The sequence below is a fragment of the Drosophila guanche genome, unplaced genomic scaffold (assembly GCF_900245975.1).
Source record: "Drosophila guanche unplaced genomic scaffold, DGUA_6, whole genome shotgun sequence".
NCBI classification, from domain to species: domain Eukaryota; kingdom Metazoa; phylum Arthropoda; class Insecta; order Diptera; family Drosophilidae; genus Drosophila; species Drosophila guanche.
In genome coordinates, this window is record NW_022995756.1 from 972,377 (window position 1) to 1,115,675 (window position 143,299).

The 143,299-nt window shown below is 37.7% G+C and overlaps 12 protein-coding genes across 16 annotated transcripts; 6 read left to right on the forward strand and 6 right to left on the reverse strand.

Annotated features, from left to right (window-relative positions):
- Positions 1-2,725: 2,725 nt before the first annotated feature.
- LOC117590139 (piezo-type mechanosensitive ion channel component) lies at positions 2,726-18,663 on the forward strand. Its single transcript, XM_034282511.1, has 23 exons — positions 2,726-2,836; positions 2,890-3,151; positions 3,204-3,427; positions 3,495-3,621; positions 3,676-3,795; positions 3,847-4,213; positions 6,430-6,627; positions 8,023-8,570; positions 8,627-9,182; positions 9,237-9,720; positions 9,778-10,588; positions 10,750-10,880; positions 13,574-13,884; positions 13,945-14,237; positions 14,296-14,807; positions 14,860-14,920; positions 14,965-15,120; positions 15,171-15,318; positions 16,505-16,881; positions 16,939-17,492; positions 17,544-17,780; positions 17,979-18,180; positions 18,238-18,663. The coding sequence occupies exons 1-23, from the start codon at positions 2,776-2,778 to the stop codon at positions 18,596-18,598; spliced, it is 7,101 nt and encodes a 2,366-aa protein (XP_034138402.1). The 5' UTR covers positions 2,726-2,775; the 3' UTR covers positions 18,599-18,663.
- Positions 18,664-19,242: 579 nt separating this feature from the next.
- LOC117590157 (mitochondrial import inner membrane translocase subunit Tim17-A) lies at positions 19,243-21,438 on the reverse strand. Its single transcript, XM_034282543.1, has 3 exons — positions 21,246-21,438; positions 19,647-19,824; positions 19,243-19,492 (listed from the first exon to the last, which is right to left on the reverse strand). The coding sequence occupies exons 1-3, from the start codon at positions 21,387-21,389 to the stop codon at positions 19,293-19,295; spliced, it is 522 nt and encodes a 173-aa protein (XP_034138434.1). The 5' UTR covers positions 21,390-21,438; the 3' UTR covers positions 19,243-19,292.
- Positions 21,439-22,663: 1,225 nt separating this feature from the next.
- LOC117590145 (double-strand-break repair protein rad21-like protein 1) lies at positions 22,664-30,989 on the forward strand. The gene is made up of 8 exons (XM_034282520.1): positions 22,664-22,999; positions 23,069-23,359; positions 27,875-27,998; positions 28,345-28,509; positions 28,571-28,826; positions 28,883-29,630; positions 29,696-29,857; positions 30,742-30,989. The coding sequence occupies exons 1-8, from the start codon at positions 22,742-22,744 to the stop codon at positions 30,865-30,867; spliced, it is 2,130 nt and encodes a 709-aa protein (XP_034138411.1). The 5' UTR covers positions 22,664-22,741; the 3' UTR covers positions 30,868-30,989.
- A 3,177-nt stretch (positions 30,990-34,166) lies between these two features.
- LOC117590026 (cholesterol 7-desaturase) lies at positions 34,167-41,593 on the reverse strand. The gene is made up of 6 exons (XM_034282322.1): positions 41,406-41,593; positions 36,137-36,530; positions 35,777-36,080; positions 34,824-34,935; positions 34,597-34,770; positions 34,167-34,545 (listed from the first exon to the last, which is right to left on the reverse strand). Exons 1-6 carry the CDS (start codon positions 41,559-41,561, stop codon positions 34,387-34,389), a joined length of 1,299 nt encoding a protein of 432 aa, XP_034138213.1. The 5' UTR covers positions 41,562-41,593; the 3' UTR covers positions 34,167-34,386.
- Positions 41,594-45,085: 3,492 nt separating this feature from the next.
- Positions 45,086-45,623, forward strand: LOC117590028 (NADH dehydrogenase [ubiquinone] 1 beta subcomplex subunit 2, mitochondrial-like). Its single transcript, XM_034282324.1, has 3 exons — positions 45,086-45,246; positions 45,308-45,431; positions 45,487-45,623. The coding sequence occupies exons 1-3, from the start codon at positions 45,152-45,154 to the stop codon at positions 45,556-45,558; spliced, it is 291 nt and encodes a 96-aa protein (XP_034138215.1). The 5' UTR covers positions 45,086-45,151; the 3' UTR covers positions 45,559-45,623.
- Positions 45,624-50,120: 4,497 nt separating this feature from the next.
- Positions 50,121-51,487, reverse strand: LOC117590027 (60S ribosomal protein L15). The gene is made up of 3 exons (XM_034282323.1): positions 51,396-51,487; positions 50,683-51,009; positions 50,121-50,492 (listed from the first exon to the last, which is right to left on the reverse strand). The coding sequence occupies exons 2-3, from the start codon at positions 50,989-50,991 to the stop codon at positions 50,187-50,189; spliced, it is 615 nt and encodes a 204-aa protein (XP_034138214.1). The 5' UTR covers positions 50,992-51,009; positions 51,396-51,487; the 3' UTR covers positions 50,121-50,186.
- A 523-nt stretch (positions 51,488-52,010) lies between these two features.
- Positions 52,011-61,683, forward strand: LOC117590025 (DEAD-box helicase Dbp80). Its single transcript, XM_034282321.1, has 11 exons — positions 52,011-52,153; positions 52,209-52,324; positions 52,717-52,848; positions 52,911-53,106; positions 53,237-53,351; positions 53,420-53,597; positions 54,676-54,777; positions 55,369-55,504; positions 55,892-56,054; positions 56,142-56,255; positions 61,453-61,683. Exons 1-11 carry the CDS (start codon positions 52,106-52,108, stop codon positions 61,590-61,592), a joined length of 1,440 nt encoding a protein of 479 aa, XP_034138212.1. The 5' UTR covers positions 52,011-52,105; the 3' UTR covers positions 61,593-61,683.
- A 1,822-nt stretch (positions 61,684-63,505) lies between these two features.
- Positions 63,506-64,133, reverse strand: LOC117590050 (MICOS complex subunit Mic10). Its single transcript, XM_034282369.1, has 2 exons — positions 63,974-64,133; positions 63,506-63,676 (listed from the first exon to the last, which is right to left on the reverse strand). The coding sequence occupies exons 1-2, from the start codon at positions 64,056-64,058 to the stop codon at positions 63,540-63,542; spliced, it is 222 nt and encodes a 73-aa protein (XP_034138260.1). The 5' UTR covers positions 64,059-64,133; the 3' UTR covers positions 63,506-63,539.
- Positions 64,134-65,460: 1,327 nt separating this feature from the next.
- LOC117590048 (transcription elongation factor 1 homolog) lies at positions 65,461-66,425 on the forward strand. Its single transcript, XM_034282366.1, has 2 exons — positions 65,461-65,616; positions 66,259-66,425. The coding sequence occupies exons 1-2, from the start codon at positions 65,501-65,503 to the stop codon at positions 66,389-66,391; spliced, it is 249 nt and encodes an 82-aa protein (XP_034138257.1). The 5' UTR covers positions 65,461-65,500; the 3' UTR covers positions 66,392-66,425.
- A 7,956-nt stretch (positions 66,426-74,381) lies between these two features.
- Positions 74,382-77,268, forward strand: LOC117590110 (cytochrome P450 307a1). The gene is made up of 2 exons (XM_034282459.1): positions 74,382-75,045; positions 75,917-77,268. Exons 1-2 carry the CDS (start codon positions 74,637-74,639, stop codon positions 77,221-77,223), a joined length of 1,716 nt encoding a protein of 571 aa, XP_034138350.1. The 5' UTR covers positions 74,382-74,636; the 3' UTR covers positions 77,224-77,268.
- Positions 77,269-80,321: 3,053 nt separating this feature from the next.
- On the reverse strand, positions 80,322-87,591 carry LOC117590068 (catenin alpha). The gene is made up of 12 exons (XM_034282398.1): positions 87,384-87,591; positions 85,558-85,934; positions 85,179-85,496; positions 84,274-84,477; positions 83,527-84,211; positions 82,861-83,012; positions 82,150-82,222; positions 82,021-82,088; positions 81,771-81,952; positions 81,002-81,242; positions 80,823-80,939; positions 80,322-80,757 (listed from the first exon to the last, which is right to left on the reverse strand). The coding sequence occupies exons 1-12, from the start codon at positions 87,535-87,537 to the stop codon at positions 80,593-80,595; spliced, it is 2,736 nt and encodes a 911-aa protein (XP_034138289.1). The 5' UTR covers positions 87,538-87,591; the 3' UTR covers positions 80,322-80,592.
- An 8,502-nt stretch (positions 87,592-96,093) lies between these two features.
- On the reverse strand, positions 96,094-142,142 carry LOC117590020 (unconventional myosin-VIIa). 5 transcript variants are annotated; one of them, XM_034282310.1, is made up of 22 exons: positions 141,922-142,137; positions 137,136-137,251; positions 136,655-136,717; positions 135,551-135,658; positions 133,672-133,816; positions 131,438-132,012; positions 129,015-129,257; positions 128,303-128,668; positions 125,522-125,658; positions 124,288-124,807; positions 122,045-122,157; positions 119,689-119,929; positions 117,979-118,635; positions 111,198-111,421; positions 107,592-107,730; positions 105,848-106,243; positions 104,486-105,458; positions 103,789-104,087; positions 102,360-102,692; positions 98,665-99,072; positions 98,274-98,477; positions 96,094-96,182 (listed from the first exon to the last, which is right to left on the reverse strand). In XM_034282310.1, exons 2-22 carry the CDS (start codon positions 137,247-137,249, stop codon positions 96,111-96,113), a joined length of 6,330 nt encoding a protein of 2,109 aa, XP_034138201.1. In that variant the 5' UTR covers positions 137,250-137,251; positions 141,922-142,137; the 3' UTR covers positions 96,094-96,110. The 5 variants fall into 5 exon arrangements, with proteins under 5 accessions (XP_034138201.1, XP_034138200.1, XP_034138202.1 ...); XM_034282309.1 differs by having other exon boundaries at positions 98,665-99,075; XM_034282311.1 differs by lacking the exons at positions 96,094-96,182; positions 98,274-98,477; positions 98,665-99,072; ... (5 more) ...; positions 111,198-111,421; positions 117,979-118,635 and adding an exon at positions 119,518-119,598 and having other exon boundaries at positions 141,922-142,141.
- Between the last annotated feature and the right edge of the window lie 1,157 nt (positions 142,143-143,299).

The window sequence follows — 143,299 nt, forward strand, 5'->3', positions numbered from 1 at the left end:
TAAAGAATTATTTTTTTTTATAACAGAACTTTTTTTAAAGAGTTTTTAAAGTGTGGAATTTTTTAAAGTTTTTTTACAGGTGGCGCTTCTTTATTTCATATAACTTAAGTATCTTATTGATCTTTAAAATAAAGCTAGAATTCTACAAATTTGCACAAAAATTAAATTGGATAATTTTCTTTTCATTTTGTTTAGTTTCACCTTCAGTTAGACAGTTTACGTCAATACTATCTAAAGTACAACATTTTATTGCGTCTGCTTTGCGACTGTTATTGCTCCGACCTCCAGCAGTGCTGCATTAGTGAACTTATAAGCATCTGAAAAATTTAATATTTTCCGAGAATGCCCAAAAACGGGCTAAAAGCATTAACACCACTTGATTCTATATTAATTGGTTAATACCACTACCCGACACGATTTTTCCTTTATGAAAGATATTGGGCTTAGAATTGGTCTGACGACTCTTTTTTCTCTATGGCAGAATTTTTAAAATTTTTTTAAATTTTTTTAAGGTTTTCTCAAAGGCTAAGTTAAATGTTACTTTTAGTTTTCTTCGAGGTAAATGTCAAAACATATTGTCTTATGTATTCTTATTTTGAGGTACTAAGTTGTTTTTAGAGACTATATGTTCTTATAGTAGAGTATTCCTAAGTTTTCAGCATTATCTTTATAATTTATTTTCTGTCTTTAAATTTCAAACTTGGAATAGTTTCTCGTGTTTATTAGTTTCCTCTTTATTTCAATACCTTTAGATTTATCTTGATTTTGTAATAAACCAGTAAGTTTTGCCGAGTTATTCCTATCTATCAAATCATCTGCGATTCCTAGAACTGAACCTTGAGGCACAATACGTTTAATGCTCATCATTGACGATATTATATATTTACTTACTAATGCTTGTCTTCTTTCAGTTAAATCTTAAACCTGGTGAACCGTGTCAAATGTTTAACTGCAGTCAAGTGGTACAAATACCGTCACTTTTCCATAATATTTTAATCTAATGTCTTCTGTAATATTTACTATTGATGTGGAATACCATATTTTCTTATGTAACCTGACTGTTTTGTCACTTAGCAGTGAATTATAATTATCGTTTAGGAAAGTGAGCATTTTCTGCCAATACTAATTTTGTCCTTTTGGGAAACGGAATTATTTTCGCAAGCTTCCAGTCAGTCCCATTGCATTTGATCTAATTTTAAGAACAGATTCAAGGACACCTAAAAAGCTAAAGTTATTATCACAGGAACTAGTTATCTTTATTACGATAAAGATCTGAATGTAAACTAATTTTTCTTTTCTTCTGTGCAAACTACACTGTCACTATTACTGACTGCATTACAGTTTGGTCTTTATCAGTCCGACAAGACTCAAAATCTGACCTTTATATCGACTAACAACTAGTTCGCTGGAAACGAGCTCTGATCAGACGAAATATATGAAAAAGGTCTGGTTGGATTAGTTTTTTGTTCGAAGTTGATATAAAGGAGATATCAATAAAAATTTTCTTATTTAATTTTTATGCTGGTACGTTATTATGCATTCATACATATGTACATGTATTCAATGAGCAATAGAATACAAATAACATATAAAAAAATAAATGTTATGTAAATGTATCGTTCCAGCAACGAAATTACCATTCACGAAATACCATTTACCCCAATGCCAGAGATGGTCCTCCAGGTTTAACATACATATATATTTATATATAATATACATACATAATCATAATCATACATAATCAGCATTATTTATTTTACAGTCAGAATGAATGGTTTTCAATATCATAAATTGTATATACATATATATGTACATATCCGATTTTAAGTGCACTCATCGCAATATGTGCTTACAAATTTTGGCACAATCACAACCGTCCTTCTAAATTAAAATTATATTTCTAAAACTTTAAAATCTGGGTAAACGAAATTTGAATAAATAATCTTATCTGGCAAATTGAGAGAACCAATTAAGCCCGCTTATTAATATTAGCGAGAGCAAAGAAAACAATTAATTTACCGTGACTAACTCCCCTAATTCACGCCAACTCTTAAAGTGTCATAGCGCTCGAAACTTCTAAAAACTTTTAAAGTTTTTCAAAAACACTGAATTGAGATTACCGATAAGAAAAATATAGTTAACGGAGTTGTCTGTCTGAAGCTTACCCAAAGTTTTCGGCATAATGATGTTAGTTAGTTTATCACTGATCTTTAAGCAAAGTTCACGCGAAATGAAAGCGGCATATATTTTGATACGATCGCAGGCAATTAATTGTAGACATTTGATATCTAATGAAATGTATCTAATGAAATTTAAATTATAGGTCTGTCCTATTCCTTTAAGTTATCTTTATATTAGGTTAGGAATGAGAGATGGTTATTATGTGAAATTTAACATGTATTACATTATTTTTATACTTTTTATATTATATTTATATTTATTCGTTAGCTACTAAGCAAACTTAGCTTAGTGATACAACCCTGAGGGTTCTAATTCACTTGTTTTTGGCGCTATGAAATATACCGCTATGATGATACCGTCATCACTACTGAGTATGACTTACATTTTTAATAACCATCATTATTAATAACCTCTCGAGCTTTCATTCACTCTTCAGTATGCACACTGAGCTTTGCACACTCACCAAGATTTGATATTCGATATTTGCCTTATTTAGTGTAAGCTTGGAATAATAAATTAAAGATGACTATTTAAAAACTGTCAGATTGATTTGTATTTATTACTGCTCTGAAATCTTTGTTGTTAGTCTAGGAAATGGCTGAGTTTCTATTACTTATATATGTACGTCTTTTGTTGCCGGTGATTTTAATCATTGGTAAGTTAAAAAAAGTATATAATGGAATTAAACTTTAAGCTTTTCACCAACAGTATCACTGGTTCGTCCAATTGGTTTGTCATTTATCTACCTATTTATGTTCTTTTTATCACCGTGGCTATTTCAAACTAAGAGTCTTAAGCAACGAACATTATTACATGCATACTTAGCCATTCTTTGCGTCTTGAGTATTATATTTATAATAGGGCATATTATAATTAATTTGGTCAACGTATTTCATTTGCACTTGGAATTTAATACAAAACAGGTTTATATTTTGCGACAAGTTGGCTTAGTTTATTTTAAAGGACTGCGGTAAGAATATTTAAGGGTTTTGTTCATTTTAGTGCTTATTGGTACCCTATAGACTTGGCACTGTTTTATACTGGATACTGCCAGATATTTTTATGTTTGTAAGTACTTTGGCTTTACTTATTTTTGCAATAATTTCTGCTAAGAAACAGAAAATGAGTTTTCGATATGAAGAAGATGAAATTATTCGGAAGAATAGGGAATCCAATGGTAATTTAAAAATGGCTGAAATGAATCGACTCTTAATCATTGTTTATATTCGATCCATACTTAAAACATGTAAGTATTCCACTAATATGAGTCTTAGCATATAAATAACAAAAAATATGTATATGTCCCTTGACAGCTCCAATTTTTTCTCTCATTGTACTTTACTTTGCTGCTACTTTAAGACCATCCCTACCCGGAACCCTATATTTTCTAATGTTCATTATAGCTGGGACCTATTGGGCGCTTTACCGTCACTTTCACCGGTACATTTATATCAAAATAATTTGTTTATTGTCTCTTGACTATTTACCCTATAGCGGAATGCATTTCCCTCTTATATTTTTGGTCGTTGCGCTATCACTTCATATTACATTTATTTTGGGATGTCAATTGCCTGTAGTACAAAAATCAATTAACATCGAAACAATTTGGCCCCGGTAAGCATTATAAGCGGAAAGACGAACGCTATTATCATTTTAAGCCATCAGCATTATGGGAATGGAGATTTTATTTCGCCTTTCCGAGCATAACAATAATGGAAAAATAATAGAGCTAAATCAGGAACTTAACCTAGATTCGTATATCAGCCCAATAGCTTTGATGCTAGCGTATTTTGTGACAACCCTCAGTCTTATTCACCGTGCACAATATGAGCTTACTTTTAACAGTATACGTATGAACCTAGGACCAAAGCCCAATAATATATTATCTCAAAACCGAATAAGTCATGGAAATAATGAATTAATATCGCCTAACTCGCAACCATCAATGCTGGAACAATTTTTTTACATGATTTTTGATATCACTTCGGTTATTTACAAGAATAGCTACATTTTGCTCAATACAATAATGATGGTGAGTACTTATTATACTCTGAATACTGTCTAAGACCGCAGCTAATTTCAGTACTACTTGCGTTGCATAAGGTTACAAAATGAGGTAGTTTAGGTAGTTTAGGACAAGGCGGTTTGATTGCAATGCTCCCTTGCCATATTTGCATATTTCTCAACATTTTTGTGAGTGGGAATCGGTACCAACTCGTCGGCAGCAAGTTTCCCACCGATGCCCTTTATAGCAGTCATTAATATTCGTTGAGTTCGACGAAATTGAGCATAGTGCTCTGATCGCTGATTCTTTAATTGCTACAACCTCCGCTTGGGACACAAGCGGAATAATGCAGCAGTGACTGAGCTTATGGCATAAAGACCTTTTGGATTTTCCTATTTCCATTGTGATTTGTTGAAAGATTGCTTTTGTATTGAATCCAGTTTTTTGTAATAATGCAGCAGTGACTGAGCTTATGGCATAAAGACCTTTTGGATTTTCCTATTTCCATTGTGATTTGTTGAAAGATTGCTTTTGTATTGAATCCAGTTTTTTGTATTGCTTTGGCTTAGTATTGTCATTTGATTGATCACTATCTGTCTTAAAAAGTCCGCAATCAGTTAATTTGCGTTAGTGCCTTCAGTCCCGTCTAATATAAGCTAGATACCAATATTAAATAAGAAAGTTTATCGTTTGACCTATTTGCACATATCTTCACATATTCTTAATCAGCATCCGATCCGTTTGACGCCTTTATCTGTGTCCAGACAGAATCCTGTCACCACCTTATCCCCAATATAAACATCCCGATATTTTTATAGCTGAATTGTGGATATACACAGCAATAACACTACCCGACCCGATTTTTCTAAAGGAACCAAACCCACTTTTTATGAAAGATATGTGGCTTTGAAATGTTCTGATAAGACATTTTTTTTTTTTTTTTATCTGAAAAGCTGATTGAAGCAGCTAAAAAGTAGACCAAACACTATTTGGTTTTAGCGTACCGTGTGAGACGCTTCTTACGCGTCACAACTTTTATACCCGGTACTCAGTGGTCCAACTGTACCTAAGTGGTTCTTTCCCATAGAGCCGTACACTGCAAGACGCATAGAGTGGAATGAGAGAATGTACAAAAAATTTAAAAAAAGGCTGCTGGACGGGGTGAGGTTAGCCACTGGAAATTAATTTCTTCATTCTGCCTATAATAATGATATGATAGATGTGGTCATTCCCTATGGAATTTAGTTTTCTTTTATCTTGAAGATTGTGGCTGTGGGAGCTTTTCGCCCTTTGTGGGGGCGGAATTGAAATCATTTTTGAAATACACTTGTATCATTGTGAGCATGCAGCAGTCTGGAGGCTTATTCCGTGGCTCTAGCTCTTATAGTTATGGTTATATCGACTTGGCTCTTGATACTGATAAAAAATATATATACTTTACGGGGTCGGTAACGTTTCCTTCTGTGCGTTACATTCGTCCACAAAACCACTAAGTATTTGGGTCCCTTTTTAGCTGCATCAATCAGCTTTTCATATAAAACGAGAAGGGACGTGTGAGACGCTTCTTACACCATCTGCACCTTAGCGGTTATTTGTCAAATTTTACATTTTTTCTTCATCTGTCATCTCCTTTAGGACGCCACCCTCCCCTAGAGCATCACACTGCAGAGTCAGGGCAGAGACGCGGCAGAGTGTGAATGAGAGAATGTGCAAAAACCAAATATAAGCTGCTGAACGGGGTGGGTCTCATTTTTTAAAACACACTTGTAACAGCGTAAGCATACAGAAGTCTGAATGAAAAAAATGGTGGCTCTAGCTTTTATGGTCTCTGAGATCCAGGCGCTCAACAAGACGGACAGACGGACGGACAGATGGACGGACGGACAGACATGGCTCAATCGACTCGGCTATTGATGCTGATCAAGAATATATATTCTTAATGGGGTCGGAAACGTTTCCTTCTGTGCGTTACATACTTTGTGCACAAATACAATATACTCTTTGAGTACCGGGTATAAAAAGCTCTTTGCCACCAGATCTAAGATACTTGTTTTGTGAAAAAAACAAACAATTACCTCTGAAAAAAACGTAGAAAAAATACCAGACTTTAAAAATTCTTTAAAAAAAGTTCTTAAAAAATGTAATGCCCGATATCTATCAGAAAAAGTCGGAATGGTTCATAAGGGGAAAAAAGTTCGATTTTGTCGAGTAGTATGAGTAAAATTTAAATATTTTCATTACAGATTTGGTCAATTGTATATCATAGTTGGATGACATTTGTATTACTCATTTGGGCAAACATTCTCTGGATGATACCAAATCAACGCCGTTCAATGATGCGCTCCAGCTTTTTTGTTGTTCTTTATGCAGAGTTCCTGGTAATAACTCAGTATGTATATGGCATGAATATTTATGAGGAGGAGTTGCCCACTACAGTGGCGGTATGTTTAATAAATATCACCACTCGACACGATTTTGCCGCTGCGATGCAGAACAACTTTTTATGAAAGATATGAGGCTTAGAAATGGTTTGAGACAAATTTTTTTTGTAAATACTTTTTAGGGTATTTTCGCATTTTTTCGTTAAATACCTACATAGTTTAGGTTTTTTTGTAAATTTTAGCCTGAAATACTTTGGCAGTTGGGCGCGTCACCCTCCAACAGGTAAATTTGTTGGATTTTTCCCGTTTTTAGGGTTGGTTGAACAATATTAGCTCAGCCGTCTCTCAATACATACTCTCCATACAGCAATACCTTAAACGAAGCCCAAATAATGTGTACCCAAATAATAATGTACCTATTATTAAACAATAGTCGACACTGATTTATCTATTTTTCGATTTTTCCCGAGTTTTTGAATTCAATATTTCGTAAAAAAAACTATAGTTCTTTAAAAAAATTAAAATAAAAATAGTTTGATTTTGTCGAGAAGTGTATCTTACGGGTATCAATAATTAACAAGAAGGGAGACGCTTTTTACGCGTCACAACTTTTTTACCCGCTACTCAGTCAGTGTACCTTTTTTCGAATTTTACATTTGACATTTTACATTTTTTCTACATCTGTCATCTTCATCTACATAACTTCTCACGCCAACACGCTTTTTTCGCTCACCCAAACAAAAAAGCTGCAGGACGGGATGGCTTTGGCCACTGGAAATTAATTTCTTCATTCTGACTATATTAATGATCCAATCAGAGCGCGGGGCTTTTTTTTGAAATACACTGGTTTCTGTGTGAACATACAGCAGTCTGGAGGCAAAATTTGGTGGCTCCAGCTCTATAGTCTCTGAGAACTAGCCGACAAACAAGACGGACAGACGCAGAGACAGACATGGCTCTATCGACTCGGCTATTGATGCTGAAGGCAACCTGGGTTGCTGGTTCGTCGTCGGTTGCTCAAGTCCTTAGATCGGATGATGCTTTGCATATATCCGTGTACTGATACGTTACCTTACCAAACAATTTGGAGAATTGCTGTGGATTGACTGAGTGTATCACAAAAGCCGTCAAACGGGACGAACGGATAGATTCTATGTAGTTTCTGGCTGATCAAAGATACACAAATTTTTTTTTTTTTTTTTTAAGTTTTAAGTTACCGCTCTACCCTTGGGTAGAGGGGAATTATTTGGCCGCCCGCCTTTACAAGGGGGAAATCGCCACGTCGAAATATGTAACTCGTTACAGTTTTTCTCCAATACTTACCTGGCGTAGAGTTTATGTTCCCCACGTGCTTGCAGTTTTTTTCAATTGTTAAATTTCACACACATATTTAAAAACATAAACACTAATTTGAAATGGGTATTGTATGATCGAAAGTATGATCTTTTTTTTTAGAGCTGTGGTTTTAATCTGGAGCAAATTGGCTTTGTTCATCCGCAAAATAAAGGCAGTCAACCATGGATTCCTTTAACAGTGAAGACTGGATTTCTATTTGTTTTTTGGATAACATCTCGTCAGTATTTTAAAGAAAAAGCTGAGGATAGGTCACAAAGTGATCTCCTTCAGCAAATCTTTGGACCTCATCACTCACGTTCTGAGCACTTGCTTTTTGAAAAATCCCAAGCACCTCGACTGATTGTATTCATTTTCAAAAGTGTTACAAATTTTATAACGCGGATATGGATGTGGCTGCTGATATTTCTAATATTCTTATGCGCTATGATTGATCATGTCATGACTGGGTTTCGTATTTGCTACATGTCACTCTTTCTTCTCTTTTTAATGGTCTTCCAGATGTCCCTACAACTTTGGATTAAATTTCTTTATGGATATTGGATGTTTCTTATTTTCTATGCGATGTCAATATTGACCGTTATTTATACATATCAATTCGATAATTTTGACTACTATTGGGAAAAGTTTTTAGGTGTGCAGCCAACATTGTAAGTCAAACACTTTGTTTCTTTTTAAATTTTTCTTTACTGTTGGTACAAAATAGGCAAAATGATATAGGCTTGCGCCGCTATCAAACGAAAGAGCTGTTTTTAAATCTCCTTATACCCACATTAACGGTTATATTTACTGTGGTTCAGCTACATTATTTTCACCGTCGTTTTATGGATTCAGTCCGACGCCCCAAACCAACTGATCAAAAAAACCGTGGTTCACTCTTGAAGTTAAACGTAGGAAGTAATACTCCACAAAAGGCACTTGATACGTACAAGCAGTCGTGGAAAGTATTTTTTTCCGCTGGCTATAGAAAGCTGCGTTCTAAAGGTCGAAAATGGTTTAGGCCGGGCAAACTGATTACTTGGGGATATTTGGAAATGCATATGATAAAAGCGGTGATACTGACGTCTTTCTATTGTGCTATTTCCGAAGTTTGCTTTTTTAATTTATTTTTAGTTTTATTATCATTAATGAGCGTATGTGTTAATCGTTTCCTAAGACGTGTAATTTTCAGAGTTGTGACCTTTTGGGTTTCGGTTTTGGTTCTCATGAAAATGATTTATCAAATAAAGTACCTGGATCAAAGCCACTACGATTTTAAATGTGTAATGATGTAAGTGTAAAGAATTTGAACTTTAACTCATTGAGCATATTTATAGAAAAACACTACTGTCAATTTTGCGGAATGGATGGGCTTAATCAAAATGGATCCAATATTTAGTTCGCTTTTGCGGTACATATCACCGTATCTCGTTTATATGATCGTTGCTTCAATGCATGCAGTTGTTAAGCTCAGGGATCATCTTATAAGATACTCAACCTTCGAGCGAAAAGAACGCAAAGTACTCTTTCCAAATATACGAAGACATGATGCAGAGCGTGATTTTTCAGGCTTAATTAAATATCTGTTTAATTACAGTTATTTTAAATTTGGACTAGAGATTACTCTCATTGGAATGGTATCTACCATTGCTCTTAGGCGCGACCTGCTTGCATTGACTTATACCATTTGGCTTATATTATTACTTAGCCTCAATCGAATGCAGTGTGCACGAATTTGGGAACTTTTTCAGCTGTATTTTGTGCTTTCTATTTTTGTGCAGTACTTATATCTTCTTAATTTTCCCCCAAATCTCTGTGCTGGTAAGAAAATTAATGATTTACTAGAATAAAATACAAAACTCAACCTTTGCTTCGCAGACTCGTCGAAAGATTCCCCGTATGTAAATTCTACAAATATCATTTGGAGAATGTTGGACGAATCATCAAAATTGTTCTACAAATCAAAACTTATGCTCGATTTTATTGTTCTTTTGCTAATTTCACGGCAGCGTAAATCGTTTAAAGCCGAAATGCATCACATTGATAACACTTACCATGGAGGTGACAACAAAAACGTAGTATATAATATAGCGAAGCTTGGACATGTTTATTTTGAAAATCCAACGCATGATTTTTGTTCATATGTACGAAACTATGCAGATGTTTTAAAAACAGCAGTATTTTGCGGGTTTTTTTGGATAACACTAGCTGTAGTTTTTATGGGAGGCGTATGCAGCATGGACATTCTTTCACTAGGATACATAATATTTGCTTTGGTGTTCCTACTGCAGGGATCGGAAGTGTACTTGCAAAATATTCATTATATTATCTGTCGTTGGAACTGCCTTATTGCGTTTAATATTTTTAATATAATTGTTAAAGTCAGCATTATTGTATTAGAAAGTAAAATCAAGGAAATTGACAAGCCATTTCTAAATGCCCTTTATACAGTATTGCACCATGATAAATCAATCGACCAGGAAGAGTCCGATAAAACGGAAGAATCTAATGAGATCGATCCAAGAGACGAAGACTTCCACTATGGTCCAAGAAACCTTATCTTCAGTAATACTTTGGTTTGGCATGCGATTATTTTCGCATTTGTTATATTTCAACATCGAATTTTCCGGTCATACTATTTTTGTCATATTATAATGGATACGCAAGCTAACACTATTCTTGCTTCAAGGTTAGTTCTCTCTCTAAAATTGTAAGCTTTGATGTTGAAATACATTCATAAATTAACAACAGTGATATGTTCTTCTGAAAGATAAGCTATTCGAACTTTAAAAAAAATTTCGCCTAGAACTATTCTTCAACCTAGAACCTTCAACTCTTCTGATTTCACAGGGGAGCTTCTATTATTGAAAACCTGCACTACAAGCAGATTTATGATCGTCGTGAATATGAGAAGAACGTGTTAGAAAGCGTTAAAGCTAAAATGGAACGAATCCGTGCGAGTAACCGAAAGAACTATACAAGTAAGTTTAACATTTCTCAATTTGTTTGTGATTGCTACCAGATAAATAGTATATAGGGAGTATTTCCTACTGATTAGAATTTGCATTTCTCACACTGTATTCTGAGCTAGACAAAACATATGATGATTGTCGGGTTTCCCAGCCGCTGATTACCCCTTCAAGTTCTACAAATATCGTTAAATTATATAGCATCAAATATCAGGTCTTTTAAAGTGGAGCAGCCTAACGTAAATCTAATGTATTTTTAATTTCCTTGCACTTCTCAGTCTACATACGCAATGTTACCCGCAAATGCTTACAAACGCAGCGGCCGTTCTTTTGTTTTTCAATCCGGACTTCTTCTTTTCGTTTATACTTCTCAGCGGAACCACCCGAAACAATACATTAAGCTCAATAGTCACCGTGTAAAGTGAGCAAAAGAGCTCGATGTAAAAATACAATGGTCTGATCCGAGACAAAAAATATATATTATGAATATGTTGTTAGACTTTATTTAAAAAAGTAGTTAAAATAGTAAATGTAAAGATAAAGACAAGAAGAACTATCATACGGTCTTTATCTGATAGCGAGGAAAAAAAGACCTGACCTGCGCTCTGAATTTGCATTTCCCTTTCCGACTTTCGTCTTCAGTCGAATGCAGGGAGGGAGGCTCATTTGAGTAGCAAAACACTCCGAAATCTATCGTCATCGCAAGCAAACTTCTCCTCGATTGTCAAAGTGACATAGCAGGTCTTTGCACTTAACTTAACTTTTGAAACCTCTTGCATCGCTTAAGCACGGGCCGACTGCTTTGTATTTCTCTCCTCATAACACTAGTTGACAGAATCCAACGTTTTTTTTCCGCTTCGAACCAAACCGAATTTTTATACCAGGTACTCGAAGAGTAAATAGGGTATATTGTATTTCTGCACAAAGTCAATGTATGTAACGCCCAGAAGGAAACGTTTCCGACCCCATAAAGTCCATTGAGCCATTTCTGTCTGTCCGTCCGTCTGTCCGTCCGTCCGTCCGTCTTGATCAGCAAATTTTGCATCCAGACTTCTGTATGCTCACACTCTTACGAGTGTATTTAAAAATGACCCCCGCCCCCGCACAATTGTGAAAACCTCCCAAACCTATAATTTTGAAGATAAAAGAAACCTAACGGGAAGGGACGTGTGAGACGCTTCTTGCACGTCACAACTTTTATACCCGGCTCTCAGTACTACATCTGTACTTTAGAGGTTATTTGTCAAATTTTACATTTTTTCTTCATCTCTCATCTACACCTACAACACTTCTCACGCCAACACGCTCCTTTAGCTCGCCCCCCTTCGCATCAGAGGCAGAGGCCGCACACTGCGCGAAGCAGAGTGTGAATGAGAGGATGTGAAGAAACAACAAAAACTGCGGGACGGGGTGGGTTTTGCATCCAGACTTCTGTATGCTCACACTGTTACAAGTGTATTTCAAAAACTCGAGAAAAGTCCAAAAAAAAATTAATTAAGTATCTACCATGAATGGGTGCGTTAATTAGGTGTTGTTTAAGGCATTGCTCATCAAAATCTGTGGAGAGGCGGCTGGAGAACTTAATATTTCCCAAATGGTAAGCTAAAACCACAAAGCGTTTGGGTACACTTTATAGATGCATTCATTAGCTTTAAATAAAGACTAAGTTTATTACAACCAGATGTGAGATAATTGAGTTGTGTGAAAAAACGAAGCCCTACCTCTAAAAAAGCGTTACAAAAATCCAGATTTTAAAAATTCTTTAAAAAAGGTCTGACATAGAAAACAAAATGAATATCAAACCATTTCTAATACCCATATCTTTCATAAAGAGTTGATCTGGATCGAAGCGGCAAAGTCGTGTCGAGTAGTGTAATCATTCAACACATTCAAAACACATTGATGCTCACATACATAATATATTCTAACAATCTGTATGTTTAAATTCCAAATATTTCACATGTGAAAGAAGTAACATTTTATCGTAACTTTCGCTGTGGCTCCTCTTTTTATACCCAAGAGGTTCGAAAAATGCACACAGAAGGAAACCCTAGAAGGGACTCTAGACGCTCATATCTCTATGATAAGAGATAACAGAAAAGAGCAATTAAGTTTTATTAAAGAATTCCGTAATATTCGCTGTAATATAAGAGTTGAGACGCGTTCGACGACTCTCACTCCGTTCCTCATCGTTCCGCACCTCAAGTGCGATATACTTGATTTCGAAGGGCTCCCTCTCCCCGCTTAACCCAACGAATGAATTCGTCCCTTTCTTCTTTCCCATTCTTATATGTATGCTGAATGTGTATGTATACAAGTAGCGTGCAAACATTAAAAGTAAAACGAGAAGGGACGTGTGAGACGCTTCTTACGCGTCACAACTTTTATACCCGGCACTCAGTACTACATCTACACCTTAGCGGTGTTTTGTCAAATTGTACAATTTTTCTTCATCTGTCAACTAGATCTACAACACTTCTCACACCAACACGCTCCTTTAGCTTTCCTTTCCCTTTCCTAGACCCACATAATGCAGACTCACGCCAGAATGTGAAAAAAAAACAATTATAAGCTGCGGGGCGGGGTGGGTTTAGCCACTGCATATTAATTTCTTCATTCTGGCTATAATAAGGTATAACAAGTAGGCTAAAGCGAAAATGTGTAAGAATTACAAGAATAAAATCCTTGGGTTTGATTCCCCACAGAAATGAGCGCATTAGATGACCAGCAGATTTCTGCGCGTCCGTCGCTGCATGTTCAATATGGTGCAGAAGTGAGAAGCCCATCAGAGGAGTATACTGCAAAGCCCGCCAAGCCTAAGTCCCATGTTACAGATATGTACTTCACGCGTTCTCTGCAGCCTAAGCGCAGGGACTTACGCCTTCATCCACATGCGGTTCGAACAGGTGACTACTATATGTTCGAAGAGCTTGATGATGATGATGATATGGATGAATATGAAGAATACGATTTTCTAGAGAAGGAAGATTTGCGTGCTCGACAGATGCGATTATCAGTAAGGTTAATCAAAAATGTACTAACATTTATTTTACTTAACATCAGATAAATATTTAAGTCTAAATTCAAAACAAGTTCTTTCCGGGAGGTTCGTGGGAGCAAAGAAAGTATCTATGAAGAAAGTTCCGATTCTGATAACGAAGACTTTGATACGCATCCTGTAATAAAGCTTACATCTGAACTAATTGTTTTATTGACATTCAGATTAAATCGTCTTTCAAGAAATTATCGTTTTGTGCACAAGGTTTTATCTGCTGAAAAAAAAACATTACAAGAGATAAGCACTATGAACCGACTGGGACTATCAAACACTGCCGCAATGTTTGATTTTTTAAATCAATCTTTGAATGAGTAAGTTTTTCAATAGATCTCTTGCACTTAATAATACTACAATTTTTAAAATTAAAAGCAAAATGAATGCACCCGGTGGGGATTCTGGAATAAATCTAGTCTCTAAAGGGGATGATTTTACCACTCTTGACCATAATGATTTTGTACGAATGCTAATTTCTATGTGGTATGCACTTATAGCTAACACCCAAGCTATTTGCTATTTGGCAGTATTTATTAACCAAGCAGCCAATTCTTCAATAATCTCCTTACCGATGCCATTCTTGGTTCTTTGCTGGGGTGCTCTTACATTGCCACGACCAACAAAAACTTTCTGGGTTACTCTTATTACTTATACACTGGCTATGATTTTTTTTAAGTGCATTATGCATCAAAAAATAGTGCTTGATCAACAATTTATAAATAGAAAGAAAAACACAGTAAATTTTGAACTTGTTATGAAACATGGGAATGCTGTTTATGATCTGCTTCTACTTGTGGTACTCTTCTGGCATCGATATATGCTGAAAAAGCAAGGCATTTGGACTATGCTACGAACAAATTCAGAAGTCTTATTGCTTGAAAGGAACCGTAAGTCTAATCAAGACTATTTCAATCGCATTTTAATATTTCACTGTTCCAGCCAGCAAAATAAGACGCACCTATAGCAAGGAAAGACCGGCAGACATATTGGAGCGTTTACGGTAAGAACAAAAATATTAAAATTAATCTAATTGTGTTATTTAAGGCAAGAAGCAGGGGGTGAACCAAAGGATCCTCACCACAGCAGCACAACTGAATTCGATCGTGACATCGATGATGTGCTTCGCCCGAATATGGAAAATAAATATGTTTATCAGAATATTGAATCAGAGTATTATCGCAAAACAATGCAGCGTTTAGCGTAAGTACATTTTAAAAGGATTTTGAAATTCAATACAAATTATCTTGAAGGCACAAAGGAGGATTCTTGTCCGGCTTTTATAAGTTCTTTTCGGCTTTACGTTATAAAGCACGTTTATCAACAGATGTATATACATTAATATTTATTTGCGATTTTGTAAATTTTTTCGTGTTGCTTTTTGGTTTTCCGAAGTTTGCGGTAAGTAATTTATACAATATTACATAATTTTCATCTTTTCATAGTTGTTTTGCATACACAAGTTAGCTATTAAAGAAGGAATCCTCGTTTTGAACTACTAACACATATGTACATACGAGTAAACTGAAAAATTATAGGTATTTTTATACCCGGCACAGGAAGAGTTAAGAGGTTTATTCGGTTTGTGGTCTAACCAACCATTGCAATGTGCCAATTGTGCAAAAAGAAACGTTTCCGACACTATTAAGTAAATATGTATACTCTAGACCAGCATCAACAGTACCTAGTACTCAGAGACTATAAGAGCTACATAATCCAAAATTCAGAATCCAAAGAATGGACCAACTTGAGCCTCACTTTGTTCCTCTTTGTTTTTATACCCGGTACTCGAAGAGTTAATAGGGTATTTTGTATTTGAGCTCGAAAGGGATGCGTGAGACGCTTCTTACGCGTCACAACTTTTATACCCGGCACTCAGCACTACGCATGTACATTATTTCTCAAATTTTAAATTTTTCCCTCATCAGAGGGACAGAGGGACGGCAGAGGCAAAGGCCGCATAATGCAGAAGCAGAGTGTGAATGAGAGAATGTGCAAAAAACAAATATAAGCTGCGGGACGAGGTGGGTTTAGCAACTGGAAATTTATTTCTTCATTGTGGCTATAATAATGATCCAATCGGATACCAATTTGATGATCTGATTCATATGGTCATTCCCTACGGAATGAATAGTTTTCTTTTATCTTCAAAATTGTAGATTTGGGAGGTTTTCGCCCTTTTGAGGGGGCGTGGCTTATTTGTGAAATACACTTGTAACAGTGTGAGCATACAGAAGTATGGATGCAAAGTTTGGTGGCTCTAGCTTTTATAGTCTCTGAGTCCTAGGCGCTCAGCAAGACGGACGGACAGACGGACAGACAGACATGGCTCAATCGACTCGGCTATTGATGCTGATCAAGAATATATATACTTTATGGGGTGGGAAACGCTTCCTGCTGTGCGTCACATATTTACTCTATCTATATTTACTCTCGTTACTATTTACTCTTCGAGTACCGGGTATAATATTTTATAGAAGAACTTAAGGTTAAATTATACAACTTTTACATATGTCGCATTGACATGCAATGACAATGAGTTATGACTTATTAAAATAAGGATTTTCTTTTCTATTATATATTCCAGTATCGACATAAATATACCACCAGTGTTTTGGAGACATATATTCAGGGAAACAAAGTTCCTTTCAGTTTTCTGCTTATGCTGGTCGTGCAGTTTCTTACAATTGTAACAGAACGTGCAATCTATTTACGAAAGGCCATTATATATAAAATTGTATTTCATTTTGTTACTGTCGTTGGTATACATATTTGGATGTTCTTTTTAGTTCCGTACGTAACGGGACACAGTTTTGGGCAGACAGCTCCTGTTATATTTTATCTGGTGAAGTGTCTGCATATGTTATTATCTGCCTACCAAATACGATGTGGATACCCGAAGCGAATATTGGGAAACGTGTTTACAAAGGGCTATTCTCTGGTTAACTACATAGCTTTTAAAATGTATGCTTAATAATTATGTTAGTTTAACGCACTATATTAATTTGATTAATAACATAGCTATATGGAGATACCATTTCTTTACATCCTACGAACTATGTTGGACTGGGTATGCATTGACACGACCCTCACAGTAATGGAATGGATAAAAATGGAGGATATCTTCCAGTCGGTTTTTATTGTTCGCTGCTACAGACAAATGGATACGGACTTTCCCGTATTACGAGGAGAGCCCAAAGCATTATATGTAAAACTTTTAGTAGGTGGAACAATTATATTAATACTTATAGCCCTCATATGGAGTCCCTTGTTTATTTTTGCAATTATTGGGACGGTGGGTAAGCCCAATATCCCGCGAAAGGCTGACATAACCGTTAAACTTGGACATTATGAACCAATATATGTATCTCAAAGCTATTCTGGCATACATCAATTTTCAGACGCAAATTATAAAGAGTTAACCAATAGTTTCTATATGGATAATTATGCCACTGATCATATAAAGGTGTATGATGCAGTGGATATAACAGCCATCAAGTTCGATGCCAACTCGTTAACTTTGTGGAATATGTCGCCCCCTGATAATCTTCGCCTGTTAAGTGATTTGCAAAATGGTAAGACAAATTATACTTGTTCTGAGCTAAGATTAAAGCAAACGATTACAGGTAAAAAACTGGAGATCCGCCTAAATCTCTCATTAAAGACTGCAAGCACGCCGGAACCTATCACTTACGAAACGATCTACACCGTAAAAAGGAGAAACAAAAATATAAGAGATGCTCTAATTAAAATGATGAACTTTAAAACTAGCAAGGAGAGAGTGATTATTCCAGATATACTACCAAAGTTCATTACTGTACAAAAACAGGACGTAAAAATAAAGTTTATAAAGGATTACAATGGTAAGAGTTTATTGCACTATATATAGCCGCTGTGTACATTTTTACATATTTGTATGTATATAAATACATGGAAAAACATAGGGAGAAATTGGCACCGACTATCCCAATATAAAAATGTCTGATTCTTTCTAATTGTTGTCTTTCAATTTACGAATTTATAAATAATATTTGAATATAATTATACTTCTTTTTTATTAGGAAAATATGCGCGTCCCATTATTTTACAAAAACAAGAAAGTGATGGAAAAGCCTGGTGGAATATGTTCGATTATTGCAACGATAAATTTTATCAGGAAATTTTGTATAGTTTACCACTAAGTAATTGTGAAGGTGGTGTCGTCCTTTACATTTTTAATGATAAATCGTTTCCGAGTGCCATGAGCTTTTTAGAAAAAACTGGGTATGCTCTATACTGACATTTTAAGAAAAATAAAAACATGTATTTCTTATTTGTTAGGATCATTGGACTCTATACAACATTTGTATATGTAGTATCCAGGGTTATACGCTCGCTAGTCGCCAACAATCACAGACGAATAATGTTTGAAGATTTGCCGTACGTTGACCGATTACTTAAGCTGTGTAACGATATATACTTAGTTCGTGAAACACAGGAATATCGGCTTGAAGAAGATTTGTATGGAAAATTACTATTTTTGTACCGCTCTCCAGAAACACTCATAAAATGGACACGATTTAAGGAAGATTTCCCAAATGATATATCGACGTCCCATCTAAGTACGAGAAAGAGTAAATCCTCCATATATGATGATAATGATTCGGATCTTTCTTCCACTTCTACTCAGAAACGTCCGTAAATGAAAGTTAAACACGTTTTAACGTTACCATATACCGATATTACACGATAACACACACCATAATCCTAACCAATTTTAATTGGAATGCAGCTTTTGTTTATAATAATATACTAAACTTTAGATTTTTTAATTTTTCAAGCGCAACCATTTAAAACAACAATAAAATCTGACCCTTCTCTCTGACTATGACTTCTCACTATAGCGTTGCTAGTGCCTCCCTAGAGGCTAGACAATAAGGGGGAACATTAGTTACAATCCACCTCCTAGCACCGTTTCGGCACTGCACGACTTGATAAATGGTTTTAAGGAAATCTTAGCTCTAGACCAGGAATTTTGGCAACCTTTTTTTACCTGCATTGATAGCGTCAATATCTACTCCAAACTGGATTCTTTCATTCAATAACTTGCAGTCAAGAACCTGTTACAACCAGAAATCAAAGCTTCATGGACTGATTAAGGATGCTACACTAAAGATAACTCAGTTTCTGGTATGTTTGGTCATGTTATGGTAAACTTATTCAAACTAAAATCGATGCTGGTGTGAAGAAAAAGCCTGTTCAGATTTGTGTAACTTTATCGAGTGCGATGTGCTCTATTTCATGCAGTCATAGAAAACCATTACACCCAAGGAAGGTACAATTTAATTGTATGGAATTTTTTGTTTTTTATTTATGAGCTATGAAATAAACCAATTCTATTGATATTGCTTTTGGTTTGTGGGGGTCCCAAAGGTGAAATTGCTAGATGGGTCGCCAAGAGCGGCTGGATCTTCCGTTGGTGGAGGTGGATTTCTGAATTGATCAGCAGATATTCTCGTGAATAAAATTCCAACGCCTTCTATTAGAGCCAACAGAACTCCACCTATTATAGCACTTCCGGCCATAGCAGGAACACCTGAAAATAATTCCAAATTATATTTCAACTAAAACTCTCATCTCTTAAGCCTACAATTTATGGATTTTTAAAACAGATTTTTAAAAATATATATCACTTCTGTGCGTTGCTAGTACATCAATATTTCTTCACATTCAAATCGGAAAAGTCGTACCATTTCTTGCAGCTAATATTCCTCCTGTTGCAGCTCCGCTTATTATCGAGTTCCATGGATCTTCCTTTTTTCGAAAGTGAACGAGTGTGCAATCAATAGTACTAAACATACCACCCCAAACGGCGAAATTTCCAGCTATAACGGGCGAGCGGGTTTTGATGGCAGTCATACTTCCGATCTGAAATACAAATTTTATGTAAATATCAAACAAACTTTTATTTTAAAGAAGAACTTAAAGATCTTTAATTACACTACTCGACAAAATCAAACTTTTTTTTCCTCAAGGAATCAAACCGACTCTTTCTAGTAGATATCGGGAATTACATTTTTTAATGAATCATGGTTGTTTTTCTATGGCATAACTTTTTTTTTAAGAATTTTTAAAGTCTGGTATTTTTTTAACGGTTTTTTTCAGAGTTGGTGGTTTGTTTTTTCACATAACTTAAGTATCTTACATCTAGTTGTAATGAATTTGTTTATCAGAAAAGCTGATTGATGCAGCTAAGTATGTCGGTTTATAACGGAAAAATACGTGTTTTTTTAAGTTTTTTGGATTGATTAGCATTTTTAGCTCAACCGTCTCTCCATAGATTTTGATGAGAAATACCTTAAAAAATACAGCACAAAAAATCTAAATTTTTGCATATCAAAGCTTAATACATATTTCCCAGACGGTAATCTAAAACCACAAAGTTGAATTTTTGGCTGCAACAATCAGCTTTTCAGATAAACAAAGTTCTTTACAACCAGATTTAGAATACTTAAGTTATGCGAAATAACAAACCACTACCTCTGAAAAAAGCTTTTAACAAACAAAATAACATATTTTAAAATTTCTTTAAAAAAAGGTCTACCAATTAAAAGGAAAAATTGTCACCAAAGATTTTTAAGCCCCATATCTTTTATCAAAAGTGGGTTTGGTTCCTTAAGGAAATATGGTGTTGGTTAGTGTAATCCGAAGAATTTCGTCATATGTACATGTATTTTAATAATGTACCGGTCACCGGGCCAGGCCGGTGCAGGTCTACAAACTGGTACTCGTGTTTGTTTATAATGCAATGTTTTGATTTCCAAACGTTTACTTATACATTTCTACATATGTATTACATCCTACATATGTACGACTAAACACATCCTTTATTCCATTGCAATCTTTGAGTACTGGGTTGATATATTTACTAAATAGATATTTGTAGTATATAATTATTTTTCCTCCATCACTATATCCATGCATATGTATATGCATGCATATGTTTAATCAGAAACAAGAACAAACACGTGGGCTGTTTAATTACGAATAATTATGTAATTGAGGAAAAAAGAATTACTTTACACAAAACATTAAATTGATCAAATATACATACTAACGGGCTTATCTGCATTTCTACCAATAATTGCATATGTTCAATTACATGTGCATGCGCCATACATATACATATGAGAGTTTAGGCACATGTACATGCATATGCACTTACGAATTTAAAGATAGAAATTATAAGAAAAATAATAGCTATCGGTATTACATAAATATGAATACCAATAAGGGAAGAATTTACGTCTTGCTTTACCCACATGCATACTACTCTATTTTCAACTTACCAATCTTCTACTCATACCAGAAGGGGCATTACGAAAGCCCTTAATAGCCTGAAAAACTCCACCTCCTATACATCCCATGGCGAAAGCACCTCCACAATCATCCACAATTCTATATGGACATGGTTCTCGAGCATATTCTTCCATTTCTTGATCAATATTTTTAGAATTTTTGGCTCTCAGGACACTATAAATTATACACTAAAAATATTCTGTCAAAAAATCGATAGCACTGGCTCAGGGAAATAATCGATAACGGCATCGGTAATATCGATGATTGACATATTGGATGACCAGCGATTGTTTGGGTTTGTGGTTCCCACAAAACAAATACGAAAGTGGTTTTCGCGGCGACCGATGGTAGATGCAATTTAATAATGCGAATTTCGGGCAAGTCTGGTCCCTGGAAACTCCATAAAGTTACTATAATTTAACAAAAATTCGACCCATGCACACTGGAATTTATTTTAATTAATATGTTATAAAAACTTTGTGGATTAGGTTTTCTCAAGAGATAACAGTGGTAGGAAAATAGAATAGATTTTGTTTTGACATCAAAGCTAATGAAATTATATACCAATATTGTTTTTAATTAAATTAAAATAAAATAATAATTAAAAAAACCAATATTGTAATTATTAAATTAATTTAGATTAAAATTTTGATACAGACTTATGTTTTTTGACATTTCAATTTTTAGACTTGGTTGATCTTGTCAGAGGAATGCCCATATATGTTATGCAATTCAATTTTAAAATTGTGATTAGCAACCGGTATTAAATCGTCGGTAGCTTGCGATTTGCAAAAGCCCGAGGACGCACATAAGCGACAGTCAATTTGACAAGTTCAGCGTTAAAATAGCGTTGATTTTGGATCGGTGGATAATGGAGTACGGAATGGATTTTGTACACCCTTAAACCAGACCAACTGTTCATAATGATATGTATCGGAAATATATCGGTAAAGACGCATCTAATCGTTAGTTTATGCACATCACAGGGTGCCCTTGGACCCTTGAGAACTTGAGAAACTTGTGGACTGGTGGCCTGTGGTAAGATAGCTGTTTAATTTGAAAGACTGAGATGTTGGTATGGACTTTACCGGTTGTTACATGACTCTGCTTTCAGATCTTTATTTAGCTAAGTGCAATGTCATCGGACCATAAGCATATGTGTCAGCTAGACCGCAGAAGAACCAGAAGATCGCATCTTCTGTAAACCAGTTTCAGGAACACCAAAAGTTCTAATATTAACAGCCTTTAATGCCATTTATGCATATATTAATGCCCTTATCGCAGGGATATATCTAGTAGAATTAAATAACGTACATATGTTTTTTTCTATCGTTCCAAATCTATGGTAATTTTGAACTACCTACAATATTATATTTTGTTATCACTATCGTATGTTTGCTGCAAATGCATCCCTGTGTTTAAGCAGAAAGAGCTCTTAATGTGAATGTTTCTTTATAAATAAAGCAGTAGCCATTTTAAGAGTAAAATGTTCTATGAACACATTATATTGGCCAAGAAAGGTCCGCTGGCCAAGATTTGGTTAGCAGCTCATTGGGACAAAAAAATTACAAAAGCCCATGTGTTTGAAACTAATATAGAAAAATCTGTAGAAGGCATTTTACAGCCAAAAGTAAAATTGGCGTTGAGGACATCAGGGCATTTGTTGCTGGGTGTTGTGCGCATTTATTCAAGAAAAGCAAAATACTTGTTGGCTGATTGCAATGAAGCATTTGTTAAAATTAAGGTAAAGTATTTGAAATATAATTTTACTTATTGAAATGTATTTATATATTTTCAATTTTGGTACGCCTAGATGGCATTTAGACCTGGTATGGTTGATTTACCAGAAGGCCACAGAGAAGCAAATGTTAACGCCATAACTTTGCCTGAAGTGTTTCACGATTTTGATACTGCCTTGCCCGAGTTGAATGACATAGACATTGAAGCTCAATTCTCCATAAATCAGTCTAGAGCTGACGAGATAACAATGAGGGAGGATTACGGCAGCCTGTCAATCTCACTGCACGACGATGGATTTGGTGATATAGGATTCGAAGCTGAAACGCCTGAAATTATGCGAGGATCATTGTCAACAAATATTAATGTAAGTGGAACATCCTTTCAGAGTTAGGTATTCCTTAAAAAATATTCTGTAGAAACTCTTAATTATACCCGGTACTTGAAGAGTAAATAGGGGTATAACCCCCTAAACCCACCCCGTCCAGCAGCTTTTGTTGTTTTTTTCACATTCTCTCATTCACACTATGATTCTGCAGTGTGCGGCCTCTGCCTCTGCCGTGACTCAACTTTAAATAATGTGCATTTTTGTTCTGCCATGGTTCGGAGAATATCGCAGGGACGTTTGTGAGATAGATAGTGTCCTATTTTGGCAAACATCAGCTGCGCAGCGTCTTGGCATGGAATCCACTGCGTCCAGGCATAGCTTTTAGGGAGCTTTGGACCAGGAATCTTAACTTTTTTCTCAAAGTGATCCTACAGTGGTTTTTCTTGGACGCAGACCTTTGCTTTCGTGCTTGGGATATGTACCGGTTGAAAGACCCATTCTAGTGGCATTTCATATTCTGCCAACGGTAGCATTACAGTCTTCATGATATCCACGCACACGTGCTGATCCTTGATGGTTTTTATTCAATATTTTGAACCTACTCCATAGTAAGAGAAGCAGGCCCATACCATTAAATTAAACCTTTTATTTTTAATGGTTTTCTTTGGTGCACTGGTGTTAATTGGACGTCTTAAGTATGATCGATATCCATTTTCAGTAAAAAAAACACTTTTTACTCATCTGAAATTAAAATTTGCCATCATTATAGGGATGCCCATTTGGCATGCTCCCTTGCAAACATCATGAGCTTAGTAATATGTCTGGCATTTAAAAGTTCGTTGTTTTTTAGCAGCAGGCGTTTGGCTATGTTGGCTAAGATGTATCAGAACTTTCTAGCCCGTTGCTTTTATTTTAAGCTCTTTTTTAATCTCGATAGCAGGCTTGAAAGGAACCTTCTTGCTTTCACGAATCAGTCTTTTGACCCTAGAAGCGGTCATAGATCGTTTTCATCAACGTGTTTCACACTTTTCTTCATAGTTTAAGGCGTTTTCAATCATTTTATTGAAACTTCCTACCAATTGACCAAATTCTCTGTAGGTTTTTACGTCAAGTATCAATTTTTTTTGCTAAGGTCGCGCTTCGCATTTCAGAGCTTTCCACGTCTTATTGTAATGATTATTATTAGCTTTTATGATAGAAACAATGAAATATTAGTCAAAACGAATAATACTAATAAATACGTAGTTTAAATAAAGTCAATTCCGCGAAATTACAGAGATTCACTTAAAATAGTGCTAATGGTGCTATTATTTTTTTCGCCATATTTGTGGTATATTTTCTTAAAGTTAAAAAATATATATAAAGACTGAAATTTGAAGAAAGGCAACACCTTTTTTGTTAATGAGGAATACTTAACTACATGAAAAAACTAAAAAAAAAAAATTAAAAGTCGCAACAGTAATTGATTTTTGTGTTGCCTAGAATAAAATGTGTTGTGGTGGTGCTATTATTTTTTTTTGCAACTGTATGTACCTATGTATTTATCCTCGTAATTTTTTCGAATTTTACATTTTACCCTTTTTCTGCATAAGTTATCTACACCTAAATCTGCATAAATATCACTTCTGACACCAGCAAAAAATAAGCTAAGCTGCCGGAAGGGGTGGCGGCTAGCCACTGCAAATAGATTTCGTCATCTGCCTATAATAAACCAATCTGATCCATATTCGGTAATTTTATAGATATGGATATCCTTTACGGAACTTTACTTTTCTCTTATCTTTAATATTGTGGCTGTGGTAGATTTTCGTCCTTTGTGGGGGTGAAAGGAGCAGGTCGATATTTTAAAATACACTTGTAAGAGTGTGATATCTCATAAGTCCTCGCCTTAGCCCTTAGATTGATGCTATTGATGCTGATCAAGAAAATATATAAAATGTGGGGTCGGAAACGTTTCCTTCTGTGCGTTACATACATCCACTTTCGTTTACTCTTTACTGTTTACTGTTTACTCACCGAGTCCCGGGTATAAAAACTCGATGTCGCTCTGATCAAAATACTTTTGTCTTCGCTTGTGATATCCGTTTCGGGTTTTTAGCGTCGCGTAGACACGATCGTGCCTCACAATATAAAGTTAACCAATGCGCATTTGATCAAGCACTCACAGAAAATGTGTATTTAGAATCTACATTGTAGATGAATAGAACCGAACAAGTGTCTGTTTTTAGTGTTTTTAGTTTTCCAGCTTACATAAATATGTACATACATATGTACGTATGCATGTTTTGCGAAACACATATTTTCATTGAATAGTATATTTCCTTCCCGATGAAATAAGATATCTGTGATAATAATACCGTTTATATCCGTTAAAATATAAACTGCATTGTACTACAATATATGTTAAAATTGCTTTTAAGTGTGTACATTTTTTTTATTAATCAGGGTTGAGCTTAACCACTACCAAGGGATTAGCGTGTGGAGAGAAACTTTTTTCATCTAAAATAGAATGGTCGGGAGAGGTAGACTAGTATTAGAGATTTAAGTGATAATATTCAGATTTTTAGGTTAATATTAAGTTCTGTATTTAAAATTAGTTTTGTTTTGCTTTGAGCAAGGATCATAGACATTTTATATATTTTGTTAACGAGAACAAACATTTTTATATACACGGGCAATTCTCTGACGTCGAACAGGGCATTCCGTATACATTGTAAGCGGTAGAACGGTCGCGGATTTACCAATTCAAAGTCGGATTTCAGCGAAAGTTGATGTACAGCTTTGTACGCGAGAGTTCAATGAAGCTAATAAAGAAGGAAGCTTGCGGTTCGGCCTAGTGTGGCTGTGAGAGCACCTAGGCTTTATCTAGGACTAACGACGATCAGCATCAACAGCCGAGTCGATATAGCCATGTCTGTCTGTCCGTGCGTCCGTCCGTTTTGTTGAGCGCCTGCATCTCAGAGACTATAAAAGCTAGAGCCGCCTAATTTTGCCTCCAGACTTCTGTGATGTCCCACTGATACAAGTGTAGCCCCGCCTCCTTCCGCCTCTACAAAAAGCGAAAATGCTGTATCCACAAATTTGTAGATAAAGATCAATCTAAAATGGCCATATCTATCAGATCACTGAATTCGGATTCAATTGGATAATTATTATAGCCAGAATGAAGAATTAATTTGCAGTAGCTATCCCCATCCTGACCAGCATTTTTTTTGTTTTGCACATTCTCTCATTTTACACTCTGATTCTTGCAGTGTGTGGCTCTAGGCTAGGGGTTTAGCTAAAAGAGTGTGTTGGCGTGAGAAGTGATGTAGATGACAGGTAGATGACAGATGTTACAAAAAATTTGAAAAAAACCGCGAAGGTACAGATGTACTACTAAGTACCGGTTGTATAAGTGACGCGTAAGAAGCGTCTAATTAAAGCGTTTGTCTGGACGTTGAAATGCAATGACTGCACCATCAACCGACCGAGGGGCGCTGCCGCATGACGCGCGGCGCGATTAACCGAACCGGTCGCGAGCATGCAGGAAATATATATGTTAGGCTAATATTCGAGGAAAATAAACTAGAGCAAGTGTAGCTAAGCAAGCAAAACTATCAAAGTCAGAAACAAGACAAAGCTAAAATGAAACTAACTACGGGAGAGGTAGGCTAGTATAAGAGATTTAAGAAGAGGAAGGGAGTTAGTTGAGGATATAATGCGATAGAGTGAATTATAATCCGAGCATAAGACCCTAAAGGGTTCGTTCAAGGCATAATTCGATCTGCACAGTGGAAGGAACAAAGGAATATAGTTTCTAGTGGGTCTAATGGGAATCGTAAAGTTTACGCGGCTCAACAAGTCAGGGCTGTATACATCCCCCTTGATCAAGTTGTGCATAAAAATTACACCAAGCATTTTTTTTACGACTAACTAAGGATGAAAGATTTATTAAAAGAAGTCTACTACGGTAGGATGGCAGTCTCACAGTTGCATCCCAGTTGAGGCCCCGTAGGGCAAATAATAAAAAGTTTTTCTGTACTGATTCAATACGGTCCCGATGTATGTTGTACTGAGGGCACCATACACATGAGCCGTATTCTAAAATCGGACGAACAAGCGAGATATAGAGAGCCTTCGTTATATAGGGGTCATCAAGTTCCTTTGACCACCTCTTTATAAATCCAAGCACACCCATGGCTTTATTTACCATGGTAGAAATGTGTTCAGAAAACTTTAACTTGGGATCGAGTTTAACACCTAGATCATAAACCAATGTAATTCTCTCAAAAGAGCTACCGCAGAGGGTGTAAGGAGCCAGGAAGGGGCTGGAGCGATAAAAAGTCATTAAATTGCACTTCGAGGCACTAAGTTGTAACATATTTGCACAGCACCATGACTGAAAGCTATTGTGAGTTTAAGAGAGAGTTTAATTGAGTTAAATCCCTAAACTTTGCGACAACAGAATTTTAAGAATAGCCTTGATTTACACAACTACCCTGAGATACACTACATATGTACATAATATACTATAATTAACATGGAATAATGATTAAAATGTCTCCTTTTTAGGATAAGCTTTTCGATAGTGATGTCTTAGCCGATATAGAGTCAGATGATCCTAATGCAAGAGGAGCCCATGCAGAAATATCCGGAGATCGACTTGATGGCGATGGCTTTGGGGACTCGTTTGGCCGTAAGTCCTTAAAAATCATACTATGATATGTATACCTATATAAATGAATGTTTTCACAATCACGCACGGGGTGTCTGTGAAATGCCTATGGAAGGAACGAAAAAAAAACCGCGAAATGTTTTTGCGTTATTCTCTCTCTCTCTCTTTGCATTTGAGAATTATCTGAACGCTCAGACAAGACATAAATTACACATCAAAGTAGCATAGCACAGGTTTGATATTTTGTTCTTTAAAATTCCCAATGGAAATGTTCGTCAAACTTAAGTCTGTAACAATTCAGCCGAAGAATGTTTAGTATGTTTTAGTTAATAGTCAGAACATACTCTCTTTACTTTATTTTATTTAGAACCAGAACTGTTTGAGGATGACCTATTTGGAGAGCCTACACAACCAGCTGAGCAAACCAAACCTGAAGACACTGCCGTAAACATGGCCGATGATTCAGATGATGATGGAATTGACAACTTCAACAATCTTCCTTCTCCGAGCTCAGTTGCTGACGACAATGGCGGTATGAATAATTACAACTATCATTGTTATTGAGCTTTCAAAAATTATTTTATCATTTGAAGATAATCACGTAAATGAAGAGGCTAACGTGTCTGAGAGTGCGGCATTAAATGACTTGACTCTTGTTCCAAATGAGGATGAAGGCTTTGCATTGGCACCCATTGATGCAACTGTTTATAAGGGCGTGACAAAGGCCAAGCGCAAGAGAAAACTTATTATAGACGAAATAAAAAATATTTCAGGAGAAGAGATGAAGGCTCAATTAGCCGATACATCTGATATATTGACCACCCTCGATCTTGCTCCACCAACAAAAAGGTATTAACTAAAATTGTACTCGTGTTGAAGGCTTAAAACTTATTATATTTTTTTAGACTTATGTATTGGAAAGAAACAGGCGGTGTTGAGAAGCTGTTCTCGTTGCCATCAAGATCTATACCTGCCCGTGCTCTGTTGAATAATTACAATCGGCAATTATTGTCACATTCAACGTCACTAGAAGACTTCACAAGTGTAGCTCCTATGGACATCCTTGCGTTGGAGTTCTATGCGCATGAAAACGACACATCGCTGATTATTATAAATAAAAAAGGGCGAAAGAGAAAGAATGAGTTTTCTTCACTTCAATCATCTGACCATATTGCAGATACACTTACCCAAAGCTTAGAAGCCCCCGAAGCTATGAGAGACCACCAAAAACAATTGGGAATATCTGCTGTGTCGCTAGACATAGCCACAAAAGAGCAAGAAAGCCATGCAGGTCAAAGTGAATCAGCCCTGTTTGACAATATGAGAAGTCCAGCATTGTTATCTCTGAACGACATGGAACCGTTCTCATCAATAAACGAGTTGCCATTAACCCCAAGAAACACAAGTCATGACATGGGGGATGATTTCAACCACGGGGACTCTACACCAGCTGGCTTGGATCATGGAGACATGACTCCACTGCACCCTAGTATGGAGGAAATTGACAATATTCCGAATCTTCCAACTGATAAAATAAGCTCGCTAATAAATGAAGCCGAAACAGGACCCCTTACTGATGAAACCTGCTTTCAAAAGCCAAGCGATATCTCATCAGATTGGAACAACTACGATTTTCCGCCTTCTGTGGATCAGGTACGTCGCACTTAAATATTTTTTTATATTTAAATCATCATATACACTTATATTTTTATTTACAGAACCATGGTGAAGAACAGATGGAGAATGAAACAGATGAACAATTTGAGGAACGTGTATTAAATAAGAGAGCAGCCCAACTTTTTATTGACGTTAGATCGCAGTTCAATAATAAAGATAATTTGGCGCTTTCTCATCTAACTGTAGGGAACTCAAGAAAGCAGGTAGTGTATATGCATATTTTAACTTCAAAATTATCTACATTTTTTGTGAAGGCCTTTTTATACCCGGTACTATACTGGGTAAAAGCAGATGCGTGGCAACAGTAATGGCTCACAACGTTCACCTAGTTTTTATACCCGGTACTCGAAGAGTAAATAGGGTATATTGTATTTGTGCACAAAGTGGATGTATGTAACGCAGAGAAGGAAACGTTTCCGACCAAACAAAGTATTTATATTCTTGATCAGCATCAATAGCCGAATCGATTGAGCCATGTCTGTCTGTCCGTCCGTCTGGATGAGCGCCTGGATCTCAGAGACTATAAAAGCTAGAGCCACCAAATTTTGCATCCAGACTCTTGTTTGCTCACACTGTTACAAGTGTATTTTAAAAATGAGCCCCGCCCCGCAAAAGGGCGAAAACCTCCCACAGCTACAATTTTGAAGAAAGCTAAAAACGCCATTCCGTAGGGAAGGACCATATCTATCAGATCACCAAATTATAGCCAGAATGAAGAAATTAATTTCCAGTGGCTAAACCCACCCCGTCCCGCAGCTTATATTTTTTTTTTCACAATCTCTCATTCACACTCTGCTTCTGCAGTGTGCGGCCTCTGCAGTGACTGTGCAGTGTGTGGCTCTAGGGGAGGGTGGCAAGCTAAAGGAGATGTTGGCGTGAAAAGTGTTGTAGATGTAGATGACAGATGAAGAAAAATGTAAAATTTGACAAAAAAACCCCTAAGGTGCAGATGTATAACTGAGTACCGGGTATAAAAGTTGTGACGCGTAAGATGCGTCTCACACGTCCCTTCTCGTTTTTAAATGATTATCGGTGCTTATATAACGGATTTAATTTTTAAGGAAATTTTATTTTATTTTTCTTCCAGGCCGCTCAAAAGTTTTATTCCCTGCTTGTATTGAAGAAATTTAGGGTTCTACATATTACCCAATCCGCTCCTTATGCAGATATCGCCATTACAAGAGGACCAACATTCGAAAATCCAAAAATGTAATAGAATTAATGTAAGAATAAAAATAGTATAAGTATATTTGTTACCGTATTTCTTGGTTCCACATATATTTTAATCACCTATAATTTATTTTGAATAGTAAATAAATCTGAATTAATAAACTCGTCTGTGCTGTTTTTGTTTTCTTCGTCTAATACCATTTCATTATTTTTACTGATTTTGCTATTTGTTATTTGCCACGCTAATTGTGATAGTCAATTAAAGTCAATGTGCATATCCTTGAGGCCTGCATTAAGAATGTGTTGTCTGGAAAATATATAATGTATTTTTTTGTTTACACTTTTTAAACAACTGATCTATATACATAATCCGAATATTTCCAAATATATCTGCCAAGGAATAGGCTTTATAATTTCGCTCGTTCAAGGACTTCGTCTTTTAGGCTCGTAGTCAAATTTTCTAATTTGAATTAAATAGGTCATTAGGGGGAAGGAAGTATGTTCTATCTCTATGACCCACCAATTTAACTACTCAACAACTTTTTTCGCTTCGAACCTAACAAAGTTGGTGGGCAATAAAAATGCTTAACGACATTTTTGTTCAATGGAAGAAAATCTTATAAATGTACACTGAAACCAGTGTATTTAAAAAATTATCCCCTACCCTTCCTACACCACAAAGGGCGAAAATCTCCCACAGCCACAATTTAGAAAATAAAATAAAACTTACGAGAAGGGACGTGTGAAACGCTTAAATATTTTCTTCATTTGTCATCTACATCTACAACACTTCTCACGCCAACACGCTCCTTTAGGTGGAGTAGGCGTCTCACACGTCCCTTCTTGTTTTTACACGTTGTTTTCAAAACTAGCTTTTGAGAACAAATTTCGAAAAAAAATTTCAACAGAAAAAAAACAATTCTCTAAATAATTCTGTCCATCAGAATGGTTGGTTTGTTTCAAAACGTAATAATCTATAGATATTTTTCTCATCTTTCGCCTTTTTTATGGCCTAAAGATCGTTGAAAAGGTCGGTGGTCTTTTCTTTTCACTTCGGCCGCTTTTTTGTCTGCATTTTATAGTTTATTTTCGTTCTGTTGAAGGATCGGGTCGAACAACCAGCGGCAGGTTGATAATTTGCAATGAATAAATTAGTTGTGGTAGTGGCTGCCCTTGATAGCAACGCCAATAAATATCCAAGCTGATAACTGACCCAGCTTGCTGGGTCGAGCAAGCATCTCCAATGAAGAAGATCCAGCAGCTAAACCTCAACCACACCTCAGGGTCTTCTGAGCAGGGCGGTAGCTTTTGCATTTCTCAGCGTGCCATTCAGACCTAGGGAGTCTGGCTTCATTCTGGATGCACACAAAACACCCATGCACTCAACCCACATAATCCTAGCGGTTTGAGTTTCGACTTTTCCTAAGGTTTTAAAGAGAAAATTGCGCACAAAAATCATAATTTTTGCGTTTCAGAGCTTAATATTTCCCATTATATTTAAGCTAAGACCAGAAAGTGTTTAAGTATTCTTTAAAGGTGCATTCATGAGCTTCGTAGAATGACAACCAGATGTAGGATACTTAAGTTATGTGAAAAAATAGAAGAGAGACCACTAATAAATACCAGATTTTAAAAACCATTTCTAAGCCCCATATCTTTCAGAAAAAGTTAGTCTGGAGCGACCAAATCGTGTCGAGGAGTGTCATACGAAATATATAATCTACAAATTACATTTATTTATAATTCTCCTGTGTGTATTCAAGAAATATTCGTTTTCTAATGGTATCATATAACGCGTTTGCCAAATCGTTGGCATACTTACCTAAGTTACGATAGTTTTAATATTGCACGGTTTTTTGTAAAATACTATTTCTTTTATGTAAATAACCGATGCTGACACACATATGGGCAATTGCCTTCAGGCGTTTCGTAAAAATACAAAAATGTTGAAACAAAATATTTTTTATTATACCTGGTACTCGAAGAGTAAATAGGGTATATTGTATTTGAGCATTTAAGTTGAAGGAAGCAGAAGGAAACGTTTCTGACCCCATAAAGTATATTTATTCTTAAATAGCACCAATAGCCGAGTCGATATAGCCATGTCTGCCTGTCCTTGGGATCAGATTAGATCATTATATATTATATATAGAATGACATTATAGCCAGAATGACATTCATATTAATTTGCAGGGGCCAGCCCCTACCCCATCGAGCTTTTTATACCCGGTATTCGAGGAGTAAATAGGGTATATTGTATTTGTGCACAAAGTCCCATAAAGTATATATATTTTTTATCAGCATCAATAGCCGAGTCGATTGCGCCAAGTCTGTCTGTCCGTCGTCTGTCCATCCTGATGAGTGCCTAGTACTCAGAGACTATAAGAGCTAGAGCCACCAAATTTTGCATCCATACTTCTGTATGCTCACACTGTTACAAGTGTATTTCAAAAATGAGCCCCGCCCCCTTCCGCCCCGCAAAAGGGCGAAAACCTCCCAAACCCATTTTAAGATAAAAGAAAACTAACGAGAAGGGACGTGTGAGACGCTTCTTACGCGTCCCAACTTTTATAACCGGCACTCAGTACAACATCTGCACCTTAGCGGTGTTTTGTCAAATTTAACATTTTTTCTTCATCTGTCATTTACATCTACAACATTTCTCACACCAACACGCTTCTTTTGCCGCGAGTCTGCAGTGTGTGGGTCTAGGGAAGGGCGGCGAGCTAAAGGAGCGTGTTGGTGTGAGAAGTGTTGTAGATGTAGATGACAGATCAAGAAAAAATGTAAAATTTGACAAATAACCGCTAAGTTGCAGATGTAGTCCTGAGTTCCGGGTATAAAAGTTGTGACGCGTAAGAAGCGTCTCACAGCGTCCCTTCTCGTTTTTTTCGAATTTTACATTTGACATTTTAAATTTGTTCTACACCTGTCATTTACATCTACATAGCTTCTCACGCCAACACGCTAGTTTCGCTCGCCCTCCTCCCCTAGTGCCGCACACTTCAGATCCACGTCAGAGGCAGAGGCAGCGTCCTGCGGCAACTGCAGAAGCAGAGTGTGAATGAGAGAATGTGAAAAAAACAACAAAAGCTGAGGGACAGGTTGGGTTTAGCCACTGGACAATTGAATTTTTAATTTCTTCAATGCTGATTTAAAAAAAATTTGGCAAGAAATCTCTTTCTTCTTAGAGAAAATGGTAAAAGAAAAAGTCTACATAAAGAACAACAAATAAAATAATTTTAAAAAAATTAAATAATACAATGATATATAAATATGTTTATCAAAGTATTCCGGTATTTTAACTAACGTTCAATAAATTTAGAAAATAATATCGGAACATAAATATTCGGAAACCTGTTTTTATTGACTTTTCATGATTTTCGACCTGGTGGAGTTGTTGGCGGAACTGAACATATGCTTTACTAGTAATTTATAATGACTGGCACAAGCAACACACATCAGTATTAACCATTTTCATTATTTTGTTCCTTAAAAGTATTGAATTTCTTCATTCTTCCATATACGGTTTCGAATTTTATATTCGCTTTTCGCGATTAGTTCACCAATCATCGTTGGTCACTTGTGAGAATTGTTTGCTACTGGATGTATAAAATTGTGAATACCACATTCGAAATTGTTTTATAGAAGAGTCTTCCTTAGCCAGTATCGGATTTCGGCGAAAAACTTTATGATTCCACATATTGATATCTCGTTCAAACTAAAATATCAATAATGTGTAAAAAAATATGATTGAATCTCAAATACTTGCCATTACACTTTCTCCATAAATTAAAACTTTTAATAGAGGGCCTAGCCAACGCGGTCCATAGAATCGATGAACCACTTTTTGAAGCAAAGGCTCAATCGGTGTTATCGTTTGCAAAACTTGGATTTGTCCAAAAGTCGATGAATTCATTTTTAGGTAAACGAATGACGGTCCGATCTAAATTGATATACATATTTTTAATTCTTCAATGCTTTTAAAACGATACTAACCTGTTTCACGGACACATTCATAAGAAAACAATGAACCTTTCTAATTATTTGTAAGGAGTGAGTGAGAGTTATTTCAGCAACGTGCTTCTCTTCTCCTGTACCCGGTAACCATCTGAAAAACGAACAGGAAACCATAAATCTTCTCATCTTACACAAATGTTATTTAAGACATTCTTACAATTTTCGTAAAGCAACAAGAAACGAGTAATGAAAAATAAAGAGTAACGAAAACTAAGTAACGCAGTCGGCGCTAGTCGGCTAGAAATTCATCTCAAAGGACTAGGCGGAAACTAGTGTAAATAACATCCGTCTGCAAGTTAACTTGGTAACCTTCAATGATAAAGAAGGTAAACTCCAAAAGATTAGTGGTTTTTGACCGTCGCCTGATAAATGCGTGCTGAGCTTGAGATATGTGATTTGTAGAGAAGTTGCAATTTCCCAAACATTTTAAACTGCGTCAGATAATTTATATAGAAGCTGTAAAACTGTGAGTGGAACACACGAACCAGTGTGTCATGGGTAGGGTGAACCGTCAAACCCCAGTTTTTTCAAAACTCGAAAAACCTATTAAAAACGAGTAGGATCGTTTGAGATGTAACATCTTTTATACCCGTTACTCAGTTATTATTTCTTTATCTTAGTGTTTTTATATCCGGTACTTGAAGAGTAAATATTGTATTTGTGCCCAAAGTGGATGTATGTAACGCACAGAAGGAAACGTTTTCGACCCCATACAGTATAAATATTCTTGATCAGCATCAATAGCGGAGTCGATATAGCCATGTCTGTCTGTCCTTCCGTCCGTCTGCCCGTCTTGTTTGTCGGCTAGTTCTCAGAGAGCCACCCCCCCTTCACTTGCTCGACCGGAAAATAAAGCCGATATGGTGCTAGTGTGCTGTTGCTGGTGTCGAAATCATGACCCGAAAATATCTGTAATAACATGACCCCTTTACCTTGCATTCCATTTATGACATCCGAACTGGCCCAGAAGACTTTTACTAGGCGCTAAGCTACCAGCAAGAAAACTTTCGCTGTGAATAGCGCTGAAGTGCGCCATATCAGCGCCGTTTTCTGGGATCTCCTGAATGTGACAATTGATGTAAAATTCATTTCGCCCGTGGTAAGAGATATTTTTCTCTTGAATTTCCATAGTCACAGGAAGCTCCCAAGGATCCGTAGATTCAGCATGGTACCAAATAAATATAAAGTCATTCACTTCCTGCGAAATCCATTTCTTAACATTGGTACCACGAGGAACTGTAAATCTTAAAATTATTCATATTACAAATTTAAATAAATATTAAAATACTTACTTGAAGTGCTGTATGGAATATTATTGCAGCTCCCATCTTCGCCCCGAAAACTCCATTGGTGAAATGGGCATTCAATGTTATCACCAACAACTCGTCCACCAACGCCTAAGTTAGCTCCTAAGTGGGGACAATATGCATCCAAAACAAACACTTTATGCTTTTGTGTTCGATAGACAACAAGTTTCTCTCCCAAGCATGCTACAAACTTTGCTTCCCCAGGTCGAACTTTCGATGATTCTAGAATAGCATACCAACCGTTTGGAAATGGTGGCGGCATTTCATTTGAACTGTTTTTTTTTGCTTTTCGTATGCGGTTTATTGCATCGCGCTTATTATTATTACGACAGAAATCTTCTCTTTTCGACACTTTGGAGTAACTTACATCGTCCAAATACTAAAACGGAAACAAAATATAAGCGAATTTGGTTAACAATTTTCAGGGATTTAGTTTAAAACTGAAATATCACTCAGCTTCGTATGATGTACTGCTACAAAATATATTGTATAATATCGTAATACGTATGTAAATATGGTAAATTGTATAGATTGCGACTTACTTTGTCTACGCAGTATACATTTCGCAAAGTTATTCGCTCTTATTTCATTCACAATACATACATGTCTTAGATTAAGACGGTTACGCCTATGCGTATTTATTTTCGCTCAACAATAGGTTTTTGAATTTAAAAATTTTGGTTGTTTTTAAATAAAACGAGGAGGAACGTTGTGAGATGCTCTGGAAAGCGACACAATTTGTATACCCGGTCCTCAGTCAGTATTTGTATATATCTATTATACATTGTATGTACGTATGTAAAATTATGACTTTTTCGAATCTTACATGTTACATTTTTTCTACATCTTTCACTCATTTTAGCAGGGACCCCAAATAATGATTATTATTCTTTTTATACCCGGTACTCAAAGAGTAAATAGGGTATATTGTATTTGTGCGAATAACGGTTGTATGTAACGCACAGGAGGAAGCGTTTCCGACCCCATAAAGTATATATATTCTTGATCAGCATCAATAGCCGAGTCGATAGAGCCATGTATGTCTGGCCGTCTGTCCGTCTTGTTTGTCGGCTAGTTCTCAGAGACTATAAGAGCTAGAGCCACCAAATTTTGGCTCCGGACTGCTGTATGCTCACACTGAAACCAGTGTATTTCAAAAAATGAGCCACGCCCTCTTCCGCCCCCGCAAAAGGGCGAAAACCCCCCAAATCTACAGTTTTGAAGATACAAGAAAACTAAAAACGCCATTCCGTAGGAAATGGCCATATCTATCAGATCACCAATCGGGATCCGATCCGATCGGATCATTATTATAGCCACAATGGAGAAATTAATTTCCAGTGGCTAAACCCACCCTGCAGAGTGAGCTAAGCCTAATTGAAGACTGGTTCCTTCGATGGAAAATTAGAATTAACTCCCTGAAATCCGTCCAAATAACGTTCTCATTAAGACCAGGTAACTGCCCAAATGTTACACTTAACGGCTCACCAATTCCACAAAGTACCTGTGTGAAGTATCTCGGCTTGCATCTCGACCGCAGATTAACATGGAAAAACCACATTAAAGCTAAAAAATGTCTAAAATGTCCTAAAAATGTCCTGGTTGATAAGTCGAAAATCAGAAACCACTTTGGAAAACAAAATTCGCCTCTACAAATCCATACTGAAGCCTGTTTGGACCTACGCTATACAGCCTAGGGGAACTGCTAGCAACTCAAATATTGAGATACTTCAGCGTTACCAATCAAAAACTTTGCGACACATTGTCAATGCTCCGTTTTACGTATCGAATGCAAACATCCACAAAGATCTGAATATTCCAACACTTAAAGAAGAAATAAAGAAAACTAGTAAGAAATACATCGACAGACTTAGTCTATAGCCTTAAGTCTATTAGACAATAGCCTAACAGTAAGAAGACTGAAAATATACCACATTCTCGATATCCCTGATAGATAAATCCAACAAACTGAAAATATGTTATATATAATAGCAGGGCTATTAATAGGGTTAAGTGAATATTAAATATACAAAAATAAATATAAAAGTTGTGACGCGTAAGAAGCGTTTCTCTTACGCGTCACAACTTTTATATTTATTTTTGTATATTTAATATTCAATTAACAGAAATAGCAGTTTTCCAATGACGTCTTATTTATTTTTCGGTAAAAAAATCAAACTCAAAGTTAAATAATTAAAGTATTATGAGAATTATTATTATTATTAGAGGCACCAAATTTTTGCATCCAGATGGCTGTATGCTCAATTTGTAACAAGTGTTTCAAAATTTCGCCCCGCCCCCTTCCGACCACGCATAGGGCGAAAATCTGCTGTATCCACAATATGAGAAATCTAAAGCTGCCATTCCGTAGGGAGTAACCATATCTTTGAGATCACCGAAATGGAATTTAATTGGATCATTATTACAGCCACTGCATTGGCAGTGACTAAACCCACCCGGCCAACACTTTTTGTTATTTTTGGACCTTTTCTCATTCTACACTCTGCTTCTTTCAGTGTGCGGCTCTAGGGGAGGGAGAGAGAAGTGATTTAGATGTAGATGACATATGCAGAAAGAATGTAAAAAATGTTAAAATAAAAAAAAAAACCCACTAAGGTCCGGATGTCCTAATGAGTAAAGGGTATACAAGCTTTAACGCGAGCTTTGTTGCTCTTATTAAAAAAAATGTGTGGTTCCGACTTTGGGTTGGGTTACGGGCAATTATAAGCTCTTTAAATAATTTCTCTAAATTTGTACATATTTCTATGAGAAAAATCAAATCGCTGGCAAAGCTCATGGAGGTACTGCTGACCAAGCGTTGCATTGGGAATAATCTGTTGCCATTATTTGCTACAACTTATCCGATTGATGCCTGGCCACATTTGTATGTGCAAATAATAATAATAAACTTCCCAATGGTAGTCGTCTTCCTAGGCTTCCAAGCCGCGAACAAATTAAATATTGCTTCCGATTAACACACAAGAAAGACAACGAAAATCCATCAACTGAAAGAAAAGTCTATCGGCGAAGTTCCTTTCGTCCCCCTCCTGCACCATCACAAAAGAAATCAAATTTCAATTCTATTCAAAAAGAAAAAAAAAATGAACATTTAAATTTTAATAACATATTAATGTTCGGAATTATTTATTTTTATCTAATTTCATTTGATTTTTATTTGTTGCGTCATTTGTTCTCCTTCATTTGGTCCTTCATTCAGGACCGGACACGGCAGGCAGCACCTCTACCCCCTAGGCCATGTCCGGTGGCGATGAAACGTTGTCAAAATGCTCACTTGAACTGCCTCCTCTAAGACTACTACGTTTTTCGAAACTTCAAACTTGAAATTGAGGATGTTCACAATTCGAATCGAAGTTTGGGCTCATGGTGGGACCAATGTGCGATCCATCTTATTCGTTGGAGTAATTTGATGAAAATTTGATGCTTAGTCTCTCCACCGAGCCATGAGCCAGGCTCTGAGTGAAATAACGCAAAAGGAAGGCTGGGGCGAGAGACACCCATTTGTTTTACAGCTAAAACCAACGTCTGGTTGGTGGATCAATGCTGCTGACTAAAATCGTTATAATTCCTGTCTACGAAACATCCTTAGAGCAATCTGTTAACAAATGTTTCCAGGCTAGAAACTCGTAAGAAAGGCAATTATGTCCCTATTATGCATTACAACAGTATGAATATGCTTGAAAGATAAAAAATTGATTGGCCCGTGGGACATTAAACAGGGAGGAACAAGCATCATGGCATGGGCATACTAGATCAAATCAGTAAGGGATCAAGTTTTTGGGTCTTCCAACCTTAACCTCAACATTTTCAACATTTATACATATTTTGTATAGCCGGTACTCGAAGAGTAAATAGGGTACCCCATAAAGTACATATTCTTGATTAGCATCATTAGCCGAGTCGATAGAGCCATGTCTGTCTGTCCGTCTTGTTTGTCGGCTAGTTATCAGAGACTATATTAGCTAGATCCACCAAATTTTGCATCCAGACTACTGATATGCTCACACTGAAACCAGTGTATTTCAAAAATGAGCCCCGCCCCCTTCCGCACATGCAAAGGGGCGAAAACCTCCCAAACCTACTATTTTGAACATAAAAGAAAACGCCATTCCGTAGGGAATGACCATATCTATCAGATCACCAATCATTGGGATCCGATTGGATCATTATTATAGTCAGAATGAAGAAATTAATTTCCAGTGGCTAAACCCACCCTGTCCCGCAGCTTTTGTTGTTCTTTTCGCACTCTCTTATTCACACTCTGCTTCTGCTTCACTCGGCCTCTGCCGTCCCTCTGCCTCTGCCGACTTTTAACCCATCCCGTCCCGCAGCTTTTTTTTTTTTTTTTTGTGCGGGCGCTGCTTCTGCCGCGATTCTGCAGTGTGTGGGTCTAGGGAAGGGCGGCGAGCTAAAGGAGCGTGTTGGTGTGAGAAGTGTTGTAGATGTAGATGACAGATGAAGAGGAAATGTAAAATTAGTGACTCCTAAGAAGCGTCTCACACGTCCCTTCTCGTTTTTTTCAAAAGTGAGAAGTGATGAAGTTGTGACTGACATACGTAGAAAAAATGTAAAATGTAAAACGTAAAATTTGAAATAAAACCACTAAGGTACAGCTGTACAACTTAGTACCTTGTATAATAGTTGTGACGCGTAAAAAAGTCTCGCACGTCCCTTCTTGTTGTAAATGTTTAATAGGATTTCTTTTCCCGATCGTAATGTTCCGTGCGACACTCTGAGAAACTTTCACATTTATAAATTTAAAAGAAAGTGAAAATCATATTTATCAGAAATTCATATTACATGTATTGCATAAACTTTCGCTGAAATTGGAGTTTGAATTGGTCGCCGCAAAAACCACTTTTGCATTTTTTCCCAACCATTTCGCTTGGGTTTTTCAGACATCTCGAAAATTAATGGTTGCCCAAAATCGACCATAGCACCAGTTGTAGAGGTCGTCAAAAAGTGTTTCATAATGGCAAAATAATTTTAAAAATCCGACTGCCTTTTCGATGTTAGAGAACTGCCCATGTACATATGTATGTATTGTTCATCCGCACGGACGGGCGGGCTGACGTACAGTTATGAAGTATCAAGACAACTTTTCCAGTCGTTTCTATAATGTAACCCGGTAATTACTGGGTATTATAGTGTCTGCCTCGATACAAACTTTTCGACTTGTTTTGCTTTAACATGCACGAGTTTTTAATAATTTAATGTGAAAAATAAAATTACTTACCTTTATCCACACAAAAGGTACACAAAACAACCAATAAATCCATAGTGTTACTAATACAACTATGCACACATATAGAATAGTTTTCGGGTCCAAAAATTTCACAAGATTTGTTATATGTGCTTTTATAAACATAGAAGACACTGATAACTGGTCCATTGCTTTCTAGAAATATAAGATACTATTCACATTATTCAAAAAGAGCTATTTAAATCAGTTAATTCTTAAATGATAAAATGGCTATTCAATCTTTCGTGATACGACTTAAGCTTAGAAAAACTATTGCAGCCTCCTATTTTATACCACTCAAATGTCTTTGATGGTATCTGTATGTCGAATAAATTTGAGTCTTTATTTGCAACTCTAATTCAAAAGATTCATAGAGGTACATATATTTCGAAAGAACTACAAGTCGTCTTCACAATACGAGTGCCTTTCCGGTGCTTCTGGGCTCATTCAAATTCAGCTGTGGGGATACTTGATAAATCAAAGTGCCTACATAAGACAGCATGACTTTTAATCTATAAAAAAATGTGCATATATGTATGTACATACATACACTATAATAATTTTAATCTTATTGAAGACTTTGGAACCAAGTATCCTTCTACCCATTTTTTTTTTGACGCTTAAAGGGATGACACATTTAAAAATTTAAAATATGGTAATTCATAAATTAGGATACATATATCTGCATCTACCTGGATGTATATTTAATCCGATAGAGAATAACACACACTTCATGATGTGAAAAAAATTGTTTACAAACTTATCAATAACACAATATACCCATGTGCTCTACAAATATAAGGTAGACATACAAACTGTAACAAAATCCAATGAGGAATCTAACTGCGACAATTCGAATTTAATATACCCTTAGGTTAAAACGTCCATTACTAAGTAGAGCATGTAAGGACCCTGACCATCAAAAATAAAATTTACCAATCGAAAAATTCGTCTAATCGTAAAGTAAAATAAAAATAGGGTGTCGACGTGGCGATTTCCGCCTTGTAAAGGCGGGCGGCCAAATAATCCCCCCCTACCCAAGAGTAGACCGGTAACATAAAACCTCAAAAATAAAGAAATAAATAAAAAAATAGGGTGTCAAACGGTTGTTATGGCAACTCGTTTGAACGAGTACTGGGCAATGAATTTCCGAAAAATGTAGAGTTCGTCGTCTCTGTATGAAAAGACATTTTTTAATGCATCTAAATCAGGGCTCGGCACGGCCCTATCCAAAGGGTATAGGACAAGTCGCTGCTACTGCGCTGCCGCTCACGTACACGCGTATTACACTGATTCGTACCAATATCAATATAGTGAAATGTTCCGTTTTGCGTGCGTCTGCACACACAAACGCGAAAACGGCTCGTTAATTGTATGGGTGCCGAGCACAGATCTAAATGTTATCTCAGCTCAGCCGAGGAAAGTGCAGATTCAAGGGGAGAAATAAAAAATTATGTTTTGTATAAATTATCGAGTTACTCAGGTCAAAACTTGCACACCAAAAAACAATATACAAACATTTTTATGAATTGTCTTCTTGTTTTGATTTTGAAAACAGAAAGAAATATGTAAAAATCATGTTTTCAGGAATGTACTAGACTATATACTGCGCTGTATAGATGTACATATGTATAGAAACATGTGACCAATTCCAATTATTATTAATGACTAATTTCTTAAAAATGACTTCCCCATCTACTTTTAACAAAAAAAAGATAATGCAGGGCCTTCTAGAATAATTAGCAGTGAGGTAGCGCTAATCAACACAAGTCAGCGTCGAACCAAGCACAAAAATCATAATTTTTGAATTTAATTGAATTGAATTTGAATTGGAAATCTTAATTTTCCTAGACGATAAGCTAAAACCACAAAGTGTTTGGGTACACTTTATAGATGCATTCATTTGTTTTAAAGAATGACTAAGTTCATTACAACCAGATGTAAGATACTTGAGATGTGTGAAAAAAAGAAGCACTTTCTCTATAAAAAACCTTTAAAAGAAATACCAAATTTAAAAAATTCTTTAAAAAAGATCTGCATAGATAAAAAACGGGAATTGCCGTGTGAGACGTTTCTTCCGCGTCACAACTTTGGTCTGGATCGCGGTCTCGATCGAAGAGGCAAAATCATGTCGAGTGGTGTAATCGAAGCAGGTTTCATGAATGTATTGAACAGTGTCTATGTTGTACCTGAAACTGAAGAAACAATATCTAGAAATTGAAAATATTATTTTGTTGCTTACTGAAAATGGCTGTACGGTGATCAGTTTGGAAAAGATACGAAATTATGTCCCGAAACAGCAAGTCCAAGGTCGCCCTAAGAAGCTATTTAAAAGCTTCACTTTTGAATTTGTCTGGTATTGCCTATTTTTAAAGGACAAAGTGATTTATTGACTAAATTGGTTAAGTTTGCATTATGCGTTTAGATGTTATGAGCGACGAAAGTCAGTGATTATGAGTATGTACTCACTCTTGCTCCCCACTTTAATTCTAGTATAAGGATCCACTTTGTAAAAAAAACGACAAGGGAAGACTTTTATACCCGGCACTCAGTACTACATCTGCACCTTACCGATGTTTTGTGAAATTTTAAAATTTTTTCTTCATCTGTCATTTACATCTACAACACTTCTCACACCAACACGCTCCTTTAGCTCGCCGCCCTTCCCTAGACCCACACACTGCAGACTCGCGGCAGAGGCAGAGGCAGCGCCCGCACACAAAAAAAAAACAAATTTAAGCTGCTGGACGGGGTGGGTTAAAAGTCGGCAGAGGCAGAGGCCGAGTGAAGCAGAAGCAGAATGTGAATGAGAGAATGTGAAAAGAACAACAAAAGCTGCGGTACAGGCTCATTGTGGCTATAATAATGATCCACTCGGATCCAATTTGGTGATCTGATAGATATCGCCATTCCCTACGGAATGGCGTTTTTAGTTTTCTTTTATCTTCAAAATTGAATTTGGGAGGCTTTCGTTCTTTTGCGGGGGCGGAAGGTGGCATGGCTCATTTTTGAAATACACTTGTAACAGTGTGAGCATACGGAAGTCTGGATGCAAAATTCGGTGGCTCTAGCTTTTATGGTCTCTGAGATCCCGGCGCTCAACAAGACGGACAGACAGACGGACAGACAGACATGGCTCTATTGACTCCGGCTATTGATGCTGATCAAGAATATATGTACTTTATGGGGTCGGAAACGTTACCTTCTGTGTGTTACATACATTCTTTTTGTGCACAAATACAATATACCCTATTTACTCTTCGAGTACCGGGTATAAAAACATCTTCGAAATACAAATTTTTTCAATTAAGCCCAGTACTCAGATGCACAACATTTTCTTGAGACAGAAAGTGCCACTGTGACCAATATGACCAAAGTGGACAGAGTGCTCTCTGGGTACACTGTTTTGTGTGATGCTTATAAGAAGAAACCCGCTAAAAATTCAAATAAATTCAACTAAAATGTAAAATGTAAAATTCGAAAAAAAAAAAAACAGTATGGGACAGGTACTTTGACTGAGTGCGTCTCACACGTCCCTTCTCGTTTAAGATAAATTCTTGCCAACGTATGAAAACTGAACAAAATTATTTTTTGATCCGTTTTTATTGTTCCCCGATACTATAGTTTAATAGTTGTATTATTTTAAAGCGTTGCAGTTCACTAGTTCGATAACGATATCAAAATTTTACAATTGTAAATCGAACTGGTTTTTAGAGTTAAAAAAAAATAGCTCAAATAATATGAATATTGTTCGTAATTTTTTGTCCAACCGCCTTGTCGTCGGTTATGGGCGCAATACTTTGGGTAATAAAATAGTTAGTAGAGGTAGTCATGTGTAAGTATTGAATTATAATTTAATTGAAGTTTAGTTGATGTTGTTATGTAATATTGTTTAGTGTATCATACCGAAATGCTCCACCAGAGCATTCAAAAGCGACGAAAATCGGAGCGGTAGTCGTTGGAGGAGCAATGTGGTGGTGGGTCATTTGGCACTTGTGGCATGAACCTGATCACATAACGGTATGTCGTCATTTAAATATATTTATATGTATATTACAAGATTTTTAAATTACAGGGAGAATTTGACTACCCTACGTCATCAAAGTGGACTAATTCTGAATTGGGTATTCCAAAAGATGATGCATAATGAATTTGTTACGATCCAGAAAACTCGTATTAAAAGTTACGCTTTAATAAGCTCTGTGAAATTTAGATAGCTTGGTGTTTACAATTTCAACAATGTTCCATGACTCAACTTTTTGGGTAGTTTATATCCTTCAATCCTGCAATGCAAAGAATAGAGCATCCTTGACTGCACTACCTCAAACGGTCGCAATGACCTACTCTCGTGTGCAAGTGAGTCTTCTGTTGCCGCGCTTCAGCTACTGGAGCTGTGTCTAGCGATCTCTAGGAGCTGTCACTAGAGGTAGAGCAAAAAAACTTGCAAGAGCCTGCAAAAGAATCAAATCTGTGGAATTTACAATGCCATTAAAATATCACATCACTTAACACTTAACACAAAATTTGGTGACTAACTCTTATAGTCTCGGAGACTCGTCTATCACAAATGTACAATGTAAATATGTATAGACTATATAGGGTCGGAAATTTTTCCTTCTGTGCCTTACGCACATTGCTTATACCACAAACATAATTAACTGTTATAGGACCGGGTTAAAAAGTTGTGTATGTGTGTATGTTTTGAGCTCTGTTGCGGAGGGTTTTTTTGCTGCTCCAGAGTTCGATCAAAGGAAATCTAAGAGTAAGATGGACTGGACAACGCCATACGTTGTCCAGGCTCTCGCCAAATTCTAGATCTGCTTGCATGTATACGCTTTTACAGTTCGGTCGAACCATACCCTTCACGTTATGAGTCTATTCACTTTTGGAAGACGTTTGCCCCAAATAAGGTGAGCGCAATACAGCTTACACACATAAAAACCTTTGTTAAATTTTCAAATTTTGTTCTTTTTTTAAATTTGCCTTAAAGTCAACAAAATAACAATTCAAAAAATGCCAACAAAAGTTTTTTATACTCTTGGAAGGTTTTTGAGAATTAAATAAATATTTTCCAGAGCGAAATAAGTAAACTTATATTTTCACACGAACTTAAGCTTCTTAAATTAACTCAAATTTAAAATTCGTAAATTGCTATTTAAAATGTATGTTATGCCTTTGCTATTTAAAATATATGTTATGCGTCCTGGCATTCAATATATCATTCCTAGAAGTAAGCATGTATCCAAACTCTCCCATTCCTTGACAATATCCTTATTTAACTCTTTTAATGTGGAAGAGTGTCTTCCGTGCATGTGCACTCTGATGGAAAGTATGCACCAAAGGTATTCAATTGGGTTAAAATCACTAACAACGGCTGGCCACGTCAAAATCTCTCTTCAAAAGAATGGGTTTGTGTACATAAACACATGATCGCGGCATTATCCTGTTGAAATGTCTAGGAATCTCCATAATGCGTTCCCCAAAAATTAAGATCTTCGTCCAATGGTTGAACATATGTTTCCGAGCTTATTTTGTGAGTAACAAAACATATTACACACTTTCCAGCAATACCAAATACAGGCCACACTATAAGGGACCCTCCTTGGAAATTTCGAGACATTTTCACATGTTTTGGAGCCTGTATATCCCTATAGTAATACCTTTAATCATCTGAACCATCTAAATTCTAAATTTTTCTCATCACTGAAGATGATATTTGGACACTCCACTAAATATATGATTTTTGAAAATTCAATATTGGCAACTTTATGTCGAGGAAGTAGCTGACATTTGACCAAATTTTTTTCTTTGGAAATGTTCTGATTTTCTTTCAACATTTGTTGCACTCGATACTTTGATACGGACAGAGCCAATTCGTGAGAAAATTTGTCTGCGCTAAGGTTTTATTTAATTACTAGGCTTTTTATACGCTTGTCACGCTCTTGCAGTAATGGTGGGCCCGGGCAAGGTTTTTTCCCGTGATTTTCAGGATCTTTTACCAATTTTCGGATCGTAAAATAGCTTTTGTTAACTTTTCCAGGAAATTGCTGTAGTGGAATCCCCTTTTCGCGATAAGTTGAAACTTTTTCACGCTCTTCATTAGAAACATAGCGGCTTTGAGACACTATCGAAAATAAACTAATTTTAAAAATAAAACAGCTCATTAGAACAATAAACTCAGTTGTAACGTTGATTTAAGCTAAAATGAACCAATTTTCAATAAATTTTGAGCTCTGATGCACTTTAAAGATGCCATCGATTACTAATGTAAGGTCAATTATTTCGCTCTGCATTACGAGCGCGAGCTTTTTAAAAATTATAACGGAACCTTATTGGATTTTCTTCCAAATTTTGATATTGCCATTAAGTTGAATATAACCAAACCACTAAACAAATACTATAGTAGACTATCAGCTTCATAGAAGCGAAATGTCACCGCTGAATGTGCGTCTCGAAGTCCCAGCTACAAGTATTAGTGCGTGTAGAACACGCAGCTAGAAGTCCCAGCTACATTTGTATAAGTTCGTGTAGCCAATGATTTTTTAGCGCTCCAAACCGTTTTGGCTTGATTCACACGGACACTGCAAGTAATGTGTTGGTGCGCTGACTTTCTGAACTGCGATGGAACGAAAATTCGTTACTATTTGGTTAGTGACCAAACCCAACGAAGAAGATTTGACAGCAGGTCATAAGCATTGTAAGGTGACTTATTGCGCGCACCATACTAGAAACCACCTTATTTATTATATCCTTTATATTAATGCTTTTTTCTTGTATTCACGAATATATTCGATATACAACATACATATGTACGTATGTAAATATATGTACGTATGTAAATACATGTACGTATGTAAATATATGTACGTATGTAAATATATGTACGTTAAATATTTCTTATATGGCTTCAACTGCGAAAAGATGCAAGTGGCACATTCTATTTTTTAGATTTCTACGCTCTCATAGGTAAGCTGACCGAGACAGGTGTTGATTATACCCGGTACTCGAAGAGTAAATAGGGTATATTGTATTTGTGTGGAATAACGGTTGTATGTAACGCACAGAAGGAAGCGTTTCCGACCTCATAAAATATATATATTCTTGATCAGCATCAATAGCCGAGTCGATAGAGCCATGTCTGTCTGTCCGTCTTGTTTGTCGGCTAGTTATCAGAGACTATAAGAGCTAGAGCCACCAAATTTTGGCTCCGGACTGCTGTATGCTCACACTGAAAGCAGTGTATTTCAACAATGAGCCTCCCTTCCGCCTCCGCAAAATGGCGAAACCTCCCAAACCTACAATTGTAAAGATAAAAGAAAACTAAAAAGGCCTTTTCGTAGGGAATGGCCATATCTGTCAGATCGTCGAATTGGGATCCGATTGGATCATTATTATAGCCACAATGAAGAAATTAATTTCCAGTGGCTAAACCCACCCTGTCCCGCAGCTTTTGTTGTTCTTTTCACATCCTCTTATTCACACTCTGCTTCTGCTTCACTCGGCCTCTGTCTCTACACTCCCTCTGCCTCTACCGACTTTTAACCCACCCCGTCTAGAAGCATATATTTGTTTTTTTATACCCTGTACTCGAAGAGTAAATAGGGTATATTGTATTTGTGTGGAATAACGGTTGTATGTAACGCACAGAAGGAAGCGTTTCCGACCCCATAAAGTATATATATTCTTGATCAGCATCAATAGCCGAGTCGATAGAGCCATGTCTGTCTTGCCGTCTTGTTTGTCGGCTAGTTCTCAGAGACTATAAGAGCTAGAGCCACCAAATTTTGGCTCCGGACTGCTGTATGCTCACACTGAAACCAGTGTATTTCAAAAATGAACCAGCCCCCTTCCGCTTCCACAAAAGGGCGAAAACCTCCCAAATCTACAGTTATGAAGATAAAAGAAAACCAAAAACGCCATTCCGTAGAGAATGGCCATATCTATCAGATCACCAAATTGGGTTTGGATTATTATTACAGCCACAATGAAGAAATTAATTTCCGGTGCGGTCGCTGCCTCTGCCTCTGCCGCGAGTCTGCAGTGTGTGGGTCTAGGGAAGGGCGGCGAGCTAAAGGAGCATGTTGGTGTGAGAATTGTTGTAGATGTAGATGACAGATGAAGAAAAAATTTAAAATTTGACAAAACACCGCTGAAGTGCAGATGTAGTACTGAGTGCCGGGTATAAAAGTTGTGACGCGTAAAAAGCGTCTCACACGTCCCTTCTCGTTTTTTTGTGTGTGCGGGCGCTGCCTCTGCCGCGAGTCTGCAGTGTTTTGGTCTAGGGAAGGGCGGCGAGCTAAAGGAGCGTGTTGGTGTGAGAAGTGTTGTAGATGTAGATGACAGATGAAAATATGTAAAATTTGACAAATAACCGCTAAGGTGCAGATGTAGTACTGAGTGCCGGGTATAAAACACACGTCCCTTCTGGTTTGTATTGTCTTTGGTATGATTCAGCGCAGTCTACTTGGCACCATACTACCACGAATACTTAGCGATACCAGGACCTAGGATGACTAAAACTGCAACAAATTTAAAAACTATTATCGAGAAACGATGACAATATTTCACTTTAAAATCATTGTCATTGACTTTTTTCAATTGTTCCTAGCATGATCAGACGCTTAATAAAAAGTATACCAAACTTCACGACTCCGCTCGTTACCTGGACCTGGTTGACTAAATGAAACACAAGAATTCAAAATATAATCATTTTATTCTTTCAAAAACATCAATGTTATTCAAAAGCCGCATTCAAAGGAAGATAAATTTTACAATTTAACGTTTCCTGTGCATATGCTCGCGGTTCTTGCGCTTCCAGGCAGCACGTCTAGATCCGCCAATTGTCTGGGAATATCTATAACCCTTGCCAATACCACGTGAGCTCTTACCAGCAGAGGTAAGGCCCCGAAGCTCGCGATGCTTGTGCACATGTTTGCAAATCCAGTTGATTTTAGGATCTCGGCGAATTGCACTATGATGAGTGTCGATTAGAATCACCTCAAAGTACTTGTATGAAGCGTCTTGTGCAATCCAATAGGAATTTAAAACGCGCAATCCTCCAAGTCTGCGGCCGACACGCTCCTAGGAAAAAAATGAAGCAAACAATTAGTAACTGATACTTATGGTTTTGTAATTATTTTCATTTTTTTTTTAGTAGTTTCAGACATCTAAGGAAGTTATACGTCAACATTTTTTGTTTTGACTAAAATGTGTTCATCACGGGTAGAAAGTATCTGTTTATTTTTCAATTGTTCTTATACTTTTTACATACCTCCGCAATCGACTGCAATCCACGATAGGGTTTCAGTTGGTTAACGCCATGGCTTTTTGGCTTGCCGTACGTGCAACCTTTTGGCACTGGACGCTTGCGTCCTCCACGGCGGACACGAATCCTGTAAATCACGAATCCTTGCTTGGCCCGGTAACCCAAGCGACGTGCCTTATCGGGACGCGTGGGTCTAGGTGAACGATGAAGTTTCGTCAACTGGCGGTACTGCCACACCCGTATACGCAGCAAGTAACGCATCACATCACTTTGCTTCTTCCTATACAGCTCCTGCATATAACGATAGGCCCCCATTTCCAATATATGATAGACCTAGTAACAAATTTATTCGTTATTTATATATTTAATAACAGTCACATCATCGGTCCATCAATTCACTTGACTGTAAAGTCATTTTAGATCCAAAGATGTACATTTCGGTATCTATAATTTAAATTCCATAAGGGTTTAATATATGTTCACAGGCATATGCATAGTAAACTAAATTAAGTTCAGGATACGAATATGAACATTTCCCAGTCAACATAAAATATGATGAATGGAGATGAGAGGATCTCCACAGAACGAGATGCACGAAATATATAGCAAAATAAACTCTAGGATCGTTGGTTCACAAAAAACAAGCGGAAAAAAAAACTTTCCCCAAAAGATTTCGAACATTTCTACTGATTTTTTTCATTTGATAATACTTTACACACCCTGCTTATGAGACGACCAAATTCTAAAAGAAGGAGGTCAGTGAAGTTGGCTTCGGAACATCAACATCAAATCAGAGTTGCTTCCAAACAAGTAAATCGTTTAAAAAAAATATATAAGACTCAAAGATGGAACGAAGAAAATGAAACAAAATATTCAGTGGAGGTCCGGTTTTCTGGCTTGGTCGGAACCCAGAGTCTGCTTCCGAACTCGAAAACAACCATGCTGGGCAAATGTATGTGTCGAATAGCGCACAAAAATATTGTATGCTTATCAATTTTAAGGGCTTTTTATTGCATGATTATGATTATGATTATGATCGCAGAGTGTGCAATGGGATACTGTTCGAGCATAAATTCCTTTTCGGGTTTGTGGACTTCCCATCCGTACTATTAGGCCTATTTGCTTACTGTTGGTTAGGGCAAGCTACGCTTAGCACGAACGTATTACGGTTTTATGCCCCAATCCGTTGCCATACTTTTTCCCCTGAATTATTCCTAATTAATATTTTATCTACTTAATATATACCAAGAAAATGTTGCTCATCGGAAAACTGGGCTTTAGTGATTCCAGTGTTCCTGTACCGAGTGTTCCAAGTCCCCACCAATGCTCGAATTTTCGATAATTTAATATCGAATTGGTGGAACGATAACTTCTTGATATATTGAAGTTTAGAATTTGATTAGTTCTTTGGTTTTCAATACTCATTAAAATGACGGATTGGGCTAAAAAAGCAGAAGACCAGGAAGTAGCCAAGCTGGTATGGGATAAATTTACTGATGTAAAAGTATCTATTTATAATTCGTCGATTTTAGGTTGACCAACTTCAAATTCAATCCGATGAGAATACCTTTTCTACCAGGAACAACAGTTGTATATATGATTTGCCGGCAACAAAAAATAATGAGGAATCCGAACCGGATGTTGCTGAGTAAGTTCCTAGAATATACGACCATATTTGTTTATTTTGACCCATCAAGTAAAATACTAAGTACGAGTACATACATGTGTACTTTTAATTATATGCAAAGATTCATTCCAAAATATTTATTAAAAGAAATGTGTGTACATACGTATGTGTGCATTTCTTTAAATATATTTAAATCGTTTAAAGTCGATTTCTGACTAAAATGTCAAGCAGTATTAATTATTAATATGTGGTTTCCTACGAAGGCCTATGGACAGCAGAAGACTCAGAGTTTACCTGGTACCTCTGCGACAGTATGTACTGCACGCAGTGTGATGGCTCGTAGTTAGCCATTTCTATACCAAATGTTTATAGATGTTTAAATATGTTTAAAATTATGAGTTTATCTCTTACAGCCCTGCTGAAACCAGCCTCCTAATCAAAATATTGGGAAAGGGACTGGTAAACACAAAATTATCTCTTGATATACAGCAAAAAAACCCGAATTCACCCCTACATTCAGTAAAAACTTTCGAAGCATTACATCTGTAAGTTAAACAAAATTTCTGAGGACTCATTTGCTTCAAGATACTTATGTATGTATTTATAGGAAGGAAGAACTGTTGAAGGGAATCTACGCAATGGGATTTAACACGCCATCGAAAATACAAGAGACTGCTTTGCCAACGCTCCTTGCAGATCCACCACAAAACATGATAGCCCAAAGCCAGTCTGGAACAGGAAAAACAGCTGCCTTTGTCTTGGCAATGCTTAGCCGTGTAAACGTTAAATTAAATCACCCTCAGGTAATTATATCCGATGCTATAAGAACACATGAGTATTTTTGATTGAATTACGTGTCAGCCAAAAGGTAGCGTTTCATATCCAATAAAAAAATATAAAGACAATCATTTTAATATTAATAATTCATTTTAGGTTCTGTGCTTGTCCCCTACGTACGAGCTGGCGATTCAAACAGGGGAAGTAGCTGCACGTATGGGACAGTTCTGTCCCGAGATCAAACTTAGATTTGCAGTTCGCGGTGAAGAAGGTCTGTACAACAAAGGCAGCTTATATAAACTTACAGTTCAAAACTTTTAAAATGTTCCTCTTTTGCAGTTGAACGTAATCAAAAAATTACCGAGCACATTCTAATTGGAACACCAGGAAAAATGTTGGATTGGGGATACAAGTTTCGTCTTTTTGATATGAAAAAAATTTCAGTTTTTGTATTAGATGAAGCTGATGTTATGATAGCCACTCAAGGTCACCATGATCAGTGTCTTCGAATACATAAGTATGTATACATTTAATTTTACCAAATCAAGCCACGCTTTAAAGCAGTGGTCGGCAGGTACACAGAAAGAAACATTGAAATGCATTGATTTGGTACCAAGCTCTGCATTACACGTGTATATTAACGTTGTATTCCACTATTCTTGAGTGTAACTAATGAGAAGATTGGTGAGTCCTTATGGAAAAAGTGTGTCTTGTGAATGTGAGTAATATATAAATATATTTCTACAACCCCTGGATCACTGACATGGCAAACTAAGTCAAATTACTGGTCATCCAGCGCTTAGTCGTATTTGTGTATTGTATTTGTGCTCGAAAGTGGATGTACATATGTAACGCGCAAAAGGAAACGTTTCCAACCCCACAAATTATTTACTTATGTTCTTGATCAGCATAAAAAGCCGAGTCGATATTGCTATGTTTTTTCTGTGCGTCTCGTTTGTCGTTTGTGTTTGACCACCATTTTGCATCCAGACTTCTTCAATATCGCAGTGATACAAGTCAATTTCCGCCCCCACTAAGGGCGAAAATCCCACATATCGTCACCGATCATTATTTTAGTCAGAATGACGAAATTCATTTTCAGTGGTTTCCGCCCCACTTCTTCCAGCAGCTTTGCTTAAGCTTGTTTATTGTTGTCATTCTTTCTCGCTCTGGGGGAGGGTGGCGAGCTAAAAGGGCGTGTTGGTGTGAGAAGTGATGTAGCTGACAGACGTAGAAAAAATGTAATTTGTAAAGTTTCATACACTGACCAGCAAAACTGTAACACGAATTCAGTGTGCCCACTTCAACGGTCTGTATCTTCTCTTCTATTTACCGCAGCCTCAAGATCAAATTTTGGTTTTGAAATCCAATTTTTGATGAAGAAGAACATGTGCTCTGGGCCATTTTCTCATTTTTTAGCACTCTCAAGTTGTTGGACTCTCAAGTTGTTGGATTCAGAGACTATAAGAGATACAGGAACCATATGTATGTTATGGTAGACTCATGTGAATTTAGAAAAATGTTGGCAATAATTGTACTTCTCTTTCATAAAAGTAAAATATCTCTAAAATGTTTTGTTTATTTTTTTATTTCAGATTGCTTAACCAACAATGCCAAATGTTGTTTTTCTCTGCTACTTATGATAGGGAGGTTATGGACTTTGCTCAACTAATAGTTACTGAGCCAACAATAATAAGGTATTAAACTGTTATTACTTTACACTTTCATTTCGTCCATAGGGCTCAGGTCAACATTTTCAGGCTAGAGCTGGTTCCGTTCTGTTTTTAAAATGCAAACATTTTTCCGAAATTTGTATTACCTCAAAAATAAGAGGAAACTGTAAGAGCTAGAGCTGCTGACTCGTGACTGGGTACCGGGTATAAAAGATGTAACGCGTTCGAACTCGTCTCACAACGTTCCTTGTTGTTTAAGTAATTGCTTAAGTTTTAATTTTTTTTTAAATATACCCATCCCTATTGGGTGTTTGTCAAAAATGGAATGGAATTTAAATGTAACGAAATTTATTCGGGTTTTTAATTCGTACATTCCAGTCCATTCGAATTTGCACTACTTTTTTTTATGTGAAAGACTTAAAGTGTCTCAAAAATAGTTTTCAAACTGAAAAGGTGCGGCACAACTATTTCATTCAACATAGATATGCTTGTGAAGACCAGAAAGGCACCCTTAGTGCGTAATCTTTTCAATTTGAAACTGCACAGAATGCTTATATATCTTTAAATATATATTTTTTCTACCTTTTCACTGAAACTTTACATTTGTTTTTTTAGATTAAATCGAGAGCAGGAATCTCTGGATAATATTAAACAGTATTACGTTAAATGTAAAAATGAAGAAGGAAAATATAATGCAATACAAAATATATATGGATGCATTAGCATCGGCCAAGCTATCATATTTTGTCATGTGAGTATAAATTCAATGCTTATATTTAAATTATTATTATTCAGATAAAGGTGAACAAAAACGATTTATTTTCTGTTTTTATCTGTCAACGGATATGTATGAATTCAGTTCTGTGATTTGTTTTTGAGAAAGGGCCGATGAATCTCGTAGACGACGATTGATAATAAAATCACGGGATTCCACATTCTCGCCAAATATCACTGTATCTTCATTGATAGTTGGACCATTGAACTATTTGTTTGTTTGTTCTCCTGCTGTACTTATGTTCTAAATATAATTATAATCAGTTTCCGAAATATAATTTTGGGTGCACATAATTTGTGTAATGTCGACTTATACTTATTAGAGACGGATGTTAACAATGTTTCTTAAAATTTGATTTCTTAGACCCGTCGTACTGCTGCTTGGCTTGCATCAAAGATGACATCAGATGGCCATTCTGTTGCTGTTCTTTCTGGTGACTTGACTGTTGAGCAACGACTTGCTGTTTTGGATCGATTCCGATCAGGGCTCCAGAAAGTCCTCATAACCACAAATGTTTTATCAAGGGGTAATTTTTTGCAAGAATATTAAATGATATCATTTATAAAAATTTTATTATTATTATCATTTATTATAATTATACTGTGCTTCATAGGTATTGACATTGAACAAGTTACAATTGTCGTTAATTTTGACCTGCCGGTAGATATTCGAGGCAACGCAGACTGCGAGACATATTTGCATCGCATTGGACGTACCGGACGATTTGGTAAGCCTAATTGGTTCAAACACATAGTCAATACTCTGAATGAGTGTGTTCTAAACACATTGGATGCTTTGACTTTTTTGATAATACTAAAAACTCGTAGCAAATTTAATCTCTTTTAGTTGTAATTATTGCATTGTTTAATTTCTTAAAGAATATCACAAGAATTTGAATACTCGACAAAATCGAACACAAGGAACCAAACTGTCTTTTTATACCCGGTACACTAAGTGGATGTATGTAACGCATAGAAGGAAACGTTTGCGACCCCATAAAGAATACATATTTTTGATCAGCATTAATCAGATTGGATCATTACTATATAATGAAGAATGAAGAAATTAATTTGCAGTGGCTAAACCCACCCCGTCCAGCAGTTTTTTCTCTAATCCACACTCTGCTTCGTGTAGTGTGCGGCTCTAGGGGAGGGGGCAGATGTAACAAAAATTTAAAATGTCAAAAATAATACGGTACAGGTACACTGAATGAGTTCCGGGTATAAATGTTGTGACGCGTAAGAAGCGTCTCACTGAAGAGTTTTTAAAGTCTGGTATTTTTTTTAAGGTTTGTTGGAAACTGCTGTGCTTTTTCGGCCACTCTGACTCCACATTTACCATAAATATTCTCCGTATTTAGTTTATTTATTATACCCGGTACTCGAATTTGAGTGAATAACGGTAGTATGTAACTCACAGAAGGAAGCGTTTCCGACCCCATAAAGTATATATTCTTGATCAGCTGATGCTGATAGCCGAGTCGATATAGCCATGTCTGTCTGTCCGTCCGTCCGTCTTGTTTGTCGGCTAGTTCTCAGAGACTATAAGAGCTAGAGCCACCAAATTTTGGCTCCGGACTGCTGTATGCTCACACTGAAACCAGTGTATTTAAAAAATTTGCCCCGCCCCCTTCCGCCTCCGCAAAAGGGCGAAAACCTCCCAAACCTACAGTTTTGAATATAAAAGAAAACTAACATTCCGTAGGGAATGGCCATATCTATCAGATCACCAAATTGGGACCCGATTGGATCATTATTATAGCCACAATGGAAAAATTAATTTCCAGTTGCTAAACCCACCCTGTCCCGCAGCATTTGTTGTTCTTTTTACATTCTCTCATTCACACTCTGCTTCTGCTTCACTCGGCCCCTGCCTCTGCCCTCCCCCTGCCGACGCTTGTGACGACTTTTAACCCACCCCGTCCAGCAGCTTATATTTGTTTTATTTTTGTGCGCGGGCGCTGCCTCTGCCGCGAGTCTTCAGTGTGTGGGTCTAGGGAAGGGCGGCGAGCTAAAGGAGCGTGTTGGTGTGATTAGTGTTGTTGATGTAGATGACAGATAAAGAAAGATGTAAAATTTGACAAATAACCGCTAAGGTGCAGTTGTTTATATATTTTTTTGTTATTCTACGATTAATTACAATTTAAAGGGGCGTGGCCTTGAACTACGATTCGGTGTGTTAAACTGTATAAGCGTTGAGAGCTCGATGATAAATGTAACGGGCTCGCGTTAACATAAAGAAATAAGTGGATTGCTCAGCGAGGCACGGCGATCGACATTATTTTAGACGACTTTTGAAATAGGCGAAACACTGCAATATAAGCAGTACATGCGCTTCTATGCGCTGTGATAGGGAGCGATGAGCGCGACAATAGCATATTAGTATAAGAGGAAAAAGAGACGATCTGATCCTAATAATTATGTATTTTCTGCTGCTCCGAACAAGGGTATTTCAGAGGTAGCGGTTTGTTTTTTCCCTTAACTTAAGTAGCTAAGATCTGGTTGTAAAGATATTTGTTTATCTGAGAAAGCTGATTGATGCATAAAGGAGCGTGTTGGCTTGAGAAGTGATGTAGATGTAGATGACAAATGAAGAAAAAATTTATAAATGTAAAATTAAAAAAAAAAATACTTAGCTACAGATGTATTACTGAGTACCGGGAATAAAAGTTGATGCGTAAAAAGCATCTTACACGTTCCCTCTCGTTTATGTTGTTGTAGACGGCCGAGCGAAATTTTGAAGTACATTTGGAATAGTGTGATCTCACAGCAGTCTTTACTTTACGAACAACAACAATTCTAATATACCCCTAGTCTTCAAGCACCGGATATACAAATTCAAAGAAATCCTTTTAGATTGTATATAATGATGAGCATTTCTATTAAAAACCCAAGTTACGTTTGGAAAAAAAGTATTTAGATCTTAATTGCAGTGACCGCTCATTTTCAATTGCACCTTTTTATGCACATTTTATTACAATCAAAGTACAAAGTAATATCTTAAACAAACATATATATATATATATTTATATATTTTTGTGTAAAAATTAACTATAGCGGAGGTTAAATTAGATATTATTGTTTATTTATAATAAATTTCATCCATTTAATATACACAAGTCATTTTATGTTCTTTAAATTGTATATTTAGAAACTTTGATGGCTTTTTAAATAGACTATTATATTTTTAAAGAAAAAACCATACTCAAAAATTGCTCATAATGTATTGTTATGACGCCATCCATATCAGTATCATGTTGCCGGAAAGCCGTTGTCAATGTCTGCAATTTAAAAATGTTGGGAATCCGATTATTACTAAGTACGGTGAAAATAGTGAAATCTGTAATGTATATGTATTTGCTTTCATTCGATACTTGTGGTAATAAGCTCAAATCAAATGTTCCAACTTAATCATTCTTATTACGATACGCTATAGGCATTTCCCTGACAACAACGCGGCTGTGAGTTTGACGATAAAAACTACTTGCACCAATAAAGCAGTCCCCTCCTGTCGGGATAATAGCAATAGTCAGACCTGGTCAGACCAGACCAACTCAACTGTTCAGATTTGAGGCTTAAACAACAAAAAACAGTACATCTTACAATATAAATCATACTCCCCTAATCTGTCTGTCCACTTTGCCTATTGAATAACTTTCTAGCTTATTCCTTATCGCCCAATCACTTAAGTATGTACATATCTCTTTCTTCCTGTCTCTTTCAACCATATGGCGGTTATATTACCGTTTCCCTGACAGGATTTATATGTGTACACATAAATACTTCTATGAAAGTCGAAAAGTAACGTGTTTTTGGCATTACATATGATACATGTAGCTGTAGCTTCTGTAGCTCCTTTAATCTCTTAGAACTAGTTCTAGATCTCCTAGAACTTGGTTCTATACAACATTTTTTGCACTTTGAAGTAATATAAAGTAGGTTGACATGTCTCCTATCTGAGAGAAGTGTCCTTACGTTTACAACTTTGGCGGCTCTCAAGAATTAAGCAACTTTTTTAAAAAGAACCGAAATTGAACGGCAACAAAAATAGCACCAAAACTTTTTAATATATAATGTTTTTAATTGATATATTAATCGGTAGATTAAGTCGATTGTAAACAGACAGTTAAAAAATATTAATTTTTTTTGGGTCGTTGAAAGCACTTTAGGAAAGAAAAAAACCCAAGGGATCAAACCTTTAACTCCAAAAGCTATGTGAGGAAAATAGTAGGTTCCACATCTAAAATGATTCGTATTGCTTTAAAACATGTATCCAACCATAAACTAGTGAAAGAATTGGCGCAATATCCACATTTCGGTTGAAAATTCTGGTTCCTGAGAGCAAGCCGGCCACAGAGCTTAAAAAGGATCTTAAAAAATTTCCAAAGATAAGCAAAGCTAGATTTAGCTTAAAAGAATATAAATTTTTGAAGTCTGAGAAAAAATCCAGTTAAGCAAAGTCACCATGGGGCAAAGTAAATACAAGGTAGAAAAAACACTGGAGTTGGCTAAAATATATATGGATATAGATCCTGTGATCCGGAGGAAGCCAATTTTTTTTGTTTTTTTTGGCAAAACTTTAGATTTTATGAAAAACGACTACCAAATGAAAAACACAACCCTTTGACACATATTTATATCTAATAATCATGCTGAAAAAAGAAAGTAAAGTACCCGTGCTTTGTTATTATATAATAAAATAATAATGCTGCCTTATATGCAATAGAATATGCCGTTAAGTTGTGTCTTCATCAGGGAAATGACCAAAAACAGACCAGATAGAGAGCTCTAAGGGGTTTTAAAACATTGACTTCTATGCAATGATTTCTCTTGCTCAGTCCCCAGGTATGAACCATAGGGAAAATCTTTGGTGAACAGGTAAGGAATATGTTTCTAATACGAATTCAAAGGTAAAGTTTGACATGGGGGTTCTGCCAGATTTGTGAAGATTAATCCCCCAGGAAAGACGCGAGAATAAGGTTACATTTTATGACAGGACTCTCAACCTTTTTTGCTGCCAAAAGGTTTTAAACAAATTATTATCCTTTGAATACCATTAATGTAAACTACATACAATTTTTTTTTTTAATTTGAAGTTGTTTGAGCTGTTATGAAATGGGTGCTACTTTTGTTGCAGCCCAAATACCGGAATAATTCGTTTTCCTTCCAAATATTTCCAACTAAAGCCATCAAAGCATACCATATCTCTCGAATAAGTTGAATTAAGCATCAAAGTTGATATAATAGTTTTAAAAAACCTTCATTGTTATAACAAAATATCTCAAAGAAAACAAACAATTATTTTCATGGTGCTATATTAAACGCCGCAGCTGTATAAAAAAAGAAGCCAAACAATTTGTGGGTTTAGCGTACCGTCTGGGAAATATTAAGCTTTGAAATGCAAGTTTGGTTTTTTGTGACGTATTTTCGGGAAACTCGGGAAAAAGTGGAAAAAAAAACTATTTTTTTCTCAGTCGTCTCTCCAAAGAGAGACCATCAGACCATTTCTAAGCCCCATATCTTTCATATAAAGTGGGTTTGGTTCCTTGATGAAAAATCGTGTCGGGCAGTGTTATCAGCCTCTGAAAAAATATATTTTTTTTTTCGTTTGAAAACATCACCATGTGATGAGAATAACAAGCATATTCATTTTTGGTATTCCCTATCCTTCTTTAATTTAAAAAAGTCCTTGGTCAGAGGATATTGATATTGAAAAAGATCAAGACAAATATGAAGATTAACTCTGAGTGAAATTGGTACAGCTTATACCCGAGTTAATGGCGAACGGGCTTAAAATGTGGAACATTTGGATCGTATATTTCTAGGTTTAAGTTAAAATGTATATGTAAATAAGATGTACATATATGTATGCTTGATTTCTAAGTGCTTTTATCAAATCACCATTAATTTTGCGATATGTTACAGGAAAGTCTGGAATCGCCATTAACCTTGTCAGCGGAGATAAATGTATGGCAGTGTGTAATGCCATTGAGAAACATTTTAAGAAAGACATTCATATTTTAAATACTGACAGCGCTGATGACATTGAAAAGATTGGAAATTAACATTTTTCATTCCAAAGTTTAAAGTTTATAACATTACTATTGAATGTGCATTGTCTAATTTACAATAAAAATGGAATCAACAAATTTATTACTTAATTGTTTATTTTTGTTAGGAAGGGAAATTGATCTCTAAATAATTGCTGGATACGACTGATAAGAAAAACCGTGTCCATTAGAGTCAAGTACACCAAAACTACGTTTGTAATAAACTATTTTTATACCCGGTACTCGAAGAGTAAATAGGGTATATTGCATTTGTGCACAATGTATGTATGTATGGCACAGAAGGAAACGTTTCCGACCCTATATATATTTTTGATCAACATCAATAGCCGAGTCTATGTCTGACTGTCCGTCTTGTCTGTCGGCTAGTTCTCAGAGACTATAAGAGCATCTGTCATCTGCATCTACGACACTTCTCACTTCCCCTTTCCTAGAGCCACACACTGCTGAGTTCCTGCGGAGGCAGAGGCAGAAGCAGAGTGTGAATGATATAATTTGAAAAAACAAATATAAGCTGCGGGATGGGGTGGGTTTAGCCACTGAAAATTAATTTCTTCATTGTGGCTATAATAATGATCCAATCGGATCTGAATTTGGTGATCTGATAGATATGGTCATTCAAAATAAACGTTTAATTTGCACACTTATTCTAGATCTGCTTGCATGGAAAGGTGCGCGTTCGCAGCACTAGAAGAGGGTTTGTGAACTTCTTTATTGTGGCTATAAGATCCGATCTGATCCAGATTAGTCAATCTGACAGATAATATATGTAATTCGCTACGATACTACGGATGATCCAGATTTTCTTTGTGGGTGAACGGCAGAGACCACAGGAGTCAGGATGTAAAGTTGGGTTGCGTTGCTCCACCTCTTATGGTCTATGCGATCTAGGCGCTCATCAGAACGGATGCAAACTTTTATACCCGGTACTCAGTACTACATCTGCACCTTAGCGGTGTTTTGTGAAATTTTTAATTTTTTCTTGAACTGTCATCTACATCTACAACACTTCTCACGCCAACACACTCCTTTAGCTCACCGCTCTTCCCTAGACCCACACACTGCAGACTCGCGGCAGAGGCAGAGGCAGCGCCCGCACACAAATATAAGCTGCCGGACGGGGTATGTTAAAAGTCGGCAGAGGCAGGGGCCGAGTGAAGCAGAAGCAGAGTGTGAATAAGAGGATGTGAAAAGAACAACAAAAGCTGCGGGACAGGGTGGGTTTAGCCACTGGAAATTAATTTCTTCATTGTGGCTATAATAATGATCCAATCGGATCCCAATTCGACGATCTGACAGATATGGCCATTCCCTACGAAAAGGCCTTTTTAGTTTTCTTTTATCTTTAAAATTGTAGGTTTGGGAGGTTTCGCCATTTTGCGGAGGCGGAAGGGAGGCTCATTGTTGAAATACACTGCTTTCAGTGTGAGCATACAGCAGTCCGGAGCCAAAATTTGGTGGCTCTAGCTCTTATAGTCTCTGAGAACTAGCCGACAAACAAGACGGACAGACAGACATGGCTCAATCGACTCGTCTATTGATGCTGATCAAGAATATATATACTTTATGGGGTCGGAAACGTTTCCTTCTGTTCGTTACATACAACCGTTATTCCACACAAATATATATTTACTCTTCGAGTACCGGGTATAGAAAATGTTTCGTTTTACATATGTATTGCAACAAAAAGTGCCCAAATCATTCAAACCTGTGATGGGTCGTTATTCAGACAAAATTATTTCATAAATACAGATGTAGTTAGAGGGATGTAAATATATGCATAATTAGCTAGTATTTTATACCATGTATTTACGGAACAGCCTTTAGAATTCTGTCAAGAGTTTATTTCTTACCTACTACATTAAGTTGTTGTATACTATTTTTAATTAAATTAACAGAATGAAACTACCTCTTATTCAATTGATTGCATTTTTTATTTACATTCTACTTTAAACTGTTTAAATCTTTTTCACATGTCCTATATGCAACACCAATTCCAAATCCAGTACCCAGCCATGCCGGCCACGCTCGACGTCTGAAAAACAGCAGAGAGACAGCAGATCCAATAATAAGTCCGCCACCTGAAAATATGGATTTTGTGAATGGAACAATATTATCAAATAAAGCAGTGCCCTACTCAGGAATAACAGGAAAAGAAGATTAGTTCAATCGTGGTTTTACCTCTAAATTATGATATTACGTATGATATATTGGAAATTTTTTAAAAAGAAAATCAAGTTGGTATTTTCTCAAATATGCACTTTTAATAAATATTGAATACCATCGAAGAGGGCAATTAAGACAAGTTATCCAGATATCCAATGCACAAATCCAATTTGTACCGATGCATATAAAGAATTACATAAGTAGCTACTCACATCCTTTAACTATGGTATCTGATACACAGCGATCTAATCGTCTACCGATCTTATCTTCATGGAATACTTTCGCATCAACGGACATGCTGAAAGGATTTTTTATAAATCTTCCTGAAGAAAATTATTATTTAAATGTAAGTGAATTCCGTGAAAAGTGACAATCGGGTGAGAATTTAGTCAGGTTAGCGTCGTCAAGTAAGAGATATTTTTGAAACATGAAATGTAGGGACTAAAAACCATTTCTTCTCTAGGAATAGGTTATTACGTTAGGCTCTGCCATTAACCATATAAATAAATATGTAAATATACCGAATTGGGATCATATAGGATCATTATTATAGCCAGATTAAGGAAATTCATTGGCTGAGGCTACCCCCAACCCGTGCAGCAGTTGTTCTTTATATTTTGCACATTCTCTCATTCCACATTCTTCTTCGTGCAGTGTCCGCTTCTAGGAGAGGGGCGAGCTAAATCGGCGTGTTGGCTTGAGAAGTGATATAGATTTAGATGACAAATCTGAATCTGAAAACCTAAAAAAACCACTAAGGTACAGACGTACTACTGAGATCCGGGTATAAAAGTTGGGACGCGTAAGAAGCGTCTCACACGTCTCTCCTCGTTTCTTTGTGAATGCCAATTCTTAATGGTTGATTTTAAACATTTTAGGATAAATACCGCATGGTAAAAAGCATATTAGCTGTTTCGTCATTTCATAGTAGCTTATGTTTTATGTTCGGAATTGCTCTGAAGTCTAATGTAAGTAGGTTAGGGCAGAGCGGGAGACCAATAACAGCTATCTCTCTCTTTCTCTTGATGTAATCGCCACGCTTTGCCAGCAAGGATAGCTAGGCTTAAGCCCACTACTCAGGTGCACTACATTTTGTTCATTTTGTACATTTGTACATTTTATGTAGATAGATAAATTGTTTCTTTTGCTGCATTTTCTGATATATTTTCGGCTGATCTGAGTTCTAAAACACAGGCTGCGAATTATTTTGTCGAATAAAAATCAGGGTCGCAAGAAAATTCAGCATGCATCACCAGCAGCTCTCGATTCCCTTCTAGTAGCAAAACCTTTAAGTACGCACGAGTTACTAAATAAGTTTACTTGTTATTCCTTGTTTAACAAAGGAGTGTAATTAAATTAAAGAACTATTCGAACCATTCTTTAATCTGACACCGTCTTGAACCGACTGGCTTGTCGTTCTCTCATCATCATCGTCAAGAGAAACGTTGAAAATATTCTTATTCAAAGCAATATAATCGCAAAGCTGTTATAATAAAGTTGTTGAAATTTCAAAGCTTTGTTTTGGTCATCAGCTCTATTTTCATGGATGGCGAATGTCATATCTGAAAAATACTCTCAGATGCTCTGTGGTGAATTTCTATTATCTTGTCAATCCATTATGCTTATTTTAGTGTTCCTTTACAGTAATTCCAACTGCAATGTATATATCGATTACAAAGCTGTGTTAGGAATTTATGTCACTTTGACTTGAGCAACTTTGTTTTTATTCTGTGTTGACGATGGGGCGAAGGAAATCTAAGAGAAAGCCGCCACCGAAAAGGAAAAATATTGAACCACTCGACCAACAATTTAACTGTCCGTTCTGCAACCATGAAAAGTCCTGTGAAGTAAAAATGTAACTATCTTCAATATACGCACGACTGTGCTTACGAACCATTAATCCTTGCTTAGTACATTATTGATGGGTTTTACATAGAGGGTTTCCTTAAGCTCCTTATTAGTATTAATATACAAATGTTTATAGTTTTGGCCAAAGGAATAGGAACTATGATCAGAGTAATGCCAAAATTCTAGTTACACCATGATGAATCTTAGCTCTAACAACGTCCTAAAACGTGCATATGGACAAACTATGCTTGTGGTGAAGCAACGAGATGAAAATAAAGGACGCATTGGGACCATTTATATATGTGTGTATGCAAGTATCTTTGCACATGCAAATGCACAAAAGAGTTAAATGTTCGATGCTCCGGAATAGATTAACTGAACCAAAAAAATTTAACTTTGAAATTAAATTAGAAACGAACCATGTCCGACCGCCCAACTGCTTGTGCATGTAAACATTTGCGTTCCTGATACTTTTTCTTAGAACTTTTAACAATGTTTAATTTTTATTTTAAATTTCAATGTTTTGCATTGACTCGCTCAAACTGTACATTAACGGCATAAACTATTACTCCCTCCATACGATTTTTACTCTGAATGGCTTGAAAACCCTGTGTAAATGTAATTATATTGTTCATTTTAAATCTTTCAGGGATAAAGGAAGAAATACAGCGAAAATAACTTGTCGAGTGTGTTTGGAAGACTTTCAAACTGGAATTAACTTTTTATCGGAGCCAATTGATGTGTATAATGATTGGGTAGATGCATGCGAAACGGCCAACTAATTTCGATGTCTTAAATAAAATTGAACAAAATGTATTTAAATAAGTATAATAATTATAGAATATTTTATTGAGATGTAAATAAATTACTACCAATTCAATAATCTTTACCGGTACTAACCATTAATAGATGCCGAAAGCGGAGCTGATTTAAAGAAGCTCCAGATGTAGATCTGAGCTTTTGTTCGACACCATCAGCATGACAGTGTCTGCTAAGTTGAACTACTAACCAAATAGTATATACTATAGTGTGGTTGAACGCTATTTTGAACTACTAAACTATTCTTTCAGTTTGTTCCTTTACCTGCACTCCAAGAGTTTGGGAATAGTTTTGTGTGTTTGTTATGAAATTGGATGAGTGAAACGCCCAGATGGCAACGTTTCCGTCGACATAAAGTTTATACAGTTGGGGGAAAAATAATAGCACCACTACAACGCATTTTGTTCTTGATTTTTAAATTTTTTTGGTTTTTTCATATAGTTAAGCATTAACAAAGAAGCCTTTCTTTAAATTTTTGTCTTTATATTTATTTTTTTAACTTTAAGAAAAAATACAACAAATATGGCGAAAAAAATAATAGCACCATTAGCAATATTTTAAGTGAATCTCCGTAATTTCGCGGAATTGACTTTGTATAGACCACGTATTTATTAGTTTTGACAAATATTTCATTGTTTCTATCATAAAAGCTAATAATAATCATTACAATAAGACGTAGAAAGCTCCGAAATGCGAAGAAGCGCGACCTTAGCAAAAAAGTTTATACTTGACGTAAAAACCTACAGAGAATTTGGTCAATTGGTAGGAATTTCAATAAAATGATAAAAAACGAATAAAACAATGAAGAAAAGTGTAAACCACATGGATGAAAACGGTCTATGACCCCTTTTAGGGTCAAAGGTTCCTTTCAAGCCCGATATCGAGCTTAAATAAAGAGCTTAAAATATAAGCAATAGAAAGTTTGGATATATCTTAGACAACCAAGTCTAAAATTCTGCAGACCAAGAAAGCTACCACTTCTAAACACCAGACATATTAATAAGTTGCAAGGGAGCATGCCAATTGGACATCCCTATAATGAACGAAAATTTTAATGTCAGATGAGTAAAAAGTGTTTTATTTACTGAAAAGGGATCTCGATCATACCTAAGACGTCCAAGGAACACCAGTTCACCAAAGAAAACCATTAAAAATGAAAGGTTTAATTTAATGGTATAGGCCTGCCTCTGTTACTATGGAGTAGGTTCAATATATTGAATAAGAACCATCAAGGATCAGCACGTGTGCGTGGATATCATGGAGACTGTAATGCTACCGTTTGCAGAATATGAAATGCCACTAGAATGGGCCTTTCAACAGGTAAATAACCCAAGCATGAAATCAAAGGAACTGTTCGGGCCAACACTGAACGTTTTAGAGTGGCCTGCACAGTAGCCTGACATGAGACCCATCGAAAATTTGTGGTCGCCACCCAAAAGGCAGTTGCTGCTCTTAAACCAACCACTGTAGGATCACTTTGAGAACAAATTTAATAGTCCTGGTCCAAAGCTCCCCAAAAGCTATGCCTGGACCTAGTGGTTTTCATGCCAAGACGCTGCGCTTCTGATGTGGCCAAAATAGGACACTGAACTAAATTTTGAATGATAAATATAGATTTAGATTTTAATAGTTCAAAAGTGTTAACTAAGAAATTTGTTATTTGTTGCTCATTTTTAAAATTTTAGATCAATTTTTCAAAAGTGGTGCATTTATTTTCTTCGCCTAATTTGACCAGTCTCACTAAAGTTCCTTAAATAACTTAAAAGCCTTACAAAAAAATATGCTTTTTTTGTTGTTCCCAAGTTTGTAAGAATCTTCCCTTTCTAAAAATGTGCTTAAAGTTTCCTTAAAGTTAAAAATGTGGGAAACAATTTGAAAATTGCTTCTGGTGGTGGTGCTATTATTTTTTTCACAGCTGTACGTACATAAACCTATCTGCGAGACTATAGCAGGCATGAAGAAGCTATAGTTTTTTCATGAAAGCAGGTAGAGCAATCTCATCAAATCCGACAAATTAGGAACGTGTGAGAACGCCTCTTACTCGTTATAACATTTATACCCGATACCCCGTCAGTATTTCTGTGCCTTATTGTTTTTATACCCGGTATTCGATAACTAAATAGGGTATATTGTATTTGTGGCGAAAAGTAGGTGTATGTAAAGCAGAGAAGGAAACGTTTCGGACACCATAAAGTATACATATGTATTTATATATTCTTGATGAGAATCAATAGCCGAGTCGATATAGCAATGTTTGTCTGTCCGGAGACCATAAGAGATAGGGCAACCAAGTTTTGCATGCAAATTCCCATTATATTTATCCAATAAGTTTACGGCTCTGAAAGTAGTCAATGTGGGTAATACCGGAATGCACTTCCAAAAAAAAAATCGTTTTTGGCTGAAAAAACCACCATGGCCGACCTTGACTGAGAATTATCCTGAAAAACCCTGTGTTTTGACTGTTTTGGATTACCTACGGTTTCGAAACGGTGCAGAAAAGTGTCCTTATCGAGGTAGATCCACAAACCACAAAAATCCTTCGAAGCTGTCACATGATTTCGTTCGTGGCCGATTGTGAGCAGCTTTTTTATACCCAACTGATCATTCAAAACTAAAACCACTTAGCGATGTGGTTGCCTATAGCTTCAAGAAACCCTTTTTTTTTTTGTAATTTTAACCTCTCATCGGACAGCAACATATCCATATTTGATTATGGAACCATGTTAAGTACTTATGTTACATCTCAAGGCGAATACACTTTTGTAATGATCTGACATCTAGGAAGAGATCCGTACAACATTCCCGATGTTCTAGTGCATCATGTATCTCTGACGTGATGCGACTGACCTGCTCGATCATTCCGTGCTTTTCTCGAAAGCCGAACTCGTGGGATGTTATCATTCTGCTAGATTCTGCCAGAAAAAAAAATCTTTCTCTACCCCATATCTTTCATAAAAAGTTGGTTTTGTTCGTGTAGTGTTATTTGTGTAAAATTAAAATATAATAATAATTATATTAATTTGTGCGTCGGTTGGTTATGTGTTGGTGTTAAAATTAACTGTTCTTCCTCTCTTGCTCTCAAAACGTTCGGTGCAGTAGCGCGCGCTCTCTGTTTAGCTGTCGCTGCAACAGTATTTCGCTCCTCTTTCCGTTAATTCTTTTTCCGATCCCGCTCTAAGCATTGCTTTAAAAACTTTTTGGGCATACTAGTCTGATTGCCATTTGCTTTGAAAAAATAATTGTTATTGATTATTAATTTATATATTTAATATAACTATGGAATACGGTGTTGTCGGTTCCGCTAAAACTTGCAAGAAGCAGATCTCCCATGACCAGCCGAGCAGCCCTTGCTGGCTCTTCAATAACGCAGTGCACGAAAAATGTATTGGGTTCTCTGGATTCGCATTACAGTTGCGAGGCATGTCGGTCTGTCGAGAATGATAAGGTTACGTTTATGAGGCAGACGCGAAAGGGCTTTAAGGAGCTCATCGTGGGCTTTAAAAAGCAGTACGATCGGCTTCCAGCCGATTCCGCGGTTTTAAACTGCTGAATGAGTCCCCTAGGCGCAAAAAAATCCTCGGAATCTGCAAGTGCCTGTCCCTCGACCGCTCGCTGCTGATCACCTGTCTCCGTCTACTCCGATAGTGCAGCAGCTAATTTCGTTTGCCACTCCAAGGACAACGACAGCTGCTGGTGATCCAGTTTCGGCTACCGAATCGATCATCTCGGAAAAGAGTCATCCAGTTAGAACTGTAACGTCCGTTTGTGTCGAGTCCGCTCCAAAGTGTGACTTTGTATCCATCTATTTCGATCCCGGCAGCCAATAACGTGCCGGACCACCGGATATTGCCGTCACAGTTTCCAGATCTGTGGTGCCAAAACCACCAAAGCGGCAGGGTATATTGTATTTGTGCGGAAAAAATGTAACACACAGAAGGAGCGTTTCCGACCCCACACAGTATATATATTCTTGATCAGTATCAATAGCCGAGTCTGGTTCTCAGAGACTATAAAAGCTAGAGCCACCCAATTTTTCATCCAGATGGCCCTATGCTTTCACTGCTTCAAGTGTATTTCAAAATTTCGAAAATATGCGGGAGTCACAGTTTGAAGATAAAAAGAATGAACATATCTTTAAGATCACCGACTTGGAATACGGTTGGATCATTATTATAGCCGGAATGAAGCAATTAATTTTCAGTGCCAGCGTCCACCCCATCCATCAGTTTTTTTTTTTTTGCAGATTCTCACATTCACACTCTGCTTCGTGTAGTGTGCGGCACTAGGAAAGAGGGCCGAGCTAAAAGAGCGTGTTGGCGTGAGAAGTGATGCAGATGTAGATTACAGATGAAGAAAAAATTTAAATTTAAAAAAACCCGCTAAGGTACAGATGATGTAGTACTAAGTACCGGGTATAAAAGTTGTGACGAGTAATAAGCGATTCACACGTCCCTTCTCGTTTACTATGTGCTTGATACAATTTTTGACTCGTGTGTTCAACCCTCGTGTCCGATTAAATCTGGGAAGCATCCTTAATGCACCAAAGAGTTATTCAGTCTATGGAACCTATAATCAAGACTTTTTAAAAAATCACAAGAAGTTATTTTTCTTCTCTTTCTAGTTACTTAATAGGTTGGTCAAATTTCACTGTTCTTAATGCTCAATGCAATATCAACTACCTACTTCGATGCAGGATACGTTTTTCACAGGACCCAAAACAGTTTTACAGCTGTGTAAAAGTAAGCGTAGAACGTCCGCACATCCATCCTCAATATCATATCCTTAATACGTCGACAAACAATGATCAGGCCGATCTTTTTGAAAAATTATTTCAAACAACTTATCCCCAGGAAAGCTACCCTGGTCATGTGTATCCATACAGCCCTTTGTCAAATGAAAGCTCCCTGCCTCATGATCTTTGACTCGTTAAGCGGGCATGTTCACCGGGCTCTGACGGAGTTCCCGGCTATGTACTCAGGTACTGTGCTGAGTCTCTGCAAAGTGGACCCTTCCTTAAACTATTCACTCAATCCAGCCATTCTTCTCAGCATTCGATTCTGTAAACCATTCTCTTTTTTCACAAAAGCTCGACCTCCTAAAGTTTCCGCCCAATCTTTTGAGATGGATTTCTAGCTACCTGTGTTCTAGGTCTCAAAGAGTCCTGTTCAAAGACTCTGTATCTTTACCTGTTATATTTACTTCTAAAGTACCACAGGGTAGCCATTTAGGCCCCCTACTTTTCACTCTCTTTATAGGACCTGCCTTCTGCGGATGATTTTAAGCTCGATGTCCAGTATAAGGACATTTAATTTCACTTTCGCTTGCAGTCAGATCTAAATAGCATTCAGTCATGGTGTTCTGTAAATATGGTATACCTTAATGCATCGAAATGCAAAAAAAAGGAGTTTTCATCGATCAAGCCCCTTACTGGCTCATTACATCCTCTGCGGTAGTTCTCTTGAGAGAACTGCATTGGTTGATGATCTTGTTGTTAAACTGGACCCCAAGTTAAAGTTTCTGAACACATTTCTATCATGGTAAACAAAGCCATGGGCGTGCTTGGGTTAATAAAAAGGTAGTCAAAGGAATTTGATAACCCCTATATAACGAAGACTCTCTATATCTCGTTTGTTCGTCCGATTTTAGAATACGGCTCATGTGTATGGTGAAGATCAGTGCAGAAAAACTGTTTGCGTTTTGCCCTGCGTGGCCTCAACTAGGATGCAACAGTGAGACTGCCATCCAATCGTTGTAGATTACTTCTAATAAGCCTTCCATCCTTAGTTAGACGTACAAAAATGCTTGGTGTCATTTTTATGCACAACTTGATCAAGTTTTAGTTGTGTTTTGATTTAATTTTCCTCGAATACTAGTTAGCCTAATACCTATCTTTCCTGCATGTTCAAATTCGGAAAAAAACTACTAAAGTACAGATTTCCTACTGAGTTCCGGGTATATAATTTGTGACGATTAAGAAGCGTTTCACAGCTCCCTCCTCGTTTTAACTGAATCGGTTGTCAATGGTGCTGAATATAAAGAACTAGCAGCCAACGACAGAAGCAGAAACATGTACATGTACATGATTTTTTTTTTCCTTGAAAAATAGCGAAACCAATCAGAGTAGCCGCACAGAATAATTAAACAGAGAAAGAATAAGAATCCAACAAAACTTTTAAAGTTTTTAGCATAATTATTATTGATAGTAATTATATATAATATTTATTTTTAATAAATATAAATAATAAATTTTTTGTAGTAAAAAAATAAAACTCAAATATATTGATTACATTTTGATTACTTTATGATTATTATGATACGTTACATTATCATATTTTCGAGTTTTACATTTTATATTTTATCTACATCTACATCACTTCATACACCAACACGCTCTGCTAGCTCGCCCTCCCCCCGCAGAGCCGCGCACTGCTTGAATGCCAACGAGAAGGGACGTGTGAGACGCTTCTTACGCGTCATAACTTTTATACCCGGCACTCAGGACTACATCTAGATGTAGAAGACATCGCCAACCACTAGATATCGTTCACATTACAGAACACGTAGTAAGAGCCTACTAAATAAAATGCATCAAACAAATTGGATCAGTTAATATTTTTCAATTTATGAGATATTTAAAACAGCAATAAAATTGGTACATTCTTGGACCGATAGATTTCACAGCAAATTTTTCGAAACTGGCGCCATCTATGAAAATTTCTTTTACGCATCTTTGATGGTCACTCTTTTTCTAATACAGAGCGTTAAAAACCTAGTCTTGGTTAAAAGTCGGAAGAGTCAACGCCAGGGGGAGGGCAGAGGCAGGGGCCGAGTGAAGCAGAAGCAGAGTGTGAATCAGAGAATGTAAAAAGAGCAACAAAAGCTGCTGGACAGGGTGGGTTTAGTCACAGGAAATTATTTTCTCCATTGTGGCTATAATAAGGATCCGATCGGATCCCAATTTGGTGATCTGATAGATATGGCCATTCCCTACGGAATGGCGTTTTTAGTTTTCTTTTATCTTCAAAACTGTAGATTTGGGAGGTTTTCGCTCTTTTGCGGGGGCGGGGCAAATTTTTTAAATACACTGGTTTCAGTGTGAGCATACAGCAGTCCGGAGCCAAAATTTGGTGGCTCTAGCTCTTATAGTCTCTGAGAACTAGCCGACAAACAAGACGGACAGACGGACGGACGGACAGACGGACAGACAGACATGGCTCTATGGACTCGGCTATTGATGCTGATCAAGAATATATATACTTTATGGGACCGGAAACGCTTCCTTCTGTGCGTTACATACAACCGTTATTCGCACAAATACAATATACCCTATTTACTCTTCGAGTACCGGGTATAAAAATAGGCAACTACACATAAGAAAAGCTGCTGGACATGGTGGGGGAAGCCACTGCAAATATATTTCTTCATTCCGGTTATAATAATGATCTGAGCCGATTTTAGCATAATTTGGCGATCTGATAAGTATGGCCATTTTCCACGGAATTGAATATTTACTTATCTTTTATCTTCAAAATTAAGGATATAGTAGATTTTTGGCTTTTACTTTATAGGATCGGAATATTTCTAGGACAACAAATACAATATACTCTTTTTACCTTTCGAGTACCGTGTATAAATATATGACTACTTTTGGAGTCCAAATAACAAACTAGAAAAGTTATGAGACAGCAAAAGCTAATATTTTTAAAAAGCTTTAAGAGAATTCCCACAGCTTAATATAAAAGAATTATACAAATACATCGCTCACTCTTTTTTATAAGCCTAACATGGCATTAAGTAATACTACAATTTAGCACCACCTTAAGAACACCTGAATACGTTCAAGCGGGTGTGAGTGTGTATGTATAAAAAAGCCAAGTCGCATGCCCATGAATATATGTATTTGCATACATATGTACTCTTAACTTCCTAGATTTGAGTTGCCTCACGTTGATCTGATTTACGTACGTTCATACATACATGTATGCACATTCAAATAAGAATGATATATAACTTTGCGCTTTAACTTTAGACATTCAAATGTGAAAACTAAAGAAAGTGCTTCGAATAACAAGAACGTTAAAAATGCGCCAGAAACTTTGTCGCTGCGAGTCTATATAAAAACCTGGCATCAACAGATATCTGGTTTAGTCGAGAATATTGAGCTAATCAGTAATTTTTTAGGGCAACAAAATTGAGGAGGAAACAGTCATGTTTTTTTCGGTGTGCTATTTTATAATCGGAATTGGCTTTGTATCAATAGTGATTTCTTACGTATTAATAATTGTTAAGTGCAAGCAAAAAGCCACTGTTCGAATCGGGCTTTCCAATCCTGAAAAGGAAATTCGAAAGTTTGTTCAGGCTCCTGGTCCGCAACCATGGCCAATTATCGGGAACCTCGATCTATTAGGTCGATTTAAATGCAACCCTTTCGAGGGTCTTGGAGCATTAACACAACAATACGGTGATATATATTCATTGACTCTTGGTCACTCCAGATGCTTGGTAGTAAATAGCTTAGATTTAATTCGAGAAGTTCTTAATAAAAATGGTAAATTTATTGGTGGACGTCCGGATTTTATACGATATCATAAACTCTTTGGAGGCGACCGAAACAATTGTAAGTATACAAAAGTAAAAGTCTCTATAATTCCTTAGAGATTTTGTACATTAGCTTAAGCATTTTTAAGAGAGGCCAAAAAAGGTCGACTGTTCTTATGTACATACATATGTATGTATGTTTAAAGTCGTGACATTTAAATATTTGGGTGCAGTTATAAAAAAACTTGGTGAAGAAAGTTTCGCAACGCCTTGCCTTACCCGATATATTGACCGCTACCATACTGAGCGCTATTGATCCAATACATGTAGAACACCTTTGATATATCAAAGATATATATATATATCTTTGATATATCTCCTAGAAAATGTCATATTTTATATTCAGTTACAATTTTTAGTTGTATCCGCAAAAGGGCGAAACGGGGCCGGTCTTATGAGCAGTTTTCCTAAAGTAAGCACCTTGCCTAAAATCGAGTCCGGTAAGCGTTAATGGAGGTCTTAAACGGCCTCGTGGTCAGAACCGACTTATCCCAGTGCAACTCATGTGCATTTTTAAATGACCGATGATGGGACCGATGAGGACAGATATTAATGTTAGCATTAAAGGAAAATAGCTTAATTACCTGTACACAATACTTACCAATGGCGTCAGATGGAGAGTAAGAGGTGGACAATTTTCGACAATAGATAGATAGACGTTACCTTATTTATGAGTTTTGATCATTACAATGGTCGATTTCACAATTTGTTGCGATTTTAAGGGGAAACAGGGAGCTTTTTTCTCTGAGTATTTAATTAATATTTGACATTCATATTTTTTAAAGTCGATGTATTTACATACTGCTTACATATGTACATATATGTATGTACATATATGTGTGTGTATATATTGTAAAATTTATTTATTATCTTAATTTAACGTTTTATAGCACTCGCACTATGCGACTGGTCACACTTGCAACAAAAACGGAGAAACTTAGCTCGACGGCATTGTTCTCCGCGGGAATCGTCTCCATATTTTAATAAAATGTCTCAAATCGGCTGTAATGAGATCAACCACTTAATGCGTGAGCTAAATAAAGCCCAACCAGGAAAACCCTATGATATTAAAAAATTAGTTCTTGGAGCTAGCGCCAATATGTTTTGCGAATATATGTGCTCGATAAGGTTTGATTATAGTGACAAGGAATTTCGTCGAATAGTGAGATACTTTGACGAAATTTTTTGGGAAATTAACCAAGGATATTCGTTAGATTTCCTACCATGGATGCTACCGTTTTATAAGAAACATACCCAAAAAATCATGAAATGGTCTACAACAATACGTAAATTTATTTTGGATAGGGTTATTCATCAACGAGAGCAAATGCTCGATTTAGACGAACCAGAAAACGACTTTACAGATGCCTTGCTGAGAAGCCTTAAAGAAGACCTGGATGTATCACGTAACACGATTATATTTATGCTGGAAGATTTTATCGGTGGCCATTCGGCTGTCGGAAATCTGGTTATGTTAGCACTTGCTTACATAGCCAAAAATCCTACAATTGGACGTAGAATTCAACATGAAGCTGATATCGTCTCAAATAAAGGGAGTCGCTTAATAAACCTTCATGACATGGAAGCAATGCCCTATACAATGGCTACCATTTTTGAGGTCCTCCGATATTCCTCATCTCCCATTGTTCCCCATGTCGCAATGGAAGATACAGCTATTGCTGGATTTGGCGTCACTAAAGGAACAATCATTTTTATTAATAACTATATGCTAAACATGAGTGAAAAGTATTGGAACTCTCCCGATCATTTTGAACCAAAAAGATTTCTGGATGAAACTAATAAAAAGAACACCTGGAAAACTGTAAAATGTAATGACCATAGACGCAGTTCTGAGGCGTCTGACTCCGGCATAGAGTTCGAAAAAGAAATGGATGTGCACCCAATAACTATTGATAAGTTTTCTAGTACAAAAAACTATAAAAAATACAAAAAAATATCTACAGAGATGTGTGGATACCAATTGAAAAAAAATATTCCTCACTTCCTCCCTTTTAGTATAGGCAAGCGCACGTGCATAGGACAAAATCTGGTGCGGGGATTTGGGTTCGTTTTATTAGCAAATATAGTGCAGTCTTACAACGTTACCAGTGCTGATATATCCGAAATTAACATTAAGCAGGCCAGTGTGGCCTTGCCGGCCAACTGTTTTCCCCTAGTATTGTGGCCAAGAACATAATAGCATTGAAAAGACTCGTGCCCAACAGACATACATATATACATATCTAAATGTACCCGCTCACCTCTTACAGTAATACCGCTGGATTAGATCGTATGAATAACTCAAAAAATAGTCTAAAACTTTAGTCTAAGTAATCATCAGGCATAGTCCGCAAAATAATTGATGTAGAAGACTGAAAAATGTACTTAACTATTTATTAAATTATTAAACTTGCTAATAAAATTATCCATGTTTTTTATAATTATTCCAGATTTTTTGTTACTCTCATCCCGATTACTTGCTACACTACTCGACCCAATTTTTCGCTTCGAACCAAACTAACTTTTTTTAAAGATATGTGGCTTAGAAATGGTTGGATGGTAATCTTTTTATACCCGGTACTCGAAGAGTAAATAGGGTATATTGTATTTGTGGGGAAAATTGGATGTATGTAACGCACAGAAGGAAATGTTTCCGACCACATAAAGTTTACATATGTATGTATATATTCATGATCAGCATCAATAGCCGAGTCGATTGAGCCATGTCTGTCCGTCCTTACGAGCGCCTAGTGCTCAGAGATGGGGCAACCATGTTATGCTTTCAGACTCCCACAGTCACCATTTTGAAGATAAAAGAAAACCAAAAACGCCATTCCGTAGGGAATACCATATCTATCAGATCATGGGGATCCGATTGGATCATTATTATAGCCACAATGAAGAAATCAATTTGCAGGGCCTAAGTCCACCCCGTCCCGCAGCTTATATTTGTTTTGTGCACATTCTCTTATCCACACTCTTCTTCGTGTAGTGAGCGGTCTCTGCCCCTGCAGTGCCTCTGCAGACTGTGTCGCTAGGGGAGGGGGGCGATCTAAAAGAGCGTGTTGGCGTGAGAAGTGATGTAGATGTAGATGTTGATAAAAAATGTAGAACAAATTTAAAAAATATTAAATTTGAAAAAAAGGGTTAAGGTACAGATGTTGTACTGAGTACCGGGTATAAAAGTTGTGACGCGTAAGAAGCGTCTCACACGTCCCTTCTCGTTGCATATCCCCTCTTGTTCTTTTTTTTCGCCTGAATCGTTTCTGATTCGTGAATTTCTACCTTCCAAACACATGAAAGAAGAGTCATGTTGGCCTTCGGAAAAAACCGGAACGGTCGGGACGCTGTTCGGGTTACATTTATCTTTCTTGGTGGTAAAAGAACGCTTATTTCGGGGAATCGGTTCTACATAGTCTACCAGGGAGGTATGCAAGATCACATCTTTTCCTCAACTACTTCTAGACGGTCCTACTGGCTTCGTGACACTGTCACTATCTGCCTATATGGCCAAATACTGTCGCTGATATACGCCTTGAAGACAGCAAGCGATGCAATACTCGACCTCGGCTTTCAAAGTTAGCACTGAAACAGTTTCGTGGCAAATATTAATATCTGTAAATGTGTAGTGTGGTGCCGATCATCAATCCTTATTGCACACAATGGTGGATAAAGTGTAGCGTTACCATCACTCCCCAAGAATAATTTTCGACTTCCCAATCAGAATAACGCTTTCACTTCGCACGCACTCCATGCGACTGTTTGGGATAGAGTAATTATGGCTTTGCCGGTCGTAAACGTCCGAACCAAATCCGGAGAGTATGTTGTGGCCTGGGCACTACTTGGCCGTAAGTCACAAACAAACTTCATATGTAGCTGAATACCTGCACAGTGCTTACAGATCCGTTGGGAGCAATCGTGTATCAACTTTCTTGGTAAGGGCGAATCAAGTTTACAAGTCATTAAAGGTACACACTGTGGTCAAGACGTCAATCAATGGTAGTGTTAGTTCTTGGTTGATTTCCGGATTTTGAAGTCCATCTCGGTTATTACCAAGCTCAAGAAATTAACGTGAGTGACTGGCAATTCCCAAAGAACCTATCTCTTGCAGACCTATGTATATTTATACAAGCAACAGAGTATAGATTTCTTTATAGGTGGTCTTTTTTCAAACTCTTCTCAGTTGGTCAAATTAGAGAAGTTCCTGACTATCAAACTTTGTCTGGAAGATACAATCCGAAGGTGACTGTTACCCAGGAAGCGAGGAACTGTATGAGCTGCCGAGAAGAGTCCGTAGTGTCTGTCGACAACACACTACAAAAGTCATTAGAAGAGTTTACGTCTTCAAAGAAGTCTTTATCTCCTGATCATAAGTTATGTCAGAAGCATTATAGAAAGACTACGCAAGTCTTGCTTTCAGGTCAGCTTGAAGTAAAACTTCATTTCAGATCAGATCCCAGTATCTAAGGCGACGCCTACGAGTTTGCTAAACGGAGTATTTTGGTGCTTGAAAATAGATTGTCTCGTGATCCTGAGTTGCACAAGATATACGCGGACTTCATTGAGGAGTACCTCTCCTTGGGTGACATGTCTCCCACAGACAACAAACACACTGCAAAGTCAACGCTTCGAAGGCTTGAGATATGTACCGATCACCTTCTCGCAACTTCTGTCACCGGCTCAAATATGACGATAGTGCGAATAGTATACTGGTCCAATACTGGTGTCGCTATCAACATTCGTTGCAAACCGAGTGATCAGGTAGCATGTGGAAACGAAACAGAACCCAGCAGACATTCTTTCTAGAGGTTGTAACGTGACTGAAATCGGGCTTTCGATCTGGTTTAGTGGACCAGTTTTTGAAAGAGGAAGAATATATAAACCGCTTCGAGCATTCCGAAGAATAGCTGGAAACCATGAAGACAGTGGTAAGAATGACCATGGCTGCTGAATCGAACGATTTAGTGGATGCAATCGAGGGATACTCGTTACACCTCAAACTGCTAAGAGTGTGCTTTCGTGTTCCCTTTCATCCGAAAATGAAAGACAGAAGTCTCGAGTTTGCGAATAAGCTTCAGGAACACGTTTGAATCTAGATCCGTAATTTTACCCACTGTGCGCTGGTGTATTGCTTACACTGTTCAAGACTTCCTTGGAAAAAGGTTACTATGAATTGCTATGTCCCAGAGATTTTCATTTTTGTCTCAACCTTAGTAACTACGCCAGTGCTGCAAACTTACAAAATTATTAAATTCAACTTTTTATAGTTGTTTAATATTTGGGTTTATAGATCAATTCAGTATCATGTAATTGCATTTATGTGGGGGAAATATTACTTTTTGTCATATATCAGCGGTTGTGTTTCACATATTAAGAAGTCAGGAGTATCCGTTTAAAATCAAACATCTTTCCGTGGCTAATGTTGATAGTTTTTTTTTGCACTTAGGCCTATCTTTGCGGACATTGACATTAAGAAACCGTCACAATGACGATTACTAAATTATTTAAATATGCTTAATTTTTAGTATTCTGGATTATTATAAAAATAAATTTAAAATAAGGTTCCTTAAACGGCATCAGCGGGGCTCTGAAACTCAGACAAAGCATGTATGGGGTTTTGAACTTTTTTCTGAGAGCCCTTTCGAACTTTTGCGCGAACCTCCTCGGGTTTCTCTGGTCTAACCAATGGTTTTTTCTCTGGTGCTTTCATTTTCCATACGACAATAGGAGACTAAACGAGACAATAGGAATCAAAATAAATACAGATGAAGTTCGTACTATTTCAGAAATACTTACTGATACAGTTCCTTGCCTCGTATATTTAGTTGAAGCTACATATGAGTACTTAACAGTAAGAACGACTGCATTCATAAGATTTTTAGCAGCTTGAATCAGCGATGTTGCGCTATCCAACTTGAAATTGAGAATACCATAAAAATATAATTAATTAATTTACAATACAAATATTTACTTACCCCAGAAACAATGAGCTCGCCGCTTATGTTTTGAACGTCTGCTTTGACTTTAGAAGTAATTTGGATTTGATGACAATAAAGAGCAATTCGTTGCAAATAGGCTAATAAATCCTTCTTTGTGCTACTTTCTGGACACTGCTCCGCTATCTCCCGAGTTAGCTTGTCTAGTTTTGTACCTGCTTCAGAAATTTTCTTGGCGGCATTGATAACATCCATAGTAGTCTTCAAGGGCCCTCGACCTCTGAAAAAAATAGTAAAATGAATATTCAGGCAGGCGTCTCCGGCTTTTACTTTTACAAAAATTGTCGATCTACTTTTTAAATCGAAAAGTAGCGCGCTCCACGTTATTACAAAACGCAAATGTTTCAGACATGTCTATTATCGACTCGGCTATTGATGCTGATCAACTTTCATACTTTATGGGGTTGGAAACATTCCCTCAGTTCGTTACATACATCCACTTTCGAGCACAAATACAATATATGTACCCTATTTACTTTTCGAGTACGGGGTATACAAATTCTAGATTTACATATCCTATTTTTAATTGTATTTTTTTTTTAGGTTTTCGATCAGCTCAATTTATCTCCAGACACGGTTTACTTTCAGTGCGATTTCCGAGAGTCGGTAGAAGAGAAAGAATCAAGTATATCGTCAGTATACGAGGCAAATATAATCGTTGAAAGCTTTGGTAAACATGTGTGGGACACAAATTTTGACTCGTAACAATATCATAATGTTCTAAATGTAATAGGCAATTTTTTCAAACCTTGTGAAGTCCGTCATTTCCATCATAATCATGCACATATGCTTGGCTAGAAAAATTATGTCGTTTCCAGTATCATCCCATTTTGCGACCTCAGAATCGAAAGTCATTTTCTCTCTACGAAATAGTTCAACTTGTTGGGCAATTTTTTGTTTGTCCTCCTCGGTCATTTTCCGCATAGCTTCCTGATAAAAATATTATGTTCCACAATCATATATCTGTTGGACTTTTATCGATTAATATTTGAACTCACTCTAGCAGTACAAATACCACTAATGTCTGGGTATTCGTCGACAGTCTGGTCACCAGTATGGGCACTTGCTGATAGATAAATCAAGCGTTAAGATCTTTATGATATCAAATCGGATTTGAAAACTCTTACATCGGCTACGTGTTTCTAAGGTTAGGTCTTCTACAGGCTCAAATTCTGTATCTGTGTCCAGGTCCTCGGAACTCTGCAATTAAATAAATAATATTACGTTTTTGAATCACTGTTTATAATTTTTGTACACAAGAATATACGCTATGGGGTCGGAAACGTTTCCTTTTGTTATTTACATATTTACTCTTCGAGTCCCGGGTATAAAAAAGTGTACAAATGTTAACATTTTATTCAAAACCAACCATGTTTACATTTCACATGGAACAAAATTAAACTATGAAATTCCATATAACAATCACCGTCAAATACTTTCTGCACGTAAATTCTCGTCAAGTTCTACTTTAGTCTAATGTGTTTTCGTAAAAAATTGGAAAGGTCTATCTGATGAATGAAATAGATTACATCCCTCAAATCTCTTTTAAAAAGTAAAAGTCTTCAGAGTTTGTAAGATATGTTTGTACAGTGTACATTGTGCACATACATATTTACATATTACGTACATCCATTTACATACGTAAATACATTTATACATACGTACATACATTTATACATACGTACATACATTTATACATACGTACATACATTTGTACATACATACATATGTTTTCTTTTCTAGAACGTGTATGTATAGTCTCTATGATTTTTTTAAGCAGATCCAAATAAAACTTAAACTGCTGCGAAGGGGATAAGAACTTGGCAGCTTTTACTTACTCTATTCATTAAAACGGCTCGGCGAATTTCGCGAACTCCATCGTAAACCAGCCGGGAGGCATCAATAAACTCATTCTCGTCTAAGTCTTTGTTAGTATTAGTACAAAGAGCTCCAACTGCAGCTTCCACTCTTTGTTCAAATTTAATCATTACTGTAAGGAAAAATGTTCATTATTTTTTATATTTTATAAGATTGGTGATATTGTTGATCAGCATCAATACCCGAGTCTGTCTGTCCGTCTGGATTGTCGGCTAGTTCTCAGAGACTACAAGCTAGAACCCTTGAATTTTGACGACTGCTGTGATATCACACACACTGATAAAAGTGTATTTTAAAAATTAGCCCTCCCCCCTTCCGACACCAGAAAGGGCGAAAATCTGCTGTATCCACAATTTTGAAGATAAAAGAAAACTAAAATCGCCATTCCGCAGGGAAGGGACCATATCTACCAGATGCCATTATTGGAAGAAGCTAGAAGAAGAAATTAATTTGCTGTGTTTACCCCCACCCCGTCCAACAGCTTTGCTTATGCTTGCTTGTTGTGATTCATTCTTTCTCGCTAGCACACTCTGCCTTATGCAGTGTGCGTCATTGGCGGGGGGGGATTTAGATTTAAAAATTTAAAATTCGAGAAAAAAAAGTTCATACACTTTTAAATTTCATACCTTGCTCTCGAAGAACTTTAACCGCTTCCAGCACCCGTTTGGTATAAATACATGGTTCGTAGTTATCCATTTCAGCTTCAACAACATTGCAAACTCGAGCGGAACGCCCTTGAATGGATCCAGCAGTCGCGCGCAAATCCCGAGCATCGCCCACTTGTAAGGCCATTACACATTTATTTACATCTTCAAGAATATGATTTTCAGATACTGCCAGAAAGTCGTCAATGGTAGTAATGTCGTCGACGGCTTCAGTTAAAATACGAACTTGAACCTCCCATGCTTGGCGATAAGCAGTCATATTTTCTTGAGCAACTTTTGAGTTTGGGCGCACAGTTAAGATAGACGCGGCATTTATTACTTGTGGGCATAAACTTTCTATTTGGGCAGCAGCATACCGAACCATTTTAACTCCATCTTCGTTACTAGACATGCTACACACCAGATTGGCTACCTCTACAAGTTTCTCAGCATGTTTCGTGAAAATATCTGCCTTCTCACGCACTTTCTTCTCATTCCCGCTTTTAGCAGCTTCAATCAAATCTAGAAGAGGCGTAGTCGTTTCCAAGAATGAATCGGAAACATGATCAACAACAGCTTTCCTCAACTGCCTCCGTAAGTCGCGAGTTTTGCGACACATTTGGTCAATTGCACGAACCAGTCCGGGGCTATTGTCTTTTTGACTTATCTAAAAAAAACATTTATAAAATAATTGTAGATATGCATTATAAATATTGACATAATTCTTACATTGGACATGTATTCGGAGAGTAAATCCTGTAAGGCTTGTCGTACAGCATTGCATTCAGCGACAATTCTTTCTCTTCGCTCATCTCTGGTACAGTCGGCATCCGCCATCAGTGCAGCTGCACTTATTATGCTCTCTAGGCGTTCTTCCAGTAACTGACGAGAACGCTTCTCGCTGTAAGTCATGGGATCCATAACAATTCCTTCCTGAACATTAAACAATTGGTAACAAATCATTCACCCATAATAAAAGTACATATACATATGTACATATATGTAAAGTTTTCAAAGCCTGATGGTGCTCATGGTGATTAAAAACCTTCATATTAACTTACTTTTTTTAATCTTAATAATTGTTAATCTATATAAGTTTAAATGGTAACAGATCAAAGTTCAACATCTCTTTTAAAACGAGAAGGAAACAAACTTGATTCAACGTGATATAACGAGTCTTCACACAACATTTGGTGACACCTTTAGTCTCTGAGAACTTGGAGTCAAACAAGACGGACAGACATGGCTGTTTGAACTCGACTATTGATGCTGATCAAGTATATGTAAAGATGAAGATGTAAATGTTGAATTCAAAAAAAACCACTAAGGTACAGGTGTACTACTCTGTACCGGGTATAAAAGTTGTGAAGAGTAAAAAAAGTCTCACACGCCCCTTCTCGTTTTGACCTGTTCTTATTTATAGTTATAGCGAATTTAGTTTATGAAAAGTTACATATATGTATAGGTAGTTATTAGGGATTTGTAATCGACTTGCACTGTGGTACTCTCTGGTTCGCAATATATTTTTTGTGATTCGATTTTGTGCACAATTCGACTAGTATACCTGAATCGATTTTTCATAAATTTGTATATTATATTTTGTTAACGAATGTAATTGAATGAATTGAGCTTACATCAAAATCGTCCAAAGCAGCAGCCAGCTCCCCGGCGCCACTGTATATATCTGTCGGTTGAGATGACTTGCCTTGAGCTACGTCGCTAATGGTGTTTACAGCATCGCAAACTTGTTTAAGAATGAAATCCCTATTTACTTTTGCCAGATCCAGTTCCGGATGACGAACATAGACTTTGGATGCAGTTAGAAGCATAGTGGAATGTTTTTTAAGCATCGCACGAGCTGCTGCTAAATCATCCCGCAATTGGGGATCTTTAAGTTCATGCTGACGCTTTGCTGCTTGTTTTATTAGTTCTCCAGCATTTCGACCGAATTGCTAAAGATTAAATGCAAGAAACCGATAAATAAAAATAAAACAAGGAACAGTTCTGACATACCCTCATGTTCTCCATAAGCTCGTCCTGACTGGATGCATTTTTTAGTTTGTTTAAATCATCTTCCACAATGTGAAGTGATTTCAATAGCAGATGAACATCTACCATATCCGCTAATATCAATAATCGAGTTACAGCTGAAAGCAAATTTCTAGCTGCCCGAACCATGTTTCCTCTTTTTAGCGAACTGCACGGATCTTCAGAAAATTCTCTGGCTGCAATGCTCATTGCATCTCCGGTTTTACGCACTTCATCAACAGCGGTGAGCATTTCTTGTGTAATGTCTGGGTTTTCATAAGAAATCTGTTCTCCCTTCTGAATAAAGTTCTCTGTAGCCTTTTCTACAGCTGCAACTAACGCACTGGCACGTTTGGACTTGCCTTAAAAAAATAGAATTCAACTCATTAAACCTAAAATTAAAATAATATTTTATAAATGTATCTATCTATCTTTCTATATTCTTTGCACCCTTTAGGGATCGGTAAGTTACTCGGCGGCGTCTACGTGTGGAATTTAATTTTAGTGTAAGTTCGCGTTTAATCGTGTCGCTTAGTGAGAAGACATTTTTCATTATTTGTATGCATTGTGTTACTGCTTTCATACAATTATTTACCAGAAGATATTAGGCCTGTAAAAAAGTAAATTGTCGGAAACCTTCTGTGTTCTTCTTGTTTTTCTATACAGTGCATTACAATCATATCTAGCATGTGGGAGAGGTAACAAATGCAGGTGCACAGCCGACAAATTCGACCTGAGAAGTAGCCGAAGAAGTCTTCGGATCACGCAGAAAATTCCTATGGGGTAAAAATCATACGTACACATCATACGCACATCAAAAGTACAAGAAGAAAACTGTTCTCACTAAATAGTACGAGTTTTTCTTTATAACTTTAAAAGTTACTACTAGGAAGTTGTAGAAAAAGTAAAATACCATTTATTTATCGCATTTCTTAATACGTTTTGAGCAATTTTTGTAAGAAGGAAACAGGAAACAGGTGGCGATGGAGCCAAAATCTAATCTGCAGTTTTAAGTTCAGAATTTTTTGTTGTTTTAACGGTACTTAAAAGGGAAGCCCAGGTTTGGAAATCTGCATGCAATGCCTTTCGCCGGTATGCCCAATGCCCAATGTATTATGTATGTATGCCAATCCTGGCATTTTTTTAAGGAAGCTCGACCATTCGTCTCATGACCAAAATTAGCACTGTAACATTACAGTCCAAGATTTTCAACAGATCGAGGGGGTTTGCATTCTGTGGACCTTAAATTCGACAAATTTGAAGTGTATAAACCGTGGAGAAAGTTAATAGGAGATATATGTAGATACATATGTATGTATGTACATACTTGTCTGCATACTTTTCGATGACCATTCTGTTAATGACCAAAGGAGTTAATTTTCATGTCATTATCATTAAAATTTTATGTAAGTCTTTTAACACAGTATATTTGTTCAAACTTAAAAGTTCTGACAAGGCAATTATATTTTGTTTTATATATTTTAAAACACCAATAGCCGTACTAGCACACACATCACACTTAATGAACTGAAAATAAAATTGCTCAAAATAAATCTTTTTGTAAAGATGTATCTTCAACGGTAGAAAAAGATAATACCATCTACGATGTGTATACCATCGTTAAACATGTACACACATATGTACATATGTAAATACGTCATACATATTTAAATATGTACCACCAGTTTCAGTGTATCTGTTGTGTGTACATACGAATGTAATATATTGATTAAAATACCAACAGCCAAATGCCTTTTATTAAATTTAAATTAATAAAACCGCAGTTTTATTAAATGAGAACTAATTCTTACCTTTTTTCTTTTTGCTGGGACCCTTGGTGTTTACAAGAGTTGTAACTTGAAGCACCAGTGGCTCCAGTGTCTTTTCTACTGACATAGTACGAATTTCTAAGTTTTTTGGATCCCATTTTAAAGCTATCTGCCCAAAGTCAGTTAGTGTCCCCATTATTCCCTGGTACAAATTTTTACACTTCTAAGTAGACGTTTTTAAAATGATGTCTACGCCTATATCGAAAAACGATTTAATCGATAATTTCAAAATATTGGAGTTAGCAAATGTCAATTATCTACGATTTGGAACAAAGAAATGGGAACACGGACATGTTTTCATACGCTGTATTTTTCGTAATTTCGTTTTAAATACACCTCAATAACAGAGTTAGTACCGTTAAGAATTTCACGAGCGCTCTGAATAACTTAAAATATTTTAAATAATAAATTTAAAATAATGTATATAATTTTATTCGAATTTCAACAGCCGATTTGTGGGCATCGTTAATAGAGTTGATGAATTTTTCATTTCAATCGAATTTTCGGCACTTTCTGCATCTTTTAGGGGGAATTCAAATAAAATTAATAAATAAACATTATGATATAGAAACACAAAACAATATGAATCCTTATTTAGGGTTCTAAATATAAATATTAGCTGCGGGACGGGGTGGGTTTAGCCACTTCAAATTAATTTCTTCATTGTGGCTATAATAAAGATCCAATCGGATCCCAATTTGGTGATCTGATAGATAAGGTCATTCCTTACAGAATGGCGATTTAGATATATTTCCTTTATCTTCAAAATTTTAGATTTGGGAAGTTCTCGCCTTTTTGCGGGGGCGGAAGGGGCGGGGCTAATTTTTGAAATACACTGGTTTCAGTGTGAGCATACTAGCAGTCTGGCTCTAGCTCTTATAATCTCTGAGAACTAGCCGTCAAACAAGACGGACGGACGGACGGACGGACGGATAGACATGGCTCAATCGACTCGGCTATTGATGCTGATCACGAATATATATATACTTTATGGGGTCAGAAACGTTTCCTTCTTTGCGTTACATACAACCGTTATTTGCACAAATACAATATACCCTATTTACTCTTCGAGTTCCGGGTATAAAAAAGGCAGTTATTCAAGATGTTTCCTGGAAAAAAAAATATTTAGATATGTTTAGTTTTAACGTAAAATTTGACAAAAAAAAACCCGTGTTACGCTGTGGATGAACTCTTCATAACCGGTTCGACCGTCACTGGGGTTTTAAACAACCGTCTTTTACGATATTGTGACCTTAGCCAATTTGTGTATGTGAACAATTCCAGCAAGACAGTTTAACAGTCGAACTAACATGCGAAAAGGCAGAGCAAAAGGACAGACGATCGAAGAAGATAACGAATACGCTTGTGGGCATGTCGCAACTTCGTGAGAAACTTGATGCCCGACTTACTAATCTAAAGCATCCATATATGGAAAGCGAAAACAAGGCAGTTGTCTTAGAGCTACAGGAGAGAAACTGAGACTGTTGTCTTCCTACATGGCTCATGAGGAGAGTGATCCTGCTGACTTAGTTCGAAAGAGAGTCAGTTAAAGCGAGGTGGGACATTGACCTCCTAATATGCTGCGACGCCACTGCCCATCACTATTAGTGGGGGAGCTCGGGCGCGAATTTAAAAGGTGAGTCCCATTTCAGCTTCATCTCAACTCCAATTTGGTGATTTTTAATTGGATTTACAGCCCCACCTATATTATATAAAACCGACCTCACCTTGGTGTTTCATAGGTTTGAAGATATAGTAAAGATTTTGAAAGTCCTTGGTCCTAGGTATATCGAGAGAGTACTAACTCTGTAACTGTAAAAAAATGAACAACCTTGAAGAACTAGTCTCCCCCCACATCACCATCATGCCCAGACAATCCAAAAGACTTTAGCCGTCTAGTGGAAAAATTCGCAGAAGTATGCAAAAAGAGCCTTTGCCAAAATGTTGCTCAAAGATCGAACCGCAAGACTTCGTAAGATCCTCTCAAAATCTCCCACATCGGTGGGGTATCTTAAAAGAAACTATGGTTCGTGGATAAGCTGGTGTGAGGAGCCAATGTGTGTAACCATCAAGCTGACTTACTTCCCTAGTAGTGCTCGAGCACTCAACACTTTTAACACTTTTGAGTTAAGCCGGAAACTGTCTTCGCCTGCAATACGGAGAAAGCCTCACACTCAACAGAATAAGTTTTTAGACTGTCTTTCAGAAAGGTCTATCGTCCTTTCTACCTATGAACTTTGAGAGAACTACGGCTACAACTGATGAAAAACATTCATCCTCAGTTGCTCTCAGACGCCTACCGGTAACATCTCTACACGACAAAGAATACTCACTAGTGTCTTTTTTCCGTATCGAGGGAGCCTTCAACAACGGCGTTCCAGGAGCCGTTACGGAAGCTTTGACGGACTCACAGATCATACGGATCACATGGAGAACGGAGACAATGGGATCGTCGGCTCAGTCAAAGTATGTCAACAGAGGCACCCCGCAAGGAGGTGTCCTGTCTTCACCTCTATGGAACATGGCAGTTCGCAAGATTCTAAGCGACCTGGAAGGGGGAGGGTGCAAATAAGTGTCACATGCAGACGACGTTGCAATCAAATCATCTTCTCTGGGAAATTCCGACACGCTTGCGCAGACTAGGGAAATCCTTTCAAAATGGAACTCGTCTTATTCACGAAAAAAGTAAGTACATAATTACAATGAATGTATGCTTCAGCGAAAGTGCCAATCGATACGCAACCTATTTGGCGAGAGATTAGCACAGAACTGATGTCGGCAGCGACGGCCAATCTTGTTTAGGCCGTCAGCCAAAAACTGTACACTCAGCTTGGTGGCAAGGGTTTTTCGGGGCTGTCCAGGGAAGAAGCCCTGGCCCGGGATCCTTGTGACTGAGCTAGGATACATGGGGAGCACGAGCGATAACTGTCGTAACTGGACACACCGGTGGAAGTTCGACTATACCCTCCCAGTGAGAGCGGCTGGTAATGGTCCTGGTGAAGTCTCTGCCACATCCCACAGCCATGCATCCATCGGCATATGACAGTTTCACCTTGGATTGTGCGAATTTCACGAGAGCTTTCTTCTATCCGCCCGACTACCATTAGACAGCATCCGTGGGTCTGCCACGGTTTGGCGGCAGGGTCCTCGGCCGATCGCTGCCGCTTGCTTGGGGTCTTGGCTGCGCCCTTCCTAGCTTTCGACCATAGCATCTAGCAAGCCAAGCACGCAAAAACGAAACCGCTGAACAGATCGTTCGCGGAGGTGCCGAGGGGCAAAACCCTAACTGGCGTCCTGCACAGGGGCGCCAAGGATGGCAATGTCCTTCGGGACAAATGGCACCTAGTTGCCGCAGAGCTCCAGAATAGATTCCTGCTGGAGCTCAAGGAAAACAGCGGACCGCCACCAAAATACGGATGCCGGGTGGCACCAAAGCACGGTGAAAGACATCGCCTTCCAGGATGACCGCTCGACGGTCCTCTACATGACGGCTGTGGCGTCGTTCAAAGAAGGGCCTACCCAGGGGCCAAGCTGGAAGTCGTGAGATGAGAAGACGTCCCAAATATACCCAGGGCGAGAGCGTCGGTCTCCATAAAGCCCGAGCAGCCGTAGAAGATCCTGAGGCTGCTGCAGGTATGCAACCCCCACCTTCCTACAGTCGATTGGAAGGTATCTAAAGTCGAGGAGGCCAGGGGCCAAAGGCAACACATCTCAAACAGTCGGAAGGTTAGGTTGAGTATGGCTACGAGACCATAACTATAGTAATCTACATATCCGACTCCAGAAGTAAGCAGTTGCAGGTCCAGCCTGACCCCGAACTGCCGGAGCCCCTTCCTGAGCCGGACTCAGTGTAAATGGTGTCGGAGGACATCCTCGACAACTACGAGTGCGACACGAGTGACCTTGCCATGGTCCTGGGACGCATATCACAGAGGTGGTAAATAACATAAAGGATGGGTAACAAAGGTTAAAAAAAAATTACATTCTTGCAAAAAGAGAGTTGCACTTATTTTTGCTCCCAAATATTAGTAACGAAGACTATACTGCAGTTATCCTCGAAGGCCAGGCGAGCTCGCAGAGGATATTTTCGACTTACTTGGGCATGACCAGCCAGACCCTACGTGGCCTATCAAAGACTAGGCTCAATTTCGTCCAATTCAGAGACTGTGTATAACTGCCGAAGGTCTCTAAACGAGACCGCAGAGCAGATAAACCTTTTTGATCTGTTGCGATGGTCGATAAAAGGCTGAGTCTTTACAAGCGTTAGGTTCAATCTTTATACGATCGGTTCACCGTCTTGGCGAAACATTCTCTGCAAATAGAATTGACAAATTTCGTGCCGCGGAAAACGATGTGCGCCTCCATCCTGCAGACATTGGGAAGTGCTGAGGAGATAGCAGGATGCATGATAATCCAAATGCTTCTGCAGAAGTTGGATTCGAAGACCCAAACCAGATGGAGAACGTGCATTAACGCCATAACGACACCCGCTTGTAGCACTCAGGTGGGAAAAAGCCATTTAAGGAAAACCTTTGTTGGCTCCTGAGAGGCCGCTTCTGCCATTCAGCGGGCCCCGGAATATACTCTTGCAACATCTTCACACATCTGTCGCCTTTCCCTCGCCACAAGGCGTTGGAGAAGCTGTCGCTCTGCTTTAACTGCCTCAAATCGGGGCATCGGACTAGTGCTTGCACAAGTGGCCAATGTAGAGTAAGGGTAGGCTCCCAGAATGACCAGTACAATCAGGATTTATTCCGACTGTTCAAAACTCTGCTAGCAGTGCGCAGTCCCATGAGTCTACCTTTCTTGCTTCCCAAGGACTTCAGGAGCCTAGCGTCTGGCTACCGCAGTGGTGCTTGTTAAACATCGGTCTGGCGTTCTAGATCCTTGTCGTGCCATTCTCGATTTTGGATCACAATTGCATCTCGTCACATCCTGGTTCGCCCAGCAGCTTTATCTTAGGAGAACTCAATCCTCTGTTCTTGTCTCTGGGAGATACTAGCGTGTCCACAGAAGGATCCACCGTGAGCATTTGCATGCAGTCTTGCACTTCGGAGTATTCGACAACACTTACTGCTCTCATCGCCCCCACAATTACCGATGCCCAGACCAGTCTGGCAGTTAGTGCAGCCGATTAGAACATTCCCACCAATCTTCAGGTGGCCGATCCTGCATTTTTCCATCCCCAGCGGGGACCACCGCATCCAAGAGGCCAAGACAAGTTTGGTCGTACAATGCGACAAACTTCGTTGGTGCCAAGAACGAGCTGCTTGAGTTGAGGAATCTTTGCGTGAGCAACTCTCACCTAAAGGAAGTCCATGAATCCTGCCTGGCTGACTCGATCTACTGGCACTTCATCCCGCAGCGCTCTCCGTACTTTGGTGGATTGTGGGAAGGCACAACCAAGATCGGCCGTCGCTGATGAAATCAGTTCTGTGCTAATATCTCTCCGCATAGGTTGCATATCGAATCATTATTTACCTGTAATCATTTATCTGTCTGGGAGAAAGAGCGAGCGATTGGCTTCAGCTAGCCGCCGGTATAAATATACAATTACAACTTTTAAGCTTGAAACTTGTTCTTATTCCATTTTGGATAAATATAGGTGCCAAAAAAGCTTGGCATTTCAAAACGCTTCTTTTGACTGGATATCGTTTTGGTGAACCCAGATCCCCAGAACTAATCGGACAAGAGAATGGGATCACGAAACAAAAAGCGTGTCAAGTATTTTAAGTATTTTTTTAAGTATTATTTAAGTTTTTAAAATATGCGTGTGCCTTTAATAGCGTCAGTGCACAAGTACAGAGCGGACCAATCAAAATCCCTAATGAGGTTAGGGCCTCGCCTTCACGAAAGCAGTGGATGCGTTGAGATGGCCTACCCATCCGATCTGATACGGAAGGTCCAATATAGACCGACACTTCGAAAGAAGGATGGTAGCAGTCTTCAGGTATAGTGATCCGAGACAAAGCACAGATCAATCAATTGACCCAAGACATTTTCCATATGGTTGACTTGAGACGGAGACAGGTCTAATAGGCCATCAATAAAGTCAGTTATCATATGGCGAGAAAGAACAATTCTTTAAGGCGGACAGGTGCTACTCTCATACAAAGATATCCGTAGTTGGTGAAATACAAAAATTAACAATTAACAAAAATAGTGTGGCCGGGAAGAGCCAGCCTTACATACAGGAAATTCCAGGTCTTGTGAAACCTGATCTTCAGACTTCAAGCCTCCTCCCGTTGAGACAAACGGTCATTCATTTGACCGCACTAAAGCTCGAAACTGCGAGATCTGCGCCGACGGCTCGAAATACTCTGTTTCTTGGGGAGTATTCCGTAAAATAAATATTCACAAATGAAACTGAAAACTAGGTAACCATGAGTGACGTAAATATAAATATCAGATCTGTCTCGGAGAGCCAGAGTTGGTGAAGTGGTGGCCAGTGCTGATCTTTGACTGACTTCGGGCGATCTGCCATGATCTGAAAGGTTTTTGAAGCTGTTGGACAAATTGGAGTCGAATTTTTACGTCGCTGTCGATCTGCTATTTGCCTGTGCAGTTTGGCATTGCATTGCTAAAAATGAAAACCCTGCTGCAGTTTGAGTTGGTCAAACATTCGCAGCTCAGTGACTCCCAAGCCATCATGTATAACGCCCTTCGATCGTGCTTTCCTCATCTGCAGCTGCTCAAGTTTAGCGAAGCTTATATGGAGTGATCAAGTTTATATTCTATGTTCACAGTAGTTATCAATGACTGATCTGAAAGCTGATCTGACTTCTATCGAGAAGATGCTGAATTTGTTGTGTACACCATTTCCGCGTTTTGGAAGCTCTGTCAACAAGCAGAAATTGTGATTGCGAAAAATTCAAATGATTAATCCACGCAGGCGTTTAGAAGTTGAACAGGCGACTCAGTCTGAATGGGAAGAAGGCTCGTTCAACTTTTGTCCGCAACCAACCTTCCGCGTCCAACACCAACAAAAGGTTGGTTGCGGACAAAATTTTTTTTTTTTTTTCAAAATGTTTATTCTGTTTAAAACACAGACTACTATTATGTAGCAAACTATTAAAATTTAAATTATGAAACAATTATTATTGTTTCTACTACCCGAGTGTTCCTCAAACTCGGAATCACCACCAGAGCGTGCTCCACCTCCGAGAGGAATCCAACCACGTAATCCCCGCCAGAGCGTTATCCACCTCCGCATCCGCCTCCCCGAGTGTGCTTCTACCTCGGAATCCTCGCCAGAAGTGGACTCCTATCTTGGAATGCTTAACCTGCGCAACAACTCGTCTCCTCGGAGTGTGCTTAACCTCTGCATCGATCTTCTCCACGGAGTGTGCTGAACCACGACAGGCCCACCGTACACAGCCACGTACGGCCGAGCACCCAGCCGAAGGAAGAAGGCCCCTCACATCCAAAACTCTGTAAACTTAGGAACAATAAAAACGAGACTTCTTTCACCGCCTAATCCTAGCCCAATTCTTGATCTTACGGAAACATCTCTTTCAGCTACTACTTTCAGAAACCAATAAATTTCTGTGAACCCGGCTCGGCGAGCATACTCCGGCCGAAGCGACGTCACACACTTCTGAACGCGATAGACATTCACAAGCTGAAGCTTGTATGTTGTTCACTCTGGCTCGTGGAGAAATTTCACGTAAAATCATGTACATCAACTCTTTTGGACTCAGTTAACAATTTTTGCTCTCGAAGATATTCGTAGAGGAACCCACACGCTTCTTGGTTTCTTTCAAAGAGCATCGTTTTTTCTCAACACATCTCAACACTTAATTCTAATTTTTGACATTTCATCATTTTGCCGCAGGTCATCCAAGTTTGCAGACATTGAACACCAAAGCACCATTATGCAAGCCCGCAGGCCCTGCAGAAGACCTTAATGACTTTCTTAAAACCCAAACTCTGTAAAAACAATAAATATAAAAATCTACTTGTGCACCCTACTCTAACGCTTAATTATTGAGCCAAGAGTCTGTTATATTTTCAGCTGCCACATCCTTAATAACCAATTCGCATGCCTTATAAAAACATGCTACAAAAATTGTATACAGGCCAGTCGAACTGTTTGGGATTAGTTGGTATATAAACATAAACATACACAATATTTTTATTTGTTAGATAATTATTTATTTGTATATGTATATAATGTATTTATTAAACTATTGCGCACTTTTTAACTAAATAACGACTCCATTTCGTTTGTATTGATCAAATCTCAACACTTGGATAAGCAACGTACCAAACGATTTCTAACGAAAAACTTGGATTTTGAGCTGTGGCTGCATTTTAGACGGTCTTACCAAGACTTAAACGATACCTTAAATAAAGCATATTTTATCCGGAAATACGAAATAGGAAAGGACAACAAGAAACTGATTAACCTATTAACCTGCAAGTCTTTTGAAACAAATTGTTTTTAATTCAGAATTTAATTGAAAGTTGAATAGAGCGACATAATGTTCGGATTTTGTAGTCCTATTTTATTTTGAGCTGTATCCTCATTCACACAAAGAGAGTGAATTCTAAGTACATTTTCGGAAATTATTTTAATTACAATAATATATTTTTTTATGTATTTATGTACAATCAACAAGATTTGGACTCATATTTGGTATAATATCTTTGTTCAGACGTCTATATTATTTATCTAAATAGTTAATTTTTGTAATTAAAGGTTAATATTTACTTAATTTTCGAATTTTTTGTTTTCGCTATTTCTGAATATTCCCTTATGAGCGTTGTAATTTGAAAAGCCTGAAAAAGAAATATAAATAATTATAAAAATTAATAATTATTTTTATGATGTGTAAATTGAAATGTTAAAAAAAATTAAAGGCTTTATATAGTTGATCGAACATAGAGGATCCAGAATGGCATTATGTGGTCCACTCTTTTGAAACCTCGACTGTCATCCTTATTTTTATCCCCGGTACTCGAAGTGTAAATACGGTATATTGCAGAACAGAAAAACGAAACGAGAACGACGACGCGAGCCGTCAGCAGAGCCAGAGAGCGGTGACGTGAGCCAGCAGCAGAAGCAGAGCCAGAGATCAACGCCAAGAGCCAGCAGCAGAGAAGCAGAGCGAGAGGGCAAGGGCGCCGGCAGCAGCCCGAGAGCGGCCAACACCAAGAAAGCCACGGGCGTGGGCAGCGACGGCAGCAGCGGCAGCGCAGCCCGGACAAAGGACCGCAGCTAAGGGTTCGCCATCGCCATGCGGAGCTCGCCTCGGGGAGTAAGATTTTGGCAACCAAACGGATAAGTCGCGATCGCTGCGGAAAAGTCTCCAAGTCAGTGGGCATTGACACACGTGGGACGAGGACACACACCCACCTAGCTCGAGAGGATCGGGTAAGCGAGGCTGCGTGATGCATCCCTTTTCCATGGCTTAGTTTGGTGCGAATAGGTAGGGACGTAGGAAATGTATTTTCGACGCTAAGATAGGAAAAAGACAAGAACTAAGAAAATAATAAAGAAACAAAACTAAACCATGTGCTCGTGTGTAACAGTGTAAATTTAAACCTTTCCCCCCTCCCAAAGTGCAAGACGGTAAGTGTGGTCGCCCACCGTTGGAGGCTCCGCTGGGCTGGTCGCAGGTCATTACCGTGCCAGACCGCGGGCTCTCGGACGCGGGCGTCGGAGCAGACAGGGGCGGCTACACTGCCAGAAGGCGTCTCCACTAACCACCGGATGACCGGTGTCGATCAGGTTCCCTTTCCGCCCCATACGCCCACCTTTCCACACACGGCGTCTCCATTTCCGCAATCTCGGGTCCCGGCACTTTACAAATTTCTTTGTAAGGTGGCCCTGGAGAGACTGAGCTACCTCAGCCTTCGAAAAGACTACCTTACACTATATAAGGAGGCCTCGTCGGTGGCAGAGTTACTCGCTCCTTTTCCCAATTCTCAGTGCTAATTTTTTCCGACGAGACCTATGCCCATGTCTATTTGTCCGTCTTGTCCGCACTAAAGCGCATCTCACAAAGTTTCATCTCTCCATAGAATTGGGCAATACCTTAAACGCCGCCGAATTAATGCACCTATACACAACAGATTAAAGGACTCTGGATATTATTTTTTCTATACTTTTCCTGAATTTTTAAAGTCACAATTTCAAAGAAATTACAGTAAAAATCTAACCATTTTTGCCTTTGTGAGCTTAATGTGGAGCGTTACCTCTGAAAAAAAAAAGCATAAACAAAACGAGTAGAAACGAATGAAATTGATTAGCATCAATAGCCGAGTTGATAGAGCCATGTCTGTCTGTCCGTCTGCTTTTGTTGTTTTTTTTTCGCATTCTCGAATTCACACTCTGTTTTTGCAGTGTGCGGCCTCTGCCCCTGCCGGGACTCTGCAGTGTGTGGCTGTTGTTGTAGATGACAGATGAAGAAAAAATGTAAAATTTGACAAAAAACACGCTAAGGTGCAGATGTAGTACTGAGTGCCGGGTATAAAAGTTGAGACGCGTAAGAAGCGTCTCACACGTCCCTCTCGTTAGCTCGCCCCCCTCCCCTCGAGCCGCATGAAGCAGAGTGTGAAATAAGAGAATGTGTACAATATAAGGACCTGCTGGACGGGGTGGGGGTAGAAACTTTAAATTCATTTCTTCCGTCTGGCTATAATAGTGATCCAAAGCCAGAGCCACCACATTTTGCATCCACTTTTACAAGTGTATTTCAAAAAGTGGAGGGTTATTATACGAAAGTTTTAGGTAGCTTAAATCAGTTGGATAGAGACAAAAAATGCTTGTTCTCATTATTCACTCAATTAACTCAATATCTAATATCTGTCATTAAATTATTACTTGTTACTCATACACACTATAGAGCTCTCAGCTTTATCTCTTACCTGGGAAGTACTTAAAATCACTTTGGATTGTTTTTTTTCCGTTCCAGTAAATATCATTAATGAATTTAAATTTGGTGAAAATGATATTATAGAATCATAGTCGTGAGTGCATAAAATATTCCTTGATCGATGCTCCAGCAAATGAATACCTTTTTGGTCAACTGCTAACCATAACATTCGTGGCCAGTTTGAGGTGAAGCTTTGCTGAAAAATAAAGATATAAGATATAAGATAACTAAATAAATATATTTTTTTTTTAGACAGCGAGGTTAAAGGTTTAAACTAATAAGCTAGTGGTGTTGGCTTTCAATTGATCGAAATATCCAGCATATATATATTTTTTTTTGGAAGGGGTTCCACATTGCCCGAAGGTTCTTTTCAACATACTTACCATTACATCAAAAATAGTGGCGCGATGGAGAGGCCAACTTTGTATTAAATTCAGAAATGCTTTTTTTGCTTCTGCTGGCAACATTCCTCGAAGACTCTGATGATGCATAGCGACGGCTTCGTGAGGAATGTTGGGAACAAATCTTGGAGGCAAGCAATGACTTGCAACAGCTCGATAATCATTTAATACATCACAACAATCACCAAGTTCAAGTTGCCCCTGAAGAGCCGTGAGCATAATTGCTTCCATCTCTGTTATTGGATAACGTTCGCTTCGTAGACTGTGTAGATTTTGATGGTATAGCAATTCTTTTTCGACTGTATCATCTAAATTTATATAATTGTCGCAAAATAAATGCTTTTTGAATAGGAATATATAATGTTGCGGTCGTGATCCTAACGCATTACTCTGTAAAGAAACGTAATATTGAATACGAATGTTTTACGAACTTTAATTGATTTTGAGCCCAACGCCCTGAGTACATATAATTAATAGATAGCTCTAAGATTTGCATTTTAATGTGTACAGTTTTTTAATACACACACATTCAGTAAAAACATTTAGTAAAAGACGAGTAGGAACGTTTGAGACAACAAAAAACAAGATCAAACAAAGCTGCTGGCTGGACGGGGTCGGGAAAGCTATTGCAAATTAGTTTCTTCTTTCTGCCTATAATAATGATTCAATAAACTCCCAATTCGGTTATCAGATAGATATGGCCATTCTCTACGGAATTGCGGATGTAGGAAATTTGCGCCCTTTGTGGGGGCGGAAGGGGGCAGGGCAAAATTTAGAAATACAGTGTAACAGTGTGAGCATACAGCCATCTGGATGCCAAATTTGATGGTTCTAGCTTTTATAGTCTCTGAGATCCAGGCGCTCAACAAGGACGGACGGATGGACGGACAGACAGATATGGCTATATCGACTCGGCTATTATGCTGATCAAGAATATATATTCTTTATGAGGTCGGAAACGTTTCCTTCTTGTACACTATAACACTAAGATTACATAAATACATACATATGAATATACTGACTTTGTACCGGGAATAAAAGTTGTGACGCGTACAAAACTTCTCACTCGTTCCTACTCGTTTTTATACCCGGTACTCGAAAAGTAAATAGGGTATATTGTATTTGTGTGGAATAACGGTTGTATGTAACGCACAGAAGGAAACGTTTCCGACCCCATAAAGTATATATATTCTTGATCAGCATCAACAGACGAGTCGATAGAGTCATGTCTGTCTGTCCGTCTTGTTTGTCGGCTAGTTCTCAGAAACTATAAGAGCTAGAGCCACCAAATTTTGCATCCAGACTATATGCTCACACTAAAACCAGTCTGTTTCAAAAATGAGCCACGCCCCCTTCCGTCCCCGCAAAAGGGCGAAAACCTCCAAAATCTACAGTTTTGAAGATAAAAGAAAACTAAAAACGCCATTCCGTAGAATGGCCATATCTATCAGATCACCAAATTGGGATCCGATTGGATCATTATTATAGCCACAATGAAGAAATTAATTTCCAGTGGCTAAACCCACCCTGTCCCGCAGCTTTTGTTGTTCTTTTTACATTCTCTCATTCACACTCTGCTTCTGCTTCACTCGGCCCCTGCCTCTGCCCTCCCCCTGCTGCTGACTCTTCCCACTTTTAACCCACCCCGTCCCGCAGCTTATATTGGTTTTTGTTTTGTGTGCGGTCGCTACCTCTGCCTCTGCCGCGAGTCTGCAGTGTGTGGGTCTATGGAAGGGGGGCGAGCTAAAGGAGCGTGTTGGTGTGAGAAGTGTTGTAGATGTAGATAACAGTTGAAGACAAAATTTAAAATTGACAAAACACCGCTAAGGTGCAGATGTAGTACTGAGTGCCGGGTATAAAAGTTGAGATGCGTAAGAAGCGTCTCACACGTCCCTTCTCGTTTTCTATGACTATGTAGTCAAGTCATGTGACTTAAGTATCTTAAATTTAACTTGTAATGAACTTTGTCATTCTAAAAAACTGTTAAATGCATCTACATTCATATAAACAGTACCCAAAAACTGGTTTTAACTTACCGCCTTGCATTTGAAAGCTTCATACTTCCCAGAGGGTAAACTAAAACCACAAAGTGTTTGTATTCAATTTTTAGCTGCATTAATTAGTTTTTCAAAATATTAATGCTCTTTACAAATAAATCTTTTTTTTTTTTTTTCTCCCTCTTTATATTTACAATCTGTTTTTTTTAAACAATAAGTAAATTGTATAAACAAATCTAAGAACTTCTTCTACCTCTGGAGAAAGCATTACAGGCACCATCCTCTCCCTCTTCTCCCTTCTTCTATCTTTCGTCCTTTGTGGAATCGGCTGGAACTTTAGAAATACTCTGGTAACAGTGTGATATCACAGGGGCCTAGAAGGAAATGTTGGACAATCTCGCTCTTATAGTATCTGAGAACTACTCTACTTATAAGACGTGCATCAGACGGACGGAAAGTCTATTGATGCTGATTAACTATATATGTATATGTATATACTTTATGGGGTCGGAACAGTTTTCTTCTGTATGTTAGATATTTTGACCTAATCCACTCCTAAATATCCCGAGTATAAATACGCTGTTTGGAGCAGCAGTCTTTAAAAGTGCATAAAACAGTTTGTAAAGTTATCCATTGTAAAGCTCATGCTTTAAGTGAAAACACGCATACGCAATGCATGAACCGTTCCTACTGCTTATGTTGCATAAGCATAACCTAATCAACAAAACAAAAAAAAAAACGAGAAGGGACTGGTGTGACACTTCTTACGCGTCACAACTTTTATACCCGGCACTCAGTACTACTTCTGCGCCTTAGCGGTGTTTTGTCAAATTTAACATTTTTTCTTTATCTGTCATATACATCTACAACACTACTCACACCAACACGCTCCAACACGTTAGCTCGCCGCCCTTCCCTATACCCACACACTGCAGACTCGCGGCAGAGGCAGAGGCAGCGCCCGCACAAAAAAAAAAAAAACAAATATAAGCTGCGTGACGGGTTGGGTTCAAAGTCGGCAGAGGCAGGGGCCGAGTGAAGCAGAAGCAGAGTGTGAATGAGAGAATGTGAAAAGAACAGCGAAAAGAAGAGCTGCGGGACAGGGTGGGTTTAGCCACTGTAAGACAATTTCTTCATTCTGGCTATAATAATGACCTAATCGAATCCCAATTTGGTGATCTGATAGATATGGCCATTCCCTACGTAATGGCGTTTTTAGTTTTCTTTTATCTTCAAAATTGTAGATTTGGGAGGTTTTCGCGCTCTTGAGGGGAACGGAAGGTGTGGCTAATTTTTGAAATACACTTGTAACAGTGTGAGCATACAGAAGTCTAGATGCAACATTTTGTGGCTCTAGCTTTTATGGTCTCTGAGAACTAGCCGACAAACAAGACGGACGGACACCCGGTCAGACAGACAGAGCTCCATCGACTCGGCTATTGATGCTGATCAAGAATATATATACTTTATGGGGTCGGAAACGTTTCCTTCTGTGTGTTACATTCATTCACTTTGTGCACAAATACAATATATATTATTCTATTTACTCTTCGAGTACCGGGTATAAAAAATAAAAAACCATGCTAGATAAATATTTAATTTGGTGGTATTTATTGTAAATATTCCTATAGTCTTTTTTTAATAAAACTGATAGCCACGGCAATATTTGTAAAGTCTCACCTGATATGGTGTTCCTTGTTGTGATGTACTTCGATATTTTTCCCATTTGGCCATTACATCACATACTTTCTCCTCTGACAAGAGACTTCTTTCTGTGTTTCCAATCACTTCATATATGGAATAACCCTTTGAGTTTTCTTGCAGTCCGATTTTCTTTTTTATGATTTCCATCACATCATTTGCTGTAGAACTGGGCTGAAATTCAATTGAATAATATTGACCATCCATAAAATAAAACTTCGAGTAGCATGGTCGTCGATTTGTGGTACACAATATCTCTTCGCAGCTTGGAGTCCACTGACGTCGTCTTGTGCCTTGAGTTCTAAAAAAACACTAAAATAATTAAAAAAAAAGAGAAATCAGAAATCTATATATATGATAACGGAGAGAATCAAATGTGCAGAGCACCATCACGTGAAAACGGCTGGGTAGATTTGGTTAATACTTTTATTTTAAACAATTCTTTAAAAACATGTCTAGTATATAAAAAAAACATAGTTCTTTAAGAAAAAAATTTATATCAGAAAAAGTAAATAAAAAGTAACGTTTTGTCGAGCTGTGCTATCAATGAAGTCGCAGTGATAATTGTTGCAATGTAGAATCACGCGACAGACAATTGCAACTATATGATATATATGATATATGATTCACTTCGATACCCATTGATGATCTGGCGTGGAGAGGATGGCTATTACTTAAAAGTAAAGATGGTCAATGCAACAACAGGTTTGTTTAAACGACATTACATCGCCCGGAATTCACTTGCACTCCGAAATGGACGAAAAGGACAAACATCAGCGATCGACATGATATGCACATGCGATATGCGATATCCACTGCACGTGAATTCAAACAAAAACCGAGGAGAGACTTTATGAGACGCTTCGTACGCGTACTCAGTCAGTGTGTATCAAACCTTAGTTTTTTCGAGAATGAATCAATGCTTCTGGAAGGGGTGCGGGGAAACCACTAAAAATGAATTTTGTCACTCTGGCTATAATAATGATCCGATCTTATTCGGGGTTCTAAAATATATGGCTATTCTCTCCGAAACTGGGTTCTTAGTTCTCTCGTATCCTCAAATTGTGGCTGGCACAGAATCGCAGTCTGATATCACAGCAGTCTGGATACAAAACATGGTTGCTATAGCTCTTAAGACGAACAGACAGACACAGACTCGGACACATTAAGATTATATGTTTATACTTTATGGGATCGGAAACGTTTCCTTCTCTCTGTAACATATTTCGACCACGAATAAAATATACCCCTTAACTATTTGAGTACCGGATATAAACTAATATGTTTCTTTGTTTCCAATTTAGATAACATCGAGGCATTTGCAAACTACGATGTTATTATTATGGAAAACATTATTTTATTTGTCTACACTACACATCCAAATAAAGCATTTTCACTTTTTACTTACGTTTTCAGCAAATCTTGCGTATTTACCCTCTTCAGACATATAGTCACTTGCACATCGTTTTAAATGGGCAATCAAGTACTTCCGAATGGGTTTAATCGATGGCAAAATAACACTACAGGCTACAGACAGGAGTGCCCAGTTCTTTAAATTAATTCTTGAGTTAGCATCTGGATGATCTGTCGTTTGTTTAATCAGCTGAAGATAAAGTTCATTTAATAAAGATTCCTTTTTCATACATTTATCCATAATGGATTGTACAATTCGTATATGTTCATCTTCTGCCCTTTTTATAGTTTCGCCTGCATAGAAAAGTTAAAGTAAGATTTTATATTTTATATGTCATTTGAATGTACATTAGAAGAATAAAATAAGTAAATGTTTGATAACCGGTATTCAAAAATAAACAGGAGCCAAAGATGAATTTTAGGGGTCGTACCAAATTGGTTCGACCAAAATGTAACGAGTCACAACTTTTATACCCGATAGCGAAAAAATACCAAATTTTATAGGGGCATCCGGATAAGATGGCAGCTGACAACGCTTCTCACACTGCAGAAACAGGAAGGATCCCAAGCGGCCTCACAACGTGCCTACTTGAGTCGGATTCATGTTGAGCCTGACAGCCGAATGAACCTAACCTAACCTATCATAACTGAGTGTGTTCTTGGTTAAATCGGTGATTTTTTGTATGACTTACCAGATGTTCCAAGTCCAGAAAATGTTAATATCGAATCGAAAATTTGGACCATAGTTGATTCATCTTGATCAGAAATTGCACTTAAGCAATACGGAATTTGTTGCTTACTAAAAGCCCAAAACGAATGGGAGAAGCCTTTATATGTTTCACCGTGATCTTGGACGTTATCTCTTTGCTCAGTTCTCAATTTTTCAATCCGATGCTTTGACAGACGTCTTAGCGTGTTCCTTAAAAACCCACCTTGTTCTTGAGGCTTTCGAACTATGTTCATGTCGATTAATTGCCTTCTACTTATAACAACATTCTGATAAAGCCTCGATCTATCTTCATGAGTTGTTCCTTTATTTTTTTTTGAGCAGTCGGTTATATTTAAAATCCAGTTCGATAAGGAAGGACAGTACGAAATTATTAAGGATCCGATTTCGTCTTTTTGTAACGTCTCAAAAACAAAACACTTTTGCGAATCAATCAAAGAACATCCATCTCGAGGCTGGACCGTTTGATGAGTATTACGATTCAGTGATATAGTTATAAAACTATCGCTGGGATCCAACATAATTGATTCGATATCGACGTATTTAAATTGGTAAATAACAAACTTATCTTCCGGTTGAATGAACATTATTCCATCACAGTTTACTCCAAGAATTATATTGTTTACAAAGTTCCAGTATCCTTTGTAAATAACACTATACATTGTTGTGCCATAAAGCGGGTACTGCATTACGCAACTTAAATATAGTACTTTTGCAGTTAACTCATTTCTTGATGATCCGTATTGCCTATGTGCTTGAGCTAGAATTGGAATCCAGAACTGTTGCTCTCTAGTCTTTGATATTCGACATGGCAAAAAGTTATTGATGTCGGAATAATATTCCGGTTTAGGCTGATTTGAAGGATCTCCTAATGACACTTGAGCTTGCAGTCCAGCTAGTTGAAGAGCCACTTTTTCGCTGACAGGGAATTCGTCACTCTACAACGCAAATAATTTTTAATTAAAATAAACAGTTTTATGGAACTTTTATGGAAGAAGTGGATGTGGCTAGGGGAAAAAGGAACGTTTCCGACACCATAAAGTTATGTCTGTCTATCCTATAAGACTCAGCGCAACAACAATTTGCATCCCTTTTGCATTTTGCTTTTATATCACACTCAAAAAACGATTCAATACCATGTTAGTGAAAAATATCTTTGCAGGACATATAAATAAAAATGTTGGTTTTCTGGATCCTATTGAGTTTGATCAAGTTAGCTGTTAATTTTTAATACAACTTCTACAAATGGAGGATTGAATTGTTTTTTGCAATAGTCGGAAGTAACTTCTAGTGATGTCCCCTGTAACTATATATTAGTTTTGCTTACCTTAACAACGCTGTATACTGCCTGTGAATATAACATACTGACTTCGACGGGATCTTGCGATAATTCATGAGTGGATTTAAATAATCGCTTTTTAAATACAAATCTATTTTCTCCAGAAGTAGATCCATTTGAGATCCGTTTTAATGTGTTGTTGGAGGTTTGTTTAATTTCCCATGCCGAAATAATGTCATATAAATAATCAAAATTTTTTATGTGTTCTTCGCCATCTGGGCGAGATTGATATATGGCCCAACCATCAATAGTAGTTAAGTTTAGTTTGTCAGCAAGTTTCTGCACAGCATCTCCTGCTGTGTCGGTCGGGTGAACATCTATGGCTTTTGTACGAGCATCCAAGAAAAAAAAACGGCATACAATAGTTCCGAGTCGTCGCATTGCCTACAAGTTTTAACGTAGAAATGTATTTACATATATTTACTAAAGATATTAAATGTTTTGTACAACAATAAGACCGTTCTATTTACAAGTCAGGCTAAATAATACCATTACTTTTATACCCGGTACTCAGTCAGCATATATGGATATACATACATACATATGTATGTACATCTATGTAACCTTCTATTTATACCCGGTACTCGAAGAGTAAATAGGGTATATTGTATTTGTGCACAAAGTGAATGTATGTAACACACAGAAGAAAACGTTTCCGACCCATACAGTATATATATTCTTGATCAGCATCAATAGACGAGTCGATTGAGCCATGTCTGTCCATCCGTAGGGAATGGCCATATCTATCAATCACCAAATTGGGATTCGATTGGATCATTATTACAGCCAGAATGAAGAAATTATCTTGCAGTGGCTAAACTCACCCTGTCCCGCAGCTTTTGTTGTTCCTTTCACATTCTCTCATTCACACTCTGCTTCTGCTTCACTCGGCCCCTGCCTCTGCCGACTTTTAACCCACCCCGTCCAGCAGCTTATATTTGTTTTTTTTTTGTGCGGGCGCTACCCCTGCCTCTGCCGCGAGTCTGCAGTGTGTGGGTATAGGGAAGAGCGTCGAGCTAACGTGTTGGAGCGTGTTGGTGTGAGTAGTGTTGTAGATGTAGATGACAGATGAACAAAATTTGTAAAATATGACCAAACACCACTAAAGTGCAGATGTAGTACTGAGTGCCGGGTATAAAAGTTGTGACGCGTAAGAAGCGTCTCCTCGTTTTTTTCTAGTTCTACATTTAACATTTTTCTCGCGCACGCACTGCATGTGGCATAGTGTGAGACAACAATAAGCAAGCACAAAAAAGTTGCTGGAGGGGTTGGGGGGTAACGGACGGAGAGACAGACAGATTTTATGGAGTCTGAAACGTATCCTTTTGTTCGATACACCCATTTACTCTTCGAGTACCGGGTAAAAATATGTGGACTGCCCTTGTGTTCCGGACTCGCATTAAACTAAGAAATATGAAAAAATATGTTTACAAATGTTTCCTTAATGACTTATCAATGCAAACGGTGAACATTATACTAAATGCCAGTCAAGTAAAATATCGCAGTCTGTTACATTTTTTTTCGAGCACTGCCTAAGTGCAAACAGTCAACAGTCAGAAATCACACTATTACCAAAATCAAAACCTCTAAAATTGGATACAAATACAGTATATCCTATATACTCATCGAGTACAAGATATAAGTATATAATTTTTTACCAAAATATCTGGATATTGTTTTAATGTTACATACAATTTTTTTTTCTTTTTCTTATATTGCTGCATATACTTACAGCAACTTCGACACTAGATGGTGGATATACTCTCGTAGATACCTTTGTACTTTTGCAGTTATCAAAGCACCACTGGGCATATTGTCTTAGTTTTCCCTCTAACATTTTTAAGTTTTTTTTTAAAAATGACACGTAATATCTGAAATGAATTAATATAATAAAAATATAGTCAATACATTGGTAAATGTTCGGTATGCATAATATATACAAACATATGTAATATGTATGTAAATATGCTCCAAAGACGGAGAAAAAAAAAACTCCACGATTGGCTGCGATCTGTCACACTGCTGCTATTTAAGCTCCTGGCCAATATCACTTTTAGCTTATTAAGAACACAATGGTCATTTGCATTAAAAAGTTCGTAATTGTTTGGAATAACCATTTTTTAGGAAAATCGAGTAGAAATCAACCTCCGAATATGGATTGGGGCACTGAAAACATCCAATCAAGGGACTATTTGCCTTTTGAAACATGTTTTTATATTTAATAAGATAAGAAAATTGAGGGGTCATTGGTCTTTGACGAAAGGGGCCTATGAAGCCTCGATTTAGAGATAATTTCTTCAGAGATAAAAAAGCACCGAAAATAGGTTAAAATGTATCAAAATGTTTCATCTTTTTGTAAATTACTTTGAAGACAGTAAAACCAATTTCAAACACCAAAGTTTGCTTATAGTCAGGCCAAAAAGTTAAATATTATTAAATAAAACCAAGAAACTTTAAAACGAGGAGGAAAGTTATGAGAAGCTGCTGAAGCAGCGACACTGCTTTACAAAATTTCATCTGATTACATTTTTACCTACATATGCCATTTACATTTATTTATTTACATTCTTTCATTTAGCAAAATTAATATTTTTGGAAAGACGTACAGACAAACGGACGAGCAAACAGGCATGGCTACATTGAATCGTCTATTTATGCTGATGAATCTTATAAACTTTATGCGGAAAAGTGTTTTACTGTGCAATACGCACATTGCTTGTACCACAACTGGCACTACTCGAAAAAATCACATTTTTTTTTTTTTCGACCAAAACCAAACCGACTTTATCAGATCGATTTGGGGCAATACATTTTTTCAATGCTTTATTTTTTTATACCCGGCACTCGAAGATTAAATAGGGTATATTGTATTTGTGGGGAATAACGGTTGTATGTAACGCACAGAAGGAAACGTTTCCAACCCCATAAAGTATATATATTCTTGATCACCATCAATAGTCGAGTCAATTAAGAAATGTCTGTCTGTCCGCCCGTCCGTCCGTCTATCCGTCTGTCCAAATTTGGATCCAGACTTCTGTATGCTCACACTATAACAAGTTTATTTCAAAAATGAGCCCCGCCATCTTCCGCCCAGCAACAGCGACAACCTCCCAAAGCTACAATTTTGAAGATAAAAGAAACTAAAAACGCCATTCCGTAGGGAATGACCATATCTATCAGATCACCGAAATGGGATGGGATCCGATTGGATCATTATTATAGCCAGAATAAAGATATTAATTGTGTATTAAATAAAGTGGCTAAACCCACCCCTAAACCCAGCTTCAATTTGTTGTTTTGCACATTCTCTCATTGACACTCTGCTTCTGCAGTGTGCGGCCTCTGCCTTTGCAGTGTGCGGTTCTAGGAAGGGGGGTAAAAGGCGCATGTTGGCGTGAGAAGTTATGTAGATGTAAATGTTGATGAAAGATGTAGCAAAACTTAAAATTTAAGATTTGAAAAAAAAAAACCGTTAAGGTACAGTTGTTTTACAGAGTACCGGGTATAAAAGTTGTGCATTTTTGTTTTTGGTCTCCAGCACAGGTCACGAGGCCCGGAAAAAGGGTTCGTTACAACTGACGCCCAACGTGGGGCCTCACGACCAAAAAAAGTAAAAAACGTAAGGAAAGGTGGTCTGATAGATCAAAGGGCACGATGGGAAAAGGACAATGGATCCACAATTTGAAGAAATAGGAGCTGGTGCAATGCGCTCAGGCGGTTGGCGTACGATTAGAGGCGACGCTAGACGAAATGAGGAAGGCGTTCAAAGAGTGGGTTAGAGAACATGGCGGAGAGCCAGGGTATGCGGATCTACTGGAGGTCTGGGAGTGTAGGGCGAGCAGAACGTCGCCGATGCCTCGGGCTGACGACAAGCCGGCCACTTATGAGCAACTCGCTCTACCGCAAGGGAAGGCGGCGGCGGCGCTATGGAAGTCCCCGGCTGAGTTTCAGCAGGAGCTCATCGCGAGCCTGGCGGTGCCCGAGCGGTCGGTCACTCCGACACCCAGCCGGCATCGACAGGCAAGCCGAGACAGAAGCCGAGACCCGGAAATGGGGGTTCCATGAGCCACAAGGCCCACGGCCGGCACCCCTGGACTACGCTAAGGTGGCCAAGCAGGTGAGAGAGTGGTCATTCCGGTTCGACGGAACGACGAAGCCTCTCGAGTTCTTGGAGCAGGTCGAGTGGTCCGTCGAGACGTACGGGCTGGATCCGGACCTGATCCCAAGAGCGATGCCGGAGCTCCTGAAGGGGCGGGCACTGATGTGGTTTGTGGCCAACAATCGGCAATGGAAGACGTGGAAAGACTTCTCCAGCAGCTTCCAAGCGTATTTCTTGCCAAGAGGATATTTTGAGAAGCTACTGCAGGAGGTGAGGATGCGGAAGCAGAGGCGGGGAGAGCCATTCAAAGATTACATGGTGGAGATGCAGACTCTCATGAGGCCCCTGAAGTGTCCACAGGAGGAGCTTCACGCGTGAGCAGCCCAAGAGCTAGGTCGAGTGTTCTGGTGAATAAGTGAATCGAAGTGCATAATAGCGGAAATCGTAACGGGACCAGCGACATCGAATGCCCAGGTGAGTCTTGCATAATCAGAGTGAACAGCAGATTTTCGGACGAGGTTAAAAGTAGAGAAAGGCGAACCGTTGGAGTGCGGAATTGGTGTGGCGGATTAAGATCAATAGCCCCAGTTCAGCGGCACCAACGTGCAACGCCCGGAGCCAACCTTCCGAAATCGGCAGGTCACAAGATAGCGATAACATAGCCATAAGCTAGGCTAAGCTATAGAGATTAATATATTGAATAAAACCCCAATTGTCAGAAATAAACCAATCCTGTGTTTTTGCTTGGTCGTCGAGGCAACAATACAAATTCGTTGCAACCACCCAATTTCCCGCTGAGTCAGCCCAGCACAGGTCACGAGACCCGGAAAAAGGGTTCGTTACAACATGTATTATATTGTATGATATTTTCAGAGGTAAAACTCTACAATTATGAACAGATAACACTATTCGACAAAATCGTACTTTTTTTTAATGAGGGATTTACATTTTTTTAAAGAATTATGTTTTTTTCTATGGCAGAACCGATTTTTAAGAATTATTAAAGTCTGGTATTTTTTGTAACGGTCTTTTTAGCGCTAATTTTGTTCACACAACTTAAATATCTTAAATCTCGATGCAATGAAGTTATCTTTTCCATAAAGCTGATAAATGCATCTATAATGTATACCTTTAACATTTTGTTTTTAGCTTACCGGTTAAAAAATATTAAGCTTTGAAATGCAAACGTAAGCGTTGGAGTGTTATAAAAACGTTTTACTTCAGCAAATATTAAATTACCTGAATAACAATTTACTTGGCTGAAAAGCGACAATTAATAGACACATTAGCAACCATATTCGATCAGTCCATTCTACATTTGGATTATTTGTGGATTGTCGAATGCATTGTACGAATATTTCGTCACGTATATCTTCTCTTTCAATGCCCAATCCAATAATATATTGAATAATTTGAAGCTCTCTCTCTGCATTGAGCTCTCCACGCATATATTTCCAAAGTTCCTAAAAAGAAAAAAATCGTTATACGTTAATTTTTAAAGCTTAATCGTATGTACTACTCTCGTGTTACCGCGTTCGTAGCTGAACTTTTCGACCGATTCTTATAAAATGTTTGTTGCATATTAAGTAGGCCTAAGTAGGCAGTCACGAACAGCCAGGGGGCGGACCAGCGGCAAACCGATCCAAGATACTGCCAAATCTGTCATTCGGACGAGCGCTCCGTACAGCTATACAAAGCAGAGGTAGCACAAGTCGGAGAAGTCTACCTAGGGGCGAAGCTGGTCGCAGTCCACTGGAGTGAGGTGCCCAGTAAACCAAGGGCGAGAATATGGGTGCCGGCCTCTTTGAAAGAGCCAGAACCATCCTCAAAATGCTGCTATGCAATCCGAAAATTCGAACGGCAGGAAGGAAGGAAGGTCGTTAAAGTTAAAGCGACGCAGGGCCCCTCGAAGCAAGCCGTGGTCGTCATCAACAAGTAGTCGCTGGCCCCGATGGAGGCAGCAAAAGGATAGCTCAACTTCGGGCTTAGCTCAGTCAGCACAAAGTTGTACAATTCGGATGCAGCGGCCAGGGCGCGTCCTGTCGATACCCCAGTCGAGCAGGGTGCTGCCTCGGAGATTGAAGCACCCGACAACGAGCTGGAGTTGGCCCTTGAAGGCGGGTCCACGGACACGGAGCTGATGTTCGAACTCGAGGCGATGCGCCAAAATTAGAGATCCGACGCGTCAGACGCCGACATTACAGCGGTGTAGAATCGTAAGTATCCCTCTGAGGCTTCTTCAGATAAATCTCCACCACTGTAAAGCTGCAACTGCTGCTCTCATAATCTGCTTGGAAGCGAGCGGAGTCGAACTAGTAATAATCCAGGAGCCTTGGGTGGTAGGACACAAAGGTGTTGATTAGTGCGGAAGAACTACAAGCTGATTTTAGTGCCGAACGAAAGTACAATTCGCACCTGCATACCAGCTAGAAAGCACATAAACATCTTTCTGATCCATAATTTTAGCGATGGCGATAACACAGCAGCCAGCCTAGAGCTGCAACGGACACACTACAGGGAAGTGTCATCGTAGATGGCTCACGAGAAAAGCGACGCTCCCAGCGACCTCGTTCGCAAGATAACCATCGACATCGAGAGGTCAATTACAGGTCTCCTGATAGACTGCGACGCCAACGCCCACCACACCCAATGGGGGAGCTCTGACACAAATTTAATGGGTTAGTCACTTTTCAACTTCATCCTAAATTCATAATCAGGGCAAGAACCCCACATTCATTATAAAGATCCGACAGGAGACCATAGACCTTACCCTAGTGTATTACTACTAGTAGTAATAGTAATCGATAATGGGTTGGAGAGTCCTAGTGTACTCAACAGCCCTAGAATAACTTCTTCCCTCAACAGCACCAACATGCCCTAATACACAAGACAACCTAAACAGTTTTGTAAATCGAGTCACGGAGACATGCAACAAAGCCTTAAAGGTTGCGTGTCCCTCCATTAAACATAGAGGGAGAAAGGAACCCCCCTGCTGGGCAAAAAAACCTTAGGATGGTAATAGATAAAAAACTAAACTGGAACCTCAATACAAAATAAAAAGTGACGAAGTCTACAATGGCCCTATACACTTGCAAACGAGAAGGGACGTGTGAGACGTCACAACTTGTATACCAGGCACTCAGTACTACATCTGTACTCAAGCGGTTATATGTCAAATTTTACATTTTTTCTTCATCTGTCATCTACATCTACAAAACTTCTCACGCCAACACGCTCCTTTAGCTCGCCCCCCTTTCCTAGAGACAAACACTGCTGAGTCATGGCAGAGGCAGAGACGAGGTAGAGGCAGAGGCAGCTGCCGCACACTGCAGAGAAGCATTTTTGAAATACACTTGTAACAGTGTGAGCATACAGAAGTCTGGATGCAAAATTTGGTGGATCTAGCTTTTATAGTCTCTGAGATCCAGGCGCTCATAAGGACGGACGGATGGACAGACATGTCTCAATCGACTTGGCTATTGATGCTGATTAAGAATATATATACTTTATGGGGTCGGAAACGTTTCCTTCTGTGCGTTACATACAACCGTTATTCCCCACAAATACAATATACCCTATTTACTCTTCGAGTACCGGGTATAAAAAGCCATCGGACCTGGCTGTTGGCTGAACCCACGTATAGTTCAATAGATATACGAAGCTGTAGCCAAACCAACATAGTACCTCATAGAACGAAATATTGCGTTTCCAAGGAGTACAAACCAACCCCCTTCGAGGCTATTATCCCCCGCAGAGAGGAATGGCACGAGTAAAAATTGAAAAATATGACATTAAAGGCAACTGCATAGCAGACGAGTTGGGCAGATCCGGCACTAAACTCTCCCTTAACCAAGATAAGGAGGAAATCCGTATGCCAATGGTAGGCTTACATGCTCATCATAAAAGAGTATTATACTCTCCAATCGAACAAAGATGGCAAATGGTTCCAAGATGTCGCACCACCTGACAACCGTGGCCTGACATCACGAAAAAGCGCACCACTGTGCTATGCGAACTGAGTAGGGTAGGTGCAGGGTTGTCATTTGCTCCGCCAAATTGGCATTAGCTAATAGGCAACCACCCAAATAGGCTTGGTGCCCCCCGACTTCTGGAGACAGTGGAACATCTGTTCTGCTCTTGTCCGGCTCTCAGTAGAAGAAGGCTAAGATACCTAGGCTCACTTTTTCTAAAGACATTTCATTTCTTCCTGGGAAGATAGCAAACTTTGTAAGGGCATCGGAATGGGACCACTGCTGACACCGTGCAAGGCGGGAGGAGAAGAGGAGTGGATCCAAGCGGAATCACAACGGGACGAAACCGTCCTAAGTAAGTCGGGATTTTGACAATCTGGACAACCGCATCAACATAACCTAAAAACCGAAGTAGGTCTGCGAATAGGATGTGATCAGTTTTTCATCTTCATCTTTCATCCTCATTAATTTGTAATAGTGATTTTAGTGTTTTTGATCAAGTTAGCTAACGTCTGTGTGTATATTTTTATACCCGGTACTCGAAGAGTAAATAGGGTATACTGTATTTCTGCTCGAAAGTGGATGTATGTAACGCACAGAAGGAAACGTTTCCGGCCCCACAAAGTATATTTATTCTTGCCCAACATCAATAGCCGTGTTAGTTTCTGTCTGTCCGTCCGCCTTGTTTGTCGGCTAGTAATCAGAGACTATAAGAACTAGAGCCATCCAGACTGCAATGATATTACACTGATACAAGTTTATTTCAAAATTTCACCCCTTCCGAACCCAACCAACGCCGAAAATCTCTCATATCTACAATTTTGGAATCTAACTAGTCACAACTTTTAAACTGTACCTTTGTGGTTTTTTCGAATTTTATATTTTACATTTTACATTTTCTACATATATCATCTACATTTACATCACTTTTCCTACCACTCCCTTTTAGCTTACTGGACGGGGTGGGGCCACTGCAATTTAATTTCTTCATTCTGGCAATAACAATGGTCCAATCTAATCTCAATTCGGTGATCTGATAGATATGGTCTTTCCCTACGGAATGACATTTTTTCCCTTATCTTTAAAATTGTGGATACCGAAGATTTTCGCCTTTTGCTATTGGTGCTGATCAAGAATATATATGGATATACTTTATGGGATCGGAAACATTTCCTTCTGTGCGTTACATACACTTTCGTTCACAAATACAAAATACCCTATTTACTCTTCGAGTACCGGGTATATAAATAAAACGAGAAGGGACGTGTGAGACGCTTCTTACGCGTCACAACTTTTATACCCGGTACTCAGTAGAAAATCTGTACTTTAACGGTTTTTTTTTCACATTTTAAATATTAAATTTTTTCTAAATCTTTCATGAACATCTACAACACTTCTCACGCAAACATGCGCTCTTTTACCCCCCTTCCCTAGAACAGCACACTGCAGAGGCAGAGACCGCACACTGCAGAAGCAGTGTGTGAATGAGAGAATGTGCAAAAAACAAATAAAAGCTGCGGGCTGGGTGGGCTTAGCCACTGGAAATAAATTTCCTTATTCTAGCTATAATAATGATCCAATTTGATCCCAATGGTGATCTGATAGATATTGTCTTTTTTTTTCTTCAAAATTGTAGCTTTGTGAGGTTTCGCCCTTTTGCGGGTCCGGAAGGGGCGGGGCTCATTTTTTAAATACTTTTGTAACAATGTGAGCATTTTGTCTGGATGCAAAATTTGGTAGCTCTAGCTCTTATAGTCTCTGAGATCCAGGCGTTCAACAAGACGGACGGACAGACATGCATAGACTAGGCTATTGATGCTGATCAAGAATATATATACTTTATGGGGTCGGAAAGATTTCCTTCTGTGCGTTACAAACATCCGTTATTCCCCACAAATGCAATATACCCTATTTAATCTTCGAGTAGCGGTTATAAACATAATATATCCCAGACGGTAAGTTAAAGCCACAAAGTGTTTGGATACACTTTATAGATGTATTTGTCCGATATAACGCATACAGTCAGTCTGCTGTGATATCACACTGTTACACGTATATTTCAAAATATCTCTGAAAATCTTTGGCTCACACAATTCTGAGAATTCGAAAAAAACTCAGTTTCGTAGAGAATGACCTTGTCTACAAGATCTGGTCGGATTATTATAGCCAGATTAATGACATTTGTATACCCGGTACTCGAAGAGTAAATAGGGTATATTGTATTTGTGGGGAATAACGGTTGTATGTAACGCACAGAAGGAAACGTTTCCGACCCCATAAAGTATATATATTCTTGATCAGCATCAATAGCCGAGTCGATAGAGCCATGTCTGTCTGTCCGTCTTGTTTGTCGGCTAGTTCTCAGAGACTATAAGAGCTAGAGCCACCAAATTTTGCCTTCGGACTGCTGTATGCTCACAGTGTATTTCAAAAATTAGCCACGCGCCCTTCCGCCCCCGCATCAGGGCGAAAACCTCCCAAATCTACAGTTTTGAAGATAAAAGAAAACTAAAAACGCCATTCCACAGATGAAGAAAAAATTTAATATTTGACAAAACACTGCTGAGGTGCAGATGCACTATTGTCCCAATGACCAGTTTTGGTGGCTGTTTACGCCAAATTAGCGCAAAGGGCTTATGGCCGGGAGCAATTAGTAGTTTGTATAAGTAAAATGAATTTGTAGCATTAAGATATTGAATTGTTGCATTTACGACATACTCACAGAAGTTTGTTGCTAAAGAACATACATGTAATATGTGAATACGATAGAGAAAGAGGAAGAACATGCATTTAAGGTGAATATCGAAATTGAAAATAAGAAGAGATTAAATTGATTTGAATTCCGACTCGGTCGAACCAGCAGCACTTGGCTTTTTATTTCGAGATTTTGATTCCGAACTGGTTGCGAGGAGTTGCGGAAACAGTGGCCAAAAGCAAAATTTTTAAAAGTTAAAACCAAGACTCGTTTTTTAACGCTGTGTATTAGAAAAAGAATGACCATCAAAGTTGCGTACCAGCAATTTTCATAGATGACGCCACCTTCGAAAAATCTGCTGTGAAACCTAGCGGTCATTATTGCACAGAATGTGCAGGGAAAAAGTACCAATTTTATAGCTGTTTTAAATATCTCATAAATTGGAAAATAGAATTAACTGATCCAATTTTTTTGATGCATTTTATTTAGTAGGCTTTTTACTACGTGTAATGTGTAAATGTAATGTGAACGATATCTAGTGGTTGGCGATGTCAAATTTGGTTCTTTTTGCATGTCATTTTCAGCTTATACTCGAAGTTGTTGGACATTAACAACTTAAAATAAATTTAAACGAGAAGGGACGTGTGAGACGCTTCTTACGCGTCACAACTTCTATACCCGGTACTCTGTACTACATCTGTACCTTAGCGGTGTTTTGTCAAATTTTACATTTTTTCTTCATCTGTCATCTACATCTACAACACTTCGCACGCCAACCACTTCTTGAGCTGGCCCCCCTTTCATAGAGCCTGCTCAAGGAAACTGAGCAGGCACTGCAAACTCACGGCATAGGCAGAGGCAGCGGCCGCACACTGCAGAAACAGAGTGTGAATGCGAGAATGTTAATGGTTTAGCCACTGCATATTAGTTTCTTCATTCTGGCTATAATAACGATTCAATCGGATCCCAATTTTGTGATCTGGTAGATATGGTTTCTTATCTTCTTTTATCTTCAAAATTATAGCTTTGCTAGGTTTTCGCCCTTTTGCATGGGCGGAAGGAGGCGGGGCTCATTTTTTAAATACACTTGTAACAGTGTGAGCATACAGAAGTCTGGATGTAAAATTAGGGGGCTCTAGCTTTTATAGTCTGAGATCCAGGCGCTCATAAGGACGGACGGACAGACAGACATGGCTCAATCGACTCGGCTATTGATGCTGATTAAGAATATATATACTTTATGGGGTCGGAAACGTTTCCTTCTGTGCGTTACATACAACCGTTATTCCCCACAGATACAATATACCCTATTTACTTCTCTTCGAGTACCGGGCATAAAAAGGAATGTACTTACTCGAAAAATATTACAGGCCAGTAGAACATTTTCGGGATCAAACATATGAATATGCGATGTAGGAATTTTGTCACATTTGGAAAATATGATCATTTCACTTTTAGGAATTGTGTCTACATTTTTTTTCCCTTTTCGTGTTAATGTAGATATTAGTGTGCCATCATGTAACAGTTCATGTTGATTAAAATAATTTTCAGCAAATTCTGCCATATTGTAATGGGAATCATCGCCAAATATCTCTTTTTGACTTTCCCCATTGCAGTGAAGCTCTTGAAGTTTCTTTTCCACTCTTTGCTTTCTTCTTTGTTCTCGTTCATCGCCAACATGAAATTTAACCAATAAAGGTGAAGAAGGTTTACTAATCTCCTTCTTTCTTTCTTTATTTGATTGACTGCCAAGCATATGAAGGTCATTTTTTGTCGAGTTCGTCAAATTAGTTAGATTGCTAGCGGCAGTTCCCAAATCAGCAGGTTTTATTGCTTCATATATCGGCTCAGGTTTTAATTCATGTTTAGGAATATTTATTTCGTTTTTCGTTACAGGTGGGGGCGGTGGTGGCATTGTTGGTTCTGGAAGCGATGGAACGCCTTTGGCTGTTATGGATTTTCCTTGCTCTCGTTCAAGAAGAGCTGACTCCTTTTGCAAACAAACTTCTATCTAAAATTACATAAAAAAAACCGAGATATATTAACTTTTACGATGATTTAGTGAAAAATATAAGATGAAAATCACTCTCAACACATGCCAGTTAAGAAACAAGTATACCCGGTACTCAGTACTACATATGTACATTAGCACGTTTTTTCACATTTTACATTTTTTCTTCATCTGTCATCTACATCTTCATCACTTCTCATGCCAACACGCTCTTTTAGCTCGCCCCCCTCCCCTAAAGCCTCACACTACACTAGTGTGAATGTGAGAACGTGAAAAAATAAAAAAAAAAGCTACTAGACGGGGTGAGCGTAGGGACTGCAAGTTAATTTATTCATTCTGGTTATAATAATGATGCAATAAAAAGGTGTGAAATTAGTGGTAGGCTCGAAGGGTTAAAGACTTGCATTTTTTCGCAAGGGCATTTGCTTTCTGGGGGCGTAAATCGAATCCATTTTCCTAAAGGCTTGATACATATTCGGACGAAGGGACAATGACAGAATCTCTGCATTCTGAAAAAACATTTTCAATATGAAACTTTTAAAAGGATTGCCCAAAAAACGCGTAAGTTCCTACATAAAATAGTCATCACCAGGCAACCCGAATACATGTACGAAAAACTTAGATTCAGCCAGAACGATTAATATTATCACCCTACGACATAGAACACTCAATTCCGAGACATATCCTTATGAATGTTATTCGCATATGGAACCCATTCTACATCACATGAAAACTATACAAAACCTATCACATTTAAAAACGCTGATTTGATAACTTAATTTATGAGAAAAAAATCGATACCTCTAAAAAGCTTTACAAAATATAAATTTATAAAAATGTTTAAAAAAAATCCATGGTTCATTAAAATATTTGACTGCACCAAATTTATCAGAAAAAGTCGGTGTGGTTCCTCGAGGAAAAAAAAGTTTGCTTTTGTCCAGTAGGGTTATCTTTTTTGAAGAACTAGGAAAAAAAAAGAATATCTTTCTTGAGCGATTGACAGACAAGATGATAATATTGATATTGAGGATAGGAACAGATATTTTTACTTACTTCTTCGTCAAGATCTTGAACTAGGTGATTCATTTTGTTATTTATTTCCTCGATGAGTGGGTTTGGGGGCGTATTCTCTGTAACTTCACTTAAAAAGGCGAAAATATTGTCTAAATCAACGGTGTCTTGCAAGTTTGACATCTCTGTTGAGACCTTTTCGGGAGCATTATTATCGACCAACGTAGATAAATCTATATTTTCGGTCATGTTGGCCAATTCATTGATTTCGTTTTGCACCATCCTGAAAAATATAAAAAGAATTTAAAAGATCGTATAGTTTTCTCGTAAATGTATGTATTTGCAAAATCATAAAAATAACGGTGCGTACTTTGTACGTATGTATCATACTGCTCGCGAACGTACGGTTTGTGGGATTCCACTGCTAAAAATTCTCGGCGAGTCTATTGGGATTAAGTCTCATGCAATTGTGACACGCTCTCTCGCACTCTTTCGTCATAGTATTGTTGTATTTGTTGCCCGTTCTTTCTGCTCTACTATTTCGAATATTTTTTTACATTATGAATTCCACTGCCAATATGGCCGGGCTGGAATTTTTAGCTGTAACACACACACACACACACAAAGTAAAACGAGAAGGGACGTGTGAGGTGTTTCTTACTCGTCACAACTTTTATACCCGGTACTCAGTACTACATCTGCACCTTAGCGTTGTTTGTAAAATTTTAAATTTTTTCTTCATCTGTTGTCTACATCCACAACACTACTCACGCCAACACGCTCCTTTAGCTCGCCACCCTCGCCACACACTGGAGAGTCAGGGTAGAGAATCAGCAGAGACGCGGCAGAGGCACACAGAGACGTGTCTGCGCGAAGCAGAGTGTGGATGAAAGAATGTGCAAAAAATAAATATAAGCTGCGGGACGGGGTGGGTTTGGCCCCTGCAAATTAATTTCTTCATTCTGGCTATAATAATCATCCAATCGGAACCCAATTCGGTGATCTGATAGATATGGCCCTTCCCTACGGAATGGCGTTTTCTTTTATCTTCAAAATTGTAGATTTGGGAGGTTTTCGCCATTTTGCGGGGGCGTGGCTCATTTTTGAAATACACTTGTAACAGTGTGAGCATACAGAAGTCTGGATGCAAAATTTGGTGGCTCTAGCTCTTATAGTCTCTGAGTACTAGACGCTCATCAGGACGGACAGACGGACGGACAGACAGACATGGCTCAATCGACTCGGCTATTGATGCTGATCAAGAATACTTTATGAGGTCGGAAACGTTTCCTTCTGTTCGTTACATACTTTGTGCACAAATACAATATACCCTATTTACTCTTCGAGTACCGGGTATAAAAATTGCGGATGAAAATCGCGGTCTCTCTCTTAATTGAAAAATACACGAAGACAGACATAGCTGTCTGTAAACATTGCTCAGATGTTCAGTTGGTTTCGATGACTCTTTAAATAATCTCCCACAAGACATTTTTTCCAGTTTCCTCCTCCACCACGTTGATGTCAGACTTTTCAGTTTCCGTTGGGATGTCCAAATTATTTTTAATCACTTTGGTTTTCAAAGATTCCATAGCTGTCTTCAAACTAGTCTTTGACCGAAAAAGGCGAACTTTAAGAAGAGGATCAAAAATTGTGCTTTCTGCATACAAATTGTTTTCAAAGTTTTTGAATCTGTTTCCATATCAACTTGCAGCTCCTCAACAACCAACGCAACCCATTGATTTGCAGATTTGATATCAACCTTTTCCATTTTCAAATAAGTAAGAAAAGTAATGGGTTGCTAAGAATAATGACTATTAAATAATTAACGTTTTTTTCGACGATATTTCCACTGTTACCTGTTGAAAAGGTTTTAGTACCTTCAACAAATCTTCAATTATTTTGCTAGTGGGATATACTAAATATCTAAATATAATCTAAATATATAAATATCCCACTTAGTGGGATATACTAAGATCTGGACGAAGTATAGACACTGCAACCATAACAGACTCTTTCAAATGAACAACTGAACAAAAGATTAGTGAACATGTTCATTTCACTCACTGAAGTGAACTACTCTTTTTCGTTCACTCACTTATGAGCAACCCTACTCTATTAGCTATATCAATTCGGCTTTCGATACTAATCAGACACATTCACTTTCACCAAAAAACATATACGGTAATCGCTAAACTTTTGAAGTAGCAGGTATACGTGTTCGGGCGATAAAAAAATTCTTTGACATACTCGCGTAGCTACGAAATATACATCGGTCAAGCCGATTTGGTCTGATCCGGATGAGTTTAGCAATTTTTGAGCTGTTGATACGGCATAGCATTTCACTCGTTACAATAAATATGTTATGAAAAAGTAGTATTATACAGGCACTTATAAATACCTCTCACAGTCTGCAATAGCATCTAAGTGAACTTCAGAAACTTTATCAAATATTTGATCACGGCGTTTCATTTCCTCATCGACACGTCGCATTTCCCTTAACGCAGCTGCTACCTGTGAATTAAGCAGTGAATACAATACTTTACAATATTGATTACAATCAGAAAACTCTTACAAAAAATGTAGATAATGCAAGTGTTACCTGTGAATTAAGCAATGAATTACTCACTAATTAACCAAAACTTTAATAAAATCAAGAAATGAATTGTTTTTAAACATTTTTTATAATTATAGTTTAATCATTATAATTAAAACTTACAGTTTTTACAAATATACGAGAAGGGACGTGTGAGACGCTTCTTACGCGTCACAACTTTTATACCTGGCACTCAGGACTACATCTGCACTTTAGCGGTTATTTGTCAAATTTTACATTTTTTCTTCATCTGTCATCTACATCTACAACACTTCTCACACCAACACGCTCCTTTAGCTCGCCGCCCTTCCTTAGACCCACACATTGCAGACTCGCGGCAAAGGCAGCGCCCGCACACAAAAAAAAAACAAATATAAGCTGCGGGACGGGGTGGGTTAAAAGTCGGAAAAGGCAGTGGCAGGGGGAGGGCAGAGGCAGGGACCGAGTGAAGCAGAAGCAGAGTGTGAATGAGAGAATGTAAAAAGAGCAACAAAAGCTGAGGGACAGGGTGGGTTTAGCCACTGGAAATTTGAGCCAAAATTTGGTGGCTCTAGCTCTTATAGTCTCTGAGATCCAGGATCTCAACAAGACGGAAGAACAGACAGACATGGCTCAATCGACTCGGCTATTGATGCTGATCAAGAATATATATACCTTATGGGGTCGGAAACGTTTCCTTCTGTGCGTTACATACAATCTTTATTCCCCACAAATACAATATACCCTATTTACTCTTCGAGTACCGGGTATAAAAATTAGGCGCTACCTCTAAAAAATTCGTTACAAAAACACCAGATTTAAAAAAAATTCTGGCATAGAAAAGAAAAAAATTAAACAAAAAACAAAAATAAAAAGGAATAAATAAAAAATTATCATTAAACCATGTCTAAGCCCTATATCTTTCATAAAAAGTTGGTCTGGATCGAAGCGGCAAAATCGTGTCGAGTAGTATTATCTAGACTGCTTCGAGAAAAGGGCGATACACTTCAATATAAACAGTAGATAAGGGTCCTTACATGAACAAAAATGTTCATTGTACATGTTACCTTTAATATTTGAATTTTAATTATTGGACGCCTGTTCGAATAATTTATGTGGGAAAGAAAAGGACCCCCGCCACAAGCAGTACCGGTTGCAATAACTCCCTCGATGACATTTTGGGCGTCAGTATCCTTTTTTACAAATATGTTTAAACAGGCTTAGTGCAACTCAAGTTAACTCAGCTAGTTGCGGTTTTAATTGATCTAGATTTGATCCAAAAAAGATTAATTGTTGGGTAATTTTATATTCTTGATCAGCATCAATAGCCGAGTCGATTGAGCCATGTCTGTCTGTCCGTCCGTCCTTATTAGCGCCTGGATCTCAGACTATAAAAGCTAGAGCCCCCAAATTTTGCATCCAGACTTCTGTATGCTCACACTGTTACAAGTGTATTTTAAAAATAAGCCCCGCCCCCTTCCGTCCACCCAAAAGGGCGAAAATCTGCTTCTGCTTCACTCGGCCTCTGCCTCTGCCGACTTTTAAGTGTATTTAAAAAATGATCCCCGCCCCCTCAAATGGGCGAAAACCTCCCAAACTATTTTGAAGATACAAAAAAACTTAAAACGCTATTCCGTAAGGAATGACCATGATGAAAGCCTTGGCTGAACCCACCACGTCCAGCAACTTATATTTCTTTTTTTCACATTCTCTCATTCACACTCTGCTTCTGCAGTGTGCGGCCTCTGCCTCTCGCGTTCCTCTGCCTCTGCCTCTGCCGGGACTCTGCAGTGTGTGGCTCTAAGAAAGGGGGGCGAGCTGAAGGAGTGTGTTGGCGTGAGAAGTGTTGTAGATGTAGATGACAGATGAAGAAAAAATGTAAAATTTGACAAAACACCGCTAAGGTGCAGATGTAGTACTGAGTGCCGGGAATAAAAGTTGAGACGCGTAAGAAGCGTCACACACGCCCCGACTCGTTTTTTTTTTTTGTATTTGAATCTAAATCAATAAATAAATAAAAATAATCACCTCTGAAACGATTTACAAGAATACAAATGGTTTAATCTTACCTCTCTCGCGAAAACTCCTCGTAATCGACTTTGTATTAAAATTGCACTTCGTCGCATGATGATAAAACGAATTCTTAACTTCCATCCTCTATATGCGTGTTGTATTTTCAGGGCAGACTTTTTGAAAAGTAAAAATGTTTTGAAGCAGCAAAACCTTTTCCAGTGCTTTTGTATTATGATTGCATTATTAAAAATTAAATTCTTTCGTTTTTCTTCTAAAGGATCATATGCAATAGACCGAAGAAAAACTTTTGATTTTCCGATTTGCCATTCAGTGTTGGGAACATTAAGATTTTCTAATATATCGGCCACATAATTACGTGTACACGAATATGACTTTTTTTGCATTAGGCACTTGTACTTTAAAATAAAGTCTGTGATGCTTAAATGAACAGGAAATCCTTCTCTTCTGATTCGAATAATATCCAAAACTCCAAGATATTTAAGTTGATCAAGAACTAAAGATTCGTTGTAATTATTTGCCATCTTCAGTGAATTTGGTTTTATGCAGCGAACATACCTGTAAATAGACAAGAAATTAAATATTAAATATTAAATAACATAAGTAATTTTATAATTTTTTTTTTATTTTGTGTATTAATGGCTCTAAGCTAATATTGAGAAATATCTGTTGGCATATTCTCTACAAAATATTACCTTTACATCGAAGGATTCCCAGAAGCCTATTCCAACCAAACCCCATCGCGGGGAACATATTGGTGTAAAAAAAAAGATTAACGAGGACATACAGTACAAAGTCGCACATAAGCAAGCTGAAGTCCTGTTTCTGGAGGGTGGGATGGGAGAAGCCACTGAAAATTAATTTCTTCATTCAGGCTATAATAATTATGTGATCTGATCCAAATTCATAATGATAGGTCATTCTCTGTGGATGGGCGGAACGGGGATGGGCGAAATTTTGAAATACACTAAGAGTGTGATATTACAGAAGTCTAGCTCTTATTATCTCCGAGAACTAGGCGCTGTTTTCCTTTAAATCTTCGAGTACCTTAAATAAATGTCTATTATAGCCAGAAGGAAGAAATACATTTCTCGTGGCAAAGCACCTCTCTGTCTTCAAAACTCTTCCTCATGTAGACTGGGTTCTCTAATCGATGGAACTAGATAAAGGGTATGAAAGTGGAGCGGCGGCCTTTGCAGCGTCTCACGAAGTTCCCAATCTTTTCGTCTCTAAATATATCATAGTACATTATGGTAAGGTACTCGAACTTACCATGGTTTCGTACTTTGAAGAACATCTATTAGAGATTGCAGCTGGTGCCGAAAACTATCACTTACTGTACATTTCGTTTTCGTTGAGCCCCGTGGATAAGTCGAATAGTTTTGAATGACGTTAAGGAACTGCGGATCCTAAAAAACAAGATTTGGAAGATTTAGTAATCTATTAGTTTTAATGGGGTTCCACGAGCTTTCTCTATAACCTTTTGTATTCTTAATAAGAAATCGTTTTCGTTTGGTCTTAGGCCGGAGTGTATTGTAAAATAACGCACCGCCCTTTTCCACCATTACACAGGACAAAAATCTGTGGTAACCACTATTTCGAAAATACACGAGAAAACAAAAAACGGAATATCGTAGAGTATGACTATATTGCAGAATTTGGGCCAGATCGGATCATTAATATAGCCAGAATGAATAAATTAATTTGCAGTTTTCACCAGTCTCACTCGCACACTCGTGCAGTGTGAGTCTCAGCCAGGGAAATAAGAGCTATGAGGTATGGTATGAGAAGTGATGGAGATGTAGACGACAGATCTAGCAAAACTGGAAAATGTAATGTAAAAATGTAATTCTATAAAAAACTATAGACATATGTATGTATAGTGACTGACATACTGACTATAGACCGGGTATAAAAGTAGTGGCACGCTTGCACGCGACTCACACGGTTCCTCCTCGTATACATATCGAATTTTGTTGGAAGAGATTTTGGTGTAACTCCTACAAATAGCCTCTTCGGTGGCCTTTGTTTGGCTTGAATACATTTGTGGCTTACAATTTTCACCAAAGCAACGGAAGAACCGTCGATGAAAGTAGCTCATAGCAGTCGGGATATGCAAACATGCATATGTGACCTTTTGATTTTTGTCGAATTTAAAATTTTATATTGGTATGCTGTATCTATATCTGAATAAATACCGTTAACAAGAGCCAGTTGTAACTGGGTATTCAATTACTAGATATTCAATCTTAATTTTCCATTTATTGTCTGGAGATACATACAAAGAGAGTAAGAGACAGAGAACAAGGGGAAATCGGTTGTATTATAATTATTTCACTCTGTCACATCTGGCTATTTAATCTTTTAAAACCCAGAACTTTGAGTGCTAAGGGCTTTAATTAATTTTTGGTCGAAGGTAAAATATACTTATATAACGAACAGAAGAAAAAGTTTCCGACCATTTCAAGTGTTTTTCTTCTTGATCAGCATCAATATAGGCCATATAGCCATAAGGCGTCGTTGAAGGTATTTCTCATTAAAATCTATATAGAGGGACGGCTGAAGAATATTATAAAAAATTAAACTGTTACATCTGAAAAAACAATTAAAACAATTACCACCTTCTAAAAATTCTTCAAAATAAATTCTGCCATAGAAAACAACCATAATTCATTAAATAAATGCCCGATATCTATCATAAAAAGTTGATTTGTAGTGTTGTTATTCTTTTTATACCCGGTACTCGAAGAGTAAATAGGGTATATTGTACTTGTGCGAATAACGGTTGTATGTATATATATTCTTGAGCAGCATCAATAGACGAGTCGTTAGAGCCATTTCTGTCTGTCCGTCCGTCCGTCTGTCCGTATTGTTTGTCGGCTAGTTCTCAGAGACTATCAGAGCTAGAGCCACCTCATTTGGCATCCAGACTGCTATATGCTCACACTGAAACCAGTGTATTTCAAAAATTAGCAACGCACCCTTCCGCCCCCGCAAAAGGGTGAAAACCTCCCAAAACTACAGTTTTGAGGATAAAAGAAAACTAAACTACGCCATTCCGTAGGGAATGACCATATCTATCAGATCACCAAATTGGGATCCGATTGGATCATTATTATAGCCACAATGAAGAAATTAATTTCCAGTGGCTAAACCTACCCCGACCCGCAGCTTATATTTGTTTTTTGCACATTGTGCCGCGCAGTGCCGGGTATAAAAGTTGTGACGCGTAAGAAGCGTATCACACGGCCCTTCTCGTTTTATTTGAAAAAATCATACATTAAAAGTAGCCGTACAGAAGAATTACATACATAAATGGAGCAATAGACTTTTCTAAGGATAAACAATGCAAATCCACCAATATGTTTAAATTTTCATTTGTTAGCATAATTATTAATGATAATTAATAATTACAACATAAAAATGATGTAGTATGAGTAAAAAAAATAAAACTAAAAAATAATGATCAAATTGTGAGATTTATTTCTCGAACAAAAAAAAAACTGTAATTAAAGTATTATGATAATATTTATTGTTTAATTACTGCACGGTTCCCTGTAACGTCTGTTATATCTTTTTTAGTTGAACAGGGAGCTCCACTTTTCGAGAGACCTAAAGAGCATAAACCTAATAATAATAAATTATTATCTAGAAGATTCACTATGATTCTGCTTGATATAAATTCTTGTGTCGATTAAATTATTGAGACTGTCCACAAAATTCCGATGCCTTTCTCTACAGTCTCTGAGATGTAGGCGCTCATTACAACGGCCGAAAAGATAGTCGAACGGACGATATGGCTATACAAACTCAGGTATCAATGATGATCAAGAATTTATATAAACCAGAAAAGCTTCCTTCAGAATGCTAAATACATGTACCGAATTCAATGTGCCCCTATACTCTTTGAGTAAAGGGTATATATATTCTGAATTTTAATATTTAATTTTATGATTCCGAAGTTTCGTGTTAACTCTTTTACATACATACTTTAAAACGCGTTAATTTTCTTGTATGGCGAAAAAAATGTAGGAAGGTAAAATAAGAGCTTACCTGATATTTGGAAAGATCCTTTACAAATAAATCTTCGCTACGGCTCATATAATCAAATAAAACATCTTGCTGAACATCTCGATTTTTGTCAACGAATCCGTCAACAGCATAAATAACGCTACCAGCGTAGTGTCTTATGCCAAATTCAGTTTCCCAATGACGACGATCAGAACCTTTTATATAAGTTGGGTGAAACTCAAACTCCGTGTGCATATTATTTAAATAGGCCGAGTCTGAGCCTTTGGGCATATGACACTGCTCCGTAAGCAACTTAAAAACACATCTGGGTGGTTTTTCAATAAGCTCCAGGCATTGTGAATTATCTGTAAATTCTACATGTGTATATAATATATCTTCTTGCTTATACTGAAAAAAAGGCACAAGACGTATATGTTATGAAATTTCGAATTTAATACAACATAGAAAGTCGAGGTTCATCTTTCTGATGGAACTATAAATTAGAGCTACTAAAGATTATTCTTATTGTGCATGCGTGGACATTTTGGACGGTACTATGAGTGAAGAAAATGATTTAATGCCAAAAAGTCATAAATGTGTGAACTTGTGTTGGGTAAGATTCAATTATGCAGTTTATGTTTTAATTATTTTTAATTATCCAACACTGATCTCTGATCAAATCGGCTTGTGTGTTAGATTTACACCAATTAATAAATTAATAATAAATAATTACAAAAAATACTTAAATACTCACAATTGATTGTTCTAAGGCGAATACATAGTGGTTGAAGAATTTGTGCAACTTTTCATTTGTATAGTTTATGCAAAGTTGCTCAAATGAGTTGTGCGTAAAATTTTCAAATCCAAATATGTCGAGAACGCCTAAAAACTGAGCACCATCTTTTCCAGGATTTGTGCAGCTATTTATTTTAATAACAAGCCACGTGAAGGTTCTGGAGTACAATGCTTTGGCCATCGAATGCCGATTTTCTATAGCCTTAAACAAAAGATAAGACAATTTCAAAATACCATAAAGTTAACTATGATCTCAATAACACTATTCAACAGCATTTCTCCCCATCGAGCCAAATTGAGGTTTCGATATTAAATACATTTCTGGCTTTATAAATATTATATTAAGTTTTTTACGAAAAAATATATATTTATTTGAAATTCATTTCAATGTGAAAGGAATGTTATTGCCGCTAACTCTAATTTTACACCCGGTACTAGGTCAGTACGCATATATGTATAACAATGATCTTTGCCGAATTTCAAAATATCTTATCGTAAGATCTTTCATTTACATTTACATAACATTTCATAAAAAAACTTTCTACTCAGCTAGGCGTGCACATGCCGCAAGCGGAAGAATGTATGAGCCACAGAGAGACTGAATTAGTACTGCTGTATTGGAAACCATTCCTTCAGCCATGGAAAATTAATTTCTTCGTTCTGGATATAACAATGATGATGTTTTGAAAATTGTAGATGCCACAGACTTTCAACATTTGTGCATATCACTTCAAGCTAAACACCAAGATTTCTCTACTATCTTCGAGTAGGGCGATAAAAAATGTCCATTAGTTCACAAAAACAAATTTTGGTTTGTTAAGTGTCCGATAAATTGGGGAAAACAACTTGTATATGTTCTTATATCGAGCACTTACCATTTTTTATTAATATCTTTATACCCGGTACTCGAAGATCAAAGGGATATATTCCTACTGGCCGATCTGCCAATCGCACACCCAAGTATCGGTTGAACTAAAGACAATATAAGAATTCATACAGTGAATTAGCAGACTGCAAGCGAAATTTCGACGTGCGACGAAAAGCCAAAATACCAACCCCCTCACATATGAGAGCGTAGAAATCTAAAAATTGAAAGCGCTTGAATGTGTGAGTACGCACAAGCCAAGCAGACGATTTTCGAAACGAATATATTTTCATGAAATTTCTTCTTTTTCAAATCCTATTTACCGATTGACTGGTTGGTAAAACTAGCACATTCTTTATCAAAAGTATGTTAGTCCTAATTTCTGTAACACATTTCAGGCAGCTCAGAAATTTTGAGAAATCGTTTGCTGCAACGTACTTCTCAAAATATGCTTATTGACTTGACACACGATTTACCTTTCCGACATTTACTCGCAGGTGAATATATTTTATGTATGTTTATTTTGCATATTGAATATATTCTATAATACAAACAAATGACATTCATATAAAGGATATATGATATACATAGGATATATATACGTTCATCCTATATATACATATATACAGTGAGCAAAGTCTTCCGAAAGTACAAAGTGCATTTGAAGCACTTGAAAAAACCTATACATGCAAGGAGATTTAGATTCCGTGTGCACAAATATGTGCATTTTTTGAGAGCCTGGACCCAGAGCTAGAGCCATGCAGAACCATCTTATTCTTATATTGTCTTTGATTGAACACATTTTTAAAAACCCAAATATCACCCAATGCCTAAGAAATCCTTTCGAAGAAAACGCAACTAATGACAGAATGTGTAAAAAACAAATATATACCATCCTATCTAAATAACTTTAAATAAAACTAAAGAATGTACTACTCCATAAAATGTAGACCATAAACAAATATTATACACAATCTAACTTTACAAAAAATTTGTATTTAAACAAATCTACAGTCGATGGCCCTGGAAGCTAGTTGTACACATTCTTAATCTGCATGAATAGACGAGTCAATATAGCCATGTCTGCCTGTCCGCCCGTCTGTCCGTCCGTCTTGCTGAGCGCCTGGACTTCGGAGACTTTAAAAGCTTCGTCAACCAAATTTGGCATCCAGACTGCTGAGATATCACACTGTTACAAGTGTATTTCAAAATTTCACACCTCCCCATTCCAATCGCCAAAAAGGGCGAACATCAGCGACATGCACAATTTTGAAAACCAAAAAACGAGTAAACCCAAAACGCAGTTCCGTAAAGAATGTTCATATCTATCAGATCCTCGAATAATTGTCAGATTAGATCATTATTATAGCCATGACGAATTCAATACAGATCCTTATATAATACATACATACATATGCATGACACATACTTATACTGACTGAATACCGGGTATAAAAGTTTCTCAAGTTTCAACGTTCCTCCTTGTTTTTATTATATAATTTGTTGTGCTTACTTACCTCTTGCATTTTTAGCGGAATTTCAGTAATATTTCCTCTAACATTTATTTGGCGCATTAGGAGAACCTTTTTAAGATCACTAGGCTTAAGTCCCATAAGTTTTGATATATTAATGATAATTTCCTGATCCGAATTTGAAAAATCACATCCCTCACCATCAATGTCCATGAAATCAATATTTCCCAACCATAATATCGAACTTAAGACTTTGAAAACACCATCTATTACGCTTTGAGGAATTTGCAAAACTGTAAAGGCCATTGTTAGAGCATTGAATTTAGCTGATTCAAGATTTACATCAATTGCTAATGTATCCGAAGTATTAAGATACTTATAAAATTCTGGAGGTCTCAAATTCAGGGACTGTGCCATGTCCACATTTTTTAGCCCCTGAGCAACCAATTGATACATAACATGATAGTTCCGTTCTCCTTCACTTTGAAACGTTATACGGGATTGTTCGAGGAGGTAATCTTGAATAATGCAACCTTTTATACAGTTGGAATCATCAAAACACACTTGCATAAATTTTCCAAAGCGGGAGCTGTTGTCGTTTCGTATCGTCTTTGCATTTCCTAAAATAAAAATGCATCATTAAAGAAATTCTTGATTATTTGTATACACTTTATTCCTCAACTTTGACCACTCTATACGTCACCGATGCCTCTGAAAAATTCGCATCGAATACAAAAATTTGAAATGAAATCACCACCAATAAATCAAAGTTTATTTAATTTAAGTGCTTTCACTGACGTAATACAAAAATTAAAAGAGCCGTTTTCAAATAACTCAGCTATACATATATCTTATCTATATGTAACACGTAAAAATTTATTGCATCAATTTAGTGAAGTGTCCTTTTCTTTAAACTTTGTTGTGGACACACTTAAAAAGTCAAATTGAAATGAAAAAAATGTATGCATGTGAATACATGAATAACTTATTTTTTCCGATGTTGACTTGTCTGAAAACACTCAAGAAATTAAACCAACAGCTGTATTGTGAGCCAACAATTTTGGGAGAGCGATACATCATAATAAAATCTTTGTTAAAGCCCAGTACTCAGATGCGCTAAATTGTCTTGCCCCAAAACTGTGACAAATATTTTTTTTTGTGCGAAAGGGGGGAAAAGTGCATGCTCTCTGGGTAGAGTACCTAGAAAACCCGTTAAAAATTCAAAAGCAGGAGCGTGTTATTTCAGAGTGAAAATGGAGCTTGAGGGAAAACAGTTCTAGAAGAAAGCACCGAATTATTCGACAGTCCACTCCAGACTATGAGTTTTATTATACCCGGTATTCGAAGAGTAAATAGAGTAGAGTAGAGTAAATAGGGTAAGTAAACTTTGAGGATAAAAGAAAACTAAACTACGCCATTCCGTTGGACCGAATGACCATATCTATCAGATCACCAAATTGGGATCCGATTGGATCATTATTATGGCAACAATGAAGAAATTAATTTGCAGTGGCTAAACCCACCCTATATTTATAACCCGCAGCTTATATTTGTTTTTTTTTTTCACGTTCTCTCATTCACACTCTGCTTCGGCTTTTGCCTCTGCCGCGAGTCTGCAGTGTCTGGGTCTAGGCAAGCCCGGCGGCAAGCTAAAGGTAGGTGACAGATGAGGAAAAAATTTAAAATTTTACAAAACACCGCTAAGGTGTAGATGTAGTACTGAGTACCGGGTATAAAAGTTGTGACTTGTAAGACGCATCTCACACGTCCCTTCTCGTTTTTTTACAAATTTATGAAATGAGTACCGAGTATAGGATAAATATATTATAATATCCATATAATCAGTTTTCGTTCGAATACAAGCTTCTATCCAGCCGTTTTGCGCTTGTTTCGCTTTGTTCTTTCCATTTTGGGGTATGTGTGTGTATGCGTATTTCTTTCCATCGACTGAATATAGAAATACTATTTAATTTCGCAATGACATGGTGGTATTTAATCGGTCGGTTTCAAATTTTCTGTCGAACAAAAATAGGGGTAATTTCTTCTCTTTTGCATACCGTCCCTGATTCGGCTGACCGAAAATTTAGCGCATCCGAGTACTGGGCTTAAATATAAAAGAGGCCTTTAGAAAGAGCAAAGAACTAACGCCTCTTCAGAGCTTGAAAACAAAAAGTAAGCGTTTCGGTTGCCAATAAAATAAAATGCAGAATTATGGAGCCTGTCTAGTAGTAAAGCTTTAGAAGGCTCGGTAACCGAAGAATGCTGAATTTTAAACTTACCAAAGGATTCAAGAATGGTATTGGCTTCCAAAATCTGCTGCTGGACCCAAGAGGAAACGTTAGAAGTAATTGCACATAGATATTGTAAAATAAATTTTGTGGTCTCAGTTTTTCCAGCGCCTGATTCTCCAGATATCACACAAGACTTTAAATAAAAGAACAAGTCGTATTATTATATCACATTATTATTACTACACCTACGTTGAAAAAAACAACTGATTTGATAAATAGCCCATAATTAAACACTATACACCCAAACTTTTTCTAAAGTTAAAAAAAAGCAATTTAAAAACTATCCCAATTAAGCCGAGTAAAATAAAAATAAAAAAATAAATCATTTTTTATGCTAGACATTCCTCAGTATTATTTGATCCAATAAGGAAAAAAAAATAACATATTTTCTTCGTTATTCTCACACAAATATATACAACAATGAGAGATAATGCATTTCCATTTAATGTCAATATTATGAATATTTTTGTACATAAGTGTACATATATCCAATAATATACAATATGCTTGAACATTTCGTAAAATTTTCAAACAACTTATTTAGCATAGTCTTACAACCCTCAACCATATGTAGTCCAAGCAGCACTATAAAATTAATTAAAGTACATAACAGCATGGACTGCGATATGCGTTCAAAATGTCGATGTTCATGTGTCTGTCTATGTGTCTGTCTGTCAATCTTGTTTGTCGGATAGTTCTCAGAGACTATAAGAGCTGTCTCTGTCTCATTCACTATTGTAGAGATACGAGAAAACTAAAAACGCAGTTTCGTAGAAAATGGCCTTTTCTATCAGATCCCCGAACAGGGGATATAAAAGTTGTGACGCGTTCCAACTCGATTCACAACGTTCCTTCCCGTCTCTGTTTAAAATTGATTCTCGCTGGTCCCTCCGTTTTGGTACTTCCTGTTTTGGTGACTACTGCGACTTTCGCTCTTGTACAGCAGTCCGGATGCAAAATATGGTGGCTGTAGCTCTTATAGTTTTTGAGAACTAGCCAACAAAGAAGACAGACAGACATAGAATCAGCTATTGATGCTGATCAAGAATATACATACGCTATATGATCTGAACCGTTTCCTTCTGTGCGTTACGCACATTACTCCGACAATAAACCCTTCGAGTACCGGGTATATAAAAAGGTACCAACTTATTTGTAAAAAAAAAGTGTTATCTTTGAAAATTAAAAAATGTGTTTTTTATCGAGTTGTCTTTCATGCAATGCACTATGGGTAAAAAGCCCGAATTTTTGGCATTCATGTAATTTTTTTTAGTTAAATAGTAACATACTTTTTTACCCGCTTTCAAAGTCGGCTGATTTTGAGATGCTTTGACTTGTGAAAAAATACGGGAAACATTGAGCAACTTGCAGCATTAATTGTAGCTCGATTTCACACTTTAAATAAAAGTAAAAATAAGGAAATAATAGGTCGAGGTATTTCAATTAATTGCTAATACATGTTTTTATATAGTTGTGTGTAGACTTTTAATTGTCCAATGTTTAGTTCATGAATATTTTTAGCTTGGAACTAAAAATTGCACGTGTGTTCTGTGGAATATTACTTTTGCACAGCACACCACTACACAGAGGTTCAAGTTACATGTTATTAACCAATTATTATAGAATCATGTGGTGTTAATGCATTTTTCCCGGTTTTTTCCCCTTTTCGGAAAATTTTAAATTTTGCATATGCTTTTTTTAAGAAATTCTACCTTTGTCTAATGAACATTCATGCCAATTTATAGAGCTCTAGCTCTTTTTTTTTTATTAATGTCAAACAACGGGCTTTTTACCTACAGTGCGTGCAATGGCTAAAAGTGTCTAGAGTAAATTACACGCAGTAAAAATATTGAAAAGACAATCTTACCTGATTTATTTGATCATCAACAATACTCTTATAGGCAGCTTCAGCTAGAGCAAAAACATGGGGGTCTAAATAACCCATTTTACGGCCGTGATATTTGTGAACATGTTCCTTTAATATAAAAAAACAAACTTTAACGTATTACCTTGTTTGCTTACTTAAAAAATGGTGTTAGTCAAGTTCGACAAAACGAGTAATTTTGTTTATTTTTAGAGGTAAGGCTTTGTACGCTTGAGTATGCTATCGAAATGTAATTATATATGGAATAATTGTTTGGGGTAGTTTTCATTGCAAATTCGATATTACTCGTAAAAGCTTTATGCAAATTACTTTTTTTTTATATTTTAAAAGCGCAACCGGGAAGCATCGTCCCCCCCNCCCCCCCCCCCCCCCCCCCCCCCCCCCCAATCGGATCCAATCGGATCCCAATTTGGTGATCTGATAGATATGGTCATTCCCTACGGAATGGCGTTTTTAGTTTTTTTTTATCTTGTAGATTGTAAATTGTAGATTTGGGAGGTTTTCGAACTTTTGCGGGCGGAAGGGGGCGGGGCTAATTTTTTTTGCCTGGAAGTTGATATGCAATGACTGCACCATCAAGTGGCCCATGCGACACCAAGCCAAAGCCTGTTACGCGCGGAAATACACTTGTAACAGTGTAAGCATACAGAAGTCTGGATAAAAAATTTGGTGGCTCTAGCTCTTATAGTCTCTGAGTACTAGGCGCTCATCAGGACGCTGTTAAAAATTCCACACAAAAATCATAATTTTGTATTACAAAGCTACAAAAAATACCGCAGACTCATTTATATATTATCGTATTTTTATATTCCGAAAGACCTAGAAAATGACGTTCTGTTGAATCACTATGGTCCTATTAAGTCCCACAGCAAACCTTTGTCTACCCTTTGCAGATTTTATGTCTGTGAATCTTAAAGTTTCTCAGTTTGATAGGTCATTTCTCGACGACTTTGAGCATTCCCCTATCGACGTCTATATTACTATTTTCTCCTTCTTCACTACTTTTGTTGGTTCACTCCACGGTTGCAATAAACAAATTTTATGAACTAATATACTATTTAATTGTACATCTCACTTAAATCTTACCTTGTTGTAAATACTTATGCTTTTATATGGATTTACAGCAATAAGTATTGTCCCGGTGTAAGTCTATGATCGTCTTCTATCGGAAACCAATCAGTTGTTTTCATTGGATAATTAGACGTGGATCTATTCTTATACCTGCTAATTAGTCAGCATATACACATGTGAGCTTACTTACCCAATATATTTTTTATATAACTAGTGGGCAAGCTCTTTGTAAACCCCCCCCCCCAATCTGTTGTGCATTATATTCAGCTACATACAAAACCGAGTAGGAACGTACGCGTCACAACTTTTATACCCGGTACTCTGTCAGTGTATCAGTACACCTTAGCGGTTTTTTTTTACCAACATTTGGTGACTCTAGCTCTTTTACATACATACATCCACTTTCGTATACCAATACAATGCACCCTATTTACTGTTTGAGTACCGGATATAAAACAGCTCAGTTGGTGCTTAACTTCATACTTTAAAAGGATACATATATTATGTCACTACAGTATCGAAGACTTAGATTGTGGTTTATTCCGGATTCGTCAATTTCTGTCATTGTTGTCATATCTGCCACGCCAATGTTTTGTTCGGCTTCCATCATATCTGAAAGTTAAATAACAAAGTTCAATTTGTATTATTTTAATTGTATATTCTTAGATTTTATAATATAATATATGTATATGAAGATGTACAGAGATTTAAAGCGTATCTGTATTTGACAAGCAGAAATTTAGAGAAGTAAGAGTGAAAAACTATAAATACGAAAACGAAAACACCGAATTCGTTTAATTCCTATGCGCTGAGAACCAAGACAGGAAGCTTCTTGCCTCTATCATTATGTATACATATGTATTTATTTTCACAATTGTTGATGCCACAAGGGGGTGATGTCCTTTGTGGATCCCGGTGTGAGATAACAGCAATCTGGATGCAAAATTTGGCTGCTCTAGCTCTTATAGTATCTGAGAACTAGGCTACAAACAAGACGGACGAAGGTCACACAGCCATGGCTATATCGACTCGGCTGACCAAGAATGTATATCCTTTATGGCGTTGGAAACGATTCCACCTGTGTGTTACTTACACCCTTAACTCGTTGAATGCCGGGTATAAAGAAAACCCGCACAAAAAGCATCATCAAAAAAACATTATTCATAAATGAAATGCCTCAATTCTGTCAGAAAAAGTTGGTTGGGTCCTTGAGAAAAAAGGGGTTAGATTTTGGGCTACAACTGCAGAAAACCATTAATCCTCAGATTATGTCAGACGCAGAACATGCGTAGCTGACAAAAAAATCCACGGATATACCACTCAAAGAATACTCCCTAGTAGCTTTTCTCGATATCGAGAAAGGCCTTTAACAACGTCGTACCAAGAGCCATTACGGATGCTGTGACTGACCTGGGGGTGGACTGTCACTTGATTATGCTCATTGATGAATTGCTTACATGCAGGACGGTGACGGCATCAATGGGATCGTGGACTCAGTCAAGGTATGTCAGCAAGGAGGTCCCCTGTCTCTCCTTCTATAGAACATAACATAGTCTTCTTTCGGAAATTCCCTCAACGTCTTTGCGATGCAATGACCTCGAAGATCGCGTGACTTTTAGAATGGACAAAATCGCGAGGCGTAAATCCTTCCAAAACGGAACTTGTGTTATTACAAAATAAGTACAAGTTCCTCAACTCGCTCCAACTCCTTTCGAAACTATTATCCCTCACAGAGACAACTGGCTCGAGAGACCACCTGGTCCTAATGGAACCATACAAATTTTCACAGACGACTCGAAGCTGGACAACAAGAAAACCGCTCTTTTAATTTTTGGGTTTCATCTAACGAACCCTTTTGCTATCTGTACACCAGAACTAGGATAAATTATGATATTTATGTTTTCGAGCTGGATAAATCCTGTATTATGCCTGCCGAAGCAAATCAAAGTGCGGCCTAGAGCAATAGGTCGACACTTCAGATATCGGGGTCCGTGGGTTCGAGCGCTAGGACTGGCTTGGCAGAGGCTTGGCGAAAGCTCTTGTGTTGACAGGTTGACAGAGACTGTATTACCGGCGTACTGGTTCAACCAAGCACCTCTAAATACATTATAACTCTATATTTAGGAGGGCTGTTATTAAAATATATATCAGACAGCTTATATATGATATTTTTAGATGACTGCATTGACGAGGAAGAATATTGTCAACAAAAAGCAAATTATCAGCACGGATAGTTCTTTGAAAATAGGATAGTGACGATTCTCAAGACGAATTTAAAAAGAGATGGCACTCTTTGTTTGTTGTTTTTCCTGTCTGTATGTATTTCTTTCTAACGCAAAGAGCAGCACCCGCCAAAATCTTTTAGGGGTTTCGACGATCCAAATCAATTTGTATGGGAGTTCTGTGAGCGATTTAACTAATTAAGTACAAATAGCATAGCCAAAACAATAACTTTTCTATCTCGTACGTTAAAGCTTTTATACCCGGTACTTAGTCAGTATATACATATGTACATACATACATATGTACATTTGCGGGCGTCTTTACACACAAACGCAAAAACGGCGCGTTCGTTGTATGGGTGCCTAGCCATGCCTTAGTGTAATACATATGTAATTTTAAAAAAATTTTAATTTTATATTTTTTCTGCGTCTGTCATCTAGGGGAAGGGGTAGGGCGATCTGAGCAGATCTTAATGCGAGGATCTGATAGATATGGCCCTTCCCTACGGGATTGTGTTTTTAGTTTTCCCTTATCTTGAAAATTGTAAATGTGGGAGATTTTCGCACTTTGTTGGAGCGGGCGTAACTGACCCTATTTTGAAATACACCTGTAACAGTGTGAGCATATAGAAGTCTGGATGCAATACTTGGTTACCTATCTTAGTCTATTCACTGATCAGGACGGACAGACGGACGGACAGATAGACATACAGTAAGCATACTTATTATTCGTACACCATCATCACACTAGTCTGAACACCTATAACTTGGCGTACGGTCAACGTAAACAGAAAAAGTTAATTTTGTATCAAAGATCAACATATTTACTTTATGTTTATGAAAAAAGTTTTTAATAATCTTCTATAGTATCCTTATAAAAATTAGCTGAAGCAAAAAATTCCTTTTTTTCGTAAATTTTCTTAAATTATTCGTACAGTCGTCCGATTCATTAAGTGAAATTAAAATATTAAATGTAACATGTACAATGAATATTTTTGTTTGCTACATTTAGTATTTATGATGACTAAAAGCCCTAGCAAGAATCTTTCCCCCAAGGTATTGGTCCCCATGAATTAATATTAGCCCCCTCCACAAGCAGTACCGGTTGCAATAACTACCTCGATGAAATTTTGGGCTTTCGTATTCTTTTTTACAAATATTTTTACACAGGCTTCATGGAACTCAGGTTTACTAACCGTAATGAAAGTTTCAGCTGGTTTCAGCTTTAAATAAGGCAGATTTAATCCAAACTAGAAGGGACGTGTGAGGCGCTTCTTACGCGTCAACACTGTTATACCCAGCACTCAGTACTACATCTGCACCTTAGCGGTGTTTTGTCAAATTTTAAATGTGTTCTTCATCTGTCATCTACATCTACAACACTTCTCACACCAACACGCTCCTTTAGCTTGCCGGGCTTCCCTAGACCCACACACTGCAGACTCGAGGCAGTGGCAGAGGTCGAAGCAGAATGTGCATGAGAGAATGTGAAAAAAAAACAAATACAAGCTGCGGGACAGGGTGGGTTTAGCCACTGCAAATTAATTTCTTCATTGTGGCCATAATTTTCTTTTATCTTCAAAATTGTAGATTTGGGACGGGGAGCCCCTGGCGGGGCTCATTTTTTAAATACACTGCTTTCAGTGTGAGCATACAGCAGTCTGGAGCCAAAATTTGGTGGCTCTAGCTCTTATAGTCTCTGAGAACTAGCCGACAAACAATACGGACAGACGGACGGACGGACAGACATGCATGGCTCTATCGACTCGGCTATTGATGCTGATCAAGAATATATATATTTTATGGGGTCGGAAACGTTTCCTTCTGTGCGTTACATACAACCGTTATTCGCACAAATACAATATACCCTATTTACTCTTTGAGTACCGGGTATAAAAAGATTAATTTTTGTGTCATTTTTTTGGCTGGGTCAAGTTTGGCTGGGTCAATTATGACTAAATATAATGACACATGGATGCCAATTGTTACTCATAATATAGTTTAATACATCCTTTTTCATATTTCCATTAAATAAAACCATTCGTACAGCTCCAGCTCAAAAACAACACAGGTGAAACACTGGCACCCTCCGATGACCCATACGATTTTCCTCAAGATATGTTACATTTATATTCCGGAAGAGAAATCCATGGCCAGATTAATTTTTAGAGAATGTGATTTGACTGAGAGTAATATGTCTAAGACATATTTTTGATTTGTTGGCCTTTCGAAAATAAATTTAGCCAATGATGAGAAAATGGTGGTCCCTGCTGTATGGCATTTCAAGAAGTCTTGACTAACGCAAATATATCTGTATTTTTGCATATTCATTCGTAGCGGTATTTAAAAAATTATTTTTCATGTGGAAATTTCCTTAGTCTATTTCATTGATCGAGATACCATTACCTATATACCTATACCATTAGAGACGCTTCATTAGTAGCAGCATCCTCTTTTCAGCAAAGAACCTTGTTTCGAACATTAGCCGTAATCTCAATATGTATGAAATGGTCTCTGTAGTCAGCGTTCAATGTAATTTTAAGCTAAATAAATGTAAATCGCCAAATCACTGTTTTGTCCTTGTTCTATTGAAAGTTGAAATACATTCAACTTTGCTGACACGAACCGTATTTCAGAGTATCACAGGTGACGGATACAATTCAGGTTACGGCACTGTATAAACCACATTAGCGGTACAAAGTTTAGTTCATTTGAAAATGTTAATCATACATATGTTATACACATATGTGGATATATACATAGATACATATGCATGAACTGCATTTTTTACATAGTTCAGCAGTGAACGTTATAATCTGAGACCAACTTAATGAGTCTGCACAACACCTCTGCATGCATGCATGCATGCATGTATGTAAATATATGAACCTCTATGTATATACATACACACATACATACGTACACAACGTTAGTAAACAAGGCTTAGAAAACACTGTTCTCATGCTCTTTTGAGATATATAACAAATATATGTAAATCTGAGGAAAATCATATTTACACAAACGCATTTTTAAATTTATTATTGATTTATTAAACTGCACCTGGATTTCTTCCGGGTTAACTTATCCTAGAATAAGGGCGGGTCTTTTCGAAAGATATATGTACGATCGAAGCACCAATGCGGGTATGATTCTATGTAAACACAACTATTCTAAATCTGATTTTATTATTGCGATATCGAGAAGACTATCGCAACTCCAATGAAAATTCATATAAATAGAACATATTTTTATTTAAGGAAATAAGTTATCCTTTGTCGTAAATTACTATTACAAACAATCGATTAGTTGAGATGGTTCGATATATTTTTGTAAGCAGTGACTGTGTTTCCTTTTTAGCCTTTTCCTCACATAATTCATCTAGAGAGGAACGGTGGGATATTGAAACGCGTAACTCCGAATCCATGTAGCACCACCCACACAGCAAAAAACAACTGATGACAAATGAAAACCGTAGTTTTGCTCTGAATTAGCACATTTCAACATATTAGCCTATAATATAAATATATTTAAAATAACGTTTGTTTTGCTCCACCCAGCCAAGGGTGGAGCCGATATAGTCATCATTCAGGAACCCTGGATATTTGGAAACAGGGTATCCGTTCTGAGGACTCAAGTCTATAAGCTATCCATAGCTGATGAGGATATGCTCGACATATGTACATGGGGCAAGACCAGCCACACCTTCCTCCGCACACGACCCTAAGTGCTCTTATCGCAGACTGCGAGACGAGAGACATCGTCCTGCTGGTGGGATGCGATGCCAACGCGCACCACTGCCAGAGGGAAAGCTCCGACATAAATGAACGGGGTGAGAACCTATGATACAGAAAATATTTTTTCCTGAAGAAAAACTACCTGGTAACTGTCTTCTCATTTACTGTATCGAGCCCAGTGCATTTCTGGCACCTTAGGCGGAGCAACTGGATCCGATTCTCAGTGCAGCTGGACCGCCTGCTCCCTGAGTCCTTTGTAAAAATAACTTTGGAAAGCCAATTACTTAAATTACTCTCTAAGGTAACACAAACTTTGGGCTATCTGAAAAAACGCCAATGACGAATCGCTAAATCGCCTATTCAACACACATTTCCCAGGTTGCATCGAAAACAAGTTGCTCCCTCTAGTTGCTCAAGATCTATTCTACGCCTTTTAAGCCACGAGAATATATCCTGGTCGATTAAAAGCCTCAAGTCCACCAAGTCCGCGGTACCAGATGGAATAATGTCAGCACAATTAATTCACGCTGGCGAAAGATCCATAAACTGGCTCAAGCGGATCTTTGAAAGCATTTCCTTCCAATGACACATCCCTGACACATGGCTTCAGACCAGAGACAGTAACTGTTATAAATTTTAAGGTACAAATTGCAATCTGAACATTATTTTACAATTTTTTATATACAAGTTACACATAAAACTTA

Excerpts from the sequence above, each read along its gene's own strand:
- LOC117590139 (XM_034282511.1), top strand. The coding sequence starts at position 2,776 with ATGGCTGAGTTTCTATTACTTATATATGTACGTCTTTTGTTGCCGGTG. Across the intron at positions 9,721-9,777 it reads TCCCCCAAATCTCTGTGCTG|ACTCGTCGAAAGATTCCCCG; the intron begins GTAAGAAAATTA and ends TTTGCTTCGCAG. Across the intron at positions 15,319-16,504 it reads TTGGTTTTCCGAAGTTTGCG|TATCGACATAAATATACCAC; the intron begins GTAAGTAATTTA and ends TATATATTCCAG.
- LOC117590157 (XM_034282543.1), bottom strand. The coding sequence starts at position 21,389 with ATGGAAGAATATGCTCGAGAACCATGTCCATATAGAATTGTGGATGAT. Across the intron at positions 19,825-21,245 it reads CTGGTATGAGTAGAAGATTG|ATCGGAAGTATGACTGCCAT; the intron begins GTAAGTTGAAAA and ends TTTGTATTTCAG. Across the intron at positions 19,493-19,646 it reads AATATTAGCTGCAAGAAATG|GTGTTCCTGCTATGGCCGGA; the intron begins GTACGACTTTTC and ends AATTATTTTCAG.
- LOC117590145 (XM_034282520.1), top strand. The coding sequence starts at position 22,742 with ATGTTCTATGAACACATTATATTGGCCAAGAAAGGTCCGCTGGCCAAG. Across the intron at positions 23,360-27,874 it reads CATTGTCAACAAATATTAAT|GATAAGCTTTTCGATAGTGA; the intron begins GTAAGTGGAACA and ends TCTCCTTTTTAG. Across the intron at positions 29,631-29,695 it reads TTCCGCCTTCTGTGGATCAG|AACCATGGTGAAGAACAGAT; the intron begins GTACGTCGCACT and ends TTTTATTTACAG.
- LOC117590026 (XM_034282322.1), bottom strand. The coding sequence starts at position 41,561 with ATGGACCAGTTATCAGTGTCTTCTATGTTTATAAAAGCACATATAACA. Across the intron at positions 36,531-41,405 it reads TACCTTTTGTGTGGATAAAG|TATTTGGACGATGTAAGTTA; the intron begins GTAAGTAATTTT and ends TTTCCGTTTTAG. Across the intron at positions 34,546-34,596 it reads TTTATGGAGAAAGTGTAATG|TTTGAACGAGATATCAATAT; the intron begins GCAAGTATTTGA and ends TTGATATTTTAG.
- LOC117590028 (XM_034282324.1), top strand. The coding sequence starts at position 45,152 with ATGAATATTGTTCGTAATTTTTTGTCCAACCGCCTTGTCGTCGGTTAT. Across the intron at positions 45,247-45,307 it reads GTTAGTAGAGGTAGTCATGT|TGTATCATACCGAAATGCTC; the intron begins GTAAGTATTGAA and ends AATATTGTTTAG. Across the intron at positions 45,432-45,486 it reads ATGAACCTGATCACATAACG|GGAGAATTTGACTACCCTAC; the intron begins GTATGTCGTCAT and ends TTTAAATTACAG.
- LOC117590027 (XM_034282323.1), bottom strand. The coding sequence starts at position 50,991 with ATGGGGGCCTATCGTTATATGCAGGAGCTGTATAGGAAGAAGCAAAGT. Across the intron at positions 50,493-50,682 it reads GATTGCAGTCGATTGCGGAG|GAGCGTGTCGGCCGCAGACT; the intron begins GTATGTAAAAAG and ends TTTTTTTCCTAG.
- LOC117590025 (XM_034282321.1), top strand. The coding sequence starts at position 52,106 with ATGACGGATTGGGCTAAAAAAGCAGAAGACCAGGAAGTAGCCAAGCTG. Across the intron at positions 53,107-53,236 it reads TTAAATTAAATCACCCTCAG|GTTCTGTGCTTGTCCCCTAC; the intron begins GTAATTATATCC and ends AATTCATTTTAG. Across the intron at positions 55,505-55,891 it reads AAGCTATCATATTTTGTCAT|ACCCGTCGTACTGCTGCTTG; the intron begins GTGAGTATAAAT and ends TTGATTTCTTAG.
- LOC117590050 (XM_034282369.1), bottom strand. The coding sequence starts at position 64,058 with ATGTCCGTTGATGCGAAAGTATTCCATGAAGATAAGATCGGTAGACGA. Across the intron at positions 63,677-63,973 it reads AGATACCATAGTTAAAGGAT|GTGGCGGACTTATTATTGGA; the intron begins GTGAGTAGCTAC and ends CCATATTTTCAG.
- LOC117590048 (XM_034282366.1), top strand. The coding sequence starts at position 65,501 with ATGGGGCGAAGGAAATCTAAGAGAAAGCCGCCACCGAAAAGGAAAAAT. Across the intron at positions 65,617-66,258 it reads AAGTCCTGTGAAGTAAAAAT|GGATAAAGGAAGAAATACAG; the intron begins GTAACTATCTTC and ends TAAATCTTTCAG.
- LOC117590110 (XM_034282459.1), top strand. The coding sequence starts at position 74,637 with ATGTTTTTTTCGGTGTGCTATTTTATAATCGGAATTGGCTTTGTATCA. Across the intron at positions 75,046-75,916 it reads TGGAGGCGACCGAAACAATT|CACTCGCACTATGCGACTGG; the intron begins GTAAGTATACAA and ends AACGTTTTATAG.
- LOC117590068 (XM_034282398.1), bottom strand. The coding sequence starts at position 87,537 with ATGGGGACACTAACTGACTTTGGGCAGATAGCTTTAAAATGGGATCCA. Across the intron at positions 85,935-87,383 it reads TCCCAGCAAAAAGAAAAAAG|GCAAGTCCAAACGTGCCAGT; the intron begins GTAAGAATTAGT and ends TATTTTTTTAAG. Across the intron at positions 80,758-80,822 it reads CGAGGCAAGGAACTGTATCA|TCTCCTATTGTCGTATGGAA; the intron begins GTAAGTATTTCT and ends TGTCTCGTTTAG.
- LOC117590020 (XM_034282309.1), bottom strand. The coding sequence starts at position 137,249 with ATGATGGAAGCCGAACAAAACATTGGCGTGGCAGATATGACAACAATG. Across the intron at positions 125,659-128,302 it reads AGGATCTTTCCAAATATCAG|GATCCGCAGTTCCTTAACGT; the intron begins GTAAGCTCTTAT and ends CTTGTTTTTTAG. Across the intron at positions 104,088-104,485 it reads TTCTGGACTTGGAACATCTG|GCGAAACTATAAAAAGGGCA; the intron begins GTAAGTCATACA and ends TTTTCTATGCAG.